The sequence below is a fragment of the Musa acuminata genome, chromosome BXJ3-5, assembly GCF_036884655.1.
Source record: "Musa acuminata AAA Group cultivar baxijiao chromosome BXJ3-5, Cavendish_Baxijiao_AAA, whole genome shotgun sequence".
In the NCBI taxonomy this organism is placed as follows: Eukaryota; Viridiplantae; Streptophyta; class Magnoliopsida; order Zingiberales; family Musaceae; genus Musa; species Musa acuminata.
Window position 1 is genome coordinate 3,340,392 of NC_088353.1, and position 110,832 is coordinate 3,451,223.

The window sequence follows — 110,832 nt, forward strand, 5'->3', positions numbered from 1 at the left end:
CCCTTTGAAAATTCTTTATCTACTTTTCAACCAACTTATTTTGCAATGCCCAATGAAGCAACACCCTCATCATCATAAATGATGTCTTTGTCCTCTCCTAGGCTAAGTGACACAGAAGTGCATGAGCCTGATCAACTACGTGTCACTAACTCTTCATCAATTTTTATACTTTCAACACAACCCAATAATATTATCGAGCTTAGACATTACATGGCAACATGCTCCAAATATAATATTTTTAAACTACATCAAATCCTTGATCTCTATGCTGCCACTAGTTCTCCACTCGAGCCTACTAAACTTAATCATTACTCAAGCCTAAAAATCTCTACACTAACATAAAATCATGTGTGAGGAATGTGATATCCTATTCTATAATGACATATCATCACATATAAAATATCATCGGGTGTTAATGAATATTTCAAATTAATCATAACCCAGATGGATTTATTGCTAAATATAAAGCATATCTAGTAGTCAAAGGCTTTACCAACGATCTATTTCAAAGGGATCTTCAATCCAATTACTAAATTAATGATAATTTGACTTATTCTGAATTTGGCTATTACTCAATGCTAGCGTATACGCTAACTAGATATTAACACTTTATCCATTCTCAATATCCAACCTATATTTATAAACTATGAAAAACTATTTATGGACTTTACGAAGCTTTAACAGCCTACTATACTTAACTTGATTTATTTTTTTATGTTAATCGATTTTGTCAATTTTACATTTGACACCTCTTTATTCCTAAGACAATAAAAAGGATGTACTATATATCTACTAATATATATCGATGACATTATTATCATAGATACTAGTTTCATGAAAATCAAATAATTCCTTAAGTAATTAATAGATCTTTTCTCTATTAAGGACCTAAGAATTTTAAGTTATTTTTTTTTGGAGTGGAAGCAATGCATATATCTTTTAAACTTTTATATCTTAAAAGAAGTATATTTGAAATCTTTTATTAAAGATGAACATGCGAATTGTCAAAGAAATCGCCACCTCACTTTCCACCACTCAAATTATATAATGACAGTTCTACTACGGATCCCATACAATAACAATAATTGCTTGGTTTCTTGTAGTATTTATCTTTTATACATCTAGATATTTTATTTATAATTAATAAATTATCATAATTCATACATCGACCATCGATTATGCATTGGTCTATACTAAAATGTGTCTTATGGTATCTTAAAGAGACTCTCAATCATATACTTTTTTTTTTGTAAATACTTATAACTTCATCTTTATACTTTTGTCGATGCTAATAGATAACACTGATGATAAAACATTTACGTTAGCTTACATTAACTTCATTGGAGCAAATATGATTAGCTAGAGTTTTAAGAAATGAAACATAATTGAAATATCCATCACTGAAGTTGAATACCGAGCCATCATCATCTTCGCGAGTCACCAATGAGCTACATGAACTCGGTATCACCTCTAAATCCATTCCTATAATATACTATGATAATATTAGTGCCACTTACTTAAGCGCTAACCTGATATTCGATTCACGCATGAAATGCATTGCTATCAATTTTTACTTTGTCAAAAATCAAGTTATCAGACATCAACTACGTATTTCTTACGTTGACACTTTTGACCAACTAGTAGATTCCCTTACAAAGCTTTTTGCTCGTAGGATATTTCAATTACATCAGTCCAAGATTGACATCCATTACGGGAGCTCAATCTTACAAGAACATGATAGAAGATAATAACAAAGACAAATATGAAATGATAACTTTATATTCTTTATATGATATAATCATTAATTAATCTATGATTTAAGGATTAAACATATTACTCTAATGAATAAAATTAATTATATTATTTTAAAATTTATATAAATACATATTATTTCAATAAATAAAATAAATTATTTTTATAATAAATTTCTGCGCATAAGATCACAGGCCTCATCCACCCGGGCAAGCCCATCTCCGAGTCCATGGTCATCGTCGAGTACGTCGACGAGGACAGGACGTGCGAGCCCCCCATCCTCCCCTCCCACCCCTTCAACCGCGTCGTGGCTCGCTTCGGGGGAACCTACATCAGCGACAAGGTATATTTAAGCCTACTCGATGGATGCACGAATTTGTACGTGACGTAGAACTGCCTCTTGTCTTCTTTCTACAGTTTCCTCATCTGGTACAAGGATCTTGAAAGGAATCTCGGAAGGGACGCTCAAGGCAGCAACATCAGCTGCTGGAACAACCTTTCGCCAAGTAAAGCCGAGGGAAGGACTTCTGTATGCCCATAAATATTCTGCTCGTTGAGGCTCTTCTATATGCTTCCCTAATTCGAATATCCAAATCTCATGGCTTAGGATCGTGTAAGCACTACGACAAACACTACAGCATCAGAATATCTATGGGCATACAGTAAAAGAAAAGACAACACGGCAGTTTCTATGTTTGTCTTCTTATGGACGACATTGGTTCGTTCGTCGGAATTTTTAGCTGAAACATTGAAGCTCACATGTTTCTCATGAAGTTTGCAATGACAAAATTAGCTCGACTCGGTTGACTGATTCCCCCTCCGTGAAACACACCGCAAAAGAACAATATAGTGGACTAAGAAAACGACAGTGCGGCGGGGGGATTTCCAAAGCAACAGGAAAGAGCCACACGAATCCTCCTTTTTCTTGTACACCTATTGCTTTGTTGTGTCCGACTGTCCGTCAAACACCTGTCCCGCACAAGACACTTCAATCCTTATTTATCGTTGCATTCTCTACAAGCAACATCTTCACTTGAAGCCCCCATGGATTTCTTCTCTAGTTTCGTCTCTCTCGCTGCTGCAGTAGTAGGCCTTTTGTTGCTGGCGACCCGCACCTGGAGAGCCCTCAACAGCAACAGGAAGAGATACCCTCCGGTGGTCGGCACCATCTTCCATCAATTCCTCAATTTCCGAAGGCTTCATGACTACCACACGCAGCTTTCTGTCAAGCACAAGATCTTCAGGTTGTTCTCACCCCTCTGCCACCAGATCTACACCACCGATCCCGCCGTCGTCGAGTACATCCTCAAGACCAACTTTGATAACTACGGCAAGGTATTATTGTAATCTCCCGACTTCAATGACTAGTTCTCATCGGAAACTTAAGCAATTATATTCCATTTTAGTTCAATAATTAATAAAAATTTAATTTCTTATTGAGATTTTTATTATAAATTTTAGGATATCTCTATTGGCAACTGTTTTATTATTTACAATCTCATCTTAATAACTTTTCATATTTCTAAGATATCCTGTGCATGAAAAACATGAATAATCAAATTCAATGATATGAAGATCGAATAGGAGGAAGTGAAAAACAGTTTTTTATATTTTTAGGATTTAAGATATTAAGTTATATACCCAAAAGATGATATTTGTTTTATTAGTTTTTTAATGGTTATACGAAGTAAGGGGTTACCAAAGGGCAATCTCATAAGTTCTATTAATTAAGATAATGACAGCATAAGACTTGGTAGATTAATAATCATGTTTATCCTAATTCGATTCAGGGATGGTATAACTACGGAAACATGAAGGATTTGTTCGGAGATGGTATATTTGCAGTAGACGGTGACAAGTGGCGCCACCAACGAAAACTTGCCAGCTTTGGCTTCTCTACAAAAGTCTTGCGAGAATTTAGTGGTGCTATTTTTAAGCGTAACGCAGTCAAGCTTGCTCACGCCCTTTCTTCCTATGCCACTTCCGATGAGAAGTTTGACATGCAAGTAAGTATCAGATCCCTTCTTGTTCTCAGAGGATCCACATGTATGCTTCTCCCGTTAATCAACAAGTCAACGTAAGTGCTTGTGATCTGCAAACGTCAACAGGACCTGTTGATGAAATCCACCATGGATTCCATATTCAAAATCGGATTCGGAATGGAGTTGAACTGCTTGGATGATTCTGATAACCGCGGAAGTGAATTTGCCAAGGCATTTGATGTTTCGAACGAGTTCATCATGATGCGATACGTAAACGCCTTTTGGAAGGTCATGAGATTTCTCAACATCGGCAGTGAGAAGACTCTCAAGTCAAAAGTCAAATTGGTCGACGATTTTATATACAAACTGCTACGCATCAGGGTGGAAGAAATGTCAAACGAAGGAAGTGATTCAGTGAGTGAATCCTTCAAGTACACCCTTCCTTTTGTGGATGATCTGAGAGATGATTAATCACTCTTTTTGTCATAATTACAGGAAGGGAAAGATGATATCTTGTCGAGATTTTTGGAGGAGAGCAGAAAGGATCCACAAAATATAGATTTAAAATATCTGAGGGACATAATTCTTAACTTCGTGATTGCTGGAAAAGACACCACGGCAGGCACACTGTCGTGGTTCTTCTACTCGATCTGCAAGAACCCACCGGTGCAAGAGAAGATCTATCAGGAAATCAAGGAAGTGATCGAAGCCAGTGAAGATGCAGGTTTTGATGCATTCGCGGAGAGCATAGATGACGAGTCACTCAACAACTTGCACTATCTTCATGCCGCCCTCTCTGAGACACTAAGACTATATCCTGCAGTTCCCCTGGTAAGTCAAAATGATAGAGAACGTTGACTGTTGAAGCACACTAAGTATGTATGAAATGCAGGAAAACAAGGTGTGCTTTGCTGATGACATTCTACCTGGAGGCTACAATGTGAGGAAAGGTGATATTGTGTTCTACCAACCTTACGCGATGGGAAGAATGGAATACCTGTGGGGAAAGGATGCCGAGATATTTCGCCCGGAGAGGTGGCTGGATGATGGTGGTGTATTCCAGCCCGAGAGCCCCTACAAGTTCTCAGCCTTTCAGGTGAGGAAACATCAGGATATTAGGGTTGGGCCTTCTCGAGAAAGCAGCTTGCATGCGTGCTGATCCAAATCTAAATGGCTATGTTTCATCGCAGGCTGGTCCAAGAATTTGCTTGGGGAAAGAGTTTGCCTATAGACAGATGAAAATATTTGCAGCGGTGCTCCTACGCTTCTTCAAGTTCAAGCTTGGTGACGAGAAGAAGGATGTTGAATACAGAACCATGACGACTCTCCACATCGATCAAGGCCTATACCTCCAAGTACTCCACAGATAGAATACGTGTAGCATACTTTCTCCAGAAGTATATTTAAGCCATGTATCTGCTGTAGGGATGTATTTGGAAATCTAACATCGACGAGCAGTATCTAAGGTTTCCCTTAATTTTTCTTGGGTTGACATGGATTTTGTGATTTGTGATAAAGATTTTGATCTTCCATTAAATCACTTTAATTTGTGCTGATTTTTTGATATATTCATTCTGATCTTACTATTTTTTAAAGTTGAAAGGTCTTTCCCCAACATTTATATTTCAAGAAGGCCAATTTGTGGATCCTAAAGCACAATTATAAGCAGCTGACTTTGACTCCGAGTCTACTGGTCGTTTACGAAGGTGATGGCATCACAAAAGCTGGAGGACTAAAGCAAACATTATGAAAGCTGACCCTACTTTTTCTCAGCCAGTCATTGATATCTTTTGTTTTATTTGGGGGATTCGGGCATCAAATAAGTGTTTAGAGTTTTGATCATCTTAAACAGTGATAAAAAAGTTTCTGATCAACGAATCCATATAAACCAACTCACGTCGAGTAATCATAAAGTTTTCTTCTTCCTGCGTGACTAAGCCGTCACATGATGGGTTTTAACACCATTATTACACAATTCACCCACATTAAATCTTTCTGTAACATCTCGACCAATGACTTTACCAATGACTTTTGGGCAAATGTTGGGCAAATGTCTAAAAAAAAAATCTTAAATATTTATTTGGTTTTTCGTAGAGAATCCTCCTTTCAGTTTATTCTCATCGTACCTTTTTTTTTTTTTTTAATTTTAAATAAAATAAAATTATTCCTAAGTTTCGACCTTCAACTCCACCTCATTGACCACTATTGTCATACCCACATTTATCGATTGTGCCCTCGTCTATTATTAGCAATTGTAATTTCTTTCTCGTCTATTATTTGACGAGGGTAAGAGCGACGAATCGTAAGTGGCCACAATCGGATAGTAAGATAAAGGTGAGATTAATTTATTTTTTATAAAATAAAGATTATTATGTGACAATAAAAAATATATATTATGCAAGAGAAAAAACAAAAACTTGTGATTTTTTTTTTAATTTTTATTGGTGGCTCCGCTTATCACACTCGGATATCATATGCAGGCTAAATTCCCAACCGACACAGTAGTAGCCGGCTTCTTCACCATGGATTTCTGCCTTGGTTTTATCTCTCTTGCTGCTGCAGTACTGGCCGGCCTTTTGTTGCTGGCTGCCTGCACCTGCGCAGTCCTCTTCCGAATCAGCAGCAGCAGATACCCTCCGGTGGCCGGCACCGTCTTCCATCAAGCTCTATACTTTAGGAGGCTCCATGACTACCACACGCAGCTTTCTCGCAAGCACAAGACCTTCCGGTTGCTCTCTCCCCTCTGCCACCACATCTTCACCGTTGATCCGACTGTCGTCGAGCACATCCTCAAGGGCAACTTCGAGAACTACGGCAAGGTACGCAGCTCGGTCGACAACAAACAATTAGCGGTGCTTCGATCGTAAATCGCAAATCAATGTTTTGAAGAAACTGTTCTTCTTTTCTGTGTTTAATCATAAATCAATTCATTAAAATTTAGTTCTTCAAAGATCTTTGTATCTTTCATCCTCCGTGAACCCTTTTTCCCATCCTTAGTGTCTAATTTAACACAGAAATCAAATCATCGAGACCTTTTTCCTTCTCGTTTACGAAGATAGCAACATGATATAAGAACTCTGTATTAGTAAATATCTACTAATTCTGGTTCAGGGATGGTATAACTACACAAATTTGAAGGATTTGTTTGGAGATGGTATCTTTGTAGTGGATGGTGATAAGTGGCGTCACCAACGCAAGCTTGCTAGCTTTGGGTTCTCCACCAAAGCCATCAAAGATTTCAGTGGTGCTGTTTTCAGAAGTAACGCAGCCAAGCTTGCTCATATTATTGCTTCCTATGCCAACTCCAACGAGAAGTTTGAGATTCAAGTAAGTACCCAAGTCAATTGTGTTCGTCTCCGCAGTGAACTGCTTGTGATCCGTAAACGTCTACAGGGCTTGTTCATGAAATCCACAATGGACTCCATATTCAGGACTGCGTTTGGGGTGGAGTTGAATTGCTTGGGTGGTTCCGATCATGCCGGCAGCGAGTTCGCCAAGGCATTTGATGCTTCAGGTGAGATCATCACGCTGCGGTACATCAATGTCTTTTGGAAGATCATGAGATTTCTGAACATTGGCTCTGAGGAAACTCTCAAGAAAAAGATCAAAGTGGTGGACGACTTCGTGTACAAACTGATACATCTCAGGATTCAGCAAATTTCAAGCACAGCAAATGATTCAGTACGTGAATACATACTTCTATGCACACTCCGATCTCTCTGTTTCGTTTGGACGAATCCACCTTGTTAATCTCTGTTATGACAACAGGCAAAGAATGAAGACATTTTGTCAAGATTTTTGGAGGAGAGCAAAATGGATCCACAAAATATGAGCCTCAAGTATTTGAGGGACATAATGCTTAACCTTGTGCTTGCCGGAAAAGATAGCACCGCAAGTACGCTTTCATGGTTCTTCTACTTGATCTGCAAGAACCCCTCGGTGCAAGAAAAGATTTACCGGGAAGTCATGGAAGTGATTGAATCTAGCGAAGTTGATGCATTTTCGAGAAATATAAACGATGAGTCCCTCAACAACATGCACTACCTTCATGCCGCCCTTTCAGAGACACTAAGATTGTATCCTGTAGCTCCAATAGTAAGTCGATCGAAATAATGTTGATATCTAAATGGTATTGTTCCAAATTAAGCGTGCATGAATGGTGATTGCTGAATCATACACAATGCAGGACAATAAGGTTTGCTTTTCCGATGACATTCTACCTGGTGGCTATAATGTCAGAAAAGGTGACATTGTGTTCTATCAACCTTATGCGATGGGTAGAATGGAATTCCTGTGGGGTGAAGATGCAGAAATCTTTCGCCCAGAGAGGTGGCTGGATGATGATGGCATCTTCCAGCCTCAAAGCCCCTACAAGTTCTCAGCCTTTCAGGTGAGGAAACAGATGAGTACTACAGGACCTTATGCTTAATTTCCATTCTTCTCAAAAGACAAGAGTAGCATATATGCTGGTGTATCGATCATTAACTTCTTCAGGAGAAGGAAGGAAAATTTTAGTAGACTCAAAGCTCAATACTGCATGTTCTACACGGTGTTTAAGCCCTTATATGCCATAACAGTTAGAATGACAGATAATTTTCTCTGGTGATCGAGCTGGTTCATGAGTTCTCTTTGTGTTGTTTCATTCAAGGCTGGTCCGAGAATCTGCGTGGGGAAGGAGGTGGCCTATAGACAAATGAAAACATTTGCAGCGGTGCTTCTGCGCTTCTTCGAGTTCAAGCTCAGTGACAAGAAGAAGGTCGTCCATTACAAAACTTCCACAACCCTTCTCGTAGATGAAGGTCTCAACCTTGAAGCACTCCATAGATAAAACTTATATAGCTACCAATTTGGGCAATGTCATATGGCTCACATTGAACTTGTTGTATGTGAGAATACGCATAGAGTTTCACTCTTCTCTTGCCTATAACAATGTTTTACAATGACTTTGTATTGGATAAATATATTATCTCTGCATCGATACATTTGGTATATCATTTGTGCAATACTTTGTTGCAAGATTAGGTCCACATATAAAAGTTTAATCAGCAAGCATACATTGTAGTTCTTAGGGGAAACGTCATACATCTTTGGCGTCAAAGCAGTTTTTGCTTACCATTTGCTTATGATTTCAGAATTACTATTATAAATAGAGTAATGGCTTTATCTTACCTTTATTATAGAGTTTATCCTATGCTAATTAGTACTGCTAAAGTTTTTTTTTATATGTGGACTTCCATTTATATTTTATGTCTATATTTTTGATATTATAATTATTCTTCTTATGATTGATCGAAGAATTTATACATCCAAAACATTGATTGATGTATCAAAAGATTATCCAATAATCAATATCACCGATAAAATTTTACCAGTGATATTAATAATTAATATCACCTATAAAAGATTATCCAATAATTTTTTTACCGGTGGTTAAAAAAATAATAATTAATAATAGGATATTAGGATCAAATTTCGCTTTCACCCCTCTATTTATTGTGATCGAAGAAATCCTTGCGGAGAAAAAAGAAAGGCAAGTTTATAAGATTCGTGCCGTGCACGGAGACTAAAGTCTCTGATTGCATCTGCCGTTCGATTTGGGGCCAAAAAGGTAATAACGCATAATACTGGGAACATCGGCTAAAAATAGTTGCAACCGCAGACATTAAGCGCAGCATCCGAAAGTGGAATTGGGCGTAATCTGTAATTAGATCCTTATTGGATTTAGATCCTCCAATTTGGAGAGGTGGGAGGACGCAAGGAAATGGCGACTCCCGGCGAGAACGATCAACAGTCGAGGAAGAGGAAGAAGAAGACGGCGGTCGGCAAGGAGATCGGCGGGAGGTGGCCGCCCGTCAAGCCCAAGAGGGATCTCCAGATCAACCGCCTTAAGGGCACCAACCTATTCACGGTTTGATTTCCCTTCACCACCCACGATGAATCTTCCTTTATCTTCTCATGCTCTTAATTGCTTTTTTTTTCCCCTTTGTGCTGTCTTGATTTGTGTTTTGATACTCTTTTTTATTTATTTGCCATGTTTCTTGGATTGTGGAGGGTATTATTAATTGTCTTGAGAAATAATGAATATCAAAAGAAGCCATATATGTGTAGTGATTGTTGTGAATCCTTTACCCAGTGTATTCTACATGAAGAATATCATGTTGTCTAGGTGTACTTGGAGCACTTCACCTACTTTGATTACATGGGACATTGCCAATCTAATACATATTGGTTAATCATGCACCGAACTGAACCATTTAACTATTGAATTACATTCGAGTGGGCATTTGTTGTTTGTCTTAAGAAGTTTTTGGTAACATGAAGAGATGTTCTTTAAAGCACTATCATCAATTGAATCTCCTTTTGCAAATACTTTTCAGATACCAAACTTCTTCACTACTTCTGAATCAAAGGCCTTCGTTCGAGCTGCGGAGTCTATTGGCTTTATCCACCAAGGAAGCCTGGGTCCAGCCAAAGGTGAAGCCTATAGGGATAATGATCGGATATCAGTCACTGATCAAGGACTTGCTGAAAGCATATGGCAGTCAGGCCTTAAAAGAATATTTGATGATATTAAACTTCAGGGAAAAGTTGCTATTGGTTTGAATCCAAACATTCGTTTCTACAGGTTATGACCGAATCTTTTTTTATGTTTCTTCTATCTTTACATTATTCTGTGCTCTTGATTCTACATTCATTCAACATTAAAAGAAATAAAATGATCTTTCCGTAACCTTAGTAAAGGGTTCCTTGATGTCTGGACTGCCACATTTTGTTTGAAAGAAAAAATGTCATTCATGTCAAAAAAAAAAAAAAGTCGCAAGAGGGATTAGGCAAAAAGCTTACTGTTGCAGCTTAACAAAAAAAAAGGAGAATCCATTACTTCTACCAAAATTTACCAAGTCACAAGCTTCAGAATTAGCGTTCCTAGGCAGGTGGTCAATTTGAACAACAGATAATTTGGCTAATAGAACTCTAGCATCAGGTAAATAGCTAAAAGATGCCAAGTGATTTCAGCAGTACCGTTTACAAAATTGATAATGTTCAGTGCATCAAGTCGGATCCATAAATTACTCCAGCTTACCCTCTCTGCATGTTTGAGGGCTGCTAAAAGAGAGAGTGCTTCCACAATTATGGGAGTGCAAGCACTACAGTGGACACAACCAACAGGACTGTGTTGCCGGTTGTCGTGAAGATGAGTTCCAATAGCTGTATGGAAGCCAGGCGAAACCATCAGATTCCAGAACGCAGTCATAGTAAGCGTAGTTTGGGTCATAAATGTTAGGATTAGTATCCCTAAACCCCTCAGAAAAATGACTGTCATGAAGTCATTCATAAGAGCCAGTGCTTTGTGTACTAAAAGTAGAGGTTTGGACTGGCAGTTGTGAGATATGACTTTTTGTATTAAGCCATAGACACCAAAGGAGTACGAAATAAGTGAAAGAGTCCGTCTGGAGGTTGTTCTGTCAGTTCCCCTTTTTAACGGAATCCACTTCATGAGAATGTGATTGATGGTGTTAAGCTTTTGATGAAGGATAAGCATGGGATTAGGTTTGGAGAAAGTAGACTGGAATCCCACATTTTGTTCCAACTAGACTTGCAAACATAATTATTCCACAGGATAGAGAGTGATTTGTAGTGTTTGCTATTGCCGTTCAGTTGGATGGTCCAGGATTTGCCTCTTTGGGGGTCTTTGTTTGAAGGAAAATTGTTGATAAAACAAATTAATAGTGAAATACAATGAATGTAGACGTATTGGAGAATTTACATATGAAACCACGAGCATTAGGATATGGTTAAGGTTCTTTACTGGATGTACATAATGCATTTATCATGGCAGAACTATTAGTTATTATGCAAAATGTGTAACTTGTTTTACATTCTTCAGATATAAGGTGGGCCAGCGGTTTGGTCGACATATTGATGAGAGTGTTGACCTTGGAGGAGGACACGTAACACAGTACACCTTATTAGTATATCTCACTGGCAAGGGCAGCAACCACGACACGTCCATGCAATCTCTAGTCGGAGGGGAGACCGTCTTTTATGATCGAGGAATCGTAGAGGAGGTATATATCAACCATGGACTGGAGACAGTAACCTTTCCTATTTCCTTACCACAATGGCATTTACATTTCCTTTGCGATTTCTTGTTCTTAGTGTCATAAATGTCCAGAAATTTAAGAGTGATGTTCTTTATTGTGTTCCATGCTGATTGTTCTTCATTGCAGGTTGCTCCAGAAGAGGGAATGGCTCTGCTCCACATTCATGGAAGCAAATGCATGCTACATGAAGCCCGTGTTGTTACAAAAAACGTCAAATATGTGTTGCGTTCCGATGTGGTTTTTGCCTGATGCATCCAAAACTAGTCCCTTTGGGTAAGGCACAGGCTTACAAAGCTGATCTTTCTCTTTTCTATTGGCTCGAGAGTTAATTTGTTGACCTTCTCCTTTCTATTTACTTCATAGAAGAGTGGTGAAACTGAGTCTTTTGAAGCTTCGGCATGGTTTGCAGGAACAAACTCAAGTTGCTGTTATATTTATTGATCATGCTTATATTGCCTACTGCAAGCGAGAGGATCATAACCTACCTACTGTCTATCAGGCATTGAGACCTGCGGCCAGGGGATCCTTTTAAGAGTGGTGATGTGGAATGCAGATTTAGAGAAATGAAATCTAAGCTGCCATCATGCGATTGTACCCAACGAGACTTATGCCCTTGGCATTACGATTGATGTTTCTCTTGCACAACTTGAGTTTTACACTGTGTAACCTTGCATGGATAAGGATTTTTTTTTATCCCAATCTCTGCCTCTGCTGTCTCGTGTCCTCTTAATCGAAGGCATATCCCACCCACCTGCTTGGTTGCAGGTCATCTTATGTCACACTTATCCCTCTCCAGATTCCAGATCCAAAGCTTACTCCCAGTACTACAGGATTTCACATCTATTTGATGTGCAAATGTCTCGCATCTCTGATATTCCACATGCAAGCTGAAATGGGGGTACAGCTCATGCTAAGAAGAACATGGTCAAGATCTAGTTCCTGCTCATAAGCTATTTGATAAGGCTTTTCCCTCTTTTTGTTCTTGAAACTGCTGTTCCGACACGAAAATAATATAACTGCAATTTGTGGTAGGAGAAACTTCTGATATAGGGAAATGTGGGATAATATGAAGAGTTAAAACGAAAAAAAAAAAATACTAGAAAATTGTCAAGAAGTTTGGGAGAAAAGAATGGGCTCCAAAAAGAATACCGAGGTTGTGAAACAAAATTAAATTGCTACTAGAGCGAAATTGACAGCCCTGCCAGCGTATGTTATCTAAAACAAGCTCAACTGTTCTTTCGAGTCATGTCTCATAGTTCAAAGCAGCAGAAGCTTGGTAAAAGAATGAAACTCCTATCGACAGGGCTGCAGTCGGATATTACAATTTTATGCATGCCTTCTTTTTTTTTTTGAGAAGATGTGAATGACTAATAACCCATAGAAAAGAGAAGTACAAGAATTTGCAATGTCTCTTCACTGAAAACATGAAGGGAATCATCCATCAATCCAAATTGGTGACATGTAGCTTCTCCTGTAGAATTAAGGATACCTAATCAGCACATTAGCATATCAACAAGGATCACCTTCTTGTGCCTGCTATGTAGATAATTTTTGTACATCCAATTTCCAGATATAACTCATACCTATGATGTCACAGGTCAAACATTGATGACAGAACAATAATAACACCGAACAAGTATTACTTAACGAGAATCAAATACATGTTCCGGAAATACAAAGAGTAGAAAACCAGCATCCGTCCTCCCTTCCAGGATAAATGAAGAAAAAAAAAACATACGATGTGCAGAGGGAGGGTAAAAATAATAATTTAAGTGCAAAGATTTGTGAGCTACAAAGCGGTTTCTATGAAAAACACCGAACATATTAGACGTTCAAGGATTGATATGGTCTGCTGCACATACCGTACATGTACTGAGGCAAACAAGTAGGACATCCATTTAAACAAGACATTTATCCACTGGCACAATCATCAAAGTGCCCAATATCCACATGACATCCACCTGCAAAAGGCAAGGACATCCCGAGCAAACTCTTCAATGGTCAAAAAGCTAGTTAGATGCTTCTAAACATCAACACTAGTTTGTCTGCAGACTCAGAAAAGCCATCTCGTCATTTAGAAAAGCCATTTGCCTGACCATTATTTCAAGATTTTCGAAGCTCCTTGTTACTTAAAAAGCTGGAAAAAATGTAGAAAATATTTTTTTGGACAGAAAATAGAACCTATTCTGGAGGGTCCCAAGTCCGATTAGTGTATCATGCCTAAACTGAAAGCAGGAAGGTCATCGTCTTCTACTTACCAGAATTGTTTATCTTGCACGACTACCTGATGCTGTCATCTGTTTAGTGGTGGAGAGTGACATTACTACTCTACAAGAATTTGCAAGATTTCTCCACAGTTTGGAAGGTTTTAGGCTGTTTCCATGGTTTCAAACTTGGGATCACCTGTTGGACTCTAAATAGAACCTTAGACTGAGACTTTTTTTTATGTGGCACAAAGGAGGAATTTGTTTCTTCTGTATGTTGAATGGGTATGTCAGTACTTTGTTTATTGCAGTATCAGAACCTGGCAGGCACGTTAGATTCATGTGACATCAAAAAGCATGTTGATTGCTAAAATAGGAGAATGCTGGAAGTAGGTGTTTTAATGTACCATTGTTCTATAGGATGTTCATCCACAGTAAATAAGAAATGGTTACTGGAAAAATTATTTGGAAGGTCTTGCAGCAAATAAAGTACAGATCTGTCTCCAGTTGGTCTTAGTGAATTACAAGACAATTTCTCAAAAGAAAAGTTTGGATTACTGATGATAGATGTATCATGTGCAATAGTGAAATGAAATCATGTGACCATCTGTTAATAAGGGGTGAAGTGGCAGATGAGGGTTTGGAGTTTCTTTAAAATCTGTACCAGTGCACCTCCTATGTTCTCACTGGTTGAACAACAGACAACCTAGAGAAAAGCTTCTATTTAATGTGTTCTCTTGTTGGCTGGGATTCTTTATCTTTGACATAACGTGGGTGTTACCCATGAAAGTCAACAGGTGCTTCTGAGGAAATGTTCAAGGCCAGCCAAGCTGAAAGACATGGGTTTAAGCTACTGGTAAAGATGCTTGGCTTTGGGTTCCAGAGATGGTTGCCTGCTGTTGTAGGGTTCTCTATTTTGTTGGAGTTTTGTTGTTTCATCTCTTTTTTCTTTCTCTCTCTCTCTTTTAGTTCCCTTATTTTCACTTTCTTTCTTGTTTCTACCTCCATCTCATTCTTTTTTAAAAAAATTGATAGGGTAATTATCCCATCCTTCAAAAAAAGAAAATTTGAACAGTAGCTTTAAAATATTCTTTTATCAACATTTCCTTTCCCAAGTTACAACCACAACTTGAGTTTCTACCTTCTCATGTCACTGAACACATCAAATAAAAAAGGTCTAAAAGCAGTTGCAAAGTTCATGCAGCTAGGAGGTCAAATAATGCTGAGAGTACAAGCATAGCACATACAAAGAAATTACAATTTTTGAAATTACAAGTCATAATTGTCAAATAGCTAAGCTAGATGACTTCTTGTCATGACCCAACCAATGGGCAAATTGATCCATGACCCGACCCAATAGGATAACTAATTCATAATTTGATTAAACCTAATATATTGGTCCAAGATGTTAAACACAAGTTAATACTAGTATATGTATTAGACTTTTAAAGTCAATCTAAATCTTTGTCCATTTCTGATGTAGGATTAAATCAAAGTGCTGGATTTCTCATAGAAACTAAAAGAATAGTGTAGGTAAAAACCAACATAACAAATTCAAGAAAGTTCACTTTGTCATTTTTTAGTTAGCATATTGAATGTTTCATATAATTCTCAGAACTAAGCATTCAATTTCCTTGACTTTCTAGGCCAGAGGCATATTAATATTCAAAAGTACTTCGAAAACATATTAAAAAGATAAAAGTATTACTCATGTTATTATTTTGTCAACACGTAGGTTTTTAATTTCAATGTGTACCGCTCAATAAGGGTGGTACATACCGGTCTAAGAGCTTCTCGACATGCAAATTGCCCGTTACTAGGCGGTACCAAAGTTTTGAACTCGATACAAGGCTGTATCGGGTGAAAGCGAAAAGATCAGTCTTCCAACCTACAGACACAGACACAGGGAACATTGGTGCAAGCAGAGTCCCATCGTCAAATTCCCAACCCAAATCACAGCGACGGAGAATATTAGTTGCAAGAAGAAGAAGGGGATTAAATCCAAGGTAAAGAAAGAAGACCGAGATCGAGGAGAGATCGTCGTGGCGACGCCGAAAGGAGTCCCATCAATCGACTGTAGGGTGAGGAGATGTTGCCGCACTGTCACGCACTTAGCTAGTTTTGCCTAAGTCGTGTGGCACCCTTGCGTGTCCATCCGCAAAGGTCAGCCTCTCTGAAACCTCCTATGGTCCCTTAGGACCTACAAAATAGAAAGCGAGTTAGAGAAAGCGTCTCACTCGGGATCCACAAGCAATCATTTCATTAAACACTTCATAGCCAATGCAAATTACAAACAGACTTTACAAGCTCTGAACGGTCGCACAACAAAGGGTCCAAAATGGTCCACTACAGACCGAAATCCCCACAAGTGCCCACATGACACAACCTTTATTTGCAAGCCTAGGACAACCACCAAAACTAAAGAAAATGGGACTGTTAATCCTACTACAAGCTCTTTATATGTTGTGCAAAGCATAAACAAAACCGAAAGACATGGACATACATAAACATTACATCGAACCATTTACAATTTTGTTCGTGACAGCACGACAACGACGAGGTGAAGTGGCTGGTGGAGGGCATCATCAGCATCCAACACAACGCCTTTTACATGCACTGTGCCTTCCTTGGAACCCAATCCCATTATGATGCACTAATTGCTAAACCTAACCTTCACCAGTCGCCCAATGTTGTTCTGCTTCTCGTTTGACCCTAATCTCCTATCCTTTGTTAGGATTCCAATGACTTGAAGGATGCGCTCAGGTACTTGATGCAGATGCTATCGGAGTTGCAGACCTCTCTGCTCTCCCCGCACCCCCGCACAAATACTACGAAATCTGTGAGTTGGGATATCTATTTGATCTTGCTTGTAGTGAATGCTACTTGTGTAGAAGCTGGATCTTAATGTTTTTCTTTTCCAGGGACTAGGAAGATATGCGAGCGAGGGTTTTTAGTTATTTTAGGCGTACCATCGGTACACCTCGACACGTACTGTACCAAGTAAGGCTCAATACGTTGGTACGAACCGAAATTGTGAACCTTGATCAATACTATGTATATATAAAAGTAAACACGAGTCACAATCAAGAATATGCTCAATGCACATATGATGGTTGAGGCAAGAATAGCTAGTATTGTGAGACTTATTTACTACCTAAACACCAAGGTAATCAACTGTGACAATGGTGACACTGAGAGATACAGAGGAAAAGAAAAGAAACACAAAAAGAACTTTGTGAGACTAAATAAAAACAAGGCAACATTCGATATTAGAGATAAGCACACAACAAACAATATCCCAATTTGAGTCCAAAAGGATGCAGGCAAAGTAAAGAAACTACTTCTATAAATTGATAAAAGTCATACTAGATAATCAATAATAGAGAAAAAAAATCTAGGATGGCAAGTTATAGGTATGTTTAATACAGGAGTGAGGATAGAGAGAAGTTACTTGAAAAACAAAAGCAAGTAATAGGAACTCATGATTTTGTTACTTTTATTAGCATTCGAGAAATCATATTATCACAGGGTCACGTTTCACAATTTAATGAATTTTATACTTATTTGATGGGACGGTTAAGAGATCCTACTAAGATTTGGAAAAAATTTGGAAACAAAATTAAATATGTCAAACTAGCTCATTCAGCAAACTTTACAAAACAAAAGTTTGATAAATGGTGAAAAACATTTTGGTTATTTACACAAGAATGAAGAAGATATTAAAAGATTTGGTTATTTACACAACAATGAAGTAGATATTAAAAGCTAGAAAGATAGAAGAGAGACTTGCAATAGAAAACACTCAGCATATGCTAACAATAAGTTTCTGTAATGTACATATTTAGTGATACTATTGTCTTAATTAATAAGAAGAACCAGATATTACCTTAAATCAGCATTAGAGTAAGAAGCTCTATGTAATCTGCAGCAGAATAAGTTAGAATAAGATGAAAAGTATGGAACACAATTCGATTTATATGCCATGAACTAAGACAATTTGAGATAAATTCATAAATACCAAAAAAGTAAAAAGTTTCATATCTGTAACTGAATCTTCAACAAGGGAGATTAAAAAAGACAGTGCACATAGGATGAAAGTAGTTGGTCAACATGGAGTCATGTACCTTGTGTTATGTGCTCACAAATGTCATTTAGGAAACCAGATAAATTTTTTAAACAACCTATGAATCAACAAAAATTGGACGTGTAGTAATGACTACGGATCTTTGAAATACTACACTTACAGATCTAAGATGAGTTCTTAAAATTGATTACTTTGATGTAAGTTCCCTTTTTATTGTGTTTAAGGAGTCTTAGACAACCTAATACATTAGATAATTTACTGAGAGAATTTTTTATCATAAAAAAATTGTAAGCCAAACGATCATAAAATGAAAACCGAACTATGTGCTTCCCCATAATTTCCATAATAATTTTGATATTAAATTATAATTACAAATTTTCTTCCCTCACCACCAAAAGATAAAAACAAAAACATCTAGGTTTCTTTATGATGTTTCACATTGGTGTTGGAATAAAAATATTCCACCTTTCAACAACCTATAAAGCCACTACCAAGCCCTACCAGTCCTAAATTATGAGTTCAAGCTAGTGCTAGCTACAACATGCAGGCTAGTTTATCCTCTGCTAGTCAGCTCCTTTTGATCTCCAAAATAGCAAGTGATTCTGTTACAGAATGACGAAGGCCTTCTAAGCCCATTTCTAGTCAAGTTAGAACGCAGAGGGCTAATCAAACATCCTCTCTAAATCTTATCAATAATATATTTAAAATTTTCATTTTTCTTGTATATTTTCCTATATGCTCATGCATCACTTGTTGACTCCAGCAACTTTTATGATTTTCTGATATTGCCAATGACAACATTATCCTCATAGAAAGGATGTTTATTAGCTTTCCAAGGGGAGCTGACCATTTTGTAAAATTTCTCAAGTACAGCCACACAACAATACCTTCGAGCAATCTAGTATTTTCACGGGTGTCTTTAATAGTATGACAACATCTCCTATTGTCCAGTATGCACTTCTCTCTTATTCACATTAATCTGATCATTATGATGTTCATAAACAATCCACGATGACAGAATCCTCTGTTTCATAAATCTAATCTGATCATGATGATGTTCATAAACAATCCATGATGATAGAATCCTCTGTTGCACTAATAGACCACAAACCAATTTCGTGCACACCTTTTGAAAACATGATTGTGGACATGCACAAGCATGTGGCAGAAAGACATCAACGAACCAATGTCACCATAGCACAATCTTCATCAGATCCAACTAACAAGAGTGCTACCATTTTATATCATCAAAGAAGCCTTGATGCCTCTACCTACTTCATAACCTGAAGAATTTTCTGGAGGTTCAAATAAGTCCTTAAATCATCCTGGAAAATTCACAGGCCTGCTGAGATTAACAATGGAGCACCAGCCTAGCAACTATCAAACTCGTACATAATCTGTTAGGAGCTGTTCAGCTGTTGGAAAAAGTGCTATCCATTTTATATCATCAGTTAAGCCTTGGTGCCTTTACCTTATTTATAACCTGAAGGCAAGGTTTGCAATTTTGTCCGGTACAATACAGTTTGGTAAGGATGGTATTTACTGGTCCGATGACTTACTGATATTACAAACCAGGGTAAACTGGATGGTATGCCTGGTTCAAAGCCTATACTACCCGCTACACTCAATACAGGACCTATATTGGACAGTTTATTTGTTTTTTCAGCCATTTTTTCAGGATTTTCTTGAGGCTCGATATGTCCTGGTGTGTCGACACTGAATACACACGGATCGGTATGGTACCGCTGTGAATCCTGACCTATACACTATCGGTACACGAAATTGCAAACCTTGCATGAAGGATTTTTTAGAAGCCCAAATAAGCCCTCTAATCATCTTGGAAAACTCACAATAGGTTGAAATATTTTAACCAGTACGTGGTTAACCCTACACATAATTTGCCGGGAGCTATTCAGCTATTAGAAAGCATGCTAGGGGTAGGTTGCTCAAGCATCTAATATCTCCTCAAGTTCTAAAGCAACGGAAGTCAATTTTGCCCACCATATAAAATTTGGCTTCAGTAAGTGGTGATAAACAAGGGCAACATATAAATTCAATCAATTCCTAATTGTTGAATGTACAAATCATAACGGTGACTAAACTTATTTTTTATGACGTAACATCTTTCCAGAACATGTTAAAATAATGGACAGCAAATTCAAAGACATATATGAACAATAAGATCCCCACCCTTCACCTCAGAGTTAGGATGGATGCAAGGAACAGAGAATTGTTGAGCAAACAGGTGAGGGTTAGTCTGGCCTCCTCACTAAATGATATTCTACTTTTCATCTTTAGTTGAATATACATTTTCATCGTTATATTTTAGCTTGTGTTTCCAGGAATCCCTAGAGTCCGATTATGAGCCTATCTAGCATCTAAGATTCTTAATATGATTATAACATAGGGTAGCCATGTTGTTTAACTCCTAATATTAATATTTGGAGAGTTCTAGTTGTCTCTTTTTGATAGGATATTGGAAGAGACAGCATCAAGAGACAGGATTATCAAAAGAACATCATTTCTCACATAAGACCTCATATTATAAGCTAGCTATATATGTGGTTGTAGGCCCTTGAGATATGGTTTAGAATTTATTTATTTTCTTTACACAAATAGTAAATTAGTTTAGAGTGGTTAATTCTATTCTCGTGTTTTATCATGGGAAGCCGTTTCTCCACCTCAAACTAAAGAAATACTTGATAATAAAAGGGTTAGATCCTGTCAATTTATACCCCAACTGCTGCTAGACAGCACCAAATACATCCCATTACTCCCACAACTCTCCCTATCCCACAATGCCACTGCTTCCCAAAACCATTTCAACAACACATTGTCCTAAATTTTCTAACAATAGAAGTCCTATAAATCAGCCTAAAACATAATCCAAAAGCCACAAAATCCAAATGCCTGAATCTAATTGTCAGTAAGATTGAAAGAACAATTGGAAACAAGCTGAATCCATTACTCGGTTGTATTATATATGTTCTGTACATATCCTCTAAGCTTGTTTGTGTGATACTATTGTTGTAAGCATAAAATCTGTAATATGCTATATTAAATACGGAAATAATCTTTTATGCTAGGATTGAAATCAAATAATTAGATTTGGTTTAACGATGCATACCTTTTGATGTTATCTGAAAAGATATCTCTGTTTGATCTGCAAAGCACCGTCTTTAATCTAAGATCGTTATGAATCTGTAAAAGGAACTAGATCCTTCTCCTCTCTTCCTATCTTGTCACAGGACTACCTAGATTGATGGTTAGGGAGAAGAGTTGAGGGAAAGGCTGTAATCCCTCAACTGAAATAACCTTTCTATTCCTCTCGTTTCTTTATTGTCTTATTGTTCAGTCCCTAGAGGTTCTATCTATTTATAGGCGAGAGCAGAGGGTCTAGGATAAGTCATTAAAAGAGTTTCTCCCATCAAGGTTATCTCCTAAGGAATCCTACTTTAAGTTGACTTCTTTTCTATTGACCAATATATTCCATCAGAATTCAATTAGTTATATTATATATATCTTATCCAATTATAAATGACCACAAAATCTAACAATTGTTACTTAGCATTATGCTTATAACTTTACAATCTGGTAATCAGTATTTGTGTTTTTGTTCTCTCTCCATTTCTCAGCTTTATAGAGCAAACTTCATGCTTGCCATCCACATCGTATGTACTTAAACTCGTTACATAACTAAATTTACTTTTACCTACAAAGAAACCCAAATGTCTTAATCATTGCAAGAGGGAAAACATGTTGACCAAGCTCATAAGCTTTGTCAAAGCTACAGTTTTAAGGAATTCCTAATTTGCCATTAGTAACTAAGAAAGCCAAGTAAAACAAAAGATGGAAATTTTCCCTTCCCAAGACCTATATTTCAACAAGATCCACTTTGAAGGCTCTTCTTTTGCTAATTCTATCATCACTAAAATATACATCAAAAAGACAAATAGGAAGTATTGCTCTAGATCACACAGCAATATGTATTGATTGATATTTATCAGGCTGATGAAAAATTGACGTCAAGTCATATTATTTATCTTCTTTTCCATGATGCTGCATGCTATATACAAATGTATACTATAACCATTGTATGAAAGAGCACAACATATGTTAGATAAAAATATAAAATTATCATGCTATACAAATAACTATATATATAGCAAAATCATATCAATTTATAGAGAAAAAAGTATATCAACATATCATGGCAACGAAAGATAAGAAGTATGAAAATGTTAAGCTTCCTTTTGATTGGTGAATCTTCACACTGATAATACTGGTTATACTAATATTTATACATGTATTGTATGATGGAGTTGCAAATGAAAACAAAATAATTACAATGACTTAAGATTATATATCATACATATAAAATTTCAGAATTGACAGGCTGCAACACACCAAATAAGAAGAAAGAAAATCACTTGATGAAATTGATTCATTGATTTCTCCTCGGTTTATCCAGCCGATTAGCATCATGAATTCAATTTGTAGAAGAATTACCTGATGAAGCATTTACAATCTTTTGACGTTTACTTTCCTGGTCAACTTCCACTCTTAGTCCCATTCGAGAAATTTCAGGTGTAATAACTGGTTCCTTCTGCTCAAGTTCAGCTACTTTGTACTGGTTTTCTAGATTTCCATCCAGCAAGTATCGCACTGACAATGTTGCCCATTCTCTCAATAAAGGCCAACATCCATCAATAACACACCGTCGCAAGAGCAAAGAGATTCCATCTTGCTTTCTGATATCATCTTGAACCTGCTTCCTTCCATGTAGGAAATTGCAAATGACAGAAACTACATCTGTCTGAAACCCTACGTAAGGACAAACTTTCAAATATGTGGATGTCTGTATTGCCCAGTTCTTAGTAATATATGTGGGATCCAGTTCTCGAAGAAATCTTAAAAGAAGTTGTAGGAGGCCTGCAGATAGCAGTGAGTTAGCAGGGTCCTCTGCAGCTGGCAAGGAATGAACCTTCCAGCAACATATATTCCTCAGAATTACAAATGAGTACTTTAGAATATCAGTTACAAGCCAACAAGTGGGAGAAACAGAATGGCTTTGGGACCTAGCATCAACAACTGAAGAAGCTTCTTCCAAAACTTGCAGAACACTTAGAGCAAAATGTTTGGAAATGCTGTCAAGATATCCAGGCCAGCCAGTCAAGTAGTCTGATAGTGTTTCAAGTAGGAACACTTGCGCATTAGAAAATTTCTTATATGTGCAGTCAACACCACCGGAACCATCCAATATAATTGTTGAACTTAATCCCTGAAACACTCTGGTGAAATATGTTCCCTCCATACATGCTTTACCTAAGAGCCAATAGAAGTACTCCTCTTTATGACAACCTGCAAACCAGAACAAATCATGGAGCCAATATTTTAAATAAACAACTACCACTTCACCAACCTTGTAGGTATCTTTCACGATGCTGGAAAGAGAGATGCCAGAAAACATAATTTGAGATGTGTCAAAAAGTCAATGATTTGAGGAATATAGGCAACAACGAAAAAATAATTGGGTCTGGCAGCATCTACTTCTAAGCAATTTGAAGCTTCATACATTCTGGACCTAACAGCATTAGAACAAAAATCAAGCACAGAGATGATTTTAACTCGTACTCAGAAAGCCACTGCACTGTATTGAACTCCTCCTCATGCAAATTCTTTGCCCAAGATCAGTAAGATTTAGAAGTTAAGTTTCGATTCTTGAATAATAGACTTGAAATTATGCAAAACAAATGAAACGGACCAAAGAAAAAAAAAAAACAGAAAAGGTAATACCTTGTTTGTTTCAGACAACAACCTAGAAACAAGTTTAAAGAAGATAAGAATAAGACATATCTAGGGTTCAGCGCTTAATGCCAGCAAGATTTTAACATCTTTAAGAAAGATAATATGGTTTAGAAAGATTTTAAATTTGTGAGAAAGAAAAGGCAGAAACTGACCTCGGGACATGGTGTAGACGATGTTCAAGACGATCGGCAAGCCTCGCCCGGCATCACAAAGCTCTCCCAATCTCCGGCGCCCTCCCGTGGCAGAACAGCACGTATCCAAGACCATGCAGAGGCTATTGCACACCGCAGGGTCGGACATCGCAGCAATTTTGCGGAACCAGACGGGAAAGAACCGGGCCCAGACGGCGGCGCGGTGCGCCTCGCCGGCCGAGGCGACATTGCCCAGCACCTGAAACACCGTTCGCACTACCTCAGTCGACACGGGGAGGCCGGTGAGAAAGACGGAGGCCAACCTATCGACGCCGCCCGACTCGACGAAGGCGTCCTGGTTAACTGTCTCGTCGGCGCAGAGGTTTCGGACGAGGCGGAGGCGGGAGATGAGGACGGGCGCGGTGGAGGAGGAGAGGCGGCAGAGGACAGCCGCGAGGGCTCCGTCGGCGTTGAGCCGAGCGCGGCCAGCCGCGGTCCTTGATAAATTCACCAGTGATTCCACGAATTCCACACGATCGTAGTCGTCAGCCGGGTGCTCCATGGCGAGGGTATCCCCTGACCCCTGGGCTCCGTGCCGTGCTGCCGTGAAGCCCTTCTCGTCGCGCGCTTTTGCTTGGTTGTCTCGGAATCCCTAGCCCGAGTTCGAATCCGAAAAACGGCAATTTCTTCAGAAGAGAATAAAAAAATGCTCATACAATAAAATAAAATAAAATGGTCGGAAACGCACCGTGGGAAACGGAATTGAGACTTCGTTTCCGTCTCTAATACCTAAAGAATTTATTATTTGAATATGCCGCTTTAATTTATTTTACATTTGCACGCGTTAGTCTCTTGAGTCTGCGCCTTATCAAAATGCATATAGTTCATTTGGTGCTTATAATGGGTAGGTTTATGGTTACATTAATAGCATGGATGATCAATGATATGAAAATAATAATGTTATCAGTACCTCATTAAAAATCTCATGATTAATATTTCCAAGTGACTGACACTTTGATATCAAATAATCGATACATTAGTAGTGTCAATATAGATGATTGATATCTTGATACCACGTTTAAATACTGAGTGATATGACTATGATATTTAAACATTATCAAATATCCCCTGACTCTCATGTATTTTCTCAAACATTATCAAATATAACATTCTAAATATCATACTATAAAAGATCCTCTCAAATATATTATTAAGAAGAGCTCCTATTTTGTTAAAATTTTTGGCTTATTATATTATCGAGAGTACTCAACTCTCGTTCTAACTTAAATATTGAAAGGACTTTCTCAGAAATATTATTTCTAACATAGTTTATAATATTTGACATCTTTTATATTCGATTATCCTTCGTATTCTAACGAGATAAATATAGAATAAGACTATGATCGGCTCCAACTATATATATCATATAATTAAATTTAATTAATATTTAATATTTTATTTTATTTTAAAATTTATTATGATTGTGTCGAGAATTAATAGAAGTTTTATTTTTTATAAATAATAAATGATGAAGTTAGGATTCCAATCTTACACATTATGATACACCGAAAAAGTTTACTAGTTAAGCTATCTGACATCTTGTATATCACCACCAGACTAATGTTTAAAGTGTTAAATATATATTATTTAAGATTTTTTTTCAACCTTTGGTAAGATTATTTGGTACAGACTAATATTTAACGTATAAAATATATTAATTTAGGCTTTGAACCCTCCTAAGAGGGTTTAGTATATTATTATCAGACTAATATTTAATATATAAAATATATCAATTAAGATTTTAAACTCTCAATTTTAATAAGAGAGTCTAGAACACTATCACTAAATTAAAATTTAAGATGTTAAAAATATGTTAGTTGAGGTTTCGAACCCATAATATTCGATAAAAATCTTTGGTAAGAAAGTCTGGTCAACCCCATCAGATCAATATTTAAAATATTATTTTTTTTATTTTAAAACAAATTAAATATATTATTATTAAATTAGTATTTAAGATATAAAAAATATTCGCTAGATATCGATTCCTCCATCTTTAATAAGAGGATACCTAAATCATTTCATTCGGTATTTCTTTATTACAAAATGCTCGTCTTTGATGCTGTAACCACTGACAGATGTTTGGCCTTTACCCGACCACCATCGTACTCAGTCCCACCTCCCCTCTTAGTTACCCCTACTGTGGTTATTCAAGACCGAGAGAGAGTGCGGTGGTGCCCACAAAGGAAAATAAATAAGAGTCATGATGGCGGTGAAAGAGACAATCTAAATCGACCCTTTTTGTATCAAAATAATGTACGACTGTTTTCTCAAATCAACTTTCGAAAGGCCACGTCTAATATTCCAAAAATTATCTTTTAATTATTTCTTGCTAGTTCCGGACATCTGTCAAGAACGCTGTTGTCGTTCACAGCACACGTAGACAAACACACAAGCCTTGGATTTGACAAGTCTTCTTCTGTCTCACGCATGTCCTTATCACCTGTTCTGTGTTTGCTTATGCTTAAGACCTAATTAAAATGGTCCCTGGAAAGGCCTCCGCCAGCTTCCTGTCCTGTTCTCGATGCAGCACTTGCGAGACGACCATGCCGACTCGGAAAATGTCATTCCATCCATATACATATATTTATAACACGTCAATTTGGTTGTTCTTGTGCTTCGTTTTCAATCAATCATGTCTCTAAGATCCCAACTAAATCTAATAAATCTATGAACCCGAAAAGACGATCCATGCTCACATGTTGTCATTGGATTTCGGATTTTCGACCCGTTAAACAACTCTCTTTGTTCCTCCGTTCTTGTCATCTTGTTATCAATATCTTGCTGCTTCCTTCGTTGCACGCCATGCTTTGATCTCGAGAGTACTTGTTTATGGTTTTATTAATAGTCTATCAAAGAGAAGGAATCATAGACCATCGGAGTAGACCGTACATATTTACTATTTTCGGTAAATCCAGGTAGATATAAATTATATCCCCATGTTCAGGCTCATTCGTCTCGCTGGTACAGCAGCAAACAGGGAAAGGGAGAATCAGGATAACGGCACTCCTGTAGGACCCGTTACGTCAACCAATATAGCTTGGCGCTCCCATGTTTGATGTCTTGGGAGGGACGCGGACCTTGCCCTCGTCGAACGCCAAAATGAACGTGCAACATCACGGCTCTCAGATCTAATCAGCCGCCAGTATTTCACAGCTCACCGATTCTTTCGTACTTCCCACGTTACTTATTCTACGATTGGAGGTATCGATCGGATCCCACAACCGCGTCCAATAACAGGGAAGGTAGGTGGACAACAAAGACGCATAAATAAGACTTGCAGCAGAATTCAAATGTCCTGGCTATCTATTTTCACCCTCATTTTTTTCTCAGATCACGCGCATTACCAATACGAAGACCGCCGACACCAGGAGAGGCGAGCGTATACTTTGCAACCACATGACAGAAGTTAGCTCTCACGCCACCTGACTCCCTCGTGGAAATCCACGTCACGTGCTTCTCGAAACATAAAAAATGAAGCTCCACGTGACGTGGCACCGCCTCCGTATCCGAGATATTCTCCTCCCCAATCCCCTCCATACCTCACGCCCCTGTTCGCTGTCTTCAACCACCAAATAGGTTGTTGCAAGGTGCTGTTATTACATCTTTACCGGTTGCTTAGTGAAACCGTTGCGGTGATACAGCTTTGAATCATTCTTCCCGGACATGATGATGCACATATTTATCATTTATGTCGATACAGCTTGGGCTTGATTGATATCTTTGAGATGTGTGCAGATGGCAACAAACGATGGGAGTTCTGTCCGCTGATGCTACGTTTCACCAAGTGGAGGGTGGGATTTCCTGGGACTATAAGGGCCACTATTCGAGACAAAGCTCCTGTATTCAAGGGTGACGATATCAACTCTGCTATAATTGCCCCCACAGGGAACGCCTTTGGGTGCCACCGCCACTGCTTCCCTCAACCCACTCTGCGCCTCTGCGTTTCATTCAATCCTCAGATCCGGTAGGTTCGATCGATGGGTCTGACGACGGAGAACGGCTCCACGGCAGCCGGGAAAGAGGCCTCCGGCCTCAAGTTCCTCATCTACGGCCGCACCGGGTGGATCGGCGGCCTGCTGGGCGGCCTCTGCACCGAGCGCGGCATTCCCTTTGTCTACGGCGACGGCCGCCTCGAGAACCGCGCGCAGCTCGAGGCCGACATCACCGCCGCCTCCCCCACCCACGTTTTCAACGCCGCCGGTGTCACCGGCCGTCCCAATGTCGATTGGTGCGAGACCCACCGCGTGGAGACCATCCGCGCCAACGTCGTCGGCACCCTCACCCTCGCGGACGTCTGCCGCGAGCGCGGTCTCATCCTTGTCAACTATGCCACTGGGTGCATCTTCGAGTACGATGGCGCCCACCCCCTTGACTCTGGGGTCGGGTTCAAAGAGGAGGACACGCCCAACTTTGTTGGGTCTTTCTACTCCAAGACCAAGGCCATGGTATGTGATGATGCCTTCCTTGACATAAGTGATACGCCACCTTGTCGCTATAGATCTGACTGTCTTCGTTAGGATGCATTAAATCTGTGTGTCAGTTGGTTGAGATCTTGAGATTGAGGACAGCAGTATATGGTTTGGGATTATGGACATTGATAGCTTGCAGGTAGCTGAAGGAGTTTTCTGACGCGAATGAATCGTGTTTAAGAAACAATTTGTTGATAATATCCATTTGGGTCAAGGATGATAATGTCGGTAGGTGGTACTGGGAAAGCTGGTGCACTTCGAGATCTGATCGGACCATATGTACTATAAAGCAAGAGTTAATCTAGCTTGGGATTGATGCAATGGAATGTTTGTGTTCTTGCAGGTAGTGTATGGGATCTAGTTGATTGCAGTAGTGATAATAGTGACGGGTGTGAATCAATAATGCTGGTTAAGTGGATGAATCAAATAGAATCAGGAATTGAGGAAAGAGGAGTGACTAGGAAGATATGAGAGGGCCACCATTGGGGAAGTTGTAGTCCAAGCAAGATCATGCATATCTTGCTCGATCTCAGTTTAAATTATTTTTTTGTCGTAACTTTATTTCAAGTTTGGTTTACTTGTTACATAATTGTTCTCATCTGTAAGCGAAATTTTAAGTTGAGCTGAAATTGAGCCTGAGTTGAGTGGTTCGCTGAGGTACATCTTAATCATGAACCAAATTAATGCATCAAAGAACCGGATTTTCTATTTGATATTGTATTGAGATTTTCATGTTCAATTCTAACTTGATGTATTAATATATTTTTAATTTATATAGATGTTCATAAATTGTACAAAACATATCTTTATGTGAAACATGTGTTCATAGATAAAATTAAGAACAATATAAATAAGTTATATAAACATGCTTTCATGCATCTGATACAAAACTTAAGTATTCAGAGTCTAGTAGTTACTAATTGGACTTGTGCCAACATTGGTCGGTTGAGCTCCTTTTGAAGCTTCATTTTCATAATGTGCTTTCTCCTACTCCTGGATCTATCTTTAATCCATGCATTTAGCAGTTATTTCTGCTGATCTTTGAGTCCTTCCTTGATGTTTGTCTTGATTTATAGTTAAATTCTCTAGCTGATACTTTTAGATGATGCCTGTTGCTTGTGGTATCGTTGCATTTTCCTTCACATTGGAGATTGATATTATCCATTGTCTAGGAGATTGCTTCCAGATTGTGTATTTAATACATAAGATGAAAACATGGATAACCTGCACGCAGGGCCGGGCAAGTGCTCTTTCCAATTTTTATGCCTGATTGTATTATCAACATCCCAACATTACTGTTATCTATATGAGTCGCAAATAGCAATGACTTAGATGCATCTGATCTTTAGAAAAATAAAGATTTACAATTTTGGTAGGCGCTGAGGTTGAGTTCAATGGTGCTTGAGTTAAGCAGCCAATTTAAGATATACCAGACTAAATCATATTGATAGATACACTTAAATCTTACCGGATATGAAGATAATTTATTTGAAGCCACTTGGTGGATTGACCATTGCTTCTGCAATAAGTTCAGTTCTTCCCTCTATTTTAAATAGGTTGGTGCATTTACCATGGTGCAATATATTTGTTCATTATTTGTTTCACTATGTTTTTTTTCTAGTACCACCATGCAATGTGTGTTATCGGTTGATCCTATCAATTTCTTAAGGTGTGCATCTTTGACAGGTTGAAGAGCTGCTGAAGAACTATGAGAACGTGTGCACCCTCCGTGTTAGAATGCCGATCTCAACAGATCTGTTAAACCCTCGCAACTTCATCACCAAAATCACCCGCTACGAGAAGGTTGTTAACATACCCAACTCCATGACCATTCTGGATGAACTTTTGCCTATATCAATTGAAATGGCAAAGAGGAACCTCACTGGCATATGGAACTTCACCAACCCTGGTGTCGTCAGTCATAACGAGATCTTGGAGATGTACAGAGACTATATCGATCCAAAATTTACGTGGAAGAACTTCAACCTGGAGGAGCAGGCAAAGGTGATCGTTGCCCCCAGGAGCAACAATGAACTGGATACCACCAAATTGAAGGGTGAGTTCCCAGAGCTTCTGCCCATTAAGGAGTCGCTGATCAAGTACGTCTTTGAGCCAAATAAGAAGACATCCATGGCCTGAGCGGTTGGTCTCTGTGGTTTTCTTTCTTTTTTGCTTCAATAAGGTAGTTGTTTCGGTTTGTTGGGTCAATGTATTCATCAAATGATGAACGTGCAATTCATATTTAATTACGGGTTGTTGCCTTGTGTTCTATCACGCCTTGTAGTGGGAATGATGAAGAGAAGTGCGTGTTCAAGCATTATGTGCCCCGTTGTTGCTGTTATGTATATCGCAGGAGCTAGCGAGGGCATTGCGAGTTATGCACCATTTCAATTATGGTTGTTTTCGTTGATGGTGGGAATTAGCTCAGAACGTGGTATTTGGGTTTCTCGTTTCCAAGAGTAATATTGCTTTTGCAAGTGGGCTGAGGTCTGAATAATTTATACCTCGAGTCGGTCTCCGTTTACCCATAATATCCAATAGGAATCAATTCCAACTTATTTATGTCTCTCATCGTTCGAAGCCTTCATTTACCCATATTATTTGTCTTTGTCACCTCAAGCAACAGAGCGGTGGAGTGGCCGAGAAACGTGCCTCGGAGATACTGGAATCAGATCTCGAAAAATTCACACCCATACATCCTTTTCTTCAATACCATCGCATGTTATAATTGTTGTATTGCCCAATCATCCTCTATGAATCATTTCTTGCACCAATTCCTCGATGCACCAGAAGCATCAGTAGAATTCAAGATATGGACTATATACATCATCAATGGGTGTATATAATACGTATACATAGCTGCAATTGCAAGTGGACAGACCCATAGATCGGCACCGGGGAAAGGGAGAAACCATTCATGGATCAATAGAGATTGTTGTATGTGAAGAAGGTAGCAGAGATGGAGGCTAGACAAATTAGCAGAGAAGGGAGCAGGGTGATGTTTAGGATATTGTCTTCACCAAAATAACCAGCCAATGTGATTGTACCATCTGCAACCACCCGGGCCAAGGTTCCTGCTTCCGTCGAGAGCAGTCCGCCATTGTAAGTTCCACGGGCAAGTCGAGTCGACATAACTCGAGATAGAAGTGATAGGTTAACGCCTGGATTGGAGTTAATTAAAGATGAGACACGAAGATAAAGCAGTACATGAAAAAAAAAAAAAAAAAAGTGCTCTCTAACAAGTGCAACGATTACTACTGGAAAATGCAGTAGTTAGTGCTTATGGACACAAATAAATAAGGTGATGTGATTAATTCACTACCCATACACGGTGCAATTTGTAAAGCAGATATTGAGCAAAGGGATAAAAGGAAAGCACAAAATTAAAGCCATCACATGACTTTTTTTATTCCTATTTCTTGATGTCCAACTAAACATATGAGGTAAGAGATGTTCACCAGTACATATCAATTAAGTCTTAAACTCAACAGGTTCAATGTTTCATCATTCTGCAAGAACTAGACATCGTACAATGCAGTGGATGGCTTAAGGACTCAGAAAAGAATAACCATGAGGTATTGCCAAAGTCGATGAAATAAACGCAAAACAAAAAGCATGCTTCTAATAGATAAAACTAAGTATTAGATTAATTCAATGAGCATGAAGAAGTAGACAAACTTACATTTGTTGTTAAAGAGATACTCTCAGTGCTTAGATTTAATCATATGTTGTGAACCTCGACAATTTTGTTATAGCATATAAATGAAGTAGGTTTAAATACTCTCAGTGCTTAGATTTAAACTAATTGTTAGAAGATTCCAAGTTGTCCTTGTTATAGCATATAAATGAAGTAGGTTTAAATAATAAATATGAAGTGGAACTGGTTCATGTTCTGCAAGGAAAGGTTACAGTAGCTTCTCAAAGATCCCTTTTAAAGCCGCAAGTCTGGTATTTTCATGGGTGCCTACACCATAAATTTTCACTATGTATATTATTCTGCTTGTGTATTACCAAAATTTCCCTCTTATCATTCCTTTGGAAGCTTATAGCACTACATTTGTCAATAATTTGAATAAAATTTGACAGCCAAATTACTTGCACTGTTTACATCAGAATCTAGAATAGGCTCCTACTAAATCACCATATATTCTTAATGAGAAACAGAGAAAAATACAAAGGAAATAAATATTGCAGATTCAGTTTTATTTACTTTCATTTTTAGCAGCAATCTAGTACCTTCAAGAACTTCCGCAGACACGAATGTGATGAGTGCTGAGCTGACATATTGTGGTACAGAGTATGAGCTGGTCACACGAAAGCTAAAGATTATACCTACCAGTACTATAATTTCAGATACCAACAGAATTTGCCTGCAAAATTGATATAAATTTAAATTAAATAAAAACTTAAAAATTGAAAAGAGAATACTGAATCAAAGTATACCAGACACAATTGAAAGTTGAAACTATCAAAGAGAGGTCCTTTTGGTAATTTTGCTAGACAGACAACAATTCAGTGCATGGCTTTATTTTCAAAGTGATTTTATTGGATTTGATGTGATTTTACTTTCACAAGTAGCAGCAGCATGTTAATTTTATATTCATCAGCTATTCTGACATTTGTCGTTGATTGATGAGAAAAATAAAAAGAAAATATTCTAGTCCCTAATTGCAGATGGTGTCAAGGTGGTTGGTTGAGGAAAATATAACAATTTTACATTAGCTTCATAATACCATGGTTTGTTGCAGGCTGTGCGATAAGCCTGCCTGCAGGTCTTTGGACCTCAGAGAGTCCCCAGAGGTCTCTTTTGAGGTGTAATAGAGGTTTAACTTTAAAAAAAAAAGAAAAAAAGAGGCCCTCTTTCCACTTCTAACAGCTATATTCCCTTTCCCTTCCTGTTCACTCATCCTTGCACTCTTGAAACTAACCATCATCAATCAAAAGATGGATCAGTACATGTCAGAGCGAACATGCATATATTAACATCCTAATTGCTCATAGTCTGTGTATAATCAAACAATAACAAATTATTACCATTTATCAGAGCAATATGGCAGAAGATTTCATGATCACATTGGATACTGAAGAAAAAAAATCCAGAAAACACAGTACTAAGAAACTGAAGCAATATTTACCCAACTTTATCTCTTTGCATTTTAATGCATAAACAAGATGATAATTTTGCCTTGGTTACCTGTCCTCAAACATGTTGGTTATGTAGCTTCCAATTATTGCATTTACTGGAAGAACTGTCAGACCAAGAATTGCTAGAAAAATTGCTACATTACTTGTAGACCAATTAAAATATATTGTGGTAACGACGCTTGATTCTGAAAGTAAAATCTCCATTGCATATTTGAGCATGAAGTAGATCATCAACTGGACCTACAAAATCAGAAGTAATTATGTGATTACAAACATTAGCAATTGATTTTTTTTATTAAGATTGAAGCAAGATGTACAGGAAAGAACCAGGATTTTGAAGGATAATCATAAAACAAGAATTGTTACACTCAATTTTCCGGGAGATAATTGAAACTTTCATAATAATAAGAAAGTGAATATTGTAAACTTTGTTCCCACTAAGACTTCAATTAGTGCTCCATGAAGGGTATGAAGAACCTTCTAATTCATGTTTGTCACTTGATTGACTCACTCCCAAGAAGTATCAATTCCTGAGTTAATTAAAAATGATGAAACTACTTAACATTCGACATTCTAGGATGCCTTTTTTTATGGGAGATTTTGCATCATAACTACATCTACATCACTTGTCACTCTGACATTCAATCTTCAACTCAAGCATTAATAATTTAGAAAGAATTTTTATTTTTCTTTGAATTATTAGATACACCAAATTATAATAACAGTCCTTGGATATTCAAGTCTTCAACTATAATTTCATCAAAGAAATGAGATTCATGCTAATTAAAGTTACAATTTTTAGAGTTCAATAATTTGATGTGTTAAAGATCCTCCAGCAAACACAGTTAATGGCTTGAAAATTTAAGCAACAATCACAATTTTTGGGAATACATTGCTTGTTGTGTATTTACCCAAACAAGACATTTCTAGTGCTAGTAACATATGGAGGTGCCACTTATAAAGTGAAAAACAGGAAACAAACCTTCACTGATGGTGTCAGTAATCTGTATGCTGAAGCAATTGAAGTTGCAGGACTGTGGGACGACTCATCAGAGGCTTCTTCTCGGTCATCACAATCTTGGTCTTCATCTTCGTCTTGTTTTTCATTCTGACTTATAAGAAGAGGTTGTGCAAGACCATTTTCCGAATCTGGATGTCCTATTTATTGTGAAAACAATACTAAATCATGAAGTTTTCATAAATTATGGAATTATTTGCTTAAATTTCATTTAAGCATTAACATTATCTTTTATCATATTTACTCAAATAAATATCAGATATCCAAGTAAGGCAGACCATCTGATATATCAAGATAAACTAGGATCAATTAACTATACATACATGCATGACAGATTTATGCAAAAGGGTTACAGCCATTTTTAGCTGCAAAACATGGATGATTCAGGTTGCTTACTGTATCCGATTCGATATGTCATACTTCTTTGATATGTATCAGATACTTCCTATACATAACTTGTTTTTATTACTATTGGCTTTTATTATACTTAGGGGATTCCTTGTGGATACTTCTTCAATATATTTAACTTTTCTTTGCATGTTGGTCTTTTGATTATGGACGAGACATGTATGACTATGACCATATTGTTCTGTCCTTTACACTGAACATTAGATTATGATTAATAATATTAAAAAGAATTATGATATGTTTATTGATTTACCATAATTTCATATTATCTCTATGTCATTCTTGAATTATTATTTTCTATAATAATTTCTTTACTAATTTATGCTAGTAATTAATTGTTATTATTTATCATGATTTATAATCAGATTAACACTAAAAATAAATACTAGCTCTCTGTTACCAAAACATTATAATTGTTATTTATCCATATCATATATAACTTTTTCAGTGTATCTGTATAAACTTATCATATTGTATTGGTATCCCAATTCCCAAGTCCAAATTTGTGCTTCAGAGATATTCAGGAAAATGTATATGCACCATAGAGTAGCTTTAACAAGGATCCAATGAAGAAGATACTAGTGAAATTTCCTAATGAGGCCCTAGAGAAACAATGAAATTTCCTGAGGAGCACCCAGTTTATCGGTATACAGAACACAATCCTGTTTCACTCTCGAAAGAGGACTTATCTTCCAATTAAGCCCTTTATCAGGTCTATAGAAGATATTAAGTCCACACAGGGGGAGCGCACTCAACTATCATTGGTTCTCTTTTGATGGTATAAAGAGCACCGAACAGCCACCGTTCAGTCTCTCTCCAAAATTCTTTCCACTTACCTACTCTTGTCCCTTCCTCCCACCCAGATCTCCCTCCAATTATTTTAAACTATAATTCAGACCTCTTCCATATTCAAGCAATAGTTGAAAGGGAATCCTAATTTCTCAAGGAGAAAGTTTGAATCAATAACCGACCAGATATTTCTTCAAAATTACATAATTTATGCATGGTTCCTGCAGACATATCGTATCAATTTATAATTTCATCACATCGAGGAACCCCATTGATCCATCATGGAATCACAACAATTATTTGGTGGTAGGATCAGGTATATGATCTTATTAAACGATCATTTATTTTACTTAATTGCTTAGATGACTCTTAACTCGTTTTACATATTATATGTATTCTTTAGATATAGTTTGTGTTTCTTTTCCAAAATATTATTTGATGCAATATTTATTGCTTTGTAGACTTAAACCACTTTAATTATATGCATTTTGTTTCTATTTAACATTAAAAAGTAGTCAAGAACCATAAAATATGATTCTCTTGGGTGTTGGCTGACAAAAACCAACTTTTGAGTCACATGCCAGCATATTGTGTTGGTATGCTAGCTTGTACCAACTCGTACTGGTCAGGCCATGGAGAAGCAAGGGTCCAATACATGAAATTGAAAATCATGGTTATAATATTTACCAAAATGTATTTTCATGAATGAGAAGTGCAGCAATTTAATATTGATGGTTATTTCTCTAAACTTTGTAACTTGTTACGTTGAAGATCTTAAGATGTGTTACTTCTTCAGGTTGTATGATCATATGATCCTCTTAGGCCTTGATTCACAAATCCACTCCTATATAATTCCAACATCACCATATTTTCTTTTGTGGCAAACCATTTGGAGCCAAACTCTCATCAATTGGTCATGTTCTCAAATAGAAGACCTTCCCATCTAAGAAGCTCCACATATGACATATAGTTTTAACTTTTCAGGGGTCATAAATTCATCCAAGCTTATATCACTCGTACAATTTGCCACTAGAAACAACATGCACCGATGTGTGACCTTCTGCAACTAAAAGAAGGAAAAATTGTGGGTACCTCAAATTTATTTTGCGTCAGAAATATCTTATCAACATTCACCTCAAAATATATAATATATATAGTTGACATGCTCCCTTATTACTCTCTCTGACAGCTACTTATGCTCTTCTCAGGCATCCTTCTCTGATTGAGCCACAGATGTTGCAGCCCAGCGCTTTTATCCAAGTAGTGCAGTGGCAGACAATATGGTATGCACCCTACACCTGTGAATAGAGAGTAACCCAGTCCCTAATCCTTTTTATTTTAGGATTCAATCAATCCAACTAGGTCAGTCATAGTGCCCTCAACTTAATCGTCTTTAACTGTAGGTATTTTTCACCAAATATTCTGATTTTCATATAATTCCATGGTGTCAATGAGAAGTTCCAAATTCAAACGTTTTTTTTTATTTCGCCCAAACTTAACTCCTTTCAATAGGCATAAACAAAGGACAGTAAGGACCATAATGATTTAGTTGACAAGTCGGTGACATAGAATTCATCTTTTCAAATCATTATACTTTCATATGCGGTTATTTCAACATCTAACTTAATCTGAATTTTGGATTGGAATGCTCGACAAACTCTTTTAAAACAACCACAGAAATTTAATCCTCAGGGCATGGATCATCTACTCTTTGTATGTTCCCTTGGTAGCTAATGAAACTACTAAATGCTGTGATATTCAATATTAAATTTGGCTTTTTGTACTGAACTAGCACATTTATAATAAAAGTTTGCTTACCAGTATGGGCATCCTGTGAAACATGGCTCTCTTGAGTGTCATGAGCTGGTTCCCTGAAAGATATCCACAGCCAAAATAAATATATAAGCCATGCTAGAGCCATAAGCCAGCCTGGCAAGGTAGTTTGATTGAATGTGAGGCCATAAATCTTGAAGTTTGTTTGAAGCAACCCAGCAATGGCAGGGCCACAAGCCATTCCAAGAGCACTGGCACTAACAAAACCTGCAGAAGCTTTCATTCGAGTTCTAAGAGGTACACAGTCGCTTATGTAACGACGGTTTACAGCCCTTGCAGAACCAAGCCTGTAGTTTTTGTAAATTTCTCAGTACAAGATGGTCCTCATATCAGTCCAAAATGCATGATGAGGAGTTATAGTAGTATATTAACCAATTTGTTAAAAAAGAAATATAGGCATGCTTGATCATCTAGCCAGTGAAAACCTTGCAACAGATTCAAGTTCTTCTTTAACAACTACCTTCAGAGATGAGGAGCTAATAAGCAACTTTAATGAGCCAATAAACACAGCAATAAATTAGTGAGAAAATGGATGAGCAAAAAAGATTTCCAAAATGCAGAATACGTTTTCTTCAAATTTATAAAAGCCAATATCTGAATATGAATTTATTTGGAAATAATCAATTATGTTTTTCCAAATGAAAAACCTTTCACTAATAGTTGCCAAAAAGAAAATAAATCCAAGTACAATTTTTTCCAAAGTTCACAAAATATGACAGTAGTTAGTTCCAGGTTATTGGTGGCACAGGTGTTTTGGTATGCAGCATGAACTGGCTTGGTACCATATTGCTCACATTCCCTCTGTTTCAGTTAGAAACAGGTCAAAATTTGGCCTAACCATAGTGAGGGCACTGGCATGCATGGTTTGACTCTCTTGACAAGGAACTCCTTAAGTCAGCCAAAATTTCAAATATTGGTAGGTTCAGCATATTTATTATTTGTTTGTTTGATTTGTTTATAAAAATTATACCTGATACTTATGAACCATTTTTGGGAAACATAGCATCTTGGAGGCATATATGTAAACTTAAATGATGTAAGCAAAAGAAGTTCTATATTAAGAAACCACCTTTTAGTATAACCTCTACTGAATGCATGCTATATGTGTAACCAAGGAATATCATAGAAACTGCATTACTAAAGAATGAAAAGTAGAAAGTATGAATATAAAATTCTGATCACTTTCAAGAAAAGGAGAAAAAGAAAGAATTGCTTACCCACATAAAAGGCGACCAATAAGAAGAATTGCTATTGAGTTTAGGTCATAAGCCAACGCATATAATGTATTTCCCATCAGAAGCATAATGCTGCTAAATATGAGAGGCCTGAAATATGACTTATTTGACCAAGCACTAAAATAAACTGAAGAGAAGACTTGTGCAACAGCCATTGACCCAATAATTACACCACAGACTGTTGCTGCGGCTCCAAGGCTCAGTGCATAATCATCTGCAGTCGGGACAATAATATATGTGTTGGCCATATATAGGAAAGTGTTTACCAGGTTCAATAATAGAGACATAAAATGGTATTTCTGCTCATCAACATCAGCTTCTGCAGCAGTAGTTATATCTTCTTGAACAATAAGTGCATGCTGTCCAAGGAATTGAAGGAAGTTTGTTGAATGTGTTAGCTTGTCCACTGATGCATTTATTTGGTCGATGACAGGGTCCTGCATTAATGCATATTAAGGATTTAATTTTCGCAGAAACATTCAGTTACTAAGGCTTCAAAAGATTTAATATCAAGTTTAAAAGAAAAAAACCTTTATAACAATAGATGGCTGATCATAAATGGACAAGTAGCTCCCCCGACGAACATTGAGATCTGCAAGGTTGCGAGACAAAGCTCCAACAACAGCACCTATTCCCTATTTATTCAAAAAAGTGATTAGGAGAACATAATAATACTCGTGGAAAACATTATTTATTGCATATTCTAGTTAGTAGTATTATTCATGCACTTTATAGGTGACACAAAAGAAGAATGGGCAGATGATAAATCTTGAAGGGACTAAATGGACAAGAAAGAACTAAGACATGAACTCAGGATAAGGCTATTACCACATGCTTGAAGACCTGCTGCAACTGGGAATATGGATGGTTTGCTCTACTAGTAACATAGTAATCCGTGAATTTATAACCAAAACGTTTGTCAAACTTCTTCAGTATCTTACGAAGACCAGTAGCATTCATATCAACAAACTTAAGGAGCTTAATCAGATCATAACCTACTGCTCCATATGCCTCTTGAAGTTCAAGTATCTGGGATATATCTGGTTGCTCTAAGAGAATGTTGCGCTTCTTCGCCAATTCCTGAATCCTGCTAGCAAGCAGCCCTTGTTGTTCCAAAAGAAAAAGGACAATCTTTTCAATCTGAAGAGAAACAAATGATGACGATGAACCTTGCAGTAAAGCTAACTGATGACAAGAGAACTACCACAATATCTTGACTAACAGATACTGCAATGCAACAGTTCTAAGAAATGTCCAAAATCCAGAAAACACCCCACTGAACTAAAATTAATCTACTCATGGAAATGGACAAATCAATATTCATATGTCTCTCGCAGTCTTCCACATTTTCAGTAGCAAAATGACAGAAATACCATGTTCAGAAAATAGCTATTAATCATATGGTATATATCTTATCATGAATATGGTCTACATATAAATCAAGAATCTAAATAAATGAAATTCACAAAAATTTATTTAAAATTTTTCTTGTGGGTTATTTACCTCTGAAATAATGGTTCAGGTATTAAAAAGAACAAAGTTAATTAGGTGGTAACGAGTTTCACGCATATTCACCAGCAGATCCTAAGATTACTATGAGGGGAGATGAGATGCTTCGGTGTTTCCAAGTTGACTGTTAATTTTCCTTCTATCACATACTTCAAAACCTTAAAATATGATACATATATACATACATCCTAGTGCTAGTGTTATACTGATAAATATCCAGCTAAAGCAAACTAGCAAATGCAACTAACTAGTGTCTTAATTGAGTAAACAAAAGGGCTGTTTAAAACAAAGCAAGTGAATGTAAAATAATTCATAAACTTTGTCTATCTCCTTCTCAGTCAATTTTACAGAAATTTTCATGCATCACAAACAGCCTTCATTCTCAGTTCCATTGAGCCTCTCACAGTCACTTTTATGTTGCTTCTTGCCACATCCAGACCGACTGCTTCAATCTATGCAAAACACCATCCTCGCCAAGTACTCCTCCCTTACTGCAGCCATCAGATCTAAACATCTCCATCTCTTTTCCTCTTTTCCATACTCCCATACATAATGTAGTTTGTCAATGCCTCTTTTGGATTGTTGTCATTGTTATTTGCCTCTTCTTGATTAAACATTCTCACCACCTGAATTTCTACCCTGAACAAACCAATCACAAGCCTACACCTTCTCCTATAAAATCACTAATAGTTTTGGAAATTCTTTTGTATGCCAAATGATTGAGAAGCCAATTCACAAAAAATCCTTATCATTCGGTGCATTTCAACAACTGATAAAATGATAAAACATTCAGAACGGACCATACGATGCACCAATGCATTTACTGTTAAAATAAATATAAGTTGAATATAAAACAAATACTGATTCCTTGTACCTGTTCATCTAGCATCCTTGAAAACTCTTTGAGAACCTGTTGAAGTTCTCCTCCTGCCTGATTATGCTTAACATACTGCTTCAATTTCTTTTTCATTAATTTGTAGTTGATGTAGTATCTAGAAACACCAGAAGAACAATAATTCAACTTAAAGAAACTCTGGGAAACATGAAATGGTTAAATATGAGTATAAACTCTTTTTTTTTTCTAAAATATTTCTAGTAATATCATTGACATAATTGATAGTCCACCATAGGGACTAAAGAAGCATCAATTGGTGCCATATAGCCAAAGCAACTACAACAAAGGCTATAAGATACCAAAAGGTATATGTATTATATCATAAGATGGTTTGTCACATTTTTTTTCTAGAAAGCATAGTGAAATGAAAGGCTATAAGATCAAATTATATGCTATTGCCCACTTCAACTGAGCAAATAAACAATATCTTATATGAAAAGAGTGAATATGTAGTTCATAGCTGCCTCATTTTCTTTCATCATTCAGTGTTAAAAATTGGAAGTCAAATTGACAAAATAGATAATCCATTAGGAAATGGTTTTATTTATTATATATTTTTCAGAAGTTATGGAACAGTGTCAAAGAAAGCTTCAATTTAGGAATAAAAGCATACCCCCTCCACTCCTGAACTTGATCTGCCATTAATTTCTTTCCAAAGTTAACCATCTTGATGTCAAAATTGTGAACCTAGAAAAAAATAAGTAAAAATTTATACAAAATGTCATACAAACATTCTAGCAAAAATCTAAGCATAAGACAATCTTTAAAGGTACGCATGTAATGTTTTGCAAACAATAGATAGACAAATGTGCACTATGGAGTGCCATAAATTTTGGATATTTTTGGATGATAAATAATTGATAGAATGTTTCACCAATCCATTGTAGACAGGAAATTGGATGATTTCCAATGCATATTGACATAAATATTATGTGAAATATATATTATCACTGTACTTCTGCATCCATACAGACATTTTGAGAACTGAAAAACCAATATGAGAATAACTAGCTCAAAAAAGAGATTAAAATATTTTCGTATAGTAATAACTGCTTTAACACTATCAGGCAACACCCAAAAGAGCAACCCAGCGCATGAGGTACCCATAATCATAGGGTCTGAGAAGTCAAATGTCCTGAGCCATACCCTTGCATTTGAGGGTTTCCATGGCTCAAATGCTTAATACCAAAGTCACAAAAAAAGCACCCTCTTTAGGGTGCAAAGATTCACCATAAGGGCTAACCAATACTTAGTTTGAAATTAAAATGTGTCTACTCAAGCTTTTGGCCTTTGATGAAAACAGAATGATGAGCAAACTCAAATAATATCTCTTGAGCAAGTGCAGGATATATACCGAGTAGCACACAAAAACAACATAAGTTAGTCAACTCAATTTCTTACCTTTTAGAGAATATAATCTTTTTTATTTGGTTTTTATAAAGAGATTTTCAGGTTTTGTTTCTGTAATCTGGCAGAAACAAAGCAACAGGTTCTACAGTTGAAGCGTCTAAGCAGGAAAGGATGCTTTACAGTGACAGGAAGTAGTCCCACATGCGGCATTTACAATATGCCATTAACCACTAAATACAAACATAGCGAGCTTGACAAAATCATTTAGCCATACAATTTTTCACGAAAAACTAATCAACTATATGTAATATCTCTGTGATAAAAAACATAGCAAGGCTATATTCAATCACAATTTATTTGCCTCTACTCCAATCCAGCAGAAAGACGAGTAGTTTATCAAGCAATTTGCTAACTGACTAAGCTAAAGCTTTGCTAGAAATGGTTAAAGAGCAATGACACTGAGAAAGTCACGATGAATAGGACATAAACAGAGTGTGGTGACCACACGTACCAAACGTCAGTAGTCTTTTTATGTTTTTCGCAGACTTTCGTAAGTAACAGCAAATGTACCTAGCTAGGCCTCATGTGAAGCTATTATCTTTATTGATTCAGTGGTGCTTTTAACCATATTAGTAAGAAGGTAATACACATTGAGCTACTGCCTGACTCTATTAACAAAATTACCTCAAATATTGGTTACAGAATAAATTTAGTAATAGATAACTAAACTTTAAACTTGATAAGGATATTTAGTACCACATTAGTTGAGTTAGGGAATTAATGGCTCATAAGTTTGTCGAGTCACCCTTGTAAGTATGCTCATCGCCTAAAGTGGATAATTCCTCACGAACCCACGAGCTAAACCAATGACGAATCGACCAAATATTGACTTATCAACCCTTGGATCCCCCAAGAGAGGAAGCACTAATAAGGATATTTAATCTTACACCCATCGTCCAAAATTAATAATTCCTTGTGACCCTATGAGTCACACGAATGGAAGACAACTGTCTAACTTAAGATTATGGGAACGAAAATAAAGTAGAAATGAGTCTCTCCCTTGTATGTTCATCGACAAGGCAAAAGAAAACTTATAAACACGATTAGTAATAGTCTCGCAAGGTGGTGGGCTAATTACATAGCCTTTGTACTTGGACCATATTAGCATCACAATTCTTGAACTTAAAAAATTATATATTAAAAATTTTATAATTGATGAAATAAATAATCTCATTTGTCCTAACATCGTTAGTTGTATTGACGAAAAACATAACATGTGACATCACGTGTTAGATCGGTGCGAAAGTAATAGACAAAGAGATAATTTCAACATTCTTTCTATTTTCAACCAAAAGATAATTTTGACATCCCACATGTTAAAAACGAAAAAAATATTAAAATTATCTTTTTGATCATTACTTTCGTGTCGATCCAACCGGTGAAGTCACGTGTTGTGTTTTTCATTAATATAACTAACGACATCAAAATAAATAAAATTTTTATTTTTATTTTTATAATTATATAAATTTTAATATAAATTTTTTAAATATAAATATTACGATATTAATATGATCCAAATATAAGAAATAATATGTAATTAGTCTTGAGCTGACCGATCGTTAAGAATCGAACCCGTGATGTAACAAAACAAACCTTTATGTACGTTTTACTGATATCTAATTGCTACGTGATCGGAGAAACCCCGGGCCCCACATGTGTCCCAGGACAGGTTCGAGCCTTCTCCAATAATAGAGCAGGTTAGATCAAACTGCTTACAGTAAGCATGTGGGGAAGGTACTTCTCGGCGCCAACATCTGGGTTATACGTGGCTTAAATTGCTTGTAGTCTGACAATGAAAAGATGACGATGAAGCAAGCGGCCCAGAAAAAAGCGAAAGATTCGTACACGCATTATGTACTGTTCTGAGACAATTGGCTTGTCCAAACCTAACGGTCTTATAGTCAAATTACAACTAAACTTGGCTGAGATAATCATATGTCGCACTTTATAACATAAATTAGTTTCAACAACATAATTTTTTGGGTATAATTTATCGTCCTCAATTGCGAGACTTCGATAGCATGTTCAAAAACAAAATATGACTTCAAAAGATATAGATCGTATATATAAACCCTTCCATTGACCTATTAAAATCCTGGCAGAGTCATATGACTGCAGCAACATTTATTGCCTTGGGTCGGAACTGGTAGCACGTAAAGTGGAGGACGTCGGCTTGATGGCAGTCGTACGTCTTGGGAGGCAAGGAAAGCTCACTGCGGTTTTGGGCGTTCGACCCTGTCCAACGGCATATGGTCTGAGAAGATGACGCGAGCAATGCTTCCAAGTAGACGAGTCTAACCTCTCGCCCGTCCGTCCATGTTAAAATCAAGGGTTACTATCGCGACTCGACGACCAGTATACCAGATTCGGTCCAATTGGACCAGGATCGATCAAGTTCTCAAGATTGACCCGGGATTGATTTCTAGGCTCAAAAATGATTGAACGCGGGTGGTTGTAATCAGTGATGCCTAGTTTTGAACCGATTCAATTTCGAGGCTGTATCGAGTGGTCGATAAGTTTGGATTGTAGATGGAAATAGATGAAACCCCGGATGGCAGATAATACCAATTTAGATTGTAGTGAGACGATTCTCAATCTGAAGATGCTAGTAAATCCCACCAAAACGAGAAGAGAAGACGAAAGAGAAGAGTAAAATGTTTCAGATCTATATCCTCGGTGTTCGTTTAAGCCGTTTCAACAGATCAAAAGCAAGCGCAAGAAGCATTGCAACTGAACAAACTCGAGAAGTCGAAGAACTTGACATATCTTATGCAGAGGAACTTCAAACAGTACCTGAGACGAGATCGGAGCCTGGTGGTTGGGGCCGCAGCAGAAGGGGTTGATTAGATGACCATCAGCAAGAAACAGGAACCCGAACGATTCGTATACTCCTAAAAAGGCCACGACTCCATCAGAACAGCGAAGGCAAATCAAGATTCGAACGCAAAAGAGCGCGAGGAGAGAGAGAGAGGAGGCGCACGAAACGAGCCGCACTTGGCACGGAGAGATTTGAACGGAGACGACGGACGACTAGGCGGTGGCGTGGTGAGCTTGGGGAGGCGTTCGAGGCCTCTCCATTTATAGGGCTCGTCCGCCGAACCGCGAGCGGATGGGAAGGCTGGGGGGTGGAGGAGTAAGTAGACAAATAAGAAATTTACACGTGTAGCTGTCATCGGACGAGGCGTGAATCTTGACGTAACTGGGGACGGTGGGGGGAACATTTTGGGCGCGAACCGTTCTCGGAAGCACTTGCTAATTTTCGGCTGCCGTTATAAGTTCACATATTTCATTTTATATTTTTTATTTGATTGGAAAAAATAAGTAGGTAAAAATGATGTTGGACTTATGAGCATCATCCATCTTACTAAGACATTTATTCATATCTGCATCTTCAAATCCATACCCTTATATTCACTAGCAAGATCATATATCATAGAATAGAATGAAATATAATATAATATCTTTAAAAGATCCATATAAAAGGTTCTGGCTAATATAACTTATAAATATTTTAATAATTTATCACAAGATATTAGACTTCAATTGCATCTTCCTCATTTACCCTTTAGAAAAAAAAATCATATGATGATATCAAATTTTATGTGTGATTTCTTTCTCCAATCATATGATGATATCAAATTTTATCGGGAAACTTAACTTTTAGGTTTATAGGATATGCTAGACAAATTCACCTTGTAAGTTAAGCCTATTCTTAATCGAGTTTCAAAGTATAATAAAATCATCATGATAGTATAGCATGTGTGGATTATAGAAACAAGAATTCCCATCCATCGATATATGGATGGTAAATATGTGTGTGTTATTTTGTTCTAGGATATTCGGATTTAGATTATTTAATGATCTTGATTAGGCAAAATATTGATATTAACAAAAAACAAAAAAAAACTAAATTTAGCTAGCATTATAGATAACCATCAGAAGAAGAAGAAGAAGAAGAAGAATTCTGATGGAATGACTATAATGTTGTAATAAGATGTTGTTCATAAGTCATCTTTCAATCTAGATGGCGAAATCTCTTAAGAATTTTGTAATCAATCAAAATGTGGTCTAACCTCTCCTCAAATTGAAGACTGGAAAGTATCTGACCTCAATAATTCTGAAATTATATATGCATCTGACGGCCTTGAGACATAGAGGCAAAGACTTCAAATTACTTGACGTAGCTTACAATGATCGCATGACTTGTTCATGCTGTCGTAAGGAAAGCAATAAGTGAGAGTAATTAGGCACGTTCTTTGTCTTGGGGGACCAAATAATAATTCCATTCAATAGCCATCTCTCCATATCGCAATCAGGAGAAAATTGAGACTAAGGAAAACTGTGAGCTTCCAAGTCTTAATGAATGTTTACAGACTTTTGGTGTAGTAGGAAAAGACATTTAAGTATCAAATTTTGTTTTCATTATCATTAAAATTATTATTAGTCATGGTTCATATATCATTGTTAATTTAAATTTGTGGGGACATTTCCGAATGCAAACAAAAAATCATTTCACCAAAAAGGATATATAGATTTTTTTATTATATTAAAAAATTAGATTATTTTATGTGCCTCTATTGATTACACACACTTTCGTATTAATCTTAACTTGTTTAAGGAAATGTTAACATATATCAAGTCGGACATCAATTCAACTCGAAAGATTAATCTAAGTTAAATGAACTATCATCTCAATCCTTTTTTTTCTTTTTTTCGATGCTATAGGTTGGATCACTCATTTGCGTCTACTTACGCCATTTTGACTCATCTTTATTCAGTCAAACTATAGCTCGACTAATTCAATCATTTTTTTTTCTTTCAATTATTCAAGTCAAATTTTATCTGTCAAAAATTAAATAATGACATGTTTAAGTCAAATCAATCAGAGCTAATATATATCAGATCAAACACTAATTCAATCCAAAAACTTATGGATCAAATCTAGTATATATAATCAGACTCTTTTGATCCTTAGTTATATAGAACCATCCTTTTAGCCTTCTTAGTGTTCATTGGAATGATCATCATACAAACCAAGAGGTAGGTTGTCCACAGAAGGCTAAGATCGAAGTGTGATCTTATCTTCGTCAGAGATCTTTGGGAATGCAAGAATCTGTCTTTGCACATACAACAATGACAAGGTCCAAGTACATACACAAAGTCTATATCTCACGCGGGAAACATTTGTGTCCTTTAGTAGGTAATGGTAACAATGTGGCACAAGACAATATGACGGGGAGACATGGAAGGCATGGGCTACGTATTGTTTAAAGAACACCTTGTTGCCTTTCCATCAAAATACAAGATACATGAATGCGAGTGTGCTGTACTCATTTGGAACTTGTTGGAAAAGAGAATGCTGATGCTGATGATCCATGTGACGATTGGCATATGAAGCCTCAAGCTTCACTGTGTAATTGCCTGTGGTGGAGACTGAAGAGTTTGTCCGGTTCATGGAGCTGACGCTGAGTAAAGCAGCTAATGTCCACCACCAATGGAGATCATGGTGCAGATGTATGAATGCGAGTTTTCTTTGGTGGCCGATCACTCCCGTCACAAACACAGTGACAAGATTCCTATGGGGAACAGTAACGCCATTGGAAGCCTGAAACAATGTAGAGGGCACGTCATCGTCTAGGGACCGATAACGATGGATTGGGTAGCTTCATGGTGTGTCTCAGCGACCACAGCCACATGTAGGAGCGATGCCATTTGAGACTTTTCTTTGTAAGTTGCAACGTGAACTCTCAGTATGGATCAATGGTGAAATTTTTTTCAGAGTATGTCAATTGCAAAATTAGTCAATTGCAAAATTAGGTAAAGTGTCGAAACGACTCGCTTGGAGACCTGTATCGATGATAGAAGATGAGAAAATCTTTTTATTTTGTTGAGAGAAAATCTTTCTCTACTGTAATTTTCTTCTCTACTACAGCTTATTCCTCTGCTACAGCATTGCTATAGCTTTTTCTATTACTGTAGCTTTCTTCTTTACTGCAGCCATCGTCATCGCAATGATATCCTTGACAGAGCACATCTCTCTCTATTCTGTTGAGAAAAATCTTTTATTCTGTTGAGAAAAATCCTCTCTTCTAATATGTATAAATAGGAGAGGGACATGTTAATGTATTGAAGCTAAAGTTATTTCAATTAAGCTTTTTCATTTCTTCAATAAAGTTTCTTCGTTCTTATCTTCTATTCTTTCCATCATCGGGGACATGTTGGGTTAAATTTCTCTAATGATTCAATCAACTAAGAATCTAAAGGACTTGATCAACGTAAATCTTAGAAAAACTAGATTAAAAAGTTTGAATGATTTGAATTAAGAAATGTATTTTGTATCTTTTATAGTATGATGAAGAGCTGAAAGAGATTAATTAATATATGTATGAAAGAATCGAAGGTATAATTATGGATCTGCGATTCATCAATTGTAAGTAGCAATGTGCTAAATCTAAAAATTATGAGTTTACTTTAGATTCTACCCGTTGAGGGTGGATACTCATCTATTATTACGAGTCAAAGTACTCATCATCGATTAACACTCGTCAAATGTCAATCAATTCACATCATATGCAATATGTTTTCTAAATATTAAAAACCTCCACATATATAAATATAAGTATCATTCAGATTATTAGTTATTTAAGTTAAAAACATAGATAAAACTATAGAACATCTAAACTAACATTGAGGTTTCTATCATCATAATGAGTTTTTAAGGTTTTAACTAAAGAGTAACTTAGTGTAGCTAAAGAAAATTAACCTGAAAATTCGACCAAGTAAATAATGTTGCCAAAAAAAGTATTTACATCGTAGCAAATTATAGGAGCCAATTGATCGTTTTGGTCTCTTTTGCATTTTAGTGCCATTGTTATTGGATAGAATGTGTGTGGTCATGGGCTCGCCCATCCCTCCATGTGTTATTCTTATAACATACATGCATTATGATCAACTTTTCCAATTTGAGATTTTTCTTTCGTGTTGTGTTGTAGTATTTTTCAGGTTTCAATATATGGAATACGATAGAGTTTAATCCGTACCGTTCAATAGATTTCATAATAATAATAATAATAATAATAATAATAATTAAAAATTAATTTTGATTGAATCTTATATTTTTGTCTGAATAAAGTTGCATACTAAATGTCTCCAGAACTTAACTAATAAATCTCTTTAGTCTCAGTCATTTTAAAATTCTTGATCAGAATTTTTTTAATTTCATATAATAAATCAAGATTACTATTGATAAATAAACTATCATTTATATATGAAATTAATATAATAAAATAGTTCTCACTAATATTTAAATATAAATATTAATCCATAGAGTCAAACTGGAAAGTATACAATTAACTCCTCACATAAGTATAAATTCCATCTTTATTTGTGTCTTTCTCAAATGATTGGTCTCATGGAGAGGAGCTGCTCTCTGTTGATCAAATAAGTCACCGCTAATACTGCACCTTTCACACTTATCTATATGGTGATATAGATAAATATATTTTTAATTAATTAAGCCGATCAATAATTAGATTACTTATGACAACTACAAATAAACCACGCAGGTAGAGAGATGAGAGAGCACTCACGCTTCCCATCCCCCATCTCATCCTTAAAATCCGTGTCTTCATCAAGAACTCTTTCACGTACGGAACTTCCATTAACGAAGCGGCAAACAACTCTCCCTGCTCTAATCAATTCACAACTTCTTCGTTTTACTCGGTTGCATGACACTGATACAAGTCCCACAGTCAGACTCCATAAAAAAGAGAAGGAGGAGGAGTAGGAGGAGGAGGTTAATTAACAACAGGTTTCATGGACTCCCATATCTCGCAGTGGTGTGAATTCTCCATCTACCTAGGTTTTGAGGGGGTGATCTTGATGACGAGTCCGGGGAAGACGTCGTCGGGGTCGTGGATGTGCGGGTTGCGCTCAACGATGAACGGGTCGCCGCACTTGTCGCTGATGGTGTGGAGCGTCTCCCCTTCACCGACCACGTAAATCTCGTCGCAGGGCCGGCGGACCAGCGGCCCGCAGCCCCTCGCAGGCTCGTCCAGTTCCTCCGCCGTCGTCGGGGGGCCCTCACGCAGCGAGCTTAGGAGGACGAGGGCCACGAGGGCCAGCGCGAGGTACCACGACGCGGCGTCGGCGACGGCGATGACAGTGGCCAGGGACCTCCTTGCCGGCGAAGCCATTCTTCTGGGTTTGGAGAGACGAGGAAGCAAAGTTGGACACTAGTTGGGATGTAGGTAGCGGTATTTATGGGGGGCGAGACGGCATCCATACGGCGTGTGAGCTCTAATGGCGGGGTCTGTTCGGGGTTTGGTTTATAGAGAGACAAGGAAAGTGGGATGCTTGTTGTTTTGGAGTTACAGTCACGTAACTGAGAGGCGAGGGGGTTCTTCTGCATGGGTAGGGGTGGGGGTGGTGTTGGTTGGCGCCACCACCACAAGATGGCTCCCCCATTTGGTGAAGTCTAATCCTCCAAGTAGTGCTTCCTTTTGGGATCAAAACCATGGAGATGAGGCAATTCAAAAGCAAGAGGATGAGTGAGTGACAGAGGTGGATGCCATTAATTTGATGGTGGATCAAAGAATGAAAGCGTCGTGTCATAGTCTTTGGTACTCATTATCATCTTAAGAAAATAACATTATCACATCATGATGATGCCCACTATTTTCTCGAGAAAAAGATTATGATGTCCACGTAGCCCATTCCACTACATCAAGACATAGATGAGGCGGATGCACTTCATCTCTAAACATTTTTATGATCATCATCATCATCATCATCACCTGATGATGCGAAGTAGAGAAATTGTTTGGGCACCAACGTAAAGCCTTTCGGCGCATATTGGAGTCATCATCAACGCACAACACATTGTTGCACGGCCCCATCCATCTACTACATCACCCTATGTATGAATAGATATAAGCATATCATGACGTGAATCAATAATATAAAAAGATTTAAATAAAATATAAAAAAATAAGACGTGTTAGTATTAAATATTTTGAACTCACGTTTTAGCTTCAGTAAATTAACGATGAATGAGCACAAAATGAGTCTATATATACTTTAGAGAAGAAATGAAACCTGCTTAGAGACGAAGGGAGCTTCCGCAACAACGAAGCTACGTGGAAGTATATGGCCAACATGCATGTCTTCCTCCGCATGCCCTCGCTGAACTGTTCTCAAATTAAAAAAGCCAAAACAAAAACAAAAAACAGAAACCTGGCAACGACACTGATCACGGTGGACTCGACCAGCTCGCACTTGTCAGCGGCCACCGTCCTACCTTAGCGCATGATCCCTGTGTGGACTCTGAGTAGGTACGGACGATCAACCACAATGACCCAATCTTATTAGTTTATTAACTGTTGTCCAGAATCATACTTGCCTGCACATACATTACTGGCTAAATCTTACAGCAGCTCTGGAATCTTAAACTAGACGACAACATTCCAACCTGGGCAATTGTTGGGCGGAGTGTAGACGACAATACCGAGAGCGTTTTGGTTAACCTGATGAATAATCTGCACAAGGAGAAGGAGCAGCGAAGTTTCAGTGGGTCGATGAGTCGAGTCCAGTTCAGGAAGTGAGATCTGTGCCATCTTTGATGCTTCGGTTCTGGATCTACTGTTGACTTGGAATTCTATCTAAGATCTTACTTGGTTGACTTGCCACTGTTCTTGATGCAAGTTCTTTGTACTTGTGCAAGCGAAATGCACATCCAATCATGGAAATGACTTGATTTCTGCTTGAGAAAGCAAACACGAAGGAAATCTGGAGTTGAGATACGAAGTACTACGGCCCAAGTGATGGGGTTATCGTCATCGATGCACTGGTTTTCCGGTAGGCCTACTTTGCAACGTTGGAAGCTATGTTATTTCCTCGTGATCGCATGGCCTCATCGTCTCCTGGAGCGGAGGGGTCCATCCATCGAGACCGCGAGATCTTGTCGTGATTCGTGCACGACTCTGATGGTGGCCGTGGATGCGTCTTCCATTTGAGCTCCGGCGGATGCTGGGAATTAGGTGGGGTGACTTTTCATAGTTTATTTCTTTGACTTCTTAGATGCATTCTCTCGTCAACACCGCACGTGTCGGGTAACTTTTCCGTTGTACAAATTGGTCAATGATGAGACTATATTATTTTTTCCTTCTCTCTCATTTCTTTTAATCAAAGCATAGACGAAGGATACGGACTGTAATAGTAGACGACGATGGTTTATATTTCCCTTTTAATAAAGGATATCAATCATCCCAACACTTTCGATCATAAGGCTTCTCATAAGAGAGAATGTCTGTATGTTGACGTTTTCTACCTACATAAATAATGGTGATAATGTTTTACAGTGTGCTCTCGGAGTCCGTTTATTTTTCTCATTTATTTAATGTTATACATACAAGAACAGTATTATATAAACAAAAATAAAAAAAACATGATTAATTTATGTAGGTAGTCCTGTTATCATCACATGTAAGAAGCCTCCTCTTCTCCACCATGTCAAGAGCTTCCGTGAACCTTCCCAGCATTACGAGACAAAAAAGTCATCGCCCACCTGAAAGCCACGCATCGAGAGCGTCCCGTGCTTCATTGTACGACCTTTGGACGCATGTATCTTAATTTTTGTGAGATCTTGATAGCTACATCCATGATTTGAAAGCACTGTTTCAACAGTGCAGCCAAAGCACTTATTGGCTCCTATGATATCATCTGTCAGTTCTGCCTATAAGTAAATTGGTCCATAGATATAACACCATATGCATGCCAAAATGTAAGTAGCTTTTGACGCTTCATGGACTACTAGTCTGTCTAATTGATTAGTTGGTCATGTGAGACAGAAATAAGAAGGGAAAACCAGTCTTGAATCCATTGTTCACATCCCCAAACAAAACATGACTAGTTGCTGTCATTGCCACAATCGGTTGCACCCCACCTTGGCCTGTAGCGTCCAATGACTTGATCCGATCGACTCGTGTATCGAATTTTAATTTCTACATTGCCAACCACTAATTCTCGAAAAATCATTGAACCGAGTCAAGATTGATGGACTCGATCAGATCTTATTCAAATAATCAAGTTTATCGCTGCCGTGCATTATCGGCCGTGTGCGGAGATGGCGGTGACGACGAGGACAGCTCACCGACCGCATTCCCTCCCGTCCCATAGATCCCCACCGTCGAAGCTCATATCGTACGTCCCGGAGCGATCGGGTACCGAGTCGCAGCGCCCCCGCACGAGCGCAACGCAGCCACGAAAACATCGGATCCGCTGCTCACAGGTGCACCACACGTGCTGCGTCCCGCCGCACCTCGCTAGGCGACATATTAATCGTTTTTATCTTTCGACGTAATAACATCAGGCTGGTTTTTTTATCTTCTTCCGTTGCACCTCTCGCCACTAAATCTCGAGTATGGAACAAACCATAAATGAAGCACCAAAATTCCTTTTTTTACCTTGAATACGTTCACTGAAAATTAATAATCTCTTACCTATGGTTTCCAGCCTACAGTTTTTCCACTGGAGGAAGGATGCAATCATGGGGCCAAAAGGGTCGCTTCCACCTCCAATCACTAGTGTGGTAGAAGGACGAGTACCGCACGAGGTGTCATTAAGAATGTGATCACGTAAAGCATTGAGCGTACACACTTCGGCCATCGGGTATTAAAACACGGCCGAGAGAGCAGCGATAGCGGAGAGACAACCGGCGTCCGCCGTGCCCTTGCTCTCTCTTCGCTATCGATCTCTTCATCTCTCTCTCTTTGATTCTATTTTCGTGCGTGTTTCCTCTGCTTCATTATAAACTAGCAAGATGGATTCCTCCTTCCCTCCATTTTTTTACTCCCTGTGTGGCGCAGGTTGTTCTTCATCTGGAGATCTCCGCCTTCGAAGCTGCGTCTCCCCTTCGCCTTCGACCCTCCCCCTCCCCGTCGCCCCTTAAATACCTTCGCCCACTCCCTCCTAACCACTTCCGCTCTCTCTCTCTCTCTCTCTCACATCTTGTGTTGCTGATACGACTGGTTATAGATGATGGCTCAGAAGCCACTAATGCTCAAGGATTACCTTGAGCTGGAGTGGAATTCCGAGTCCAGTGGCGCTGGGTTCCGGTGCGTCCCGCGTCGAGCCAACGACGACGCCACCGTACGTTACCTACTGGAGGCGGACCTCCGCGGTGGTGGGGGAAGGAAGCTGCCGCGGACACCATCCATGAGCGCTTTGACGAAGATCTCCGCTGTATTCAACGCCGTTAGGCTTCTACCCTTCGCCGCAGCCGCCTCCTCCTCCCCAGACTCTGGCAGATCCAGGCAGGAGGGATCTCCGTCAAGAAGCCTCTCGGAGAGGCTGAAGGGAAGTTTCTGGAGAAGGAAAGGAAAAGAGGGAGAGGAGAACAGGGCGAAGGTGAGGGACATCGTACGTCTGAGATCGTTTGAGGAGGAGACTGGCGACGACCGGGCGTCGTTCGACTTCCCGTCCCCGGTCGTCAGCAGCTGCAGCAGCTTCTCAGAGTCCGACTCCTATGGCTCGGGCTTCCTTCCGTCCTCCATTGCCAGTTCCGAAACCACTGACGACGCGGCCACCACCGGAGACGTCAAGAAGCACTCACCGCGAACAAGCCCAAGTCGCAACACCAATGGGCTGAACATCATCGCCGAGGTCGCCGAAGCGAGCGTCGCCGGCCACCGCTGGGCGGCCAAGGTGAGGGGTTGTTATTTTATTTATTGCGCTTCAATTATTTGCACCCGTCGCACCTCTCTCAGTAATCAACATCAGGGCCCCACGAAATGAGCGGTTGAGATGGTTGATGAGGCTTGGGTCCCGCCTCTCAGCTTTCCACATCACCGTTTGTACGGTGGTCCCGCTCCTTTCACAACCCCTTTTCTTACCTTTACCGCTGTTTGAATTTGACGCATTCAGACTTTACAACCGCGAATTCTCTGTCTGCCCTTTCTATCTTGCTGAAGCAAGAACCATATAGGCAGTGGTGGATGAGAAACACAACCAAAACGGTCCCTGAAATATCGATTGAAGTGAAAGTTGACAAAAAGAAAGGGCCAGTCTTTTAATGGTTGCGAGATCTGTCGTCTGCTTTATATAAAAAGCTGGAACTACACGGAGTTGGTCGGTGGATGAGGAGGACCTGAGCCAAGCTCGAGAGGTACAGTAGAGTGAAAAGCTTTGTAGTCTTTCACTTGGTCTACGACGAGTCATGGTGAGTACAATTAGGCCAAATCTACGGGTTTTGTTGGACGGTTGTGGGAATTCTTTTTCTTCCAAAAGTCGATGGATGAGGTCCGCTTTAGAGGTGACCTCGACCGCGCATGCTCCGCTTTTTTTTGGCTTTGCCGATGCACCAATTCGAACGCCCACGTCGCCTTGGCCTTCGCTTCACGCCTTCATCCGTACCTTCTTGTCTTTTCATGAATCATTCTCATTGGCATTTTCACATGCGGAAAACAGGCAACGGAGAGCCAGAGCGAGGAGTCGCCGGAATGCCACTCGGAGGAGAAGGAACAGCTGAGTCCGTTGTCTGTGATGGACTTCCCATCCGAAGAAGACGAAGAAGAAGAAGAAGAGGATGACACCACGTCGCCTTCCTTCCATCACAGCCTCGCTAAACTCGAAAGTACGTGACTTATCTTTCTTCTCTACTCGGATTTAAAGTTGCAGTGTCATTTCCGTCGGCTCAGTACCCAAAAAAGCAAGTTGTCTTCTATTAATCCATCTAGAAAAGCAGCCATGTCGATGGCATATATATGTAAATATATTAGAAGTTGAGACGGTGCTCTCAGGCGCCTATCGCCACGCACTTGCCGTTGATTACAAGGCAACTTGGGTCCTTGCGTTCCGCCGGAATCTTCTCCCTTTGTCTTTTGACCTGTGGACGCGAGCCCAAAATGCCAACCGCAGCCGTAAATAATAATCCCATCCTGTTCCAGTCTTCTTTATGATCTTATTATTCGTCCCTCGTTAGATGGTAGGTTTTGCCTCACGTGCTTCTTCAACTACAGTAAGGCGTCCGACAAAGAAGATGACTGTTGCCCCTCTGTATATGTTGGTAAAATAAGAACAGCTCGCTGCGACACCTAACGTGGATGGATCGTTTGTGGGTACAGGAACGAAGCTGCAGCTGTTGCAGAAGATCAGACGGTTCGAGTGCCTCGCCGATCTGGACCCGATCGATCTCGACCGTCACTTCGCCTCGTCTGATGACCGCTCCGAATCCACCGACTGCGTCGCGTTATCCGACGTTGACGAAGAGGAGGCGGACGTGAGGGGCTTACGAGAGAAGAAGGCTTGGGGCCTACTGGGAGAACTAAAGAACGACTTCCACGTAGGCCCGGGAACGTGCGTCGAGAAGGTCTTGGTGGACTTCTTCATCCAGGGGCTGACCTCCTCGGGCGACGACGCTGTTCCCGGCCGCCCGTCCTGGTGGAGGAACTCCATCCTGCGCCGTGATCCGGCAGAGCGGCCGATGTTGGAAACTTCGAGGGATTGGATCGAGGGGAAGGGCTGCCGCGATCTGGACGACTACCACGGGGAGGCGACGCTGAGGGAGATGGAGAGGAACGGGCGGTGGATTTGCTTCGAGGAGGAGGAGGAGGCGGCGGATGTGGAGGACCTGGTGCTGGGGTCCCTGATGGAGGAGTTGGTGGTGGACTTAGCATCAGATTGAATGAAGATTCCAACTTGTGGTGGCGGTGACGGCTGTTGTAATAAATTAGTTGGTGAAGTCGTTGAGGAAGTTAACGTTCCATATATGTCGCGGGTACATACAGAGGCAGAGGGAGGCTGCAAAGCCCGCCAATTTTGGGTGACGAGAAGACATCGAATGGCGGGCGGCAGAAATGTTCTCTATACATTTCCAATTTGGTCTCTACCTTCTTTTAGGCCGCACGTACTTGGAACGACGACTCTAATTCGAACCATTTCAATTCTATTACTTTGCTGGCGGTGGAGTTTGGCCTAGCAAGAAGGCTTAGCCCCGGCCTTATTAGCAATCCATGACAAGCACTCCTTGAACTCCGACGGTGGCGTTATGGTCGTATAATTGGCATACCTACATCGACCCACCTCTTGTACTTTCATCAGATTTCAGGAATCAATCAGACTTGCATCAAAACTTCACTGCTGAGCGTGAGGCATTCATGGTCTTCGGAGTTTTCATCAGATTCAGCGAATCGATCGGATTTATTGTACACCATATCTATTTGGTGTGCAAAGAGAGTCCCCACATCAGATTCCTGTTCTTTCTTCGTAGATCTCGCGCAAAATAAACCCTCGACCAACCACGCCTTCATGCGGACCTTCACTCAGATGGCCCCATGAAGCTGCCCCTACTTCACCTTCTCGCCAAAGGATGATGGGACAAAACCTTTCTGCCTCGGGTCGCAGGGCGGCCGCCGCCGACACCCAACCACCGTATCTTCCTTTACGACTCACGCCATTCTTTGCTACCTGGAAGTCGCCTTGACACAGACGGATAACATGCACTGTCCTCCAACAGCTGCCATAGATGTCCGATGTATGTCTTCGGCAAAGTGCGGTCTCTTTCAGATCCACGTCTGGGAATACCGCTACCACTGTTGAAGGCCGGGACAACCAAATGACACGTGAATTTTCTTACGAATGGTGATCCTTTGATGTCCGAAGTCGGAGATGCATGTTTTCGATGTTACATGAAATGGATCACATGTGCAAAGTAAGGGAAAGAATTAATATGGATTGGTTTCAGCAACTCATGATGATATCAATGGCAGTAGTACAGTATTCTAGGCATGGATGTATTCATTAAAATTGCCAGGACAAGAATGAAGGACTCAAAATCTATATCTTATTATTTTTTATGGTGTTAATTGAGCCTAAGGACTTCAAATATCTATCATTTCGACGTAGATGTTGTTATAATAGCTTATTTAATTGTCTTCTTTGCGAAGGATTACAACTCAAGAGGCTTATGCTCCTCAAATCTCGTTAGAAAGACATAAAGTCGTTTATGGATAAGTTTAAGAAGTGACTTTGTGTGCCTCATATGGATGTCATCTCTTCCAAAACTTGCTTTTAGTTTCTCTCTCTTCTCTCTGTATCACCGTAGTAACATTGTCGAGCTTTTGCGTAAATTGCACTGAAGCGTTCAGCGATCTCCGCTGGTGTGGGTCCTGCACATTTAATTGTCTCCCGTGGGCGGAGGATCCATCTGGGGGAAGACTTGATCCGAGTACGTAAAGCTGAACACAGCCTTTTGGAGACCCCAATGGGCGGGGAACATCTTAACGTACGTGTGGTGTTATTATGCGCGTCTTTGATTGGGGTTGCAGAGCTTCATCCATGAGCAAAAAGATGCGATCCCTGTATGCTTCCGAGGCCTTCTTGCAGTCACAGCATTACCCGTGTCGTCGCATTGCAGACTCATTATGTGGAGGGTTTCACATTCTGTCAGAAGAATACCTGAACACAGCTAGTTTTGGCGAATCCAGCTTAAGATTTTACTCTTGGAGTTTATTGCCGAAGCAGAGTTTTACCGATCCTAATGATTTCAGAATATTTTCGACAAGACTAACCCAAACTGATATGATTTGTTGCTGCACTTTCTGATACTTAAGTGCTTTATTTTGCATGTTTTTTTATTCGAGGGAAAATAAATAAATAAATAGATAAAAGTAGAGCACTCTATGGCAGTGGAAGTTTATCTGCACATGCAACCAAGAAGACAAATAATAATATATCAATTCCCATATGCAATCTGGTAGAAAGGAAAACATTCTTTCCCAAGATTAAGGGGAAATTTGAACCCTACGGACTAGCGTTACATGTATGTAATCTCCATGAAAATGAAGCCCTAGGGAAGCACATCATGAAGGTGTTAGATAGGTGATATAAGCGTAACTCTTTGTTTATTGTGCTACGACAACATATATCTACGGATAGCTCCACAAGCTCACCTCCTCGGAGAGCTCCGGCGGGTCATCGGACCTATGCGGGCTTAGCCTTGGTGGGCTCATCAGCATCCCCTCGGCCATGTTCACCAACAACTGCGGCATGTCGAATATCTCCTCCTCGTCTATGTAGCTCCCTGGATGCTGATGGGAAGCAGCAGCAGGCTTCGGCACCAGTGAAGCCGCGGCCTCCGCGGCCGCCGCACGAATATGGGTCGGAGAGGCCGAGGCTGGCGCCGGACGCGAGGCGATCTCGCCGGGGAAGTTCAGCACGGCGTCGGTGCCGCGCAGCGCATGCGCCGCCACGTCGTAGGCCACGGCCGCCATCTCGGCGGTCGGGTACGTGCCGAGCCAGATGCGGCTGGCCTTGCGCGGCTCGCGGATCTCCGACACCCACTTGCCGCTCCGGTACCGGATGCCGCGGTAGCTCAGGTGCCTCCGGGAGGCATCCGGCCGCATGCGAGTCTCGCTCTCGGCCTGCACCGCATTACCTCCCTGGTCACAACAAGGCAACAGCTCGGGGAGTCGAGGTGGGGATGCTCGGCCGCCCTCCACTGCACGCCAACAGTGCACGTGGGGATGGCCGTGCACGTCCGAAGGGCGTTCAGCCATGCATCTGCCGAGAGCAAAACGATAGTAAGCGTTAAGGGGACAGTTCACGTGATCATGTGGAGTCGTCGTTGTCAGCTGCGTGCTGTGGGATTGCGCTGCAAACGGATCGGGACGAAGGGGAAGTGAGAGAGGGGATTGAAGAGCAGCATTTAAGGTGGAAAGTGAACGAGAAGGCGACGGTGGGATCAGAGGAAGCGTGGGGTTTTCGCGGGAAGGGGCAGCAGCGTCAACGGTGTATGATTTTGGGTGGCACGCGCTTTGGTTTTGGATGTTGGGCTAGCAATTAGCTGTTATCCTCGGAGCAAATCCAGCCACCCGAAAATAGGTTTTTAATGTAGCTCAAGCTTATACTCACCTCATGTCAACCATCTAACCATTAATATAATCTTATGTTAAGTGCCACTTGTGATGTTTATGGAGTTGTTTACGTGCTAAGCCACTTTTAGGCGTCGGTTGATGCTGTGGTCAAATTGTCTTCCGCCCGTATGAGGCGGTGGGTGAATCTTTTATTCGTTGCTTTGGGTGGTCTCAACAGAAATAAACTTTGAGCCAATGAACTCCTAAATATATTTATAATTTGAATTTATTTTTATTTTTGTTATATATAATTTTATGATGGTGTTTTCTATCCTACTGTCAATATTTTTTTATTATTTGTATTTATTTAAAAAATAGACTACAGCAATCGATTTTTAAGGCTCTTAAGACAACACCCAGTGTGCCCTTTGCAAGCTTATACAACACATCAGTCAGACATATCTTATCTTAATCGCAGCTGATTTATCATTGTGCTCAAATCGCAGCCGAGAATATATGGGTTGGTTCGCTCGAGTCAGTGAAGCTTCAGAAGTCATGTCAGTCATGGCGAGGAAGAAAATTGCATGCTTATATATGGATAAGAAAGGCCGATCGAGGTCTGGGAAAGGTCTTCGTGTGACGGTGCAAGTAATATAACCTCGCTGTCCTTTTACGTCCGACTCATTTCACGTGCTAGGAAATCAAAAGGAGAACAAATCCAACCGATCCTTAAAATGTCCGAGTCAAATGGCTCAACTGAGTCGAAGGACAAAATAGCGTCAGAGTTGCACTTGGAATGGATGCGTTCGATATCCATTCCCCCGTCAGTGTGCAGGTGATGTGGGACTTGAGGACCGGACGTCGAAATCAAAGCGATACGCTGAGAAAAGTTAGGTGGATAAGGAAGATATTGCCTGTCCCCTCTCCGTTGCTTCGTCTGTAGTTCGGGAAGCTAATCAGCACGCATTTGCTTGCAAGAACATCGTGGTGTAGTACTTGGAAGGAAGGAGCCAGGTAGCCGCCCCCTCCTCCTGCCTTTGAGGTAAAGATCACGCGGACGGAGGAGAAATATATTGTGAACCAACCCATGGCGGCCGGCCTTCTCGTCGCCAACCACCCCCGATTCTAGAGGCATCTGGTCGATTGAAAGCGAGCGGCGGAGCCAGCGCAGCGGAGAGACACGGCGAGAAAACCACCGCTGCCCTCGCATTCGATCGCCGAGCTACTCATCGACCTCCACCACTCTTGCGGCGTCGACTGAGATAACGAAGAAGGGAGAGAAAGGACAGGGTGAGGCCGCCGGAAAGTTGTGATGGAGAAATAGATGGAGAGCGAGGACAGCGGGTTGTCGGCAAGCGACGTCGGCTATTATAATTTTATTGTGATTTATAATACCATTTTATGTATCTACATTATTTTTATATCTACATTATTTTTATGTTTCTACATTATTTTTATACGCACAATACTACACAATACATGATTTATAATATCATTTTAGTAAATTTATGTATCTATAATTCTAACGGTGTCGGTCTGTCCTCTCTAAAATATTTTTCTGATATAATATAAATATTTTTTTTTATAAAATCTATATGATAATGATATGTTATTATGATCTTTTAGTTATTTAGAGAAGATATATTATAAACCTATTATCATTTTTTATGATAATGAGGTGTAAATTGGATTATGATTCGATGATTTTTCTCACATTCAGTTTTTTATGTAAAAAATTTAGAGTCTTCCAAAACAGTGATACCAATTTACTTCTTTTCATTATGCTTAAAATATTTGAAACCTAACCACAGCAAAATATAATACTTACAAGTTAAATATGAGTTATATATCTAATTCATCTAAAAGCTTGTAGCGATATCCATACTAGATCCAGCTGTTGACTAGGTGGGTCCCTTTTGGCCTCTCCGTTCGCCTTGGCTGCCGCACCCTCGGTGAGTCGACTATAAAAGACGCGCGTCGCACGCTCAGCCGTGCCGCGGGACTTGCGGGGCCAAAGACGAGATCGACACCATTGGATCGGTGGGTGCACGAATCTGACAGTTCCGTCCTTCGACAACGGACGCTTTATGCGGTGTACGCGTGTAGTCCCGTTGAGGATCCGAGTTCAAGCGACGCAGCAAACGCAGGGAAAAAGAGGTGTCGCTTGAAAACGTGGGCCCCATCTAGTTATGGGGTGACGATTGGAAATGTCGCGTGAAATGTAATCCGTATCTTTCGGTGGATCTGCCGAGAGGTCGTCCTTTTCCCGACCTAACCTCCCCCCTTTGCCCTCGAGAGTCCATTTCGAGTCGGCCTAGGGTTTCGGCCGTCACTTCGCCGATAAAGAACTGCTTCGATCGCAGGTAACAATTTCCTCAGAATCCATTGAATGTTTCGATCATGCTAATTTCTCGTTATTTTCTTCGTTTCTCATACGTATAGATCAAACAAGTTCTTATCTTTTTTTTACTCCTATCGATAGATCATCTGTGATTTCTCTGGCCTCAGGTTAATGACTTGATCTGTTTACTAATGTTCTTTTCCTCGGCAATATTTTTGCATCCTTCTTTGAGTCTTCTGATCTCTTTTGGCTGCTATGTTTTTCGTCGGATGAATTTCGGATCCTAACATGGAACGCTCTGCTGCATAAGAGTGTTAGTCGTCATATCCCCAAAATTTCTTGTTCCAATATTTATTTAGCATTATGTCTCTGAGATTTTCTGCCGAAAGGGAGGTTATCACCCTTGAAATGGTCATCTCTGGGTTCTCATTTCTTGTACCTGATGAACCTTGGTATTTAGATCGAGATCAACCTGCATACAATATCTAGCATAGGGCTGGATATTATTGCAAGAAGTGCTTTGCTCCCACTGCTTAGTTTGAGACGAACCGACATACACCATCTAGCATAGGGCTGCATCTTATTGTGATAAGTATCTTCCTGCCACTGCTTAATATGAACCTTGTTGGAGCAGAATATGAAATGCTTTGTTTGTGGGGTTCTGTTTCTCTCTTAGCTTTTGCTTTTGTTTGGTAATAGTATAGCAGAAGAGAGAAAAAGAGGGAAAAAGATGGGCCAGGGTCTTGCAGTTACATGCATGCTTGAAGTAAGAAGGTTAGAAAGACAACAAATGGTAGATTTGCATAGCTAAGCAATGAACTGCCTGAGTCTTGGATGGGTGAATTTGCATTAGTCAGGTGCAAACAAAGGAGACTAGAGAGGCAGGCATTAGAAAAAGATAATATTGGGAAGATGAATGAGTTGGTGTGTTAAATAATGTTGAGAAGGATGTGCCTGAATAGATAAATGATCTATCCTCTATATCTTAAGTAATTAACACAATTAATAAATTATTATTAACGAGAGATAACTATTGTTAATGAGAATTAGCAGGGAAAGGGGCTGAGCTGTGATTTTCTTGGTTTACTTGATCTCATTCTTAAATTTTTTTTGGCGATTTTTATATGACATCAAATTTCAATATGGTGTTGTAACTCATGATAATCTGTTAGCAGAGAGGATACATGATTATCACTTCTTTATGCACTTTAAATTAGGTAATTATTTTTATGGTAGTTGTACTTCTATCATGGACCAAGATTGAATAACATTATTGTCTTAATCCTTCAACTAATGACTAGATCAATCCTGTGTCATACGTGAGGATTTTAGTGGTCTACTGTTTTGGCAAAACTTTACTATTATCATGGTTGGCTTTTTTTATTGATATGGTTATCTTTTTTTCTCCAGATTTAGGTTCTTGTTGCTAATTAACCAGAATGTCAAGGTCGATTTTCTGTGGAAATTTGGATAATGACACTCGCCATTCTGAGCTTGAGCGGCTTTTCAGCAGATATGGGAAGGTTGACAGGGTGGATATGAAATCAGGTAACTTCCTATAATACTGTTGTATGACACCAGAATTCGAGGGTTTTTTTGACACATTCTCTGAAGCCTTTTTCTCAGACAATTGTTGTTACAGTTGCATTGATGCAGTTTTTGAACTATAATCTTTGGATGATAAATTAGTGTAACCACAAATATGCATGTTGGAAATGGTGCTGTTTCCGTTCGTGGTTCTGGGGCTGTCTGCTGGTCAGCGTATAGTTAGCATTTTATTATTCAGTTTGGTTTCCTGGGCCAAGTGGATCTGCAACGAACTGAACTTTCCTTTTCCTCATGATCCAGCTTTCGTTGCAGGTTCTAAGTAAGTAATATGCACATATGCTTCTGACAGCATAAATTTTCTTTTGCCATATCTACGAATCTGAATGCTTGTGTGGATTGGCCTTGCACATGAGGGCATTTTCAATAAAAAAATTTCAGTTACATCATTATATATTTCTTAGTGGCATTGGGAGGCAAAAAAAGAAAAAAAAACAAGAAGTTATTATGTCCTCTGAATATGCTGTGATGTGAACTTTCGGTGTGTATGATATCAAGAAGGAAGACCACACATGAAGTTGATAATTTTTGAATTATGGTCCCGGTTTATGCATTTTGAAAAGTCCCCACACATATTGACGTGGGACAGAACTATTGTGAACCATTCCACATGGTGCATAGTGGCAGGAGACCTGTTTTGAGGTTTCCTAGGGATTTGGAATCAGGATAAGTTTAAGAAAGCAGTATGTTTTTGAAGGATGATCCTCCATACTCAACAATTTCTTTGCCGCAGGAATATATTGGAGAATACATGCTCTTCTTGCTTGTTGGGCGCATGCATTCAACAATCCTTCCAGCTCGAGTTCATATTGCCTCTTTCCAGAGAGCTGATCCATTCCGCAATTCAATCGCATTTCATTCACACGGAAACATTCTCCACAAGACTATTGCCTTTAATTTCTCGTGAACTTTGCCCAGCCTTCCATCCCAACCATGTTTCCATCCTGAACAGCCTGGCTGGAGAATATGTATGGAGGAGGACTCTCTGTACCATGGCCTACCACAATACCTGTCTTTTGGACTAATGTTCTCTGACGTCATTTAGTTACCAGGTCTGTTTCTTTTTTCTATGGTCATTTTCTAGCTCGCTCTCTAAGAGATAGATGGCTAGATACCGAATCTCTGAATGGGTCTGCCGGAGGCCCTTCAGACTGGGTTCACTTAAGAAGGATTAGCATGGAAAGGTAATATCAAGTCAGATAATTTCATGATAAAATATATTTTACCATGCTTCCACTATTTTGTAGGGTTTGCTTTTATATACATGGATGATGAGCGTGATGCTGAAGATGCAATACGTGGACTTGATCGGCTAGAGTTTGGCAGACATGGGCGGCGGCTCCGTGTTGAGTGGACAAAGGCAGGGTGCTAGCAAAGCCTATGTTTTTGGTAGATGATTAAGCATGCTGACCTTAGGGGATAATAGTATCTCACTCATGGAACTTCTCTCTGCAGCAAGAAAGGAATAGCAGAAGGTCTGGCAGTTCAAGAAGGCCTTCGGCTAACACAAAACCTTCAAAGACCTTGTTTGTCATAAACTTTGACTCAATCAACACCAGGACACGGGATTTGGAAAGGCATTTTGAGCCATATGGAAAAATTTTGAATGTTAGGATTCGAAGAAATTTTGCCTTCATCCAGTTTGATGCTCAGGACGATGCAACAAAAGCACTAGAGGCTACCCACATGAGGTAAAGTGACGTTACATTCGGGTTTTTCGATTCAACAGTGTAAATATTATATATATTTTAATTCTAATCTATCTTTTTGTTGATGTAATTTATCTTCGAAATCCTTTTTCAATTTCTCTTTAAAAGTATTTGTGATTGAGCGCATGTTCATCTTTTTGCATATACTGGTGACCTGGATGATCTAGCACATCCTAGCTTCATATAACATGGAAGTTAAACTGTAGAGATCTGTTTGCATTCCGCTTGAAGCTGCTATGATTAAGATTCATATAACCATCATCACTGAACTAATCATGGATCAGTTACTACTTACCATCAATGGTCTGAGACCCCTTCACCGAGTAAGATGCCTAGGAGTTAAGATCGTTGAAGTATTTTCTGGATTTCAGTCAACTTTTTGGGTAGGGTGTGGGATTACTTGTTTATGGTCTGTACCTCATAACCAGTTCAATTTTCTGTACTTGTTTTATTGATGACTTTTGCTTATCATTCATGACAGAGCAGCAAGTTCATAAATTTCTGCTTATCAGTCCATGAAGTTAAAGTTCACAATTTCTGCTTGTCATGTGCAGCATCGTCCACCATTTTCTGATTCATAAGTTTACCTATTGACTACGCAGTTAGTAATTTTACATGTACTTGTTGCAGTGAATTTTACGTGTAGCTTCTTATTTAACAGAAACAAACAAAACTCATTCTACAAACTCATAATAATGAACCTGATTTGGAATGATCTGACTCAGTTGCTCTGAACTTACTTGTGGGTTTTCTTTATTTTCTAATTCATTGGACAACCAGCAAGCTGATGGATCGGGTGATCTCCGTCGAGTATGCAGTCCGTGATGATGACGATAGAAGAAACGGCTATAGCCCTGATCGGAGAGGTCGGGAAAGGTCAAGAAGCCATGATCGAGGACGGTCTTCAAGTCCTTATGGTAGAGGCGTGGAGAGGGCGAGCCCCAACTACGGTCGTGCTCCCAGTCCATATGCCAAGGCCAGGGAGAGGGGAAGTCCTAGCTATGAAAAAGCTCAAAGTCCTGCCGATGATAGAGACCGCAGGTGAGTAGTGCTTGGTACCGAGTCCCTTTAGTGTTGCACCAGTTTTTTGGGATCACTGTTCTTGCACAATGTCAAACTACTATTTTGTTGGTGCAGTCGCTCCCCATGAAGGCAGGCAGTATCTGAAGCGCTCGGTTCCTGTTGATCCCAAAAAGTGTGTTGTTGTGCAGCTTATCCCAGTAGATGTTTGTTTACTTTGCCATGATCAGAGGTCCCCATTAGATTGTGTGTGATGACTTAGCTTATCTTGTTTTCTCATTAGAAAATAGGCAAGGGAAGTGTTTTTGCACTGTACTTGTCTTTGACACCTTGTTCATTATTTCTGGCTTCTATATAACACTCCGATTTTGTTTCAAGAATGTCATTGCCTTGCGGTAATGATATTTGGGTGAAAAATTTTAATTTCTAATTTATTTTATTTTCAATCAAGTATTATCAACATATTCATGAACAATTGTGTAGATTTGATAGATAGAAGATAAAATGAAGAAAAATGATATATAGTTAAAAGGGACAATATAATTAATATTAATGGTGCAAGGAATGAATATTCAGTGGGATACCTAAGAAGATTTTACGATAAATTATATAACAATGATTGAAATTCTTTTCATTTAAGTTCTGTACAGTTATCGGTGATGATAAAAAAAAAACTATGCAGCGGATTTGAGATATGAGGCAGCTGATTTGTTGGGATTATCAGGGAATTGATTTCCTGTCCTGTTAACATTGGAACAAAAACATAAAACTTATAGGTCTGATGTTGAGTCCTGTTGGTATCATCAGAACAAAAACATGGTAGGACTGAAGCAATCATTATCCACAGTCAAACAGAAAAGCAAAATCTGTAGAAGTTCCGAGGCATCACTGGGAAGTATAAAAGCATCAAACTTTATCAGATTGTTGTTGATGTCAGATCAAATGTAGGGATCAAAATAGGGCAAAACTGATTAGAAAGAAAGAGAGTTCAAATGGCTTACTTCATCTTTAATCCATGAGGCGACACAATTTTCCTTGTTGTTGTTGAATGCACATGATCCAAATTATTTGCTAGCTTAGGGAAGCAGAAGAAATATCCTTTGGAAAACCCTCCGACACCCCAGTAAATAGCAACTCCAGTATTTGGACAACCCTCTCCCCACCTCAATAATTATTATTAGATGCAACAGAAGACTACTACAGTAGCATTTGAACTACCCACTCCCTACCCCCAATAATTATGATTAGATAGAGTACTCTACAATAGTTGAAGAAAGTACTTTTACTGTGGTGGAGGTACTCTACAATAGTTGAAGAAAGGACTTTTTCATGCTTGGAATATTTGAACAACCCCCTCGCTGCCTCTCAATAGTTATCATTTGATGCGACAAAAATAATTGAAGAAAGACAACTTCATGTTCTACAGTAGTTGAAGAAAGGATCACGTGTAACATGTTCTCAAATAATAGTAAGAAGATACTATTAGTCCAAGATTAAATCAAATAGAAAAAAAAACTCAAGATGATAAACTTTATTGAGCTTCTCAGAAAGAATAATACTTATATATTTTAAACAACTCTTAGATTTTATTTTACTTGAATTGATCTCTGTATGACTCTATCTAATCTTATTTGAAAGATAAAATATTAATTTGAAATCTTCCTAAATATATTTTGATTTTTTAAATTAAGATTTTTTTATCCTTACAAATCTATCTAATCTTATTTAAAAGATAAAATATTAATTTTATGATCTTTCAAAATATACTTTAACTTCTTAACACTCCCTCTTAAAGTATAATTTTATATATAAGTCCTGACTTGATTTGTAGAGTTTTGGATCGCCTATAGAAATATGATCTTGATCAAAATATTCTCCAGGGTGCATATGAATATTACTATTTGGAAATCTATCTGAATCAAATTGCTTCGTTCGAAAACTTTTAGGACCATCGAGAATACCTCTTGGCTCATAGTCTGATCTAAACTGAAAGACCATTGAAATCTGTAGCTGGACTTTATACAGAAGGCACAACATCTATATGATGGTCGAATTCAAAATTAGGCTTGTGCAAATTAGAAATAGTACCAAATTCCTTACAGAAGCCTTGACATAATATCCCAAGTTTCATTTTTATGAATAACAATCATTTCTTTATTCATGGAATCCTCTTATACCTTAAGCTTCATCAAAACAAGTAGGCTCAAGATCATTAGTTGATTAAGAAATGAAACAGTGACATATGTTTACGTGGTCCCCATCTCTGCTAGTTTGATAATTATTATTTTTATCTTTTCAATATTAAAATTTTCTCTTTGTGAAAATTATAACTCCCCTTATCACTTTGCTCTATTATTGGTGACGAAGAAATAACATGAGTAGATATAAATGAGGAAGGAGATGATTAAATATATATCACTTTCATTATTGTAATTGATATTTTCAAAAGAAATACTTATGAAAGATAATAACAAGAAACTTTATCAAACACAACATCTCGAGATACTATATACCTGTGTTTGTGTATCTATATATTTCTAACCTTTCTTCCTTTCATCATAGCCAATAAAGATGCATTTCTTGGCCTTAATATCAAGCTTGCTTCTCTGGTATATGAATATAGCATGGAGAACTAAATATTCTGAAATGTATTTGCAATAGAGAAGAGATTTTTCTTCATACTTGGAATATGGTAAACACTCTTCAATATAATAGGATCATTGTCTTCAGCTGATATTATGATAGTGCCTTTCTTTTTCACTTGATGAATAATATTATCTATCATAATAATTATATTATTATATTTATATTGATAAAGATTGATGAATTTGGTACCATCTCCAGTGAGACGAAGACCATATCTTGAATCAATAATCCAGTTATTTTCAAAATTGATAGATGTCATGGCCTCAATAATTTCAGCTAAAAAGTATTTGCCCTAATCTTCAATAGTAACATTAGAACAATCTTCTTTATTTGTAATATTTTCACATTTAATCATTATATTCTTGATATGGCCTAACTTATCACACCTATAACACTTGTTCTTCTTCAGATTTACATTATTGTTTAAAAAGAACTCTTGCTTACTGTTAGCATCATCCTTTGAAAAAGACTCTTTATCATTATTATTATTATCATTTTTTTTATTTGTTAAAAATGTATCTTCATCTCTCATTGAAATAGAAACTCCCGCTAAGGATTCCTAAGAAGCAAAAAGAATTTTCGACTCTACCCAGGATGGTTGTTGAACCCATCCCTCAATAGATGTAATATAAGGAATATATTATTTTCAAAGATCACAAACAATATAACGTCTTATTCGTGTATCAGAAATAGTCTCATTTGGATCTAAAAGTAATGTATTTGAATATAAATGTTTAATCTTCAAAAAATAATGAAAAATTGAGAGATCATTTTAGATAGTATTTGTTAAATCATTTTCCAAATACTAAAGTCGAATGATGTTCTTTTTATTGAGCAATAAAAATTCAGCTTTTACATTTAAAATCTTCCATCTCTTCATGGCATCTCCATTTGTATTATCTAATGTTGTTATTGCATTACCACCGACCACATCCCATAAATCTTCCCTTAAGAGATAAGACTCCAAGTCTTTTAGATCTTATAGTTAGGCTGATTGACAAGTTCAATACTAAATCTACCAATTCGACTATAATTTTTATTATTACAAAAGATTATCTTCTTCACCAAGGAGATTTTGAAATATAGATTATCACCCTTGTAACTCTGATACTATGTGAAGAAAGAGAGGATCACATGCAAGTGTAATCTTTTCTCAAATAGTAGTAACAAATTATTACTAGCCTAAGATCAAACCAAATAGAAGAAATAGAAACTAAGGCGGAAATGAAAAATTTTATTGAACTTCTCAAAAAAAAAAAATCTTATATATCTTAAATGACTCGAATACTTAAGGCTTGAATTGATCTAAATATGTAGATGTCACCTATTTATACATGTGAAATACAAGAATCTATAATCTCTACAACTCTATCTAATCTTATTTAAAAGATAATATATCAATTTGAAATCTTTCAAAATATATTTTAACTTTTTTAAACTAAGAATTTCTTATCCTTGTAAATCTATCTAATCTTATTTAAAAGGTAAAATATTAATTTATATTCTTATAAAATATATTTTAACTTCTTAACAAAACAATCCCCTCTACCCCCTCCTAATAATTAATGATATGATATAACAAAAGATAGACTCATTCATTCTCAGTTAAACAAACAACATACCCCACCCAATAGTTATGATTAGATACCGCAAAAAAATTTAGACTTTTATTCGATCTCAAGATAAGAATTTAGATTAGGATGAAGAGATTTATAAATAAGGATGAGAAAGTTTGAATTAATATAAATAAGCATTCATGAATGACTTAAGGTAGCACAGATCGAAAGTATTCCTCAATCATTGTACTATCTTTTTCATTTCCTCGAAGTTCTGCCGAAGCCAACACCTTATCCTCATCCTCCACTCTTACACTTCAGCTATGCATATGGCATTCCTGGTTGCCATGTTCGGTGCAGTGTCGGTGGTCGTACTGGCGGTTCACTGGGTTTACAGATGGAGGAACCCAAGGTGCAGCACCGGAAACCTTCCGCCTGGCTCCATGGGTTTGCCTCTGCTTGGCGAGACCATGCAATTCTTCTCACCGAACACCACTTTCGATGTCTCTCCCTTCATCAAGAACAGGATAAAGAGGCACGTAGAATCAAATCAAAGCGTCATCACTCTTGCACTACTTCTTGTCTCTTTACACATTTGATGGATGCACTTCAGGTACGGGCCAGTGTTCAGAACCAGCTTGGTCGGCCTGCCTGTGGTTGTGTCCACCGACCCGGAGCTCAACCACTTCGTCTTCCAACAAGAGGGGAGGCTGTTCGAGAGCTGGTACCCTGAGACCTTCACCGAGATCTTTGGCCGCAGCAACGTGAGCTCCTTGCATGGATTCATGTACAAGTACCTCAAGAGCTTGGTTCTCAAGCTCTTCGGTCCCGAGTCCCTCAAAGAGCTGCTGCTTCGTGATGTGGAGACGGCAGCATGCGCCAATCTCTCCTCGTGGTCGCGTCTGTCGAGCATCGAGCTGAAGGAAGCCACGTCAAATGTAACCTTTTTTCTTGTAGATACATTTCTGCCAGTTTCTGATTACCTCACCCAACTGTTCACAGATGATATTTGATCTCACTGCCAAGAAGTTGATTAGCTACGAATCTTCGTCTTCATCTGAGAGTTTGAGGAAAAATTTTGTGGCCTTCCTACGAGGACTGATCTCGTATCCGGTGGATCTCCCAGGCACAGCTTATCACCGGTGTATGCAGGTAATCGACCACTTTCCTTTCTTTGTTTGATTCCAGTGTCTGGAAATGAGTATGGATTCTCTTGACATGTTCAGGGAAGGAAGAACGTATTGAAAGTGCTGAAAAATATGCTTAAAGAAAGGCGGAATTCTCCATGGAAACAACATGGAGATTTCTTCGACTGTGTCATTGAAGAGCTGAACAAAGAAAGATCATTGATAACGGAGACCATTGCTCTGGATTTGATGTTTGCGCTGCTCTTCGCGAGCTTCGAGACCACATCTCTGGCCCTCACGCTGGCCATCAAGTTTCTCACGGACCACCCAAATGTACTGGAGAAATTGACAGTACGTTTCATGCACGTACTGTACCCACAGAGATCGACAAATTAGACCGGCTATCTTTTTGATCATAGAATCACATTTGCAGGAAGAGCATGACACAATACTAAAGAACCGAGAGGACCCAATGACAGGAGTGACATGGATGGAGTACAGATCAATGACATTCACATTTCAGGTGAGCTTTTGACCTCAGAAATTGAGGAGAAAATGTATGACATGAACTAATAAATCAATGGGTTCTTTATCCTGTTGAAGGTTATCAATGAAACAGCGAGGTTGGCAAATATAGCGCCAGGGATCTTCAGAAAAGCACTGAAGGACATCCAGTTTAATGGTCGATCGATATCTACTGTAACATAAATCTCTTCTGATCCACACTTGTTGATCTCGAGGTCTCAAAACCCAGACTCTGGTTTTGCTACAGGATACACAATTCCTGCAGGATGGCGAATCATGGTGTGTCCTCCAGCAGTGCATCTGAACCCTGAGATATACGAGGATCCACTCACCTTCGACCCAAGTAGATGGAAGGTTGGTGAACCAGTCCAGTTCAGTTTAATAGCATGTATGCCAACTGCCACTTTCATGTTAAGATTGCTAGTGGTTCTGAGAGACATCCAGCAGATCCGTCATCTAATTTCAATATTCATATCCATGCTAACAGTGCTAAAAGATTGCATAGATTATACGGCCCTCAGATTTGCTTAGCTTGCTCTTTTAGTAAACAAACATGTCAACGTGACTTAGTGATCAGCAACAAAGGTTTTCTTCTTGGAAGAAAGTTTATATATATATATATATATAGATATATACACACCTCATTCTGCATTACATGTAACAAGAGCTACAGAGGCCATGTCCAAGATCTTCCTATCAAATAATCAATGTTGGTAGGGTTTTAGCTAGATCTACTCTGTTGCACCCAAGCACATGGAATTCATGGAACATCTCTTAAGTCAGCCAACTCATCATGGGATCAAGTCTGGCTCTAAGCCAAGGAAGAAAACCTTTTTGTTGGCACGCAGGAGAGGCCAGAACTGAATGGTGGGTCCAAGCATTTCAAGGCTTTTGGAGGGGGCATGAGATTCTGTGTGGGCGCTGAATTCGCCAAGCTGCAGATGGCCATCTTCCTCCATTGCTTGGTGACCAAATACAGGTACAGTTTGGCCCTACCTTCCACCATTTTTCTTTTCTTTTACATAGTGGAAATACGTTGGCCATGGTTAACAAGGCAACTGCATGAGCTTCATGTACACACTGACAAAGCCCATTCCCACAATTAATCCATTAGCATTAGCAGCAAATCATGCTCTCCAAAATGCACCATTTGTTCCACGAGTTATAGAAGGATTTCATGGCAAGTGACCATGTTTGAGAATTATATGATCCTGGATGAAGGCTGCAGAGAGATGTTTATCTCGCAATGGCACCATATGATACTGCTCGTTTTGTCTGTAAACCTTTCATTTATTTGTAATTCTGCTTTTGTCAGCTGGAGGGCAATCAGAGGAGGAAATATAGTCCGAACGCCAGGATTAGGATTCCCAAATGGTTATCACATCCAGCTCTTTCCCAAAGCTTGATGATCTGCAGGGAGATGGCTTAGACACAGATCAGTTGTAAGATATGTATAATAGAGAGTCTAAATTTCCATAGAACAATTATATTGTGGTCTATAGACATGGCTGCTGGTGGCTCAAGAACTGTTGTTTGGGACCTTCTCCTCTTCTTCCTCATTGCTACAGTCCTGAGAGAAGATTTGGTGGTTCCATCAAAGGTACCTTCTGTTCTCTGCAAGTGTGTAGTGTGTGCAAACTGCTGTTCTATGCGGTCCACTTGAGAAATAAAATCTTGAAACTTTGTGTGTTTCGTAGCTGAATTTGCTAAAATGGAGGATATCTTTCTAACATTGTTAGGTAAATATATTTATGCAAAGAATTTAATCCAGGAGGAAATTATTACTCACCCGGAAACAGCCATAACCTCTCCTGTGATGGATTAGAAGTCAAAACCTGCCTTTCTTGTGTGCAGAGTTTTTTACTGTGTCAGGAAGCATTTTCCATATGCCCAATATGCTGACCAGTACTTGCATTGAACAAGTGTCCTTAACCCTAGTAAATGAGCTTCTTCTACGCAGTGACAGAGATCCAACTGTGTTTGATGCCCTCTCTAGCACAGTGGGTTTACAATAATTGATTTGCATACAAGGTGAATTAAAAGAATTAAAAGGAATAAAAAGCTAATTTAACAGTGTGGAAATTCTAAAAATATTCATACATAGTAACCGACTTAAATGAACAGTTTGGAGACACTGTTATGCTATTAAATAGGCAAATCATTATTGGTTCATCAGATCTTAAGTGCGATTGGACTGAATTTTGACATGTTACAGGGAAAATGAACTTATCAGGCTTTGAACTTAATTACTAGTAAAAAACATAAAACTATTTGAAAAATAGGCAATCGTTCATCAATAACAGTAGCACCAACTAGAGAATGTATTCCCCAACAATCGAAGTCCTTAAATAAAAACTACATGAGCTAATAATTAATCAACTCGTGACTGTAAATTGTGAAACTTTCTTGACAAACACATAGAAGGACAATCACATCTTGTGCAACTTTTTTTATAAGACTTGTACCTGAAAATAAAAAAAACATGACAAATCACACAAAATGGACATTTTTATTTTTCACTATCAGGTGATTCATATACTATCATTCTACTATATCATGTCAGAGTACCACATCTGTAAGTTACCTAATAAAAAAAAAAGGCTACATAATTATATTTGGATCGCAGAACGGACATAACCCATATCATTTTCACAGCACAAAATTATTGGGAATGCACTGCATCAAATATTTAATATGGTTTAGTTAAGCCTCCTCCATAGAACTTCCACCTTAGAGTAAACTCACGATCCTATCTCTACACCCTTTTTTTCTTCTTTTTATTTCATTACGTTTCACTGTCCATCAAATAAATGAACACTATTATACTTTGGTCATCACCCGTCAGGTAATTGACCTTTTAATTTTATTGAACCCTAATCACTAGTTCAAAATATTTAAGTCCAAGTTAATAGTAGCACGCCCATCACCCTCGTATATGTCAATCTAATTTGTTTAACCCACTTCCGATATGGATTAAATTGGGGTGTGACTATCACACTCTGCACTACATCACAGAATCTCTCTTTTACCATTCGGCTGCAACCCACAGGACCACCACATACAAAGAAATTATTTATAAGCCAAAACCACTAATAGATTAAAGACAACCCTCAATAGTTTCATTAAAACCCAAAAGCTTCATTATTAATACTGAACAACTTTAATTATCTTAATGCTAATAACGATCCTATTATTATATTGACCTCAAAACTCAACCCGCCCCAGTTGATCTGACTCGTTGTTTGGGATTTCCAACACAATTTGATCAATTCCTACAGGTGCAAATGACCGATGGTAGTTCACCTCGTGAGAGATTATTGCTCGTGTAACTCGCAAAACCTATTTCTACCGTCGGCCTCAACCTTCTCCTTCTCAACATCGGCTTCACAACGGATACTGGAAATCAGCCCCACATAAATCCGACAAGTTGGCCAAACTCCTATCTTTGTGATTCCAGTTCTTAGTTCATTGTTGCAACCAACGCTGCCAAACTGATCACAACTACCGATCAAAACCAAACAAGGCACATGAAATGACCAAAGGAAGTAGAACAAAATGTCAGTGACAATAAGTACAAGATTCACGAAAAGTGGATAGTTAAACCCCAAGATGATGAAAGAATACGGCCAGTGATCTCAAAATTACACAGCATCGCCATCCGATTACGATGTGAATTCAGGCGAACAAATTTGCAACAGAAATCATAAGTCGAGGAATCAGAAGTTATGGATAAGAATAAGTTCATATATCCGAATCTCATAGAAGGTTGATCTATCGATACTAAAAGTCTGGGATAATAGGGGAGAGAAAGAGCGTCACCGTCGAAGGAGAGGAAGAGAGAAATGGATTCGTCAATAGGGGACGCCGCGACCGCCTTCCCGACGACTTCTTCCGTTCCGTTCGCTGTGCTATTTATTTGTTGTGTGCGCGAAGCCTTTCAAAATAATACAGCGATGCTTTTTCCCCATTTTAAGATTACCTGCTTGTCTACCTGACTTGGGACTGGAACGTAAAAATGGAGCCCACCAGGGACAATGTCCGAGACTACTCTGCCTCCAATAGCAGGACCGGTAAGCGATGACGCATCAGAAAGCGTGTTGTTATCCGGGAGGGGCCGCGCGATCTGTGCCATCTCTCGGTTTGGTGCGGATCGCATGAATAGCCACGGGCAGCGATCGTCTCTATAGATGACGTGTCACAAAAGCATTGACTTAAAAGCGGGTCCCGGCTAACATTCATCGCGATCTCCGACGGTGCGATCGTCTCTATGGGACGCTGTTTGATGGGTGTGCTTCGTCCCGTCCCGCCGCGTGGTTCGGGTACGGTGGTGGCGTGGTGCTTGAGTTGCTTGTTTCGCGTTGCCTACGCATCATGCATGACGAATGCCGCTTTGCCTATCTGAATCACCGGTTCGATCTGACCCGGTTGAGTTGCGTCGGCCGAACAAAGAGGATAGAATCGATATGTATTTCCCAAAAATAGTTGCTAATGGGAGAAAACCCATTTCAATTACCATTCCAGGAGGATGTCCGGCCTCTCCCCAAAGATCTCTGGGCTACAACGCTCGGACCGGGCTCGACCCGTGCGCGCAGGTTCTGGGCCAGGCTCTAGTCCGGCCTGCCGAGACCAATACGTGCATTGCACGTGCTATAGGCCCATAACAACTAGGATTTTTTAGTCTTACAAAATTTATCGAATAAAATTTAAAGTGAGTAATAATTATGAGTAGTATAATTATCGAATCGTATTTTCTTGGATTTCACCGGCTTCTCGTAATTAGGGCTCGTTGTGTGCACCTTCACCTTCTTCTATTTGTAACATATTAAGCATTGTATTCTTCTTAGATTATACCAATTTCTCTAAATAGTCTTGTAGTTCGTGTCTTTGTTATCTTTCCCAAAGGCGATATTTTATCTGAGAAGTAAGAAATGGGACACTCGAAATATGTTATGATTTTTGAAGTTTACTATTCATGATTCCTTTTTATTATTATTGATATTTTATTTAAAAATTATTAAAAAAAAATATTATTATACTATTTTAAATTTAGTATTATCAATTTTATTTTTTATATTTATTTCTCTTACAATCACTTATTTTTGCTAATGTTGTTAGAATTCGTTCGACCTTACTTGTGGATCTTTGATGTCACCTTTTAAGAAGAAAGAAGAAAAAAAAAAAAAAAAGAGGGGGAGGAGGAAGAATAAAAGGAGACGAGACGATGAGGAGAAGAACGAGAAGAAAAAAAAAGATAACATTTATGTTCATTTATATAAAAATAATTTAAAATAGTAAAAAATTAAAAAAAAATCATAAATAGTAAAATAAGAATATAAATAGTAAAATTTTAAAATAAATTTAAACTAACATTTTCTCTCTATCAACACCTTTTTTTTTGAAAAGGTCCCCAAGAGAGAGAAAAAAAAAGAAAAGAAAAGCACTAAGAAACTAACTCTTTCAACATCAAGGAGTCTACCACCAATAGACAGTAGTTAATACCGAATTACGAAAATTACTAAAAAGGTAGTTCTTTCAACATTAAAGAGTCTACGAATTACTTTTTGGATCACAATTCATCCTACTATATTAAATATAGTCAATTTACAATTCATCAAATTAGCAAATACAGCAGAATACATTGTTGAATGTTCTTAAGATATTTTAGTCGTGTATCAATTTGCAAAAGCACTTTATAATACTCTGTTATAGGATCATGTTTGTAGAAGATAAGAAGGACATGCAACCAGTCACTACTTCTATCTTTCCATGAAGAAGTAAAGTTTGGTCAATCTACAACCACATGGCTGTGAATGAACCACATCGATATTTGGCATAGGAGACAGCGTTGGTCGTTGAGTTTGACAAAGTGTTCTTAAAATAAAGGTAGGTTTTCAGTTCTTGAAGGTAGAGCGCGGTATGAACTTTACGACAATAGCTTGATCTATCTTCTGACCATTTTAATATTTAATCTCTTTGCTTTCTTGGGTAACAGCAAAACCAAATCTACAATGGCTTATTCTGCTTACATTATGTTTTGAACAGAAGCCTCGCTGCTTGGTTAAGCAATCCCATGTCATGGATGACCTCTTCGAAGGGTATTAGAAACCACTGGAAATGCCAATCGAACCTTTTTGCCACCAAGTGGTATTGCTTTTCTTCCCACAAATCTAATCTTCTAGTAGTAGCATATCCAATGCAGAAGCTAAACCATATCATGCAAAGTGCACATTGAGGTCATGGACTTTGTGGCCTCAAGACAGATTAATTTCTACCTATATATTGATCTTTTTTTGTTTTTTGTTCTTATGGTGTTATCATTTAGTGATCTAGTGAACGCTGGAGTATATTGCTTTTGAATCATGGAAAATCCAAGAGGTTGGTGATGGGCAACTGATCCAAGTATTCTATTTTGATATCTCATCTTTGAAGAATTCCAAGTGTTTTAAGTCGATATCTTCTCAGATTCTTGCGTGCTAAATCTTTAAGAATCTAGGAGTTGAGATTGCGTTAGCTGGTTGGAAAAACGAGAGAGAAAAGGTATCAGCTGAGATGGCAAACTTGCCATGCCTTCATCATGAGAAGGAAGATGAAGGAGCTGAATCCAGTTATGCATTTTAGTTTTGGTCAACTCAGCTACTTACATCAAGGAGTTGGCTCCTATTTGAGAAGATCGACTAATTGAATGTGTCAGCAGCATACCTTCCTCGCATGTTCTGAAAGCTTCTTCTCTGCTTCTCATTGCGTCTCTCATGCTACAGTTTTGCATGATCCATGCTCAATATATAAACATCAGCTGTCCCCTGTGTGTCTGATGCAAGGAATTAGTTTTCTGGCACAAAGGATGCTTCTTCTGGAGCAAAATTTATTCTTAGATCAGAATAGAAAATTGGGATTGCAAGTCCTAAACTGGTGGTTGCAGGAAACAGAGTGCTAAATGCACACTTGATCTGAAAGAAAACTTGGTACAACGACACCGGTGCAACACCTTAATTAGTCTCACCTCCAACTACTGTACAGCTCTTCAGCCACACAGGAGGAGTAAACATAATCCAAGTTGTCTTGTGTAGTACTTTTATTGCATTGAATTGTGGTTAGCATCTCCCTTGAGTTGCTTTAAGGTTGTCTATATAATCAACTCCTTCAAACTCTGCAGCATTTGAACCCGCGCAGCCCCCCCCCCCACCCCAATAGCGAGGACCCCAGTAGTTAGGATTAGATGTAACTAAAGTTAAGGATTTAGTTTGGTACCCCTCAATCGAATGAATTATTGGTTGGTATTTTGATACGTAGATGAGGATGGGGAGGTTTGTGGATGAGGATGGAGAAGTTTGAAGTAATATAAATGAGTGCTCTTGGATGATTCAAGGCAGTGCAGATCGAAAATATTCCTCATTCCTTTTACTATCTTTTTCCTTTCTCGAAGTTCTGCGGCAGCTCATCCTCGACTCTTCCACTTCAGCTATATATACATATGGCATTCCTGGTTGCCATGTGCAGTGCAGTGGCGGTGGTCGTACTGGTGGTTCTCTGGGTTTACAGATGGAGGAACCCGAGATGCAGCATCGGAAAGCTGCCGCCTGGCTCCATGGGTTTGCCTCTGCTTGGCGAGACCATGCAGTTCTTCTCGCCGAACACCACTTTCGATGTCTCTCCCTTCATCAAGGACAGGATAAAGAGGTACGTAGAATGAAATCAATGCATCATCACTCTTGCACTACTTGTTATCTCTTTACACATTTGATGGATGCACTTCAGGTACGGGCCAGTGTTCAGAACCAGCTTGATCGGCCTGCCTGTGGTTGTGTCCACCGACCCGGAGCTCAACCGCTTCGTCTTCCAACAAGAGGGGAGGCTGTTCGAGAGCTGGTACCCTGAGACCTTCACCGAGATCTTTGGCCGCAGCAACGTGGGGTCCTTGCATGGATTCATGTACAAGTACCTCAAGAGCTTGGTTCTCAAGCTCTTCGGCCCCGAGTCCCTCAAAGACCTGCTGCTTCGTGATGTGGAGACGGCAGCATGCGCCAATCTCTCCTCGTGGTCGCGTCTGTCGAGCATCGAGCTGAAAGAAGCCACGTCAAATGTAACCTTTTTTCTTGTAGATACATTTCTGCCAGTTTCTGATTACCTCACCATACTGTTCACAGATGATATTTGATCTCACTGCCAAGAAATTGATTAGCTATGAATCTTCGTCTTCATCTGAGAGTTTGAGGAAAAATTTTGTGGCCTTCATACGAGGACTGATCTCATATCCGGTGGATCTCCCGGGAACAGCTTATTACCAGTGTATGCAGGTAATCGACCACTTTCCTTTCTTTGTTTGATTCCAGTGTCTGGAAATGAGTATGGATTCTCTTGACATGTTCAGGGAAGGAAGAACGTGATGAAAGTGCTGAAAAATATGCTTAAAGAAAGGCGGAATTCTCCAAGGAAACAACATGGAGATTTCTTCGACTCTCTCATTGAAGAGCTGAACAAAGAAAGATCATTGATAACGGAGACCATTGCTCTGGATTTGATGTTCGTGCTGCTCTTCGCGAGCTTCGAGACCACATCTCTGGCCCTCACGCTGGCCATAAAGTTTCTCACGGACCACCCAAATGTACTGGAGAAATTGACGGTAAGTTTCATGCACATACTGTACTCACAGAGATCGACAAATTAGACCGGCCATCTTTTGTATCATAGAATCACATTTACAGGAAGAGCATGACACAATAATAAAGAACCGGGAGGACCCATTGTCAGGAGTGACATGGATGGAGTACAGATCAATGACATTCACATTTCAGGTGAGCCTTTGACCTCAGAAATAGAGGAGAAAATGTATGACGTGAACTAATAAATCAATGGGTTCTTTATCCTGTTGAAGGTTATCACTGAAACAGCGAGGTTGGCAAATATAGTGCCAGGGATCTTCAGAAAAGCACTGAAGGACATCCAGATTAATGGTCGGTCGATATCTACCGTAACATAAATATCTTCTGATCCACACTTGTTGATCTCAAGGTCTCAAAACCCACACTGTGGTTTTGCCACAGGATACACAATTCCTTCAGGATGGCGAGTCATGGTGTGTCCTCCAGCAGTGCACCTGAACCCTGAGATATACAAGGATCCACTCACCTTCGACCCATGGAGATGGAAGGTTGGTGAACCAGTCCAGTGTTGAGTTTAGTAGCATGTATGCCAACTGCCACTTTCATGTTAACATTGCTAGTAGTTCTGAGAGATATCCAGCAGATCTCCCACTTCAATTACATTAGTGATTCCGTCATCTCATTTCAATATTCATATCCATGCTAACAGTGCTAAAAGTTTGCATAGATTATACAGTCCTCAGATTTGCTTAGCTTGCTCTTTGAGTAAACAAACATGTCATTGTGACTTAGTGATCAGCAACAAAGGTTTTCTTATTGGAAGAAACACACACACACACCTCATTCTGCATTACTTGTGACAAGAGCTACAGAGGCCATGTCCTAGATCTTCCTATCAAATAATCAATGTTGGTAGGGTTTTAGCTGGATCTACTCTGTTACACCCAAGCACATGGAATTCATGGAACCTTTCTTAAGTCAGCCATTTCATCGTGGGATCAAGTCTGGCACTAAGTCAAGGAAGAAAACCTCTTTGTTGGCACGCAGGAGAGGCCAGAACTGAATGGTGGGTCCAAGCATTTCATGGCTTTTGGCGGGGGAATGAGATTCTGTGTGGGCACTGAATTCACCAAGCTGCAAATGGCCATCTTCCTCCATTGCTTGGTGACCAAATACAGGTACAACATCGCCCTACCCTCCACCATTTTTCTTTTCTTTTACTTGGTAGAAATATGTTTGCCATAGTTAACAAGCCAACTGCATGAGCTTCATGTACACACTGACAAAGCCTATTCCCGCAATGCCAAGTAATCCATTAGCATTAGCAGCAGATCATGCACCCTGGTCAATATGTTTCATTTGTGGATGTTGGCTAGAATGAATTCATTGTTGGAGGAGGCTGCTGGATACAGTTAACCGCAGATTATACAAACAGGAGCAGTCGAATTCATTGTTTGTAAGATAATGTGTAGTGTGTAATCCATTCTTGAGGATAATCCAACAAAAGAGCTGTACTTTAAGTGGAAATGTGGCTGTCCAAAATGCACCATTAGTTCCAAGAGTTATAGAAGGATTTCGTGGCAAGTGGCCATGTTTGAGAATTATATGATCCTGGATGAAGGCTGCAGAGAGCTGTTCATCTCGCAATGGCACCATATGATACTGTTCATTTTGTCTGTAAAGCTTTGATTTATTTGTAATTCTGCTTTTGTCAGGTGGAGGGCAATCAGAGGAGGAAATATAGTCCGAACTCCAGGATTAGGATTCCCAGATGGTTATCACATCCAGCTGTTTCCTAAAGCTTGATGATTTGCTGGGAGATGGCTTAGACACAGATCAGTTGTAAGATATGTATGATAGAGAGTCTCAATTGCCATAAAACAACTATATTGTAGTCATTAGACATAGATGCTGGCGGCCCAAGAACTGTTGTTTGGGACCTTCTCCTCTTCTTCCTCATATCTACAGTCCTGAGAGAAGTTTTGGTGGTTCCGTAAAAGGTGCCTTCTCAAGTCTGCAAGTGAGTAGTGTGTGTAGACTGCTGTTCTCTGCTGTCCACTAGAAAAATAAAATCTTGAAATTTTATATGTATTTAGTAGCTGAATTTGCTAACATGGAGGATATCTTTCTAACATTGTTAGGTAAATATATTTATGCAAAGAATTTAATCCAGGAAGAAATTACTACAACTTTAATTTTTTGCAGGGATAATTCTACAATAAAAGATAAAATCCAGATGCCAATGAAGCTAGCTAGATTCAAACTGCACAATACTGTATCAATCTGTCTTCCTGAGCTCGAGGTTGATGATGAGGTGGTCCACGGCACACTGTAAAACGAGTGTGGTCATAACACGCAAAGGATGGAGCTCTGAGCCAACCTGTCCATCTTCCTCGACGAGACATACATGCGTCTTTGTGTTCTCGTGGGTCCTCCTGAAACTATTTGTCTCAGCTTCCGCCACCATCTTCTTCCTCAAGAAATGGACTCACTCGGAAACAGCCATAACCTCTCCTGTGATGGATTAGAAGTCAAACCCTAACTCTCCTGTAGCGTACTGCATGCAATAATGTTGATGTGCAGAGTTTTCTGACTGTGTTGTGAAGCATTTTCCATATGCCCATATGCTGACTAGTACTTCCATTGAAGAAGTGTCTCTAACCCTAAAACATGCTCTTCTTCTACGCAGTGACGCAGATCCAACTGTGTTTGATGCCTTCTCTGTCACAGAGGGTTTACAATAATTGATATGCATACAAGGTGAAGAAAAATAATAAAAAGGGAAAAAACGAAGAAGCTAATTTAGCAGCGTGGATGTGATCTTCTCTAGCAACTCTAATGTCTAATTATAATAGATTGATAGTTTCCTATAAGGTTAACATTATCTCGTCAATTTTGGAGATCATATATTTGTGGATTTGTTTGAATTCCATTAATCGAAGCCTTACATTAATTCTAAAAATGAAACTTTTCATACTGAAATAAAAAGGTCAAGTATTTTTTTACAATACAAATAGTGGCGTTCTACATAAGATATGGAGTACATCACTACATTAATGACCTCAGAGGAGTGCCATTTGCTAGGATCAATGTTTATTTTAGTTGAACATTTGTCCTTCTCATGTGCCTCACTTGACAGATCCAAGAAAACCTACATTAAATATAGCCATTGCCCAACTTAAACAGTGTCACTTGCAAAGGGATAAAACCTTGCAACATCAAATGGAACGAAAGTTTTGACTCCCTTCTGCATTGGGTCTCATAATAAATATGGCACTGGAAATATGATCTCTCCCCATTTCTGCATACTAATAATCTTAGCTATTTGTTTGAGGGTGTAGAAATCATGCAGGCCACGGGTTTGGGTGGTGCGTTTTGTCTCGTCAACTCCAGGCTCTGGCATCCGACTGTAAGCAGCCTCATCACCGGAGGTGGTGAATTGACAAAGCCATCCACCATCTGCACTGTGGATCAGAATTAGGTCTGTGCAGAGAGTTTGACACGGCTCATCATGAGGATGCATAAAGTTGAGAAGAAGTTACGTGACCGACCAATCCTTATTTTCCTCTCCTCCAAAGTTATAAATAGTTCATGCCTGTCTTCTTTTTGTACTTGTCAGCAACCAGCTTCCTTCTTTCAAGAGAAAGAAGGTTCAGCATCATGTCTCTTGGATCAACGTCTTACTCTTGAATCCGTATGAGATGATGATCCATCAGAATTTGAATTGAGACCTTAGAAAAATTTATATCGGTTCTATTTTGTTATTAAAATAATTAAATAAAAATTATAAATATAATAAATAATTAAAATAAAAAAATATTATACTCTTTGGCTCTTAAAAAAAATAGTCCCATGAATTGTCATATCTCAATCAATGCGGATAAACTTTTAATGATATTTTTAAATTGATCTTATTTCTTAAAATCTTTTTTTTTTCTTATTAACGATCTGAGTGATTTTTTACATAAGATAATTTTTTATCGATGATAATTAACTCATATTTAATGATATAGGAGAGATCAGATGTATATTTTTTTAGCATTCATACATGGAATAAATCATGCATATCATAAACAATTGAAAATAAGAATATTACACATAAGGGCAGGAAGAATTTGATCAAATGCTAAAGTTAAATGGTATATTTAATCCAAAGTTATTTGATAATATATATTGTAGATCTTATAATATGATAAGTGACCGATTAGATTGAAATTATGGTGAATGTCCTACCAATCTTAGATCGCATATTTTTATAATCATCAGTGTAGATCGAATAATATATCTTATTCGAACCTCTTGAGGTTTAGATAATATTTTTATCATCACCGATCTTGGAGGATCAAGTCCTACCAAACACATCAGCCATAATGGGTGCGACATATTAGCAATTCTTCATATGACTAAACAAATTAAGTGTATAGAAATTTCTTTTACTAACACAATCAACTAATATTTGGATAAACATATTAGACATCTAAATCTTCTTCTTCCTCCCTAAAAGTAGTTTCTTTGCGCATTTGGGCATAACACAATATTATATTTATTAGTCTCTCATATCTTCGACATGTCTGCTGTTTCGTTCTCATCCTCAGCATCCTCTGTCAGTATTATTCTCTTATTTAATTTTAGTACAAATTTATGTTTAGACATTTTTATTAAACCTGTGATCCAATCAACTCATTCTAAATCGGCTCAACCAATCGATCGTTCTATTTGATTCTCGTAACCATCGGAGCTATGATCATCAGTATGTCGCCTCAAATACACAGCTTTCACAGTATATGTCATAAAATGAAATAAGAGAAGAAGAAAGTAGTAGACAAAATTACAGGGCATACACATCCGTAACAGTAAGTACCGTCACGTACTCACCAAACAGCAGGAGGTCCCAAGCCACCACAGCCCTCCGATGCCGATCGGGAACTCCTAGCTCGCCTAAGAAGCTTCTTTACCGTCGTAAACCTCACGGACGTTGATGTCCCGTCGCGAAGCGTAGAGCAGAGAGAAGGGGACCAGGAGACCTTTGTGGCTTAGCGGGAGGAAGGAAGCGGCGAAGCCATGGACTGACTGGCTTCCTTCTCCGGGGCGATGTCGTTGGTCCATGGCGCTCGATCGTAATTTTCCGTTCATCGAAACCCGGGAAATAATTATCACTCCGGTCAACATCTGGGGCCCGAGGAATGCTGGTTCGGTGCATGGGGTGGGCCCACGCCTCGGATGTGGATGGAAGAAGTCGCTCCTCGAAGTCAGCCGTCCCCACCGTCTCTTCCTCCCTTTGGATTTGATACGTATTTTGTTGTCTTGCCTATTTTATCGCTTTCGATCGAGTTCTCGGGGCGCATGTTGATGGGGAGGAGAAGCAAACAAAGGAGATTGGGTGGGCGTACCAGCTGTTGGGCTCCCCGTTTTCACCTCTGCCTGCTGTGAAAAATCTCGCCTTTTGGTTTTGAGCAGCTGGAAAAAGGTGAAGACGGCAGAAGGTGGGCGACGCCATCCCCTTCTCCTCCATGCTCCGATTATTTTATCGGAGGGTTGGAGCTTTTTGGATTATCTTTTGCGGGGCGGATGAGGAGAGAGTCAACCGACCTCTTTCCACTGATTTCTTTCTCTCTCTCTCTCTCTCTCTCTCTCTCTCTCTCTCTCTTCAGTCATTGTGGATTTCCTTTTGCTTTGATCTGTGAGGCCTCGTAGTGTCCACATGTGAGCGGGAGGTCTGGTTTTATCTTCCACATCCATCTCCATCGAGACCAGCTCGCACCAGTCCCTAAGCCTCCTAAAGCTTTGATCTTTGGGCGTTTTGGAGGAGGGAACTGCATGCCTCGGAGCCGAGAGCTGGCTACTGTTCTGGTCTTGTTTTCTTGTTCTTCTCTCGATTTGGCTTTCGGTGAGGAGCTCCGAGGGTGCAGAGAAAAGAGAGGGAGAGGGAGAGGGAGAGGGAGAGAGAACGAGGCGCTAGCTTTCCGCTTGGCTTCCTTCTCTTTTCTTTCTGCCCTTCAGCACTGGGATCGGGATCTAAAGGCATTTGTTCATAGCCAAACTCGATCATCTATGTTTTTGCCTCCGCTGGTCTCTCCTTCAGATCTTTTCCTCCGTCTTCTCCTTGAGTTTTCTTCCCTCTCTCCCCTTTTTCGTTGAACTGATCGTGTCGTGTTGTATGCCCTCGGGAAACTGAGAAATTTGAGTGGGAAAAGGAGAGCAGTCATTAGATCTACTGCTGCCATCGCTAGTCCCTGCAGAAAAAGGAGCCGCTTTGAAGCAGCAGCCGCGAGTCCGAAGAGCTTAGGTTAAAGAATATAAGAGACCCGATCTTTTAATGAGTTTTAGAGGATTGTTCGACGGCGGCTCCGGCGGCGGGGATCGTGTGGTGGCCGATGCGCCGTACCGCAGCTCCATAGCCATGTCGGCCGGCTCCATCTCTCAGCCGTTCCTAACCTCGCCGTCTCTTCCCAATCCGGTGTTCAGTTCCCCTGGCCTCTCCCTCGCCCTGGTAACTACCGCTCGCCATTTCTCTTTCTCCTTGCTTCGTGTAGAGATTCTACTGACATCCCTTTGGTGCTTCCGCCAGCAGACGAACATGGAAGGCCAGGGCGACACCGCCGTCGCAGGAAAAGGTGGAAGAGGCGAGCCGGATTCCTTGCGGCGGAGCAAGGAAGATGAGAACGAGAGCAGATCAGGAGGGAGTGATAACCTGGAAGTAATATCCGGTGACGATTTTGAGCAGGAGAACCCTCGCAAGAAGAAGCGATACCATCGCCACACCCCTCAGCAAATCCAAGAACTCGAGGCGTAAGCAATCTATGCTTCTTGCTTGCTTCCATTGGTCGTTAGAGCTGATTCACTAAACAAGAAGAGGGCAAAAGAAGCAGTTAGTTAATTACTACTTTGATCCCCTAACGATAGGCTCTTCAAGGAATGCCCTCATCCCGATGAGAAGCAAAGGCTGGAACTCAGCAAGAGGTTATCCTTGGAGGCCCGCCAGGTCAAGTTCTGGTTTCAGAACCGGCGAACTCAGATGAAGGTTATCATCTCATTCTTTTCTCCTAGCTAGCTAATTTGATCCCTCTATGTTGTTGTATCTTGCTTACGCGCTTGGAAGCTGACTGAACCAGACTCAAATAGAACGCCACGAAAACACGATCCTTAGGCAGGAGAATGATAAGCTTCACGCCGAGAACTTGTCGATCAGGGAGGCGATGAGGAATCCCATCTGCAGCAGCTGCTGTGGGCCGGCGGTGCTGGGGGACGTCTCGCTCGAAGAACAGCACCTGCGCATCGAGAACGCCCGTCTGAAGGATGAGCTCGATCGAGTTTGCTCTCTCATCGGCAAGTTCTTGGGCAAGCCTATTTCAGTATTAGCTGGTCCGGTCCCTGTCTCGATCTCGAACTCCTCGTTGGAGCTGGCGGTCGGGACGAATGCTTTTGGCGGTCTGGGCTCGGTGGTTACGACAACATTGCCTCCGGTAGCTGATTTCGCTGCTGGGTTGTCAAGCCCGCTCGGTACTGTCGTTACTCCTGCTAGGAACGCTGGCACAGGAGCCATCGGTGGTGGAGCGGATAAGTCGCAGGAGAGATTTGTACTCTTGGAACTTGCACTCACTGCAATGGATGAGCTGCTGAAGATGGCTCAGATGGGGGAGCCTCTTTGGATCCCCGGCGTGGATGGAAGCAAGGAGACACTGAACTATGACGAGTACGATCGCAGTGTCCCTTGCTGCATCGGCGCCAAGCCCATTGGATTTATCTCGGAGGCGACGAGGGCTACCGGCGCGGTGATCATCAATAGCTTGGCACTGGTGGAGACCCTCATGGATGCCGTAAGGGTTTAGCTTCTATCATCCGATTCCTTGTTCTTGCAGTATTCTTTTGTGCTTACGGTGCTGCATTTGGTTTTTCTTGGTCCTCGATTCATGAGCAGAATAGGTGGGCAGATATGTTCCCTTCGATCGTTGCAAGATCCACCACCACGGGTGTGATTTCCGGTGGCATGGGTGGGAGTAAGAATGGATCACTCCAGCTCGTGAGTTCATGGCATTCGGATGTTCGTTCGTACGTCCCACCTTTTTCCGCTCACACTCATTTCTCATTGCAAACGGATCTCCTGTGTGGACAGATGCAAGCGGAGCTTCAAGTTCTGTCACCGCTGGTTCCAGTCCGACATGTTCAGTTCCTTCGGTTCTGCAAGCAGCTCGCTGACGCGGTTTGGGCGGTGGTCGATGCCTCCATCGATGGAATTAGAGACAGCCCTTCGGCGCAACAGACCAATTGCCGTCGGTTGCCTTCGGGCTGCGTGGTGCAAGACTTGCCCAATGGTTATTCGAAGGTATGGAGTTCAATTTATTTTGCTGCTGTAGTACTCTCTCTGTCTCTCTCTCTCTCTCTCTAGGCATAAAGCTTGACCTTCCAAATCTTACTTGGTCATTTGCCTATTTATTTATGTTTCTACTAAGTGATGGAATTGTATTAGTTTCCAGTCTCTGCTTTCTTTATGCTCACTGCTTGTCGTGTTTCTTTAGAGTTTTAGATGCTTCTCTCCCAGTCTCGATAGCATCACCCCTGAGTCGTTTACTATCCGCCCACAATTAAATCATGATTTGTTCTGCTAACCATGTGGCTAACACCGCTGTCACATCATTATTCTACGAGAAGGGTTGCCTTCTGTTTCCTATCCCATTGTTTTTCCAAGTCCTCCTGGCATACTATGGAAATCTCTCTTAATGACCACACTCTTCCACCCCCTCGTCTTTTGTGCAAACTCCTCGTGAAGGTGTCTTCATGGATTACTTCGAGATATCATGTACTCGAAACAATTGGTTGCTGTTCTACGATCTGTTCCCCCGGTAACATGAATCATGTCAACATCTTTGCATGAGCAATGAGCAAGCATACCACATGAACACTTCCATTATTGACTCCATGTTACTACACTTCTGGCATTTGTCTAACCTTCTGAGTCGAGTGTTATTTGGTGGGCAGTGAACTATGTGCAAAGTTTTGTCAGGTAAAACAGTAAACTAGTGTGATAACAAGGTGCAGGCGGTGGCACTGTAGACAATGGTAGCGGACACAAGGCATTAATGAGCTACCCGACGCTGTGGTGCGCAGGTCACATGGGTGGAGCACGCGGAATACGACGAGGCTACGGTGCACCCGCTGTACCGCCCGCTGCTGCGCTCCGGCATGGCGCTCGGCGCCCACCGGTGGGTCGCGGCGCTCCAGCGCCAGTGCCACTCCCTGGCCGTCCTCGTCTCCTCCTCCCTCCCCCCCGGCGACAACACTCGTAAGTCCCAACACACAACAAGCGAGGAGGTGATTTGAATTGGAGAGGGCTTACCCTCGGTTGTTCTCTCGCAGCGATCACCCCGAGCGGGAGGAGGAGCATGCTGAAGCTGGCGCAGCGCATGACCGACAACTTCTGCGCCGGAGTGTGCGCGTCGTCGGCCCACCAGTGGAACAAGCTCCGCGGCGGCGTCGACATCGGCGAGGACGTGAGGGTGATGACGAGGCAGAGCGTGGCCAACCCCGGGGAGCCACCGGGCGTGGTGCTGAGCGCCGCCACCTCGGTGTGGCTCCCCGTCGCGCCGCAGCGGCTCTTCGACTTCCTCCGCAACGAGCGGCTCCGGAGCCAGTGGGACATCCTCTCCAACGGCGGGCCCATGCAGGAGATGGCCCACATCGCCAAGGGACAGGACACCACCGGCATTGCCGTCACCCTCCTCCGTGCTAGCGTCAGTATTTACTCATACCTATATATTTTAAGTACATTTTCTGTAATAGAAATGGAGTCTCTTTTGCTGCCTGTCTTTATTACTTTGCTCAGATGGTGAAAGGTCCAGGAAAAATATTAGTACTGAGCACTGGAAACCCTAACCTTCCGGTGGCGGAAGCACCGTATACAGGGAAATGGATGATAGATACGTGAAAAGACGGTTTGCAGATTGACATGACCGAGTGACGTTCTATTTCTGTTTTGGCGTCTTCTGACGACCCTTTTTCCAACCCTTGTGCCGCACTCTATCGCTGGCTCAGTGGCCCAATGTCTTCGCCATGATTCTGCCATAATAATTTACCCTGTAGCTTCTCGTGAAGATTTACGTTTCGGTGATCTGTTTTGCACCAGGCGGTGAACGCGGACCAGAGCAGCATGCTGATACTGCAGGAGACGTGCACGGACGCGTCCGGGTCGCTGGTGGTGTACGCCCCGGTGGACGTGCCGGCCATGCACCTCGTCATGAGCGGCGGCGACTCCTCCTACGTCGCGCTCCTCCCGTCCGGCTTCGCCATCCTCCCCGACGGTCGTAAGGCGGTAGGCTCGCTCCTCACGGTCGCGTTCCAGATACTGGTGAACAGCCAGCCGACGGCGAAGCTGACGGTGGAGTCGGTGGAGACCGTGAATAACCTCATCTCCTGCACCGTCCAGAAGATCAAGGCCGCCCTCCGCTGCGAAGCTTGAGAAAGGAACCCGTGATGGCTGTCCTGTGGGCCGAGTCAAGGACGAACCGCGTGGCGAAAAGCGTGGCTAAGTGGCAAGGAAGCATGGAAGGAAGCACCGGTAAACCCTAACGCCTTCAGGGGATGTGGGTAAACCTTAAACACGGAGCCACGGTGGTGGTGGTTCGGGTGTTGACTCGGTCTAATCGACGCAATTGCTGCGTGTAGTGTTGCAGTCACCCTCGTTTTGGTGGATATTTCCTGTCTGACATGGAAACGAAGCAGGTTTTAGCCTCGTTTGCAGCATTTTGAGCGTGTATTTTGTTGGGTATATTCCACCAATTTGTCTGTGATCTTTATTTATATTATACTATTGGGATACATAAATAAATCTAATGATTGAATGTAGTTTGATCTCTAATCTCACGTTTCAAAGATTAGACACTTTATGTATCGAATATATATATATATATATATAAATTTTATTATTTGTTATTTACAGATATATCTTATTTGACCTGACGGCCGCAGGGAAATGGTTTGACAGCCCCGTGGCCTCGTCACGAGTTCCCATGTGGCATTTAATACATGGCAGCTCATTACACAGTCGCATTAATGGCCGGGCGTGACCCTTCGAACGCGTGCCAAGCTCCTCATCGCCTCAGCTTTCCTTGCGGCCTCCAAATGGGGCCAAAGTCTTTCTCTCCTTTTCTCGCCATCGTAAATCATAAAGATCAACAGTGGATGTGATCGTTGTCAAAACCATGGTATTAATGATTTGCATGAGATTAATGCATAGAACCCGCCAATGTTTTGTGAAATGCATCATTCTCAATTTAAAGGTATAATGAATGATTGGAAGGACGGTATTCAAAAACCTCGTCATAATATAAAAACTATACCATTTGGCTGAATTAAATGAGGATTTTTTTCGTCATTGACCGGTCAAACCAATCCTACATCAAATATTCCTATAAATTAGCAGGAAGTACCCTTATATATATATATATATATATATATATATATATATATATATATATATATATATATATATATATATATATATATATATATATATATATATATATATAATCTATTGATCACAATTGTGGCCATTTGGTTGACACTGATAACTTTTAGATAGTGGGCTTAAACTTATAATACCTTAACGATATTGTTGAATCTCAGATTTTGATGATAAAACTAATTGATTGTGTTTAGATGTTTAATTACATTTTGAGTGATGCAGGTTTATTCGATCAAGATTAGACAGTTAACGTAGGAGGAATTGACGTTGCGTCGGAGGAGATCACGTCAGGATATTGGACGGCAGAATGCTTCGGATGTCGGGCATCGGGCCAAGGAGAGCGGAATTGCGCTAAGGATATCGAGGTTGCGGAGGTCAACCGTCGATTGGGCAACAAGCTGCAAGAGAGGACGATGCGTTGAAAAATCAAACGAAGCGCCAACCAATGACGTGCCGGGCAACAGAATGTCAATTCGTGTTGTAATAATTAAATAATTGTCTAGATCGGAGTAGAGTTTTAGTTTGTGTGTGCAGGAATAACTACGATAATGATAAAGACATAAAGCGAAACAAAGTGTCGGAGTCAAGCGCGAAGGATTCGTTGGGAATTCGAGAGTTTGACGGAAGTCCGAAGGTTCGTCGAGAATTCTGCCGAAACTAGCCGAGAATGAGTAGGGAGCTTGCCGAAGGGTTTTTCGGAAGCTCGCCAGAAGGTTCGTTAGAAGTTCGCGGAGCTTGCCGAGAAAGATTGGAGCTTGCCGAAGAAGCTCATTGGAACTCGCCAAGATCAAATCGTAAAGTTTAGGAACTTGCCGGGAGTCCGCAGAATGGTTTCCGAGAGTTTATCGGAAGACCGTCGGAAGTTCACCGGAAGCTCGCCGGAAGAAGTTTTGACTTACGGACTTTGTAATAGCTTAGGGAATGTCTTTAAATTCGTAGTTAGCATATTAATTAGGGTTAGGATTAGGTGTTAATCTTATAACCCAAGTAGGGGCCAATTGGGCCCGAGTTTGGATTGGTTTGAGCCAAGTATGGAGCCCAACTAGTGAGCTAAAATAGTGTAGGCGGTGGCACCGCCCAGAACCCGAGAATTAAGCGGTGGCACCGCCCAGCACCCGAGAGGTCCGACGGTGGCACCGCCAGCCTCGAAAACCCAAGAGAATTCAAAATTTGGAGCCCAAATTTGAATCCTCTTGGGGCCTATGAATACCCATCATTTCTCAGCAGAGAATACAACTTTTGCAAAACAATAGATTGAAATAGAAGCCTTAGCAAAGTCTTAGAAAGTCTTGTTTTCAATTGTTTGAGTGTTCACCTCATTCTTTCTCTTTGAAAATGTGTAAGAGAGTGAACCACTTGTAAAAGGTTGTAAGAGGGGTATTTGTCCTTCCCCTTCAAAGTGATTTTCTAGTGGAAGTTGGGAGCCTCATCGAAGAAGGTTTCGCAAGTGGATGTAGGTCGCATGACCGAACCACTATAAATCGGTTTGCGTTTATCTTTTGTCATTTATATTACTGCAAACCATCTTCACTTTGAAGCTCTACTTCTTTGTCTCCTTCTTACGTATGCCTTCAAGTTAAAATGCAATCGAAACGGTTTCAAACGAAACATTGCTTTTATCGTACGAAGTTTCCGAAAGTATTTAAATCGTCGAAAGTTTATCGTACTTTACCGCTGCACTAATTCACCCCCCCCCCCCCCTCTCTTAGTGCCGCTTCGGTCCTAACAATTGGTATCAGAGCCCGGTATTTCTCATTTCGGATTTATACCCGAGAGAAATGGCTTTTCATGGCTTTCAAGAGGGCTTTTCGGTTGTTCGTCCACCGTTGTTTAACGGATTTGACTACACTTATTGGAAAACTGGAATGAGAGTTTTCTTGATCTATGAATTTGGATTTATGGAATATTGTTGAAAACGATTTTCAACTTCCCTCTAAACCGATGAACGAATGGTCGGATTTGGAGAAGAAGTATTTTTCTTTAAACGCAAAGGCTATGAATGCCTTATTTTGCGCTTTGGACAAAAATGAGTTTAATCAGATTTCTACGTGTGAAACGACTTTTGATATTTAGCGAACACTTGAAATCACGCACGAGGGAACTAGTAGAGTCAAAGACTCGAAAGTTAACATTTTATTGCATGATTTTGAGCTTTTTCGAATGCAACCAAGTGAGACTATAGGCGACATGTACACTCGTTTCACGGATGTCGTCAATAATCTAAGAGTTCTTGATAAATCTTTTTCGAATTTTGATCTCGTAAGCAAGATCTTAAGATCCGTTCCAGAAAGGTGGGATCCTAAAATAACCACAATACAAGAGATAAAAAAATTAAATGATTTTCCATTAGAAGGGTCATTAATGACATATGAAATGACACTTTTGGGACATTTTGAACCTGATGACCACTTGAACCACCTTCCAAAGAATAGGAAGGATTTGGAACTCCGGACAAATGAATACCACTTGAGCGATGACTCAAGTGATAAGGACAATGATGAACTTGAACTTCGAACACTAAAACTTAATAAGTTTATTAAACAAAAATCTAAAATAAACAATGAACTTGAACGGAGGATGAGGCCAAAGAAGAGGAAGACAACCAAGGATGAATCAAGAACTTCCAAAGGTGAAACGACGAATTGGGCTTTGATGGGCTTCGACTACAAGGTAAGTAACTCAACTCTCATGAATTATTTTGAAATTACTTGAAGTTTTTTATGAGTGCTTAATTTAGATAGTAGGAATAGGAAATAAAAAAAATTATTTTTCAAAAATTATATCATGTTTTTCTTTATAGCATCTTTTGAAAAATTAAAAAATTTGATTATGAAAAGTATATTGCTAAGGTTTCATGCATGTTATGTTTTGAAATGTTGAATGATGTATGCAACATTAGGGATGATAATTATATGATATGTGATAATGCTTAGGATTAATCCGTGAATGTGTATCTTGATGATTTTATGTCATGCATAACGATCATACTTATTAAATTTCGAAATTATGCATGATGAATCATTTATCGATTATTGAATTTTACCATAATGAAAGTGTTTTATTAATCTTTGTTGTAATAAATCTTACACTTTTGGTTTTAAACATGATATATGTTTTTATTTGGCATAAATAAAACAAAATCATATGTTTTGAAACAATCGAAAAGAGGAAAATATTCTTGAAAATTATTTTGATCAATCTTATTGATTTTGATGAATCCATTTGTATCGTCTTTGTGAATCTCTTGGATTTTGATAATGATTTTGATGATTTAAATTTGAATAAATTTTTATCGAAATCATGATTTTGGTCTCTTAAAATTTATAACATAAAATCCTTTATAAATCAAGATTTCTTACTCTTTATTCTCTTACATTTTGAGAAAATTTTCAATATGAATCATAAGTGTTCTTATGCATGAATTGAAATATTTTTCTCCTACGTTTCCTTTTGTGATTTACTAAAGAGAATATCCTTTTTGAAAATTCTTGACTTAAAATTTATTTAAAAATATCTTATTATTTGATCTCCTAAGATTTTCCTTTGATTATTTATGAGGAGGCTTTTCAAAGAAATCATGTCTTTTGGCATTCACATATTCTAATATTTTATGGTATGATTTTTATGTAATTCCTTGTATTAATGAAATGTTTATCTCATCACCCAATTATTTTCTCCTTGATATTCCTTATGTGATGATATGAATACATGAAATATTCATTAATTTGTTTTGATGAAAAAGTTATGATGATGAATGGTAGGATGAAATTTGACAAGTTAATACCATCATGATTTGAAACATTTATGATTTGAAATTATGTATGCAATACTTTAACGTATGATAATGATGCAAGCAATGATGAAATATTCATGATAAAATTATTATTTTGATATTCATGACTTGAATCTTTCTTTCCTTTTGCCAATGACAAAGGGGGAGAAAGAGTTGCTAATGTGCTATCTTGAATTGATTTAAAGGGTCATCTCAAAAAGAAATTAGGTAGCTTGCACAAGTCAAGAAAATGTAAAAACTTACAAATCTTTAAATTTGCTAGCTTGTATGTAGTAAAACTTACATATCATAAAAATTGCTAGCTTGTAGAGAAGCAAACAGTTGCTATCTCAAGAAAAGCAAAAATGCTAAACTTACAAATCTTTAATTGCTACATTGCATGATGATAAAACTTGATATTATATTTTTTTCATATAATGTATTAAACTTTTTATCTCTAAACACTTGATACTTGGAATATTTTAAAATGTGATCTTGATAAGAATGTTTCAAGTTGCTCTTTGTGCTATATCTTTTCAAATGAATCATGAGCCTTGATATCATATATTTCATAATATAGAAATAACAAGATTTTTTTGCCTTGTATGCCTTATGTGATGATTGTACATCAATTTGCTTTATTATGAATTATATGAATCTTGATTGTGAACTTGTTAAGAAGAATTTTAATGAACCATGAATCATATCTTTGATATTCATGAATTGATCCTTATTGATATATTTCATAAATTCTTTGCATATTTAGCTTGTTGAACGGTTGAAATTTTTAGCCATTGAGTCCTCCCTTTCTTTTTGACTTTGATAAAAGGGGAGAAGGTTTTGCTAGCTTGTGCATTGAAAATGAAAGTAAACTTCCTAGCATGCTAAGGAAGTAAAACTTGCAAGCTTGCACTTCTCAAAAAGAGAAGAAAGATCTTGCCTATCGAAAGAAGCAAAAAGTGCAAAACTTAGAAAACTTGCAACAAAATTGCTCTTGCAATGCTTTGTATCAAAAATAGGTTGAGATCCTTAAAAGCATCGCATTAAATTTTTTAGTGTATCGCAATGTATCACATATATCGTAAATTGAAGTTTTTGAGACTATTATCATATCATGTTTAACAATTGATATCTTTCATTGATATGATAAATTATCATCTAATGATGTATCACATAATGATATCATGATTTGCGATTGTATCATGTGATCCTTTGTGAGTTTTTACATTGATATCCTTCATGAAATGATTTCTTTACATTATTGTCTTGTATGCATCATGTGATGATTGAAATATTGATTGATGCAAAGTTGATGAAAAGTCTAAATCATTGGTTCCTCTCCTTTGTTTTGACATTGACAAAGGGGGAGAAAGTTATTGCTAGCTTGCACACTTGAATGAAGAATTTGCTAGCTCGATCATTGTAATGAAGAAATTTGCTATATCAAACATCATAAATATTGTTACTTACAAAGAAAAGCAAAGTGCAATCTTGCACAAAAATTCAAGTGTTGAATTGCCATGATTGAACTTAAGAATCTTGCTATGCTTTTGTGCTTATATGTTGTGATGAAAATCTAGCTTCATGTTGCAAAAGCTTGCATATCTTTTAAAATAGCTAGAGCTACTTCTCCTTTTTTGTTGATGACATAGGGAGAGAAGTATATTGATGACTTCATGTATTGAATTGAATATTTTATATATTTGTATAATGGTTTAAATGTTTTTCATAACATGTGATGAATGTTACTTGGATTTAGGATAATCCAAGTGCTCTATCAATGGCATATTGATAGTGGGAGTTTGATTAAACTCCGGGGAGTTAAGGTTAACTCCATTAGTCATCAATTAGTTGTCATCATAAAAAAGGGGGAGATTGTTGAATCTCATATTTTGATGATGAAACTAATTGATTGTGTTTAGATGTTTAATTACATTTTGAGTGATGCAGGTCTACTCGATCAGGATTAGACAATTAACGCAGGAGGAATTGACGTTGCGTCGGAGGAGATCACATCAGGATATTGGACGGTATAATGCTTCGGACGTCGGGCATCGGGCCAAGGAGAGCGGAATTGCGCCAAGGATATCGGGGTTGTGGAGGTCAACCGTCGATTGGGCAACAAGCTGCAAGAGAGGACGATGCGCTGAAGAATTGGACGAAGTGCCAACCAATGATGTGCCGGGCAATAGAATGTCAATTCGCGTTGTAATAATTGTCTAGATCGGAGTAGAGTTTTAATTTGTGTGTGTAGGAATAACTACGATAACGACAAAGACATAAAGCGAAACAAAGTGTCGGAGTCAAACGCGAAGGATTTGTTGGGAGTTCGAGAGTTCGACGGAAGTCCGAAGGTTTGTCGGGAATGCTGCCGGAACTAGCCGAGAATGAGTAGGGAGCTTGCCGACGAAGCTCATTGGAACTCGCCAAGATCAAATTGTGAAGTCTAGGAGCTTGCCGGGAGTCCGCAGAATGGTTTCCGAGAGTTTATCGGAAGACCGCCGGAAGTTCGCCGAAAGCTCGCCGGAAGTTCGTCGGAAGCTCGCCGGATGAAGTCTTGACTTACGGACTTTGTAATAGCTTAGGAAATGTCTTTAAATTCGTAATTAGCACGTTAATTAGGGTTAGGATTATGTGTTAATCCTATAACCCAAGTATGGGCCAATTGGGCCCGAGTTTGGACTTGTTTGGGCCAAGTTTGGAGCCAAACCAGTGAGCTGAAATAGTGTAGGCGATGGCACCGCCGGTACACTGTTAGTGTCAGACACTGACAGCCGGTGACACCGCCACCGACAGGCGGTGGCACCGTCGGCCTCGGAAACCCAAGAGAATGCAAAACAATAGATTGAGATAAGAGCCTTAGCAAAGTCTTAGAAAGTCTTGTTTTCAATTATTTGAGTGTTCACCTCCTTCTTTCTCTTTGAAAATTTGTAAGAGAGTGAACCACTTGTAAAAGGTTGTAAGAGGGGTATTTGTCCTTCCCCTTCAAACAGATTTGCTAGTGGAAGTTGGGAGCCTCATCGAAGAAGGCTTCGCAAGTGGATGTAGGTCGCATGACCGAACCACTATAAATCGATTTGCGTTTATCTTATTGTAATTTATATTACTGCAAACCATCTTCACTTTGATTCTCTACTTCTTTGTCTCCTTCTTACGTATGCCTTCAAGTTAAAACACAATCGAAACGGTTTCAAACGAAACGTTGCTTTTATCGTACGAAGTTTCCGAAAGTATTTAAATCGTCGAAAGTTTACCGTACTTTACCGCTACACTAATTCACCCCCCCCCTCTTAGTGCCGCTCCGGTCCTAACAAATATACGCTTAAGTATTTTTTATCATGTAATAATGAGAGAATAAAATACAAATTAATCGATCAGTGTTCAAGAACGACTAAGAAACCACATCCTAATCGCAGATAAATAGAAGTGTGAAAGAATAATTGATTTGTTAAGCTGTTAAATCTAAATAAATAATCTAAAAATATTTAAACTTATTTTAATAAATAAAATAATAATATTTCTCAGGTTGAATTTCTCTGACTCACGCCTAAGACGTTTTGTCTTGTGCTTTCCAATGTGATGAGCTTTTTACTTATACAGATTAGTTTTTTTTTTTTTTTTTTTTTTTTACTCAAACATAACACATTTTATCTTTTGTCTCTCGTAATGGTGCTAGATTTTTTCTTACACAAATCTTATTTTATTGATTCAGATACCTTATACATATTTTACTTTTCGCCTCCCACCTTGATGTTTAGCTCATTATCTTATCATATGTTAGTATTCTCTAACTCATCAAATTTGTTTGTCTTAGTCATTATATTTTTACTTTGTTGTATTGTCCATCCGACGAGTTTTCTATTGGATGTAGATGTTTAATCGAGTTAGTATACTTTTTTTTCAAGTAATAGAACTTTTTTCTCAGTTTGCAGTGCTATATATATATATATATATATATATGTTCAAGACATAGTCATCTTGACTCCTCCTTAAGAAATATCTTAGGGATTGAACTTCTTTAATTTATAATGTATCATGTCTATAGTAGCATCACTCTTTGTTTTTTTAAGACGATAAGTTCCATCTCGAACAATTATAATAAATGATATTTTTTCTATAAGTGAAAACTTATGAATACCTTAACCTACTGTTAGATATATATGTTTAAGTGTTTTTTGCACTGCGATATTGAGAATTAAACACAAATTAATCGATCAGTTTTCAAAAATGACTTTGAAACCATATCCTAATAGAATACAGTTAGAAGTGTGATAGGATAACTGATTTGTTAAAGTTGTTAAATCTAAATTAATAATCTAAATCGGAATTTTAATCTCTCGTTCAATCCACCGACCCTTTCCTCACCGCTGCCTGAGCTGAACAAGTTTCCGAGCTCAGCAGAAAGCAGCAGCGTCGGAAACAAAAATAGCTGAAACACATGCACTGCTGTTGATATCAACTCAACAACAGAGCTGCTGAGGAGAGGGAGGGCTAGAAGAGCAACCGCGCTGGTCATGTCGAGACCACCGACACTAGATTTCACGGTGGTCGGTATCGATGGAAGCGTAAGGGGAGGGAACACTAGTGGTGCGTGGGGGTCTGCAAGGGCCACAAGTGAATTCTTGTGGTAAACTGCGTTAGTGCACCTTTTTTAGTATTTGAAGAAGCCAGTGATCCTTTCAAACCCTCGTAAGTTTGAGAAGCACTTTGTAAGGGCCGAACACCTAAAAGTACTATGCTTTTTCTTGTAAAGATAACTCGAGTATGATCCTTTAGATGCATGCTTTTACTTTTATCTTTATCCCAAAGATGAATTTGGTGCAAGCTTTCTCTAAGTTTTAAGTATTATGTTTGATCAATTATATTAAACGTTTGTCAGCATGTTTTTGACCACTGCTCAACCTAACATCTGATGTCCTACTAATTACAACCAATGCAGATCCATTGATCCTCGAGCTTAATGATGCATCTGTATGGAGAGTTAGATGATGAAGAAGGGCTCAAGCACCCAAGAAAAAATGAAAGACGATCTGCAATCGACATCTTCATTCTGTTCTCTGTTCTTAGTTACAAACTTGGCAATTAACATAAACACCGAAACTCCCTTTCAACTTATGTACTCTGTACAAGGATTATGTAAACACCTTACTGGCTTGTTGTAGGCCATTCATTAGCACTAGGCCCCATTTAGTACCAGAAAAGGAACCTGCAATCTACAAAGAACATCTTTTCTCAGGAAGTTATCATGAACTGCCACTCAGTGGCCTGCATTGATGCCAAATATCCGTACTTTGTGCATGTTAGGCAATTTGGCAATGACCAGCACAATCACTGCAACTGTATTCAGGAAAAGCATCGGATGCCGGTAATCAGTTGTGTGTGAGGCTATCAAGTACCTGGAAGAAGAAATCGACAAATCACTCGATCTTTCAAGTAGCAGTTCAAGGCACCTAACAATAATTGCGAGCAAGACGGCAGATACCATATAGGTTGGTGAATCATTCTAAGATTTATAAACTTTAATCAACAAATGCAATCAAAATCCACACAGTTCTTTCAGTCTAAAGCTCCGTTCATACTTTGATATGAAACGAGAAACTCATGCAAGCAGTTGTTGCAACTTCCAGGGGATGGGAAACAAGCATGGGCAATCATTGCTTGCCAAATGGATCAGAGAATTGTCCTTGTATTTTATGATCAATAAGGTGAGAGTTATGACACCAAATTATGTTTACCTAATAGATAACATCTTATATCCATGATAAAACACCAAAAGATCTGAAATCCAAATTGATCGCACACAACAATAATTAATTACAAGTATATATTGTAGGAAGCAGCTTTGGTTGATATATATCATTAACAGCAATACATTTTCTTTCCATTTCTCCTTTCTCTAAAGTTTTATAAGGATCAAGTTTTAAATCTTGCTCTGAAATTTTATTCAACGATCGGTTGGACCAATATAGTACTGGCGTAATGACCTGTACCACCTGATACAATCTACCAGTGATAACCAGTATGTATGTATCGGTCCAACCGGTATTTGAAACTTTGATATGAATCTACCAAGAAGTTACCTACTTCTCTTTCATACAACTAGTTCTTAACTACTACAAATCAAACAATCTGAAGCCTTTCAAAGATACATGAACTTTAAGAGGCCAAGAAAGATCAGATTTTGTTGCGTGATTTGTTAACTCATTTAAGAATAATGCAATCAGCTTCGATTACTCTAGCTTTCTGTAGGTCATTATGAGTGCCATAAATTACTCGTGAACACTCATTTCACATACGTGCTATCAAATGAGAGCAAGATTGATATAAGAATACTTACAGAACAACAGGGACAACAGTCAAGAACTTCCGATTACGTGTAAGCTGTTTGCCATTGTCTATCTGCTCCCACCAAGTCAAGCTATTGTAGATTCCCTGGTCATCAGAGAATGGTGTTCCCTTCTTCCAATGGAAAAAGTGGTAGGTTATCTGAAATATGCAAATCATCAAAATATATAAAAGATTCAAAATATCAAAAAATGATCAAATCATTGAACCATATGCTGGCTAGATTTTGTATGAAACAGAGGACAAAGAATTATTGAGATGAACTAAAATATGAGATTAAATGATACTTTGTCTTGCATTTCTCATGACAAAAAACTGCAGTTCTGCAAATGAATCGTATGCGCTGCTGAGTGAAACTCCAAGGGAAAAAAAATGCAATAAAGTCACTAATCAATGACTTAGCAGTATAAAAATACATCAAATCCAATCAGCTGAAATTTTTGGTACATAATTAGTTAGTTATAGACGAGCAGTACAACATTCTGTGATTACCAACTAAGTTGAACCTCATTGAGAACTCAGGACCCTTGAGCTTAAGCTCCGAAGTAGCAACATAACATTACAAAATTGTTACTTTGGTGCGAAAGCACCAAGTAACCCTTCAAATCGCCTTCAAATTCACCTGTGTTCTATTTGCAAAAACCAAATTGTTCCATATCTATCATGAACAAGCTGCTTAATCAGAAACCTAGACTCATCCACCACACCCTAGATCGACAAAGATCACCTTTTTTGGCCTTACGCGCACAAAATAGAAAGAAAAAAAAAATCAAAACTGATACTATTATTCATAAGCTCTTCTTTTGAGCTTCTTGTTACCCTCCTTATACTCCCAAGGTCGTAAGCATAAAAGACGCAGGATCTCGATTGAATCCTATCCAGACCATGTAAGCCTTCCTTCGTTTTTTTCCCCCAACTTTTCCGAACCTAATAAAAGGAAATCACAAAACCTAAATTTTTTGACCCCGGGAAAACTGCGTAGTTTGGGGATCACAATCTAACCAAAGATGAAGGACCAAAATAGCTGTTTCTAGTCATAATTAGGACAAGAACAGCTCCATAAAAAATCCCTGACTTCCCTAAATGATTAATGATTAACCCAAATAGAGACAATCAAACCCAAGTGCTCAAAAATCAAAATTTTCTGCCATGCAACGATGGCCGACGGAGAACAAGAGAGAGAGAGAGAGAGAGAGAGAGCATACGGCAAAGTGGACGAGATTGACGATGGTCCAGGCCGTGCCCGGGTTGCAGCCGAAGATGGAGAGGAAGACAAGCCAGGAGAAGAAAAGGATGAGGATGTAGGTGGTCCAAACCCCAGGGTACATGAACCACTCCGTGTTCTTGTTCATGTCCACCGGTGGCACCGCCTGCACGTAGAGTTTCGCCATCCACGACGCTGTCCGCCTCCCTCGCCCTCTTTCCGATCTCTCAGGTTCGGGGGATTCCGTTCCAGCGAGTGAAGAGATGGGATTGGATCGAAACCACAACAACGGATGGATTCGACAGAAGAACGTACCAGAGAAGGCAGGAAAAGGGCAAACCAACTGTTTCTACATAAATAGAGAAAAGATCGGAGGATGTGAGAGACCGAGCGACGGGTGGACCGATTCCGGTCAAAGTTCTCGGTACGCCTGTCTCAACGGAGCCAGGGAACACGATCCTTCGTCCAAACATGGACGGGCGGACCTCACACGTTTACATTTCCTACGCGGGACCCGTCTTAGAGAATTGCGTTCCCTGTCTCGGGCGACCCTCCGTGCGAGGCCGGACGTTGCCGCACGTGGAAACATCGACATCTCGCTCGAGCATCCTCCGGTCGGAGTAACAAATCATATACAATAATAACTAACAATTCGAGTTAGTTGAAACATCGGATTTAACTAAAATTTTAATAAAATTAATAATAAATTAACAATAAAAATCTAAGACTTTATAATTAATTAATTAATTAATTACATCTTATACAATTTACCTTGCAAAATATAATTGAACCTCTTAATAAATAAATATGAACCTTATAATCACTCATTAGATGATTATAACATTAATCAACCCATAAACATATGAAACTCTTAAAACAAATCTTGATAAGTAAAGATGAGGTAGGATTCACATCTTTCTTAGGATCTTGAAGATCTTAACAAGTGAGCGAGTCCTTATAGATCATAACTGTAAAAAGAAATTCGAATGAAAGATTTAATTTTAATATCTCCCAACTCTGTCGAAACTCTTTTGCATCTCATGTCCTCTCATGCTTTTTAAATACAACAAAACACTATAATATGATCTCTTGGAATGATTGTCATTAATCGTTCTTTTTTAAATATATCTTTGGTTAGTTAGTAATTATATATTTTTTATTCTTCCATTGAAGAAACTATTAATTATATTTTTACATTCATTTATTGAGATTAAAAGAAATTTATGCCTCGATGCATTAACTAAGAAAATTTTATGTATTTATTAATCATCTTAGTGTTAGATTTAGATAATTTCTAGGTATGATTACTATATCAATTGTGTAATCCACGTTAAAATTAGTGTTATGAGAATATATCATTTAGGTTCGAGTTAGTTTCACGTGATTCTAATTCGTGTGTGTGTAGGATTGTCTAACGTGCCTAAAAAGTGAAAATACCAAACCTCTAGAAGATTGTCAGAAGTGTCAATTGCACTAAAATCAATATCGAAAGAGATTTTTTGAACTAATTCCTCTGACACCTAATCCGAGATAATAAATATAGTAGTTAATAATTAAAAAAATGATCCATTGACTATGTTAAAAATAAATTTTTATATATGATAGTAAAAGAGCAACATATTTTATGAAATATTCTTTGGGAGATAATTTTTAATCATCTTTAACAATCTTGATCTTGAGATAATCGCAAGTATAGTGAGATATGCTTATACTTTGACATCAGTGATATAGAATATGATTATATAGAATGTCATCTCAGTGCTATGAATAATTAAACCAAAGCAGTTCTAGATATAAAAAGGCAAATCAACCAAACAAAATTATAAAGTTTATTAGACTCAGGAACTAAATAAAAATTAGTAATCGATCGTTGAGGACCAATGATGCCAATTTTTTTTATTTCAGAGTTGAAAATGAAACTCTTTACAGTTTTATCAATAGCATAAAAGTTTTCTTCGAATAGATATTACTATACTTGTTTGTATTGTCGATCAAATTCCAATTATCATTCCAACCCACTGACTAATTAATAAACTCTAAACCGAATTATTGCTTATTGATACTGCTTAAAAAAATCCCATAGTTAGAGGGCTATTGAGTATCGATAGAGAATCATCCGCTCTCGATGTTATAAGAGGAATATCTCATGTATTCTTGCTTAGGTAAATTCCTGACCAGGATCATTCGGATTAAGAAAGAAAGAGTTCTCTAGGAGAATCTGATTAGAGCGAGACTCGGGTAGAAATCATATGGGCATGACAACATCATGCCTGGTATACAATCTCTGAGGCATTAGATAGAAAAGAGACTATATATATATGATAACTGAGGATAGATAGGTCCAAAGGATTAAATTTTCTTGTATCGTTCTCGGACTGCAGCGTAGTGGCCTAGTACGTCTATAGTCGATGAGTCAAGTGAATTATTATGAAGATAATAATTCACTGAGCCAAAAGGAGTTCTGATAAGTATAAGTCACGACCAGCTCGATATTGGTGCAAGAGGTTCACACACATATGATAAATATTGCGACGAGTAGAGATTCAGATATGAGATATCCGTTGGAGCCCATGAATTATTGGATTCTATGAATGAGATTTAATAAGAGCCAATGAGATATTATTAGGTAGAGATCCACTAATTTAAGAGGCTTGGGTAGTTAAATGAAAATCCAATACACAACAGGGCAGGATCCATTAGGCTAAGTTGATAGGGAGCCTCTATAAATAAGAGGGAACCAAAGGTTTATATGTTAGGCCTTTTTGGCTACCACATTCTATTCTCCTCAGCCACCAGCCTTTAATTAGGATGTGTGGAGATTTGGACAGTACGCTAGAGAGGAGGACAGCTGACCTCCTTCATTCTCTCTCACAGATCTATAGAATTTCAGGGATAAATAATCTCTTTAAGTACAACACATCTCTCATATACACGTGTGTTTCGATTTTATAATTTTTGTACATCAATCTTCACATGACGATGAAATCTTTTTGTAAAAATATGTGATTTTTTTCTTTTGTTCTTTCACTGTGCATGTGATGTCGCCCCTAAATTTTTCTACATAATTATTGATGGTCTCTCTATCAATGACTAAAAGAGTTAAGAGGGCCTATGCCCCATTATTAAAGTATATATTATAAGGGATAGATGAACATCTACTATGCCTCGAATCTCATTTGTGAATTGAGCAACAAAGTCTACAAGTGTTTCTTTCTCCCCCTCCCTGAGTTCGAGAAGTGTTACTACTGACGACCCGAGGGCATATGTTTTCGAGGAGGTGAAGTTCAAACTCCCTCATCAATTAGGTGAAATAGTAGATGAAAAGCTACTTTATGTGAGTATACCATTCCAGAATCGAGCCTTTTAATGTGATCGAGAAGGCACACATTAGGATGTTTGAGGTACCATATAATAACATCTAGGCATAAAATGCTGCAATGTGCTTTATCGAAGCAGTGCTACCCTTGAACATTTTTAAGGATGAGAAACAAAAAATTACAAATTAGTTCCTCTTGGATTTTTTTTGGGTGAATGACAATCAACGGGGGTCCACTAACATCTCTTCTTTTGATTGCTAGAACTTTTAATATATCTCTTCCAAATAATATATTTACCACAGTTGGATACGTAGGAAATTCTTTATTAAGTCCACTAATCAGGTCTCGGATTCAAACGGGGAAGAATGAGGCCTTAAATTCCACGATCAGGGATCGAAATGCCCCCTTAACCAACTATTCAATAGGGCTTAGGTAATCCTAAGATGTTGGCACCACGTTAGGTGAGGGACTCTTGGCGGGTGCCTATGGCGATGGAGCTGAGAACTATGACTAACTTGGTGCCATCACTTGTTTGACCGAATGGGAAAAAAAGCAAAGTGACCAAATGGGGCAAATTCCTATTAGCATTTGTACATGTTGATTCAGGGTTAAAAACATTTCGGTGGCGATGAGAAAGTGACCCCAGGTTGTCCATGGGAGTGAGAGGCCTCAATCATTGAATATGTGCTAGTATCGCATTAGAGTCTACATTGAGGTGCATGCACTAATGTGCAAAAAAGGTGACTAATGCCTATATTGGGCAAAAGTATTATGGGTTGAGGGCAAAGCCTTTTCAGTCGAGCGTTCATTAAGAAGATCGATGGGTGAGAGTTTCTACAACATCATACCCTCATTTTAGTGCTAAAAATATTATGAAAAGATGTCGTTATGTTTGAGTCAACTCGGCATCATTCAAATCAATGTGTGTAGGATTGTCTGAAGTGCCTCGAAAGCAAAAATACTAAGCTCCTCGGGAGGTTGTTTGAGATGTCACATGTACAAAGATCGAGGTCGAGAGATGTTTCTCAAGTTGGTCCCTGGTCCCTTTGATGCTTAAATTAGTAACCTTAGGTAGACGAGTGCAATGACTAATGGCAAAAATATGATATGTTAAAAGTGAGTTTTTATGTCTAGTAAAGAATAAATGATAATATTATATGAAATATTCTTTAGAGGATAATTTTTAACCATATTTAACAATCATGATTTGATCTCTTTTCCACCTAGATGAGAAGGACGGAGGCACTCGATAACTGTTTATCTTGGATCGATGGTCAGACCAATGAAGGCCAGTTTTGTCTCTTCTTCTAATTTGAATATCATAGGACACATGTCGTATAATGATTGATTGATAATATTTTTCATGGTAGTCACTATATTAAATAATTCTTAATACTTTATTTATAAATTTTATAATATATTTTTATTTAACTCTTACGAATTAAAAAAATTATCTCGTGTGATGAAATGCAGACTCATTTGTTAAACATTTATAATAATAATAAAAAGGAAAATAAGAATAAAATCCTAACAAATAATTGCGAAACCCGTCTTAGTTTATCCTCGGTCCGGGTCGGACCGCCTCGGCCCAATAAATCCATCCGTGTAGTAACCCACGGCCAGACTCTGCTTGCATCTCCGAAGGAGAGATGACGCTTTAGGAGTCACGCCACCGTCCGATGGGGAGATGACACCGGGATCGCCCATCACACTTGTCAATCCAACGGCTCGGGAAACCTCAAACCTACGTGATTCACACAAGCAGAGGTGTTTGGGAACGCTCACATACACAAACAAATTGGTAAGAGTCAAAATTATACTAACTGGTCATCCGTCAAGGTGGTAGATTTCAATTACGCAATGACATTTAAAATCACAGGATCATTGAGATCTTTGACTTGGCTACTTAGGATGGTCCCGACGTCACCCTAAGCCATCTCCATCTGCCCATAATCCATGCACAAGCTTGTTTGCCGGCTGCCCAACTTGCACGCAATAGAGTCCCGAAGGTACCACCATCCATCTACTGTTCCATTCCAACACTCACGTCCAGTCTTACCATATCTTCTTCTCTTTGGATCAAAATCCAGAGAAGCTGACATCCACAAAGGGACTCGTCGTGGTGGACATGACGTGGTCGCTACGGCAGTGCACATCATCAGATAAAAAAAACCCCTTACCTTGAAACAAAGGCTGTTCATTTGCACCTGAAACCACGCCATCTTTTATCAGAGACATGCTCTTTGTGATCGATGAAGAGATAGTATCTTATTTCGTTCATCTAAGTTTACGGAAGAGACATGTGAGTGTTCGATGAGATGATCTCATAAGGAACTTGCAGTTCTAGAATTCCCATTCCAAGCATCATATAATACACTTTGTGCATGTTTGGGTGCTTAGCCTGGGGAAAATGGCTAATGAAAGCCCATCTTTACAGCAAAGTTTGACTTGGTAGTAGGTGCCATGCATGGTTTTACATGAGGTTAATTGTCGACACCAACTTCATCAGATGTATTCATGCAGACTTTACGTTACGTGTGTAATAGACGCCAGTATCACAGATAGCATATTTTAAGCAAAAGAGATATTTTCTTTGATGTGCAAGATTTGGTGGCGTTGCAAAGGAAGCTATGCTAATCCATGCTTCACCCTGAGTACATTGCAGAAAACTTCTTTGAGGCACACTCGAGTTCTTGCACTATGTAGAGCTTTCTTGGGAGAAACTGTAATAATATAGAGTGATGCTCTTATTTAAATATATGCATACTTCTACCGAGTCGTTGCTTTGAAGATCTACTCATCTTTTAGCAAGAAAAGGAGATCACGTCTTACGGCATGAGATAGTTGTGGGTCATACAAAATCTCCCAAGTGCAAGTGGAATTCGTGCTGAACACAGATGATGCAGGTTTTATACTATTTACTT

General features: G+C 39.1%; 14 protein-coding genes across 24 annotated transcripts; 9 read left to right on the plus strand and 5 right to left on the minus strand.

The window, feature by feature from the left end:
• Positions 1–2,756: 2,756 nt before the first annotated feature.
• LOC103984644 (cytochrome P450 704C1) lies at positions 2,757–5,300 on the plus strand. Its single transcript, XM_009402190.3, has 6 exons — positions 2,757–3,087; positions 3,543–3,758; positions 3,861–4,148; positions 4,230–4,565; positions 4,627–4,830; positions 4,925–5,300. The coding sequence occupies exons 1-6, from the start codon at positions 2,797–2,799 to the stop codon at positions 5,102–5,104; spliced, it is 1,515 nt and encodes a 504-aa protein (XP_009400465.2). The 5' UTR covers positions 2,757–2,796; the 3' UTR covers positions 5,105–5,300.
• Positions 5,301–6,216: 916 nt separating this feature from the next.
• LOC135638780 (cytochrome P450 704C1-like) lies at positions 6,217–8,723 on the plus strand. Its single transcript, XM_065152167.1, has 6 exons — positions 6,217–6,553; positions 6,846–7,061; positions 7,128–7,415; positions 7,503–7,829; positions 7,921–8,124; positions 8,383–8,723. Exons 1-6 carry the CDS (start codon positions 6,257–6,259, stop codon positions 8,560–8,562), a joined length of 1,512 nt encoding a protein of 503 aa, XP_065008239.1. The 5' UTR covers positions 6,217–6,256; the 3' UTR covers positions 8,563–8,723.
• A 668-nt stretch (positions 8,724–9,391) lies between these two features.
• Positions 9,392–12,535, plus strand: LOC103984642 (uncharacterized). 4 transcript variants are annotated; one of them, XM_018825968.2, is made up of 5 exons: positions 9,392–9,642; positions 10,112–10,359; positions 11,620–11,800; positions 11,963–12,109; positions 12,200–12,535. In XM_018825968.2, exons 1-4 carry the CDS (start codon positions 9,496–9,498, stop codon positions 12,083–12,085), a joined length of 699 nt encoding a protein of 232 aa, XP_018681513.2. In that variant the 5' UTR covers positions 9,392–9,495; the 3' UTR covers positions 12,086–12,109; positions 12,200–12,535. The 4 variants fall into 4 exon arrangements, with proteins under 4 accessions (XP_018681513.2, XP_009400463.2, XP_009400462.2 ...); XM_009402188.3 differs by having other exon boundaries at positions 12,203–12,535; XM_009402187.3 differs by having other exon boundaries at positions 12,228–12,535.
• Positions 12,536–13,459: 924 nt separating this feature from the next.
• LOC135638781 (uncharacterized) lies at positions 13,460–24,738 on the minus strand. 2 transcript variants are annotated; one of them, XM_065152168.1, is made up of 4 exons: positions 24,085–24,738; positions 22,634–23,485; positions 17,927–17,962; positions 13,460–13,797 (listed from the first exon to the last, which is right to left on the minus strand). In XM_065152168.1, exons 1-3 carry the CDS (start codon positions 24,623–24,625, stop codon positions 17,928–17,930), a joined length of 1,428 nt encoding a protein of 475 aa, XP_065008240.1. In that variant the 5' UTR covers positions 24,626–24,738; the 3' UTR covers positions 13,460–13,797; position 17,927. The 2 variants fall into 2 exon arrangements, with proteins under 2 accessions (XP_065008240.1, XP_065008241.1); XM_065152169.1 differs by having other exon boundaries at positions 13,460–16,240.
• A 3,236-nt stretch (positions 24,739–27,974) lies between these two features.
• LOC135638843 (bifunctional dTDP-4-dehydrorhamnose 3,5-epimerase/dTDP-4-dehydrorhamnose reductase-like) lies at positions 27,975–30,863 on the plus strand. Its single transcript, XM_065152318.1, has 2 exons — positions 27,975–28,568; positions 30,279–30,863. Exons 1-2 carry the CDS (start codon positions 28,101–28,103, stop codon positions 30,729–30,731), a joined length of 921 nt encoding a protein of 306 aa, XP_065008390.1. The 5' UTR covers positions 27,975–28,100; the 3' UTR covers positions 30,732–30,863.
• A 528-nt stretch (positions 30,864–31,391) lies between these two features.
• On the minus strand, positions 31,392–45,922 carry LOC135638842 (SPX domain-containing membrane protein OsI_17046-like). 2 transcript variants are annotated; one of them, XM_065152316.1, is made up of 12 exons: positions 45,815–45,922; positions 45,628–45,725; positions 42,038–42,111; positions 41,404–41,521; positions 39,849–40,160; positions 39,551–39,655; positions 39,003–39,457; positions 37,771–38,072; positions 34,720–34,895; positions 33,787–33,977; positions 32,829–32,962; positions 31,392–31,753 (listed from the first exon to the last, which is right to left on the minus strand). In XM_065152316.1, the coding sequence occupies exons 3-12, from the start codon at positions 42,088–42,090 to the stop codon at positions 31,515–31,517; spliced, it is 2,085 nt and encodes a 694-aa protein (XP_065008388.1). In that variant the 5' UTR covers positions 42,091–42,111; positions 45,628–45,725; positions 45,815–45,922; the 3' UTR covers positions 31,392–31,514. The 2 variants fall into 2 exon arrangements, with proteins under 2 accessions (XP_065008388.1, XP_065008389.1); XM_065152317.1 differs by having other exon boundaries at positions 45,829–45,884.
• Positions 45,923–50,525: 4,603 nt separating this feature from the next.
• On the minus strand, positions 50,526–51,261 carry LOC103984638 (uncharacterized). The gene has a single exon (XM_009402179.3). The coding sequence runs from the start codon at positions 51,027–51,029 to the stop codon at positions 50,688–50,690; it is 342 nt and encodes a 113-aa protein (XP_009400454.2). The 5' UTR covers positions 51,030–51,261; the 3' UTR covers positions 50,526–50,687.
• Positions 51,262–54,473: 3,212 nt separating this feature from the next.
• LOC103984637 (uncharacterized) lies at positions 54,474–57,781 on the plus strand. The gene is made up of 3 exons (XM_009402178.3): positions 54,474–55,536; positions 56,299–56,464; positions 56,955–57,781. The coding sequence occupies exons 1-3, from the start codon at positions 54,868–54,870 to the stop codon at positions 57,512–57,514; spliced, it is 1,395 nt and encodes a 464-aa protein (XP_009400453.2). The 5' UTR covers positions 54,474–54,867; the 3' UTR covers positions 57,515–57,781.
• Positions 57,782–59,511: 1,730 nt separating this feature from the next.
• On the minus strand, positions 59,512–60,518 carry LOC135637889 (ethylene-responsive transcription factor ERF027-like). Its single transcript, XM_065150755.1, has one exon. The coding sequence runs from the start codon at positions 60,384–60,386 to the stop codon at positions 59,757–59,759; it is 630 nt and encodes a 209-aa protein (XP_065006827.1). The 5' UTR covers positions 60,387–60,518; the 3' UTR covers positions 59,512–59,756.
• A 2,388-nt stretch (positions 60,519–62,906) lies between these two features.
• LOC135639033 (serine/arginine-rich splicing factor RS41-like) lies at positions 62,907–67,804 on the plus strand. Of its 2 annotated transcripts, none has more exons than XM_065152740.1 (6): positions 62,907–63,046; positions 64,435–64,572; positions 65,877–65,989; positions 66,085–66,320; positions 67,119–67,379; positions 67,476–67,804. In XM_065152740.1, exons 2-6 carry the CDS (start codon positions 64,464–64,466, stop codon positions 67,486–67,488), a joined length of 732 nt encoding a protein of 243 aa, XP_065008812.1. In that variant the 5' UTR covers positions 62,907–63,046; positions 64,435–64,463; the 3' UTR covers positions 67,489–67,804. The 2 variants fall into 2 exon arrangements, with proteins under 2 accessions (XP_065008812.1, XP_065008813.1); XM_065152741.1 differs by lacking the exon at positions 62,907–63,046 and adding an exon at positions 65,363–65,681 and having other exon boundaries at positions 64,434–64,572.
• Positions 67,805–71,793: 3,989 nt separating this feature from the next.
• On the plus strand, positions 71,794–74,904 carry LOC135582820 (cytochrome P450 87A3-like). Of its 2 annotated transcripts, XM_065151009.1 has the most exons (9): positions 71,794–72,095; positions 72,174–72,498; positions 72,563–72,712; positions 72,787–73,038; positions 73,121–73,210; positions 73,291–73,369; positions 73,460–73,566; positions 74,061–74,191; positions 74,528–74,904. In XM_065151009.1, the coding sequence occupies exons 1-9, from the start codon at positions 71,884–71,886 to the stop codon at positions 74,616–74,618; spliced, it is 1,437 nt and encodes a 478-aa protein (XP_065007081.1). In that variant the 5' UTR covers positions 71,794–71,883; the 3' UTR covers positions 74,619–74,904. The 2 variants fall into 2 exon arrangements, with proteins under 2 accessions (XP_065007081.1, XP_065007080.1); XM_065151008.1 differs by having other exon boundaries at positions 74,061–74,904.
• A 5,488-nt stretch (positions 74,905–80,392) lies between these two features.
• On the plus strand, positions 80,393–84,544 carry LOC103984800 (cytochrome P450 87A3). Of its 2 annotated transcripts, XM_065151707.1 has the most exons (10): positions 80,393–80,889; positions 80,968–81,292; positions 81,357–81,506; positions 81,581–81,832; positions 81,915–82,004; positions 82,085–82,163; positions 82,254–82,360; positions 82,860–82,990; positions 83,528–83,832; positions 84,018–84,156. In XM_065151707.1, the coding sequence occupies exons 1-9, from the start codon at positions 80,684–80,686 to the stop codon at positions 83,616–83,618; spliced, it is 1,431 nt and encodes a 476-aa protein (XP_065007779.1). In that variant the 5' UTR covers positions 80,393–80,683; the 3' UTR covers positions 83,619–83,832; positions 84,018–84,156. The 2 variants fall into 2 exon arrangements, with proteins under 2 accessions (XP_065007779.1, XP_065007778.1); XM_065151706.1 differs by lacking the exon at positions 83,528–83,832 and having other exon boundaries at positions 84,018–84,544.
• A 2,660-nt stretch (positions 84,545–87,204) lies between these two features.
• LOC103984633 (homeobox-leucine zipper protein ROC5) lies at positions 87,205–92,651 on the plus strand. Of its 3 annotated transcripts, none has more exons than XM_065151339.1 (9): positions 87,205–88,302; positions 88,381–88,601; positions 88,716–88,833; positions 88,925–89,629; positions 89,731–89,832; positions 89,926–90,135; positions 90,918–91,092; positions 91,167–91,540; positions 91,933–92,651. In XM_065151339.1, exons 1-9 carry the CDS (start codon positions 88,129–88,131, stop codon positions 92,263–92,265), a joined length of 2,412 nt encoding a protein of 803 aa, XP_065007411.1. In that variant the 5' UTR covers positions 87,205–88,128; the 3' UTR covers positions 92,266–92,651. The 3 variants fall into 3 exon arrangements, with proteins under 3 accessions (XP_065007411.1, XP_065007410.1, XP_065007409.1); XM_065151338.1 differs by having other exon boundaries at positions 87,261–88,302; positions 88,384–88,601; positions 89,731–89,853; XM_065151337.1 differs by having other exon boundaries at positions 87,268–88,302; positions 89,731–89,853.
• Positions 92,652–102,061: 9,410 nt separating this feature from the next.
• Positions 102,062–104,940, minus strand: LOC103984632 (uncharacterized). Its single transcript, XM_009402170.3, has 3 exons — positions 104,593–104,940; positions 103,380–103,528; positions 102,062–102,438 (listed from the first exon to the last, which is right to left on the minus strand). Exons 1-3 carry the CDS (start codon positions 104,776–104,778, stop codon positions 102,300–102,302), a joined length of 474 nt encoding a protein of 157 aa, XP_009400445.1. The 5' UTR covers positions 104,779–104,940; the 3' UTR covers positions 102,062–102,299.
• Between the last annotated feature and the right edge of the window lie 5,892 nt (positions 104,941–110,832).

What these genes read in the sequence shown, in the direction of transcription:
- LOC103984800 (XM_065151706.1), top strand. Translation starts at nt 80,684, where the DNA reads ATGGCATTCCTGGTTGCCATGTGCAGTGCAGTGGCGGTGGTCGTACTG. An exon ending in CTTATTACCAGTGTATGCAG is followed by an intron (nt 81,507 to 81,580) that starts GTAATCGACCAC and finishes TGACATGTTCAG; the next exon opens with GGAAGGAAGAACGTGATGAA. An exon ending in ATGTACTGGAGAAATTGACG is followed by an intron (nt 81,833 to 81,914) that starts GTAAGTTTCATG and finishes TCACATTTACAG; the next exon opens with GAAGAGCATGACACAATAAT.
- LOC103984633 (XM_065151337.1), top strand. Translation starts at nt 88,129, where the DNA reads ATGAGTTTTAGAGGATTGTTCGACGGCGGCTCCGGCGGCGGGGATCGT. An exon ending in CTGGCCTCTCCCTCGCCCTG is followed by an intron (nt 88,303 to 88,380) that starts GTAACTACCGCT and finishes TGCTTCCGCCAG; the next exon opens with CAGACGAACATGGAAGGCCA. An exon ending in TGCCCAATGGTTATTCGAAG is followed by an intron (nt 90,136 to 90,917) that starts GTATGGAGTTCA and finishes TGTGGTGCGCAG; the next exon opens with GTCACATGGGTGGAGCACGC.
- LOC103984638 (XM_009402179.3), bottom strand. Translation starts at nt 51,029, where the DNA reads ATGGCTTCGCCGGCAAGGAGGTCCCTGGCCACTGTCATCGCCGTCGCC.
- LOC135638780 (XM_065152167.1), top strand. Translation starts at nt 6,257, where the DNA reads ATGGATTTCTGCCTTGGTTTTATCTCTCTTGCTGCTGCAGTACTGGCC. An exon ending in ACGAGAAGTTTGAGATTCAA is followed by an intron (nt 7,062 to 7,127) that starts GTAAGTACCCAA and finishes AAACGTCTACAG; the next exon opens with GGCTTGTTCATGAAATCCAC. An exon ending in CAAGCACAGCAAATGATTCA is followed by an intron (nt 7,416 to 7,502) that starts GTACGTGAATAC and finishes TTATGACAACAG; the next exon opens with GCAAAGAATGAAGACATTTT.
- LOC135637889 (XM_065150755.1), bottom strand. Translation starts at nt 60,386, where the DNA reads ATGGCTGAACGCCCTTCGGACGTGCACGGCCATCCCCACGTGCACTGT.
- LOC103984644 (XM_009402190.3), top strand. Translation starts at nt 2,797, where the DNA reads ATGGATTTCTTCTCTAGTTTCGTCTCTCTCGCTGCTGCAGTAGTAGGC. An exon ending in ACTTTGATAACTACGGCAAG is followed by an intron (nt 3,088 to 3,542) that starts GTATTATTGTAA and finishes AATTCGATTCAG; the next exon opens with GGATGGTATAACTACGGAAA. An exon ending in ATGAGAAGTTTGACATGCAA is followed by an intron (nt 3,759 to 3,860) that starts GTAAGTATCAGA and finishes AAACGTCAACAG; the next exon opens with GACCTGTTGATGAAATCCAC.
- LOC135639033 (XM_065152740.1), top strand. Translation starts at nt 64,464, where the DNA reads ATGTCAAGGTCGATTTTCTGTGGAAATTTGGATAATGACACTCGCCAT. An exon ending in CAGGGTGGATATGAAATCAG is followed by an intron (nt 64,573 to 65,876) that starts GTAACTTCCTAT and finishes ACTATTTTGTAG; the next exon opens with GGTTTGCTTTTATATACATG. An exon ending in CTAGAGGCTACCCACATGAG is followed by an intron (nt 66,321 to 67,118) that starts GTAAAGTGACGT and finishes TTGGACAACCAG; the next exon opens with CAAGCTGATGGATCGGGTGA.
- LOC103984642 (XM_018825968.2), top strand. Translation starts at nt 9,496, where the DNA reads ATGGCGACTCCCGGCGAGAACGATCAACAGTCGAGGAAGAGGAAGAAG. An exon ending in AGGGCACCAACCTATTCACG is followed by an intron (nt 9,643 to 10,111) that starts GTTTGATTTCCC and finishes AATACTTTTCAG; the next exon opens with ATACCAAACTTCTTCACTAC. An exon ending in ATCGAGGAATCGTAGAGGAG is followed by an intron (nt 11,801 to 11,962) that starts GTATATATCAAC and finishes TCTTCATTGCAG; the next exon opens with GTTGCTCCAGAAGAGGGAAT.
- LOC135638781 (XM_065152168.1), bottom strand. Translation starts at nt 24,625, where the DNA reads ATGGAGCACCCGGCTGACGACTACGATCGTGTGGAATTCGTGGAATCA. An exon ending in CGTCTACACCATGTCCCGAG is followed by an intron (nt 23,486 to 24,084) that starts GTCAGTTTCTGC and finishes TCTGGTTTGCAG; the next exon opens with GTTGTCATAAAGAGGAGTAC. An exon ending in GATTGTAAATGCTTCATCAG is followed by an intron (nt 17,963 to 22,633) that starts GTAATTCTTCTA and finishes ATTCTGCTGCAG; the next exon opens with ATTACATAGAGCTTCTTACT.
- LOC135582820 (XM_065151008.1), top strand. Translation starts at nt 71,884, where the DNA reads ATGCATATGGCATTCCTGGTTGCCATGTTCGGTGCAGTGTCGGTGGTC. An exon ending in ATGTACTGGAGAAATTGACA is followed by an intron (nt 73,039 to 73,120) that starts GTACGTTTCATG and finishes TCACATTTGCAG; the next exon opens with GAAGAGCATGACACAATACT. An exon ending in GAAGGACATCCAGTTTAATG is followed by an intron (nt 73,370 to 73,459) that starts GTCGATCGATAT and finishes GTTTTGCTACAG; the next exon opens with GATACACAATTCCTGCAGGA.
- LOC103984637 (XM_009402178.3), top strand. Translation starts at nt 54,868, where the DNA reads ATGATGGCTCAGAAGCCACTAATGCTCAAGGATTACCTTGAGCTGGAG. An exon ending in GCCACCGCTGGGCGGCCAAG is followed by an intron (nt 55,537 to 56,298) that starts GTGAGGGGTTGT and finishes TGCGGAAAACAG; the next exon opens with GCAACGGAGAGCCAGAGCGA. An exon ending in CAGCCTCGCTAAACTCGAAA is followed by an intron (nt 56,465 to 56,954) that starts GTACGTGACTTA and finishes TTGTGGGTACAG; the next exon opens with GAACGAAGCTGCAGCTGTTG.
- LOC135638842 (XM_065152316.1), bottom strand. Translation starts at nt 42,090, where the DNA reads ATGGTTAACTTTGGAAAGAAATTAATGGCAGATCAAGTTCAGGAGTGG. An exon ending in AGCAGGTCTTCAAGCATGTG is followed by an intron (nt 39,656 to 39,848) that starts GTAATAGCCTTA and finishes TTGAATAAATAG; the next exon opens with GGAATAGGTGCTGTTGTTGG. An exon ending in AGCCATCTATTGTTATAAAG is followed by an intron (nt 39,458 to 39,550) that starts GTTTTTTTCTTT and finishes GCATTAATGCAG; the next exon opens with GACCCTGTCATCGACCAAAT.
- LOC135638843 (XM_065152318.1), top strand. Translation starts at nt 28,101, where the DNA reads ATGGGTCTGACGACGGAGAACGGCTCCACGGCAGCCGGGAAAGAGGCC. An exon ending in ACTCCAAGACCAAGGCCATG is followed by an intron (nt 28,569 to 30,278) that starts GTATGTGATGAT and finishes CATCTTTGACAG; the next exon opens with GTTGAAGAGCTGCTGAAGAA.
- LOC103984632 (XM_009402170.3), bottom strand. Translation starts at nt 104,778, where the DNA reads ATGGCGAAACTCTACGTGCAGGCGGTGCCACCGGTGGACATGAACAAG. An exon ending in TCAATCTCGTCCACTTTGCC is followed by an intron (nt 103,529 to 104,592) that starts GTATGCTCTCTC and finishes TGCATATTTCAG; the next exon opens with ATAACCTACCACTTTTTCCA. An exon ending in ACTGTTGTCCCTGTTGTTCT is followed by an intron (nt 102,439 to 103,379) that starts GTAAGTATTCTT and finishes TTCTTCTTCCAG; the next exon opens with GTACTTGATAGCCTCACACA.